This window comes from Falco cherrug, chromosome 3, assembly GCF_023634085.1.
Source record: "Falco cherrug isolate bFalChe1 chromosome 3, bFalChe1.pri, whole genome shotgun sequence".
In the NCBI taxonomy this organism is placed as follows: domain Eukaryota; kingdom Metazoa; phylum Chordata; class Aves; order Falconiformes; family Falconidae; genus Falco; species Falco cherrug.
In genome coordinates this window covers 38184152-38313113 of record NC_073699.1, presented here as the reverse complement: position 1 = coordinate 38313113, position 128962 = coordinate 38184152, and the positions used below count along the sequence as shown (strand labels likewise).

The 128962-nt window shown below is 44.2% G+C and overlaps 2 protein-coding genes across 6 annotated transcripts; one reads left to right on the top strand and one right to left on the bottom strand.

Moving 5' to 3' along the window:
• Nucleotides 1-7302: 7302 nt before the first annotated feature.
• LOC106630959 (CUB and sushi domain-containing protein 1) lies at nt 7303-90859 on the bottom strand. Of its 5 annotated transcripts, XR_008731543.1 has the most exons (8): nt 90173-90859; nt 82961-83073; nt 51723-51930; nt 50079-50203; nt 10049-10225; nt 8914-8988; nt 8335-8509; nt 7303-7626 (listed from the first exon to the last, which is right to left on the bottom strand). XR_008731543.1 is itself a non-coding variant. In XM_055706012.1 (6 exons), the coding sequence occupies exons 1-4, from the start codon at nt 90310-90312 to the stop codon at nt 10204-10206; spliced, it is 483 nt and encodes a 160-aa protein (XP_055561987.1). In that variant the 5' UTR covers nt 90313-90859; the 3' UTR covers nt 7303-7626; nt 8335-8509; nt 10049-10203. The 5 variants fall into 5 exon arrangements, 2 of the variants coding, with proteins under 2 accessions (XP_055561987.1, XP_055561986.1); XR_008731542.1 differs by lacking the exon at nt 8914-8988 and having other exon boundaries at nt 90173-90852; XR_008731544.1 differs by lacking the exons at nt 8914-8988; nt 82961-83073 and having other exon boundaries at nt 90173-90852.
• Nucleotides 90860-94538: 3679 nt separating this feature from the next.
• Nucleotides 94539-101672, top strand: C3H1orf94 (chromosome 3 C1orf94 homolog). Its single transcript, XM_055703981.1, has 3 exons — nt 94539-94783; nt 98603-99066; nt 99994-101672. The coding sequence occupies exons 1-3, from the start codon at nt 94539-94541 to the stop codon at nt 100074-100076; spliced, it is 792 nt and encodes a 263-aa protein (XP_055559956.1). The 3' UTR covers nt 100077-101672.
• Nucleotides 101673-128962: the final 27290 nt, after the last annotated feature.

The window sequence follows — 128962 nt, the reverse complement described above, 5'->3', positions numbered from 1 at the left end:
TGCAGCCTTTGGTAAAATGCTTGTGGGAGGATGTGTGCCTAGTTTAGTTAACTGTTCCGTAAACAGGCAGATTACAAGACCTGTGGGGGGAAATTGCACAGAGAGGGTAGAAGTTGGTCTGAACAGTCACATGGGCGGTAAAGTCTAATAGCAATGGCAGTGAATGTTTGGAAAGGGATGCTTCGGTGAACAGTTGGTCTCCTTTGTGGTAGTCTCTCTCCTTTTTGTTAAGAAGACATGCCATATAAACATGAATAGCTTCTATGTGCAATAAACTCTCTAGTCAATCTCTTCACCCAAGGCAGGGTCAGCTCTACCTGTGTCAACCATGTATACATCATCTAGGCAGAAGTTTCATGTAACATTGATCCTGCCTTAGGGTAGGAGATGGACTAAGGGACCTTTGTAGTTTTCTTCTAGCCTTACGTTCTGTGTCTGTCTGAATGCTGAAGCAGAGAGCTCCGTAGATCATGCCAAAAAGAACAGGAAAGCACAGTGTGAAACGTTAAAATATATAGAGACTGCTTCCTGCTGCTCGCTTCCTCAGCAGGATACTTCCTTCATCCCAGGAGACAAAATCTGCTCTCAGAGGTGAGAGAGGAGTGCGTGTTCAATAAGACACTTCATTCCTGATGAGCTCTGCTTTTGCAGAAGCATCTGTGAAAGATTAACAGGGCCATGTTTTGAGAGGTGAGTATGAAGAGGAGATTAAATCCACATGCCAGCACATTGGATTTGTTCCTAAGTATGTTTCTCCTAACCTTGGGCTGTGCCTAACCATAGCGTTCTGCCAGATGGATTTACCTGGTGAATAGCATAGACACCCCCCATGCAATTGCTGTTAAATTGATAAATACAGACTTCATGTAGTCTGCTCCCTACCAAGAGATCCTACTAGTACAATGTACTTATCAATGTCTGTCTTTGCAAGACAGTTTTTTTGAGCACAGTATATAAAGCACAGCTGAGAGACTGAAGGAATGTCACGTGGAAACTGGCTTCTGGTTCATCAACATAAATGAGCCATCTCAAACACGTAAGCCTTACTGCTTGTGGCATTCTTAAGGGTACGGGTTCAGAATTTCACGTTTATTTGCTACATGCTAGACATGCCACATGTTAAATCGCAGCACAATATCTCTTGGTAGCGGTCTTGAGTCTTGTTCCCAGAGGAAAGAAATTCAGTTCATCAGCAGTATTTGGGCATTTTCTGTGGAAGCTTTCCATCCAGATAACGCGCATCAATTGGCAGCTTGCAAAAGCTGGGATGGGTGTGCTTATGCGGAATCACAGGGAAGTCTTGTCGATTGAGAGGAAGTAGGACGGTGGGAGAATAATAAAAAATGAGGTAGTGTTGGATTCTGGTGGGCCTGGGGCTATGCAGAGGGATGCTTCTTGACCTGTTAATTAAGAGGTAGAAACAGCTGAAGAGGCTAAGCAGAAGAAGGCTGTCCCTGCTGAAAGGGTGGATAGTGAGCAGCGACGTTCTTCATGTAAGGTTTCACACGAGCTGTCTGGCCTTGGAGATGCTAGTAATGCATCTCCTAGTTCTTGGGATGGGCTGCATCTTGGTGCAGGGCAGGGGTTTCTGGCCAAGTTCCCCCCTCCTCTAGACACCGCTGCTGACCTGTGACCTGCTGCTGCAGTCCGTAGGCAGCCTGGTACTCTGCTGCTTTAGTAGCATCTGCTAGACTTGGGTGCTGCGGTGAGCCCAGGCTGTGAGGGTGGTGGTGGAGCGCTGACAAGGTGTGCTAGCCAGAGAGCTTTCGCCCTCAAAGACGGGCCTGCCTGTATGAGACATCTGGGTTTTTGATATTCTTTCTTAGCTAATTCATGTGAGCTTTTAAGCTTAGAGACGGTTTCTTATCTTGGAATTATCCCCCTTCCTCTCCCGTAGGCTCTGAACTACGGTAATCTCACACGTTAGCAAAAGAAAAAACTTTTTAGCCTAGAATAATTGTATTCTCTATCAGTGACAGAATCTATTTTGGTTTTTTCTCCTTTTAAACAGAAATTTTATACGGTAGAAAACTTTTTAATTCTCTTCTGCAAGCTACATATAAAATGTAACAGATAGGCAAAAATGTATTATTAAAGCTATCTATTTTTCTTGGCATTCCTGTAATTTAATAAACTGCTAGAGCTCTATTTCTGCAGTTTATGACACCACAAGAATAAAACCCCTCCTTTGATTAATAGCTATTCAATCAATCCCCCTTCCTCACATTATCTTAAGTTTAATGGACTTGGGGACCATGCAAGCTAATTTTGTAAAGGTTTCTTTTGCGTAGCTGGACTAAATTACTTGGGTGAAACTGCAGTGGTAGCAGCACAAGCTGTGTGAGGCTTTTGGAAGAAAGCAAGAAGCAAGAGAGAGGCTGTTTTTGTGCCTGCAGATGGAGATGGTTCTGCCTCCAAAATAGTATTGCAGCTCCGGGTATCTGCAGCTCCTACAAACGTCTGTTGCATCCTCCAGTTGATTCTGTCTTTAGCAGAGCAGCAAGGGTAGCATTTTTACCCAGGAGGGAGGTGATCTTCAGCACACCTTTTTATTAGTCAGTGGGGCGTTCTGCAAATCTGATCAGCAGGGCAATACAAGGGCATGTTTGAAAGGGGAAAAACTGTGTCTGAAGTCAGTGACGGCAATGGCTTCTGGCCGGTAATGAACACAGCCAGGTGTTCTAGAGAATCTGATAATGCTGATGTGGTTTTGCATACTAAAAATCAATGCCAGTTATTGTATGTGTAAACAAATACTTTCATGATACAGAGTTTTTGTAAAGTAATACAAATTGCAAAAACGGTTCACTTCCCCCTTTACAGTGAGGGAAGATGACCTAGGGCAAAAGAGAGGAATTCTATTTTGCTATGATTAAGCAAAATAATAGCAGCAGATAGATAAGAAGTTTGTACAACCCCAGATACAAGGTTTCCATTTTCACTGTCATCCCATCTGTAAGTAATTGGGATCAATAGAAGTTGAACATGAGTCTTCAGATTTTTAAAGGACGTCAGGTAAGCTTAGACTATTTGAAAACACTTTTGAGGAGACTGATGCTAAAGGAAGAGAAGGAGGGGAAACAGCATGCTCAGCTAGGCCCTGGGTTTCTGACTCGTATAGGCATGATCAGTCTTGAAATTATCTTTCTTAGGGCAGCATTTGCCTGTATATGTCAGTTCTTTGAAAAGCTGTATGAAGCTTGTGTTGGGACTTGGTTCAAAAGCAGTAAGGCTGGCTTAGGACATGGGAGCAGCTCCTGGTAATAATCCAGGTAGGAGTTTGGTAAGGAGCGGTGGCAGATCCATGCTCACTGTACTTTCAGGTCTGGTAAAGCTCTGAAGGTCTGCCTGGACCAGAGGTGCGGCTAGGCGGACTCCACCATCACCATGCCGGGCCTGGAGTTTCCATCCTCGCTGTGTTGCAACGTGAGGCTTTCAAAGATAGAACAGCATAGCAGATTATTTTTGACATTCATAACTAGTTTGGGTTGGTTAATTGCCTGAGAAGGGTCCAGTTGAGTAGAGGCCACAACAGGGCTTCTACATCTATTCTGCTCTGAGATTTATTAAAGCACTGTGTAAATCTGCTGTCTACAACTTTTGTGGATATGTGGAAGAATAGGACCACTAAGAATGTGTCTTGGACTAAATCTGTAAATGGTGAAGTCAACGAGAATAAAATTGAACTGACCCTTTTGAAGCGGGGTTGCTCTTCTGAGACTTGTGTTAAACACATGCAAGAAGGGCACCGTAGGTTCATAGCAATGCCGTGTTACGGATGACCTTTACTCCCAACGAGCTCTCTCTGTGGCACTGAATGTTACCTGGAGTAATCTTCCTCTTAAGTGCCGTGTTACGAGACTTGAAGGATCTTGGAACAAATCCCTTGAGCCAAGGCAGTGCAGATGGTTTGCCTGGATTTTGGTTACTCAGCAAGTGAGCTGAATGCAGAAAGGGAGGCACGTTTTCTGTCAGGAGCCAATATGGCTTGTTTAGAGCAAAGGACTAACACTGATCCTTCTGCTCTCTCTTCCCAGAGTTGCTGCTGAGAGCACAGACTCTGCAAGTCAGAAGAGCCTTTATATTTGGGATTCCTGGTTGGCGAGGCTGGGAGCAGCGATGCTCCTCCACTAGGATATAGTAGTGCTGCTTCAGCCTTGTGCATGGAAGCTGGGGGCAGAAAATGCAGCCCCGCTCCCATCATCATCATCACGGACCATTTGATATGTTGGAGTGAGGTAGATATTCAGGTCCCCTGATGATACTCTGGCTGCTGAAGCATCTCATGGTCTGTCACACCCTTAGCCTCATCATCCTTTTCCTGGGAAAAGAGCTATTGCAACCGCTATGATGAGGGAGAAACGGGGCTACCGTGGGCATAATCTTACTTCGGTCATGCTACAACTGCGTCTAAGACAAGGGTCTTGAAATTGGCTTAGCATGCTGGTATCTGAAACGTTCCTAACTTCCCTTTTTCTCAGTCCTTCTCCTTGCTCATATTGACTGTTTGAGCTATAGAGGGCTCTAGAAAATAACCAGCTTTTTCGTTAAGTGGATTTGGTCTATCCTTCAAGCTGACAGGCGATTTTTATTATGTGCTATTACTTAATGAACTCTTTTGTGGCAAATGTAATTCAATACAGATTCTGATTCCCGGTTTGTCATTAGTCCTTTTATAAAGGAAGAAAAAAGGAAAAGGACTTGATTCCTTTATCTCGTTATGCTAATTGCATTAGGAATATGGGAGAAAAACAGCCAGTGGATTTAACTGTAGGAAAATCTAAGCTTCTATTTTACTTAAGAGAAAGGGAATTTACTGGGGCAGAACATACCTGACTTTAGCCAAAGCAAATTCTGATCCAAGTTTAGGGTTTGAAAAACCTAAGTAAATAATTATATTGTTCTGTAAAATTCTTTTTGAAAGGAAGCCTGTAACAGCTATGGTAGAAGATACGTAGTGTTGCAACAGGAACTCGGGACGAACTCAGGACTAAGTTATGGAAGAAATAAGGGTTTGGCTGGAAAGTTGCATATGACATCAAGTAGTAGCGGTATGTCCTGGAAAGGTGTTGCAAAAAGGGTCAAGCTAGAGGGAAAGTATACGTGAATTTTGTGCCCTCTAGATTCTGGTTTGTGTTCCTGAGTATCTGTTTGACTGCCTGTAGCTAGTGTCCTTAAACTGCATGGATGAAATCTTTGAGCTCTTACTTCCCAGAATTCAGCTTTTTTGTTTGTAAAATGGGGATAATTTCCTTTCCGATCTCTTCTAGAGGTTTGGGAGAAGTGTGCTGTGAAAGGCCGGAACAGTGGATTTCCAAGTAGGAGCAAAAAGCTCTTGAAAACTGGAATACTTCTGCAGCTATACATGGGGCCCACAGCCACTTCTTGCGTAATGAGGAAGAAATAAAAATATTGACAAGCATCTTCGTTGAATATCTTTGATTCTGGGCTGAAAACAAGCATTTTGGGTAGAAAAACGATGCAGTCTGCCTTACTGTGCTAGCGTTACTGACAGAGGGATGCAGCTGTGGTTTACACCGCTTGTGCCTTGATGATCTTACAGCCCCCATTCCTGACGGGACTCTGGAGGTAGCTCATTTTTGCATCTTGGCTAATCTTCAGTTCCCTGATTTCTAGACTGAACTGTGGTACAGTAGTGGTATGTCTGGCCCAGATTGCTTATCTCCAACAAATCGAGTGTTGGTGGAAAGATATAGGTGGTCTCTGTACTAGCGTCCCCTTTTCTTCGGGTATGAGATGCATTGGACTGTAAGATCGTTGTTGCTGGTAGTGCTGGGAGTTCGTAAGCAATACACGGGCTTTGGCTTTGATTTCTTCTGTCTGCCTTGGTATTACTTTAACAGTCTTTCAGACTGTGTTATGTTGTCAGCCTGTCACCTTACCCACAAGGCAAGGAGAGTGAAGAACGTTGATGCTTTGTGGAAACACTAGAGGTTCCTAATTGCTTGTCTGGCTTTTCTTAGTTGAAATTTTGGCCTACAGCAGTACGTAGAGAAAACAGGGCTAGTTGGCACATCTTGCCAAGGTATGAATTTCTTATTACAAATTATCCTAGATCACCTCGGCCATCTGGGTAACCCAAAATAGATGTTGATGCAGTGTGGAAAGAGGAACACTGAGGAGCAGACTAGTTATAATGTGCAAAGTGTCACCTGAAGGATCGCTGTAAAATTGCTTAACAACCTTATAGGGAGTAAACGTACCCTGTGAATTCTTTACTAGCTACAGCTAAGTCTATACAACTAGGTTGTATTATTTACATTAAATACAATTAAAGGGAAGGAGGAGCTAATTTTTTAAAACTGACAGGATTATTGTTATTTACCAGGAGAGGAAAAAAAGCTGGTATTTATGTATCTGGGGCCAAGTCTAAAGCTCGGTGAATGGAAGTGTGCTCCATTTTTTGCTTGTATTGTGAGCTGCTATTCAAGCCTGTCCTCTTAGAAAGAGCTTTGCCCACAGAGGTTAAGCGTATTTGGTCCTTTTGGCTCCTCCAGGAATGCGTGGTGCTTTGTATTTCTTAGGACCTATAACTATTTGTGAAATACCCAGGCTTTTGTTAAGCGGTGTAGAGTTAGTTTCAAATCTTGACTTGTATGGGTGCAATATCCTTCTTAAGCAAAGTGTAAATACGTCTCCTTGAATGTAAAAGCAGACTGACTCGCATACTGCTGGGTGTAGGGCTGGATGATTGCAACCTGTCAGATCTTTGTGGCTTGACACCTTATTCACTAGTTTTAAGGCTGGGAGAGACTTTTGTGATAATTTGTTCTGACGTGTATCATGCAGGCTGTAGAATCCTGTCTAATCACTCTTCTACTTCCAAACCAGCAAAGTGTGGCTGAAATGGAGCAGACAGATGGCCACAGCCATTCTCTAGAGACTCCTTGCTGCTCTCCCTTCGCAGGAAGGGTGCAGGCTCCAGACAAAGCAGAAGCTGTTTTGCAGGGGCAAAGGCTCCTTGTCAAAAGTTAGAGCCTTGAAATTCCTGAGTTAAATAACCAAGGGAATATAGTTAAGCAGGATTCTCCATACAAGCTATATGGCTTGATCTTCTTTACTATTAAGAGTCAAATTAGCATCTGGATTAGCGTTAAGAGTTTGAGGTAATAAGACAGGAACATGTCATGCATGGAGCTGCACCACTCAGCTGTTAATCTCACTTTGAATATACAACTGAAGTTAGTATCGCTGAAATTTGTGGCCAAGACTCTTCTATCAACCATCTTTACTGCACCAACACTCAATTCAAAGCAACTTGGGCGGCATTTGTCGTATATAAACATTTTTTATTATTTGTCTCAGTCTTCCAAAACAAAAAAAGCCCCTTCTTATTCTGTCATCCTAAAAAAAAAAATATTTCAGTTGAATTGTCATGCAGCTGTTTCTTACCCTATAAATCATAGGGGATTATTCTAGATGGGAATGTTCACATCGGGCAAAACATGAAATCTGTATAGGACCATAGAACCTATAATAAATAGACAGTAGGTCTTCCTCTGAATGCTAGGATAGGAAAACTCTGTTCACTTAAAATTTTACATAGCACTTGCTGGAAGGTAGTTGAGGTTAGTTGTCGCAGATCCTCCAGGTACAGAACTAAACCTAAAACAGAAAATGTAAGTTAGTCAAGCTTCAGGAGATTACATCTAACTTCAAATTAATTGTTCTTCCTAATAATGGAGCTCTTGGAAGCATTTATATGCTGGGGTTTTTTTTTTTTTGGTTGGTTGGTTGGTTTTTTTTTTTTTAATGTGTAATCTGGTTTCTGGGAAGGTGATCTAGGGGGGAAGTATGTGCTATTCCTGTCTATCCCATAAGCATTGAACAGAAGATGATATATAGAACTTGAATCTCCAGAGATCATTTTACCAGATTTTGCCATTATTTTAGCAACCTCGGAATATGTTGATTTGAACTACAGTTTTCATAAGAAGGTATCAAAATGAATCCTTTAGTTTCATTCTGACAGTGTTAGAATATTTTGGTTTCTAGCCTGTTGAAGCGTTTCCTTTTTAAGTTAAGGGTGTTTATACTTTTGATCCATAATATTGATTGGAAGTTGTAGGTGGCATCTCGTATAGCACAGTGTTTCAGCTTCATTCACCCAAAACTAATTACCTTGGTTTTGTACCAAAATTTTAGAATTTAGACCTTATAGTAAAATCTTGTATTTTGTTCAGATTTGGAATTTGGTGAGAATGTAACTGGGAAAGCCACTGCTGAGTAAGTCTTTAGCCTCACGCAGGTTCACTGTCCTTAACTCTCCTTAAAGTACTGAAAAAACCAGAAAGCAAATCTGCATCGCCATACCCATAGGAAAGAGAAAATGGATTCTGGATCCCATTGCCTGCCATTGGTGGTAGATCCTGGATGTTGCTGGATGTTGCTGGTAAGGTCATCTGCTGGTATGGATAACCAGGTGGATGTAGTTCAACATTGGAGTGTAAGGTGGCTGGAAAACGTGCTGTGGGCTGTATAGAGCTACCTGGGGAGGAAAAAGAAATAACATCGATTTAAAACAAAAAACAAAACAAAAAAGGTGGGACGGGAATACTGACAAGGTCGTAGCCCCATAAATGGAAACTGGAGTTGTTGAAAATGTTTTTTTCAGACACACACAGTGGTCTCTGCCAATTTTGTACAAAACTGGAGTGTAAGCAATCAATGTTTTCAGTTAGAGGCTCAAGGCCATCTCCTGAGCTCTTGGGAGTGCACGGTGCTCCAGCACGCTGTATGAACTTTATACCGGTTCAGCATCTTGTCCCCAAATCTATTTTTGCAGTGGCACCAATGTCAATCTGGGCACTTGACAAACTGCTCTGACTAATCTATTGTGCAGAGCATCTGTGTTCTGCAAATTAAAGCATATTCATAACCATTTAAACACACCTGTCTTGAATACCATCCAAGGAAAGAGTGTGGAGCTTGCTGATATGGCATCCTTGTGCTCTGGTGATGTGGACCCTGTTAAGCATACGTAAAGCATGATTTTTTTTAAAACAGTCTGAATTGGTCCATTAATTACTTTTGTGTAAGTTTTTTAGGGGTATGTTATGCTCAAAGAAACCAGGTTGAGATAAGTATTTCTTAGCTTTGGGCGAACTTCTCTTTGTCTCCTTAATCTGAGACCTCTGCAATAGGAATCTGCTTTCCACTCTGTAGCTCTGTTCTGCCCGGGGAAAAATTCATGTGTTTTTGCTATGCTAAGTAAGTATCTGTTGTGCTAACTAATCCTTGACATAATGGAAAAAGGGAAAATTCTTGGACTGTAAACTTCTGAGGGAGCTCAGCCCAGCAAAACGCCTGTGCTCTGGGTTGTGTGTCTCCACCCTCTTTCTTTTTTTATAGCAGGCTGCTGACAACTTTTGACAGCCTGTAGGATGAACTGAGTCCTGCTATAGAACCATAGCTTTGTTTCTGGTACAGTTTTGTGGATTGCTTTTTTTAGTGGACGCAAAGGAAACTAGGGGAGCATAGCCCATAGAAAACCATGGCTATGTGGCTTTCCCAGTATTCATTCTTTTATTTCTTTCAACTGGAGTATTGGGCTTCTTCCCAATCTTAGTTGGCTTTTTTACTTTGCTGTGCGGTCCTGTTTCACTAGACTAAGAAAGTAGTATCCCAGTCTGTAAACAGGGAGTGACATTAAGCATTTGTCCTAAGTTATTATGTCAAAATATTTGTAAATACAAGATAAAATATTTGTAAGTACAAGATAAAAATGGAAACTAATGAAGCCTGAGAGAGATCAGCGTTCAGTATCTGTGTCAATAATACACCATCCTTTGATACCATCACAGCCATCTCAGAGGACTACACTACGTGTCCTGTTAAAGCTTTGTTTGTGACCCCAAAGCCACTTAGTGTAACTTACTGTAGTAGAATAGCAATCTGGTTTCTTGCTCTACCCTACAAATCAGAAAGCAGCTGTCAAAATAGGAGCAGGTGGTGCCCTGTGTCTGTCAATATAGACCTGGGGGTGTTCTACTATCTTCTCACAAAATGAGGGTCCATTTTATGTTACCTGAAACTGTGGAAAAAAGTTTGAGTGGTTGGTAAAGATGGAAAATGGAGGGAAGCTCAGGCTCTGCTGCGCCAGCTGATGTGATGCTGTGGTCAGTGAAGTAGTAGAAAAGCCTGAAGTACTTGCATTGCGTTCAGCATTTTATTTTTTTTTTTTTATCCAGTGCTGTAGTAGTTACTGCAAAACAAAACAAGGTTAAAGATATTAAGAAACACGCATTCTGTAGAACATTTGCAATTAAGAGGATGTGATTTGCCTGTAAAGCAAAATCTGTTTAAGATACCGGTTACTTTTGCAGGCTGTAGTTCTGTACCGCAGCAACCCAAACTCAACAATTAGCAGTTCAAATTCACTTGTAGGGCCGTTAAACTCTTGACCCACAGGGCCTGGAATAAAGCTAATTACCTGAGCCATAAGAATGAATGAAACTGTAAGACCAGAACAAGAACCTTTGCCCCTAGTTCAAAACTCTGAGATAACAATCAGCTTATTCTCTATTGTAGTATCCTTATCTTAAGTCTCCAGACAGATAAATCTAATCTATAAATTTAAACAGGAGATCTGAATATACCATTGCTTTTGTCTGTTCTAAGATATCCTTCAAGGAACGTAGTTACGAATACTCTGTGAAAATCAGGTTCTTTTTAAATGTCTCACAAACAGAACCCAAAAATCATGATGCTACAAAAAAACACACCACCCTGCCAAAACCCCCAACTACTCAAAACCTAAAGAACCCCCAAAACCCCAACAACGCAACCCCCCCACACCCCCAACCCAAAAACCCAGCTCCTAGAAAATACTGACCAAACAGAAATGGTCATGACCTTCCTATATGTACTTGTATTCCCGCATGTGAGAAGGACATTGGGTAGGTGCTAGTTAGAGGGGAGATACCAACATCCTAGTGTAACATGGGAATTCTTGAATGGAGAGGATTAGTTCGGTCTCTTACACAGGGCTTGGAAAGGACATCACTGCGGCGAATGAAGAGACGGGACGCAGCTTGATGCAAGCAAGTGTTCATTTATTAGTGATTTTCTTACAAATATATACGTTTCTACCTTCTACATATTACACACTGATTGGTTAAATCTTAAGCGTAAAAAACACTGATTGGTTGATATTTAAGGCACACCGTTAGAACAATAGGAACTTACTAGTTTATCTTGACATAGCATTAATTTCTATTCCAAGGTTAGGGAGTTTCTTTCTGCGCGGCTTTCTTGATTACATATCAGCGCCATCTGTTCCCTTATCTGGCTACTTGTTTCTCTGTCCGTCTGGTTGCCTCCTCCACTGTGACGGCTCAGGGGTCTGCAGTTAGCTTGTTCCTTTGCTCCCAGGGCTTGTGCCCTACAAGTTCTAACAAGTCTCTATTCATCAGGCTATCAGTACTTGGACTCTTGTCCTTGAGGCCTTGTCCTACACATCACCATCGAGCAAACGATGCAGTGATGCCGGACCAGCTCCTGCCACGTGCTTTTCAACAGCTTTGAGTTTACGCTTGGGTTTTCCCGTGGCTCCCAGCTGATGTTCAAGGACCATGCCCAGCTCCATACCTGGATTCTTTGTGACTGCATCAGAATCTGTTTTGGAGCAAATCTCAGCAGATGGTAGGAGCTGCTGCTTCTGTCCTGGAGCTTGACTTTGTGCTGTTGTTGTTAATGACACAGTTGTACTGCTGTTGGCAGAGCTGGACGTGCTGTTCTGTATCAACTGCTTCGCTTCCTTTGTTTCCTCAGCTGTTACCTGATTGTCTGCACCTTTGGCAGAGTCTGTGTGTTTCAGTAGAAATGGCAACTCCAGCTTGCTGCCCTCCACGCTGTGAGCGCCTGTCACGCTGCCACCCTCCAGCCCCTTGGAATTCTTCTGGGAATTTACTGAACGCAGAAGGCTGGGGATCATGGGTTTAGCAGAAAGCTGAGCATTACAGAGAGCTCTTAATTTCATCTCCCTTTCTCTGTTTCCAATCATTGCTTTGCGTATACTTTTGAGTCCCTCTGGTTCATCTGGCAAGTAGTTGCTGGAAGAAGATAGAAGATGGCTGCTGTTAAAAGAGGTTTGATTTAAGATTGAGCTCTGCTGCTCTTGACTCCTCCTAAACCCCGCATTCCTATCTCATTAGTGTTCTATGTAAAACTCAAGTATTCCTTCTTAACCAGAATAAAATTTCCTAATTTCAGCTTTGATACTGTTCTTTTCCAAGAACCACATAAAGGGGGGAGGGGAAATATCTTAACTTAGTTAATGCGTTTATCCAAGAATGACTAAAGCAAAGTTGGATGATAGCATTATAGGTGTGCAAAGAATCATTATAGAATATATGCTTAAAAATATTTGTGGGTCAGAATATATTTTGATTGTAAACAAAAATCTAAGGGTTTTTTGTGTCAAACAAGGTGATTCTTTGCAGGCACTGGGTGTGAATGAAGTAAACAAGCTTCGAGGTGGGTTACACTTGCCACAAGGCAGAACTAAAAGGCTTCCTCTGCCATTGCATTAGAGCAGCTGGTAGTAACTAAGTTCCCTCACAACAGTTTGTGGAGAAGCCTTACCTGCACAGTTAAGCCCTGTGGTGGTTTTCATGTTGTTTGTCAAACATTGTAAAATTAACCCAACGATTCTGGATGTGGAAAACAGTTTTCTGGTTTGTGCCTTGTATCCCAGTGTCCCTAATGGGAGAGACCTTGTTTGTTCTCCAGGTTCCAGCTTTTTTCAACCTTCAAGACTCAGTGGAGCCTTAAATCTTTGCAGGGTGAGGGCCTGAGTTTCCTTGGACTGACTGGTCATTACGATTCCCTTATCCCCTGTAAGGCTTTAACAGAGCTGGGTGTTGTATTTGTAACTCGTCAACCATTTTTGATACAGGGAGATAAGACTGTCAGATGGTGTAATTGTAGGGTGCATCACAAGGCACCTCTGTAGCCCCCCAAGGTCCTCTGGGACCTTACTGTGGGGCTGCTGTCAGAGCTGAACAATTTTGTCTTCTTTTAAGGCACACCTAAGTACCTGTAATGGTTACCTGCCCAAAATACTGATCAGTGCCGATTGTGGTCACCTACTCAAAACTCTGCTTTAAATTCCAGTTTGCCCTTTCACATCCAGCTATGTTCAATAACTTTATTATCACTTTACTCCTCTTAGTTTGAGAAAAGACTGATGCTTTGTGCAGACACTATATAGATACATAGATGGTTCACAAACAGCTAAAATTAGGAAATTCTAAATTGTAAATGTATCTAATTATCTCTAATCATAGGATTACCATAATTAGTATGGTGCTGCTTCCCTCCTATTTTTAAAGAACATAGATACTCTCTTTACCAAAAACCTCAACAGATTTATACTGTAGATATGAAAACAGAAAATCGTTAGGCTATTTCTGACTACAGCTTATTTCACACAAGTTTTTGCCTCCTCTTTCAGTGGGATTCCTGTCTCTGATGGCTTCACAGGCTGCAGCCTTGATTCTGCAGCTTCTCACTCAAATCTTGTACTGCTCAAATCTTGCGGGGTTTTTTGGCTCCACTCTTGCTGCCTTGCAGAACCTGTTGATATTTGTGCTCTGACTGTAGTTAGAGAGACTTAAAGTTGAGGTGGCTACTGTGCTCCTTGTCTCTCTCTTGGACTTACATGTTAGGTTATTGGAGCCCCTGTATTTGAATGTGTTTGAAGATGCTGCATGTCGTGTTGCTAGCTCTGATGCTTGCCTATGAAGCTTTGTCCTCTTCTCCTGGAAGATTGTAAGCTCCTTATGTGGTAAATAGTGACCCCTCAACAAACGAGGTTCCTCATGTCACCACCTGCTCTGGGTGTTCTTAATAACTTGCTCTTCTGTATCCAGATGCTCCAGAATGAAACCAGGAAGGTGAAACTTGTTGTTTGTTCAAAAGATTCCAGATACATTTTCAAATGAGCATAATAGCAATTTGCATAAGTCAATATTTTAAAATAATTAAGGATTGCTAAACTGAGCAAGGTCATGTGGTATCATTTTGGCCACTGATGCTATGGCAGCTGGTGAATTGGGTAACACCTTTTATTGACAGTTGGTATATACGGAAAGGCTTTTCTCAATCGGTCTTTCTGTAAGTCTTTCAGGACTATTACTAGAGGTAGCCGAGGTAGGGTATGGAAGCTTCTACCTCAAAGGTAAAACCCAGACCTAGGGCTGTCTCACCTGAACTGCTTCCATTTTAAAGCAGTTCATTGAGTTCTGTACAGTAATTTGGTTTTAGCACTTCAGTTTGGCTGTTGTTGGAAGGTTCAATGACTCTGATCCCAGTTGCTCAAAGACCCTAATGTCCTCTGCTGTACGAGTGTGTGTGCAGAGAGTACTTCTGTCCTGAAGAGCCTGCTAGCTAATTACAGGAAAACGTTGCTGAGAAATGGCCAGATGAATTGCCAGAGGTAACTCAGCTCAGTAGATCAGCAGATGAACAAGGAGTAGAGGATCGTTATTTTGAACCCAGAGATAGTCCTTTAACCACTGGACTTTGCAGCCTTTTTAATTTCGTCTCAACTGAAGTTGCTGAGCTTGTCTCAGGTCCTTGTAGTTGCGTCTTGGCTGCTGCCTTCATTCCGGGGGTCCTAAAGTTCACACCCTCCCGCTAAAGCAGCAAAAAGGAAACTATTTTCATCTGCTGGCTCTGCCCAGTTGCACTGGCTTCAGGGTAATTGCAGGTTGAGTGGGCTAGAAATCATGTCCGTTAGGCTGGCCTTGCTGCAGTAGACTTACTGCTGAAGACCAGATCTATATTCCTGTAAGAGTAAAATACGTTGCTGAAGAATGTAGTTAAGATTGTTAGTAGTTCATAGTTCCTCAGTGGTGTGTGTAGTGCCTTTTTTCCTAAGACTTCTTAGCAGCTGGCAGGACCAAAATATGTGGTTAACTGAGCATGTGCTAATTGTAAAGATATCTCGGCTGTATAATTTAATCTACTGCTATAGGCAACTCCTTGGGCTTCACTGGTTATTCTTGATTCAGCTGGTTTTCCTCTCTTACGATTTTAGCTTCTTTAAGACATGGAGGAAAAAGGAAAGGAGCCAGGAGTCCAAGATGTAATTCCTAGGTTTCTACCTGACGTAGTGTTAGGTAATTCCCCTTCTGTGCCTTGGTGTCTTCGTCTGTAAAATCATCAGTTTCCTCAAGTGTGAGGTTATTTTTTCAAAAAGCTGGAATAACTGTTGACGCTTTTGTGTACCAAGCAAGACGGGCCAGGTTCGCATGGTGTTTTGTTTGGACTTTAAGAGCTGGACATGTACTAATGCTTGCTGATTGTTTGCTGGATTTATGAATTTTACTTTTTCTCTTTTGGGAGCATAGAGTAAATATTATCCTATTAATCTGAAGAGCCTGCTTCCTTCTCTGACTGTTATTTGTCCTGTGAAACATGACTTGGCATAAATTTTTCTGTGCGAAATCCAGCCTTTCTTTGTAAAGATCAGCTGTTTACAGTAGCTTCCTTACAACACTTTAATTCTCGATTTTGCTCTTTTTGAATGCTGCTTTCACTTCCCTGTAAATATTTTGATGTGTGTACGGTTGTTTTTTCTTTAAAATGTTGTGGGGAAGCAAATGCAGCAGCCACTTAGGGTGCTTCAGAATTTGAAGTAGTCGGACTTCATGGGCAAAGAAATTTTCTTTGGGGAAAAAAAAAAATATCGTGGAAAAAGTGGGAATAATTTGCCTCATTGGGAGGCTGTCAGACAGCAGTTGGTGTACCCTGCGCCCCGGGCTTTCAATTCGACGGGTTACAGGAGTGTAGTTTGGGAAGGTGTGAAAAGGGAAGCAGCAGCCGCCTTTGCTAGAGCTTGGGCGATGCTTGAAGGTCCCTTACCTGCTCAGGGAGTCGATGCGGTGTTTTTGAAAGGTCGCAGACAGCTCGGAGCAGAGGATGTGCTGCAGCGGCGGCACCAGCACCGGCGCGTGCAGCCTGTCAGCGAGCAGTTGAACCCGTTTCCAGATCTCGTGGCAGGCCTCGTCCAGGCTGTCCGGGGGAGTGTCCTCATGGATCCAGGTGTGCCTAGGGACAGGTCCCAGGGGGAGCTGACCCTCAGATATGATGACTGGAGTTGGAGCCATGTTCGTACCGGGGAGCATCTTGCGGGCTCTGGGTGCTCACCCATGGTCTGTCTCCCTGGAGGAGGCGGTTTGTGTTGGTAACGAAGAGCCATGGCAACCGCGGGGCCTGGCAGCAGGGCAGGGTGACAGGTGGCAACGGCCACTGGGCTCCCAGCAGCAGGCATGGAAACGGCAGCGGTGCGGCCTTCCACACGGTTGGGAGCCTTCCCCCGCGTCAATCTCTAAAGAACTCGGGTCATCTTCAGGCAGCTGTCCCTGCCTCCCCGTGGCTGGGCTCTGTGCCGCTTCCCGGGTGTCTGCCGGCGGCCGAGCCCTGTGGAGTGCACCCAGCACTGTCCCTCTGGGCCTTCTGCCTCCTCCTGCCCTCGGTCCCTCGTCTTTCAGTGACACCAGATGAGGGGCAGGGGCTTTGTGTGCGGGAGGTAGTACAGGCAGGAGGGGTGGCCCTGCCCATTTACTCTTGCTTTTCCACAGCCCCAAAAGGAGGAGCTACATCCCTGTCCGAGGCCCATCTAGCGACACGTTCCATGTCTGTTCGAGCGATTTGTGGCCCTGAAACTCTTCACGGCCCACTCCAGATCCCCCATCGCTCGCGGCGAGCGGCACAAAGCCTGCTTAGCTGGGCCCGCAGCGCTGCTGCTGCTGCAGTGTTTCTAGTCATGAGCGTTTCCATGCTTCCAGAAGCACGGTGGCACTTCTGCCCCACTGTCATGGAGGGCAAAAATACGTCTTGCCACCTTGTAAGCCCTTCCACTGCCGTGGAAAAAGAGCTCGTTTTCAGTTTTGGAGCTTGCATATTTTTTCAGCGTCAGGGCTATAGAATTTTGCTCTGTGTACTGTTTCTTTTCAGCATCCTCTGAGGCATTTTGGGTGCTGGGCTATAAAACTCGATTCAGGTATGAAAATACAAGACATGTTAAATATAAGGGAGGTGCAAACCTTCAGATATAACAGCTGTGTTTTGAATTCTTTGCTACCAAAATCATTACTCTGTACACTAAGATCTTGGCTCTGTACTGATCTCCTTTCAGATAATCCAGAGCTGGACTCTCCTGTCATGTAAGTGAAATAGTGACTGCAGTTTCTTGCTGATAGAGGTAGTATTCATAGCTACCTCTCTCTCGACTCATGGTTATGCCTGGGTAAATGCTCTTTCCCCCCCCAATAGTGATAATACATGATTAAGAGAATAAACCAAATAAATTGTGGGGCATTCAGTAGGACGTTTTGGGGTTTTTTTCCCCCATACCAAAGTACTAATTGTGGTACTTAGAATTTTAGGGAATGCGATGATGCTCCCCAGTGTGAATACCTTCTACGGTTCCTCCTATCACCAGAGTGGTTGTATTTGCGAGCAGCCAGGGTACTGTCCGCATTCTTTGGAGCGTGATGCATGTAGGAGAGAGGAGGGAGAGAGAAAGAGCCCCGTGGATGTGGCTTTGTGTCAAAACTTGAGGGAAAACCAGGTTTTGGCACTCTGTTTAGTAAGTCCTTGATTTTTGTCCGAGTCTGTTTCCCTTCCTCCAGGAAGGTACTGTGAGGACTTGGTTCAGACCTGTGAATTGCTCTGGGCTCCGTGGATTAAACTGAAATTCGGGGATGCTGCAGTCGCTGTTGTTTTGTTTTGGAGGAATCGCAAAACAGATCAGACTCTTCTGGCATGGAGGGTGAGGTGCTGTGTGATAAATGGAGTATCAAAATGTTGGCTAAGTGTCTGCAGAGAGGTGGAAGGCCGTGAAGTCTGAAGGCAGCGGACTCCTTTCAGCGCGGGCTCTGACTGCGGGTGGCATTGCAGAGCAGAATTTGTCTCCTGGTGGGTGCTTGCGCTGAAGACAAGATTTCTCTTGTAGTAGAGAGGTAGTTTTGCAAGGTGAAAAGCAAAGTGAGCGGTAGGGGTTAGAAATGGCCTGTTGACCAGAACCTGCGCGCGCTTCCCCGTTGGAGATGGGTTGTAATCGAAGCAGCGGGCGATTGGAGTGATGGTTTCTGCTGTAGTCATCGGTCTTGTCCATTTAACAAACAAATGCAGTATTTTTTGGAGGGAGTTAGACCCTGAAACTTAGTGGTTTTGAGAAGGAAACTTACTTGGGAGGAAACCCTTGATTTGAAATAGATATGATTTTATTAACCAGGAATAAAGTGGGTTTGTATCTCCTCAATGACTTTACGATGCCTGTGGATTGTTCTTGATGCAGGGCTAGCTGACTTTGGCTCAGCCGATACTGTGCGGGTGTGCAGCAACCAAGTCACATCTTCAGCTGAATGCAAATTCAGGGGGATGGGGGGGATGCTTGGAGGCGAATAGCTGTATAAGGGAAAGCCAATGGATGGAGCCGTGAAGTGTGGTACCCTGTTCTCCGATCCTTTTATATTTGGATCTGTGCCTTTGAACAATAAGGTCTCTTTGAATAGGATACTGCAGTTTAAACGGACATGAAGCAACTCTGTCATGTAACAGCCCTGGTCGCCTTGGCTCTTGGCGTCGGTGCACGATGTAGGCACTGGAAGGATTGAAATGCAGAGGGGACACAGGGAAAGTGAGTGGGAAAGGAGATTGATGTGGGGGTGGAGGGGCAGATTTGCAAGCCCTCGATATAATTTGGTTTTGAGCTGTCAGATAAGCTCATTGAAGGCAACCGGAACAAGACTGAAGAAGGGGGTTTTGCAGCAAATGCCAAACACTCGGGCAGGGGGATGGGCGGCGAGTGGAGCCGCCGCCTTGGCTAGTGCACGGCTGGGCGAGCCGGGCTGCTGGAGCGGCCCCGCCCCGCCCGGGCTGCCCCGCCCGCCCGGGGAGCGAAGCGGGGTGGGGGCAGGGCTGGAGGGGGGCGCTCGGGCTGCTGGGCACCCGCAGCTCCGCAGGCAGGACGGGCGGGTCGGGGCGAGGGGCTGCTCTTTGGCTGTCAAAAGGGAAACGGCGAAGCAGGTTCTGGCCGAGAAGGGCGGGGGGGGATAGTCGAGTTTTTTTGTGTTGTTTTTGGTTGTTTTTTTTTTTAAAGCTTTGCTGTCATGTTGGAGTTAATTTTGTTGTCCGTAGGATATGAGCATCATTACCAAGAGAATTAAGTTCCTGAATGTGGCTTTAGCGGGCTGCATTTTTTTCCCCCATCTTGCACGCAGCTGCAGGGACAAATGTACTAATAGATGTTCTTTTTTTTTTTTTTTTTTTTAAAAAAAAAAAAGGGGGCGGTGGGGGTTGGGGGCGTGGAGAAATACTGCGCTCGCCAGCCCTGCGAAGGGGTAGCAACACTACAGCCAAGCGTGCCTGGTGGCTTGGAGGGGGCACAGCCGTCCCCACCTTCAGCCGAACCTGCCCCACCAGTCTCGGGGTATCACTCTTGCTGGGGATCCGACAAGGCACAGGCTGGGGAAGGGGAGGGTGGCTCTTTCGTGATCTTTCTTGGATTTGTAACCATTTCCTTCATCACAAAAATTGTGTCAATATCATCAAGTTGTTTACGGGGGGGGGGCACTCCGGGAGGCTGCATTGCTCTGGCAGATGTCTTAATAGCAGAGATGCTACCGGTGTGTGTACGTATGCATACTGTGCTGTGGTCCACGCACAACAGGGGGCTGTGGGACTTATTCCTGTACGAGAAACGTGTAGTGTGCATTAAAAAGAAATACAATGCTAAAGCACAATTTGTGGTTTGTAGGTTCTGGTGGGGCGGGTGCTGGTGGGAGGATTGTGCTCGGTTTGGGGAAGCAAAACTGAGGCAGATCTATTCGGTGGCTGCACAGCAGCCCCTTACCACGCTGCCTGTACCCTCTCCCCTCCGCAGCGTTTAGTGAAGAGGAGGACAAAGATATGGGAGCAATTAATCAACTGGCTAATAAAAAAGTATAAATCCCTGAGGACTGCGTGCTGCTAATGCCGAGGAGCTGGCTCTGAGACAGCCACCGGGAGGGACGAGCCAGCCCTCCTCTCCTTTCCTTGCCTCTCCTCTCCCCGAGCTGCTGCCACACTTGGTTCATTCCAGCTGCAGAAGCTCTATCTTCCCCAGATAGCCCATCGGTAAATCTCTCTCTTTTACACAGAAGAGTTCAGTATATAATTACCTACAGCACCAAAAGGGGAAGCAGCCAAGGTGACACACCAGGCTGATGGCCCAGAGCCCAGGTCCCCAAGCCCCGATCAGGTGGTTTGTGTTGTTGGTTTTTTGGTGTGTGGGGGGGTTTTTTGTTTTTTTTTTTTTTTTTTGTTTGTTTTGTTTTTTTTTTAATCTTGTGCAAGCTGCTTAAAAGTCTAGACGAGCCTGTGGTAAGACCTTGTTCTGGAAGAGTCTTATATACACACAGATTTATTTGTTCTCATGCTTCCTGTATTTTGTATAGTATACAAAATATTTATCTCCCCAGCTTCTTCTAGGTGTAGAACTGTATTCGCCCAGAGATGAGGGGCTGAAGAATAGATCAGTTCAGCATGTGAATGCTGAACATTTCAGGAACCAATGCCATCAACCACATCAGCCCTTTCCACTCACCTGTGACCCAGCTGGGTTCCACATAGCATCAGGCATGAAGGCTCCTCTCACCCCAGCTCCCTCTTCCCTTCTCCCCCAAGTACATCAATCCTGCCCTTATAAAAAGCCAGTCTTTTCCCGACCTCCTTCCTCCTCTCCAGAACGGCAGCACTGTCACTGCTCGGCTACGCTAATAAATAAAAGACAGGCAACAAAAAAGATTATCTGTGGAATCGCTGAGAGGAATTTTTATGAGGGAGCAAAGATTCAGTAATGATGATGTTGAAGAAGCAGTCGTTTGTGCAGAGTGGTCCCCCTGGTAATTTCCACAGTGACTACAGAAGTATAATATATAGTATTATTACAGGGAAATCTCTCATAATGAAGCAGATCCTTAACTTGGTTTGACGTTGTCATTTTACACCATGCTATTCAGTGAGAGACCTACGAAGTAATAAATACTTATTTGGCTGGGATGTCGGAAGCCCTGTGAGAGATGCCAGCTACCAGCTACGGCAGCTAATTGTGAAGTCAGTTCCCATTTTTGCACTGAATTCTGCCTTGCTCCCATCACCTCTGCAGAAAGAAAAGGAGTTCCCTCCTTCAACTGTGCGGGATGCTCTGAGATTGCGTTCACTGATCGACTGATGCTTGAGCTTTATTGTAATCCAGCTGCCGAGACAAGAAAGCCCCTTCAGTAACGTGCAGTCAACAAAGCAAGGGAAGAAATGAGACTTGTTTTCTCTCTTTGCTCACCCCAACACTTTCTTTCCCAAGCCCACATTAACAGCTTTAGCTCCTCCTGTCAACAGCGGTGTTGTGAAAAGGCACATGCAGCATCAGGTCTATTTACTTAGCAAGCAACTGAATAATTGGAGCAGAAGAGCATAAAACAAGCCTGTCTCTATCCTTTCTGGTGAATTATTTAAAAAAATCCATTTTCAAGGAGCTGGTGAACAGAAGAGTTGGTTGCCGAGAGAATTCCTAGCATTCGATCCAAGTAAATACTTGTTTCTGAGGATCAAGTGGCACATTCTCACCAGCAAAGCGAGGGCTCTGGCATCCACCTTAACGTGCCAGCATATCCAATAACTCAGTAGTAGCTACTTCAGGCATCCCCTTGGTGAAAGCTTTCAGAAAAGGAAAACAAGTTCATTTTAAATGCCACCTGCTGCTGTACTCCCACCTTTAGCCAGCAAGATACTCACAGTTCGGTTAACCCAGTCACCAGTGATGCCCGCTGACTACTCGGATAAGAGGCCACCCCTCACTGGGGTGCACTCCGGCCCTCACCTGGCCCTAGAAAGGACCAGTTTGTCCTTCAGAAATCCCAACACACGGGGCTTTGCCGGGCATCTGCTGGTATTGCTTTATTTTTGCTCTCTGCACATCACCTCCACTGATAAACGGGGCATTTGTTCTCAGGACTGGCCAGCCTACGGTCGTCACGTGCAACACTTTCATCTTAAGAAAGATCAAAACCTTTACTTCTGTGCTGTATCGTTCTTGTCAAAGACATTACGGTATTAGCTTCAAGAGGAAGAAAGGGCTGGATGCTGTTGTTGCAGTATTTATTAGCCCCAAGTACTCAAAGCCGTGAGTGGGTTTTGAAGAAAAAAGAAGTCTTGATGGATGTTGGAAAACACTGACAACCGGGTTGTTGCCAGTATCATTTTATCATGCAAATCACAGCACTAAACCCAGATCTCAGCCCTTGAAAATTCAACGCCTGCAGAAGTCATTTGACTTGCTGAATCGACTGTATTTAAGAAAACATTGCAAAATTATCATAAAAAACCTCCATCATATGAGCAATTCCTAATACAATCTAGATGGTCCATCGCAACAGACCCCATGGCTACAGGCCGTGAGCAAACGGCAATGGCACAACCTGCTGTGTCCCCATGGAACTCGCATCCTCCACAGGCAAAACAAGAAAAGTAGGAACTGAATTAGCCAAGGTCACAGAAATGGCTTATAACAAGCTGTACAGTAGTAGTGAACCAATTACGTGACTTCTAAAATTTATGTACAGAATATACAGTACAACCATGCAACGGTCCTGTGAAAAGCATCTGATGTTATAAAATACTGTGCTCAGTCAAGAATTTGGAGGAGGGAGAAGGATTGTTAATTTAGTTTGTTTCATGCTGTCTGCTCAATATCAATGGATTTCGCTTGTGTGTGTTCTAGAGTTGGACAGAGAGAGTAACAGAGATTTAATTGGCATGGATCCCACGGCAGCCTCTGCCAGGAACAGCTGCTATCTGTCTGGGAGAAAAGCCATTCTTTTTCCCAGAGTCCTATAGTACCAGGATATAAAAGACTCGGGGCGGGGGGGGGAGGGGGGAAGATAAAAAAAGGAAAAAACACAAAACCAACAAAACCTCACAAACCTGTGTGGTGCATTCCTTACCTTACAGACTATCTCAGGGTTATCAGGCGAGGGGTGAGGCTGCGGAGAGGGAGCCCTATTCGGCCCCAGGGTGTAGGATGCTCGTAGGAAGCACAGGGCTCAGCACCGCGCTGCTGGCAGGGCTACGGACCAGCACCGGCACATCCACTAACGGGATCTGCGGCAAATCTGCCTGAGCCCAACTAACCAGCAACCACTGGTAGCAGGCAGGACACCCCAGGGAGGGGGAGCAAAGGCCAAACATCTCCACTAACATGATTCCATACCCACTTCCCATCCCCCTTCTCTTCCAGTAAAGTCCCGCCACACACCGCATGGAAAAACTTCCTGAATGGGGAAAAGCTTCACAGAACACGTCAAGGTTGGCTAAATGTTGCCTTATATCCAAATTAATTATATAATCCATACCATTATTATATTATCCATAACATAACAAATACGAATGATAACATCCAGCACCTTGTCCCTGGGCTACAGCAAAAAACCATCACCTCAGGGAACCCCGATGTCCGACAGCGATGGTGGGGAGGCAGCAGGGCATTGAGGGAAAGATGTGCAGTGGCCACCTTCCAGCGGGACTTGCCACCATCGATACAGGGGTTACTCCCCAGCATCACCCAACCGGCTCGAGATCACACTAGAGCCAACCTGCTGGAACTGCCAGTTGGTAGCGTCAGATTAGGACCGGTGATCACAGACGCCTTGAAAGATCCCGCTCGCCTGATGTCTAGATTTCCAAGGTACCACACACAGCGCCAGCCATCCAAGCTTGCAATTCCTCCATATGCTTAAAAAGTCTCTATCTTTACACACCCAGTCATACAAACACACCCTCCTATACAGGTACCCCAAGGTACCAATTTCACAAGGTACCCAGACATCAGCCCGACAGATGAAAACATCAAATCTTTGGTTCTGTTGCAAGTGATAATTTCTGTTCCTTTTCTAACAACAAGAATCCTAGATCTCCTCCCAGTACCCAAAGATTTCATCTGAACTCCTGAAACCAGCTGATGACAAGACCCCAGCCACAGAGGTATGTTCTAGCTCTGCCCTAGAAATTCCTTGGAAGAAATCCACCCTGCATTACTGATATTTTTTCCTTCTCTCTAGATATTATGTCTGTTCCAAAACTGATCCATTCCAGGTCTTTCACCTCTTGTTAGTTTTTCTTTTCTTAAAACAAACCCAGTATTGTTTAATGGAGCCTTGGCCAACTGTAGGCGAAAGTACTACAGAGAAGGCAGTTGTTAAAAACAAAGTAAATCTGAGTGATGTTGGGGCAGAGGGGAAATATCAATATAAGAGAATAACTGGGAAACAAACCCGATTGTCAAAGTTGTTCATAAGATGTACAAACTTTGAGCAATTTTCTCTATCTGTTGGTATACATCAAACTTTGTTATGATAACTCCATTAAAGTGCAGTTGATAATATTAAATATTTGCTGTGACACAGTTAAATTATCAATAAGTACAACCAGGAATGGATTTTTACAGCTGCAAGATTAAATTACACACCCTCACTTTGTTCCCCTGGAGGACTCACTTTCATGAACTGAAAAACTGTAGTAAGAACAAACAACAGGTGCTTTTTTTTTTAAAAAAATAATATCAAGGCAGGGATGGCAGCAGCATTTTGTCTGTTTTGATGATAAATATTACCAAAATATAAAATACAAACCACAGTGGGAATGAGAGGAAGGTGATCTCAATATCAAGGAAGAACAGGCAGCGTATTCAATCCAAACACAACTGCTATCAAGAAATATTCCAGAGATCAGTACTCCTTGAACTTTTGTTATCTTATCTGGGGATGCACAGCTCTTCAGCATTTACATAGGGCATTTAAATAATTCCTGTAAAATAAACTGCTTATCAGTTCCACACTATCCCTTTCCCCTCACTTACAAGACAGCTTTGCAGCCTGTCCTTTATTTTTCCCTGTATGACCCAGCGGAGCTGTACTTCACGTGAAGAGAAGCCATGTCTCAGGCAAAGGCAGCAAAAGGCTCCTGACAAAGCACAGGCAGCGCCAGCCCATGGCAGGGCTGCCCCAGCGCCGGCAGCCACGTCATTGCGACGATAAAGCGAGCGACCAGCTTCACGTCTGAGTGTGTCACCTCCCCCGACGGCTTCACGTTGGCTGACACAGAGAACAGGGGACAGTCGGGAGCATTTGTGATCCTAGTAACCCAGCAAGATGATGTCCTCGGTGATGCCACCAAGAGAACGCAGTAAAACGAGTATATTCCCACAAATTAACCCAGGGTAAAAAGGAGAAAGAGCTTTATAACACCGTCATCTGGGCATCAGGCAAATGTACCTATTTGGGGGAGATGAATTGTTCAGTTCTCACTGAAGTCAACACCTAGATCCCAGCTGATGCCAGCCAGGCCGTGTGAAGACCCTCCTCCATTCACCCCTTGGTCAGAGCAGAGATGCAGGGGTCAGAAGATCAGGAGAGCCCTTGCTACCTTCCCCCAGGCACCCTGGGTGGGGTCAATAACAATAAAACGCGCCTACAGAGGTTTTCACCTAAAACCCAATTCTCTATGCGGTATCATGCAGTTACTCTTTAATAGCATTTTTTTTTTTTTTACGGCATGGAGGAAAGAACTTAATATTGCAATTACTTCATTTAATACCATGTAATGGCTGAACAAGCTTGTCAGCTACCTGGAAAAGAGAAAAGGCAAAGTATAGTATAATTGCATTAAAGTGGAAAACATGAGTAACTACTCATATTAAAAAGGACCAGAAATAAAAGGCAACATAGCGTGAATTATGGAGAAAATAAATAGTTTATGACATGCAGCTGAAGATCTGGCATCTTTTAGCAGCATTGTGAAAGCCAATTCAGCACGTGAGAGACCATTCTCCTCCCAGTCACCTCTGCTTGCCAGAGGCAGGACACCAACGGGGGCGGGGGGGGGGGGGGGGGGGGGGGGGGGGCGCTGAAGGCACACACGGCACAGGGCATGCGAAGGGGACACACTGGGCTCATGTACAGAGTTAGGAGGTCGGGGACGAGGCACCTGAGGAAATGATCTGCCTGTGATGTCGTCGGAGAGGTGGTGCATTGCAGCACCAACATCCGCTGCGAGCCCAGCACCAGCGCTTTGCATTCTGATAGTCTGGCAGCCTGTCTTAAAACCCTTCAACCACCAGCACCCCCCCACTTACACAGCCCCCCCGCCAGCTGTGACGGGACCAGCCCGCTCTCCTGATTTTATGGCAGGAGAGAGACTAAAAAAAAAGCAATAAAGGCTATCCCTTGGAAAAACACCTGCGATGACCCTTGGTACTGCTGATGGCAAGCATGCCAGCACATTTCATGGACACATTTCATGTGTTCCTGAGGGTAAGTACTCCTTACTCCAGCTTGCAAAAGCCAGAAATCAAGTCTCCCAGAGTCTGGAATTAAGGCATGATGATGATCGCTGCCGCTTTCAAAGACTGGAGTGAAAGCGCTTCACCTGAACAAAAGAAGAAAAGGGCAGAAGTGGCAAGAACGGGTCCTATCCCCAGCTGCTTGGCCAACATCTGTGCACCAGGGAAGGCAGCAATATTTGCCACCACAGAAATAGCTTCTGCGTGAATATTTTGCTAGGAGGACCTATGTGCACGTCAGCTAAAAAGGGAGCCATTCCAATGGAGTCTTTGACCTTAGCTTTATACAGCCGGGAATACCTGTAGCTCTAATAAATGCAAAACGTTGACCAAAATGTCATCAGATGATGAAAGGTAAGTATCGCTTCTATTTGCCTTGCGACTTTTAAAATAACATTACCTGGTTGGGACCTTCTTCTGCAATCGCAAACCAGAGTCCCAAGAAAGTCTCCAAGAGATGAAGCCTTTGTATCTCCAGATTCACACGGTATAATTACAGGAGCCAACAAAGACAGGCAGCGCCGAACCTTTTACTTTCTTCTGCCCTTACATAAATGGTAAGCTTTCAGACATTACACAACTTTTCTTCTCCCTACATCATACTTTACATAGATCCTCTACACCTTAGTGCGTGTCTGATCTTTTCAGCTGAACTTTCAAAATGTCAACATTCATCTAACTTATAATGAACATCATTATGGGCAGTGACATTTTTCTCATCTTCCTGCTTTTTTTGTGTCTTGATAGCTTCTGTCAAGGGGCTGGTGAGACTTTCAGGTTTTTTTAAAGAAACAGTAAAAAATTGTTATTTCAAATTAACAGCTAATGAATATTACAAAGATTACCACTGTTGAGGCAGCAACTTTGAGCGCTGCTGGAAGCACTCCGGCAGCAGGTTTACCTTTACATTAATTGCAGTTCATGTAGAGTCTTCTACTTTTGTTAATTTTCCTGTGTTGCCTTTACATTATTCCTTCCAGCATGAAATTTTCACGCACCATGGGAAATTGGAACCAATTTCATACCTTAATCGACTCTCATTAGCTAATAGGCAGAGAGGTAAGGTGTTAGATGAGTGAGCCATTTCAGTGGCTGAAGTCTGTGAGGGTTTTATTTGGTTTTGTATTTTTTTTCCAAATGAAAAAAATTTGTGTTACATGCAAACTTCATAAGATTCTGCTTTTCACTGGAAACCTGAACAGGTCCCCAACAAAAATTTTCTCCTGCCAGGACTGACAGCAAAATCTTTTCATTTTTAAGCATCTGCAGTCTCAGGACATGTTTCTATCTACTGCGCTGAGTAGATAATGACACTAAGCAGGCACCTTGAAACAGCCAGAGGCCTTGTTCAGGTTCGGTTAGAAAAACGGACAAAAGTCCACTTTAAGGAACAATTTCAGCATGCCTTCACATTTAATCATACAAGAAAACAAACACCCCCACCCCAACCACTCTGCAGTCTCCTGACTGCTCTGAAAACCACCGTTTTACACCAGGAGACATACCAAACACTCCGTACCGGCGTGTAGGGGTTCATCCCCAGACTTTCCATTAAATTATTTGAGAAATCTATGCACAAGCGCATAAGGACAGCAACACATTTACCTTGGAGATGTTTGTGATCATCAGGCAAAGCAGCTTCCACCGGATTATCCCAGTAGCCAAGCTGCAGGAAGGAGCAGCTTGGAGCAAAGTGTGCTTAAAAGGGGTTTGAAGCATGAGAATCTCATTTTGTGTGCTGGCTATACTCATGTGCCAAATGCACATGCTAAAAATCTTGACCGAGGGAATTCAGGATGAATTATTCCTTTCTGATGAGCAGAGCAAGCCAACAGAACACCCACCTGCCACTACAAGCATAACAATTGCCCTTCGAAGGTAAGGAAAATAACGCTATTTTTGAAGGCTTAAAAATCCCACCTACTTTGCAAAAACATGGTTTAAACTAGCAGCATCCACAACCTCAGTGATACCCAAAGGAATTTCTGCAAGAACCGTGCCACCTTACACCTCAACTGTTTTCCAGCCACACACCACTAAGAAGCAGCAAAACCACCAAATACCAGCTCAAGGTGAGATGTTGAAACAAGAGCAGCGTAGGAAAGCTCCGATATTTTACCTAGGGTGAAATTAAGTCATGTTTTTTTGGTTTTGGTTTTTTTTGTTTGTTGGTTTGGTTTGGTTTGGGTTTTTTTCCAAGCTACATGACATGCTTTTGGTGCACCTTTATGTACTGCCCCCCCCCGGAAGCCCCTTCAGCCTGCTGACCTGCAGGCACTGCCCAGGACCGTAGGGATGCTCGCAACCAGGAGGAAGGCAAGAACTGCCCATCAGGAGTGCAACAGCTAGGAAGCTTCCATATCCCAGGTCCCTGAAAGAAATTTATCCTGAAATAAAAAGTCAGGTTGCTAACAGAGACAGAGCAGAGCTTTTAGGTAAATGCTGTCAGGTGAAAATAAAGACTGGAAGCTTAGTAAGGCATGGAGTATCTCTGCTATTGCACTGGAGTTTCCCTCAGCAACACTAAATTGATGTACCGTGCTGTGTTATCAGGAAGGGACAGTCGTTTTTAAGTTCTAACTCCTATAAACTCATCAGATAACTGGATGGAGCACTGCAAGGGAAGGGATGCTTTGCTTTCCCAGGGGAGCACTGCTCCAGCTCTGAGGGATGAGTTGCAGAGGACCAGGAATCCGCTGCCTCTGCAACTGGGAGCAGGAGAACCAGCCGGGCTTTGCCATCCCCCCCATGCTCAGCAAGGGCACAGCCTTCAGTCCCAGGCTCTGCTCAGGAGGATGACACCGGCTGGATCAAGCAGGCACCGACAACTTTGCTCTTCCATCAGACTTAGCCAAATACTTGACCTTTTCAGCTCAAGTCAGGATGGAGCAACAAGCCTGCTCCGTTAGCTTTCCACAGCGAGCAAGCCCGCGCCGGGACCACAGGGCTCCTGGCTCCGCCAGCACCCCCCCGGCACGCTTCCCAGGGCTCTGAGCCCCTCAGCCTCTCTAAGGTTCTAAAAACCACGCTGTGTAGTGGAGGGCAGATGCTCGATACACCCAGGAGGAAAAGGTTTTGCCATCAGACCCCGGGGAGAAGAGCAGCGGCCACAGGCGCATGCAAAGCCGGGCTTTCCTGCCTGCAAATAATTTGCTCTTAACCATTACTTTTCCGCTTGAAAACCCTCTATACTAAGGGAAGTTACCGTAATAAAGCCACTTTGTTATAGTATATTTGCCCGCAGGGGCCCCATGGAAGCGGCAGCGTATTAAACCCTACTACAACTCTCCACGCTGGAGAAGAGAGGGACAAGACGGATGGTTGTGTCCCCACGCCAGCACTGACCTGTGTTTATTCCTCACTCCAATCCCAAGATTTATCTGAACAGAGTTGGCCTATTTTGATGAATTATGTAGGTAATTCAGGGACATGAGCAAACATTCTACGGAGTTCAGATTAATGGCCTCAATTCAAAGTGAATTTTATAAATGACCTAAACCAAGCGGGACACACACTTTCTCATGTGCATTTTAACACAATGCACTCCTGTTGGGGCTCTTGCTGTATTGAATGATTATGCTGAACTCTGAAGCAAGTGGAAAAATACTGAAGAAATAAGACGAGGTTACGGCCAGAACAGTGGGATGAAGAAAAAGGAGCAAATTGCAGATGTTTGCACAAAACCAAGGCCAACGGGACGTGATAAGAGGAGCTGGGAAACCGCAGAAAGGAGCCTACATGCCAGAACAAGCAGAAACAGAAATCTTCCCAGTAAACAATTGTTAACCAATCATATTATTATACGCTTGTAAAATAGCCAATCACATTATTGCACGCTTATAGAATGCCTTATAAAAGTCTACCTGGTTTGTACAATAAACGGATCAGATCTTGAACTCTGTGAGTATTTGAATCTGACTCCCGCTCGCCCGAAATGCCCGCAGCATCTGGTGACCCCGACGTGATCCGATGAGGGTCGACAGGATCGGTTAAAAGGTCAGGAGGATTCATTAAGGATCGTGTTACGAGCTGCGGAGCCGGCGAGGATCCTGCTGCCAGTGGAGAGAGAGCTGGGCGCCCGAAGAAAGGCGGAACGTGCACGGCTGACCGGTGAGTCAGGAAATTTAAGCAGGATGGGAATCACTGCATCAGTGGTGGAAAAAGCAATCGTAGACAGTTTGATGAAACTGGCAGAAAAAACTGAAACGCCAGTCTCACGGCAGGCAGTAGTTGATCTGCTATGTTGGAGTCGCCGCCGTGGTTACCTTGCTTCTACGCAAGATGTATATAATAATGAAACATGGAAGAAAGTAGGAGAGGACTTATGGGAATCTGTGCAAGTCGGGACTAAGGGGGTAAAGACTTTGGCTCGCACGTATCAAGCTGTACGGGGTATGGTCGCGCAGTTACACGGCGAGGCTCAAGTCGCTGCAGCTGTTAAGGCTGCAGTGCGGTCTCCCGGCGATCCTACTGCTCAGTCGGAGGAAGAGCCAGAGGGACAACCTCCGTGTGAAAATCCCCCCAATTATACATCCAAAGCTTATCCAGTACTGACCACTGCTGAACGAATAGCGTGGGGATTAGATGATGAATTACCACCCTGGTGTCCTGAAAAGGAACAAGCGGCGAGCGGCGGCGTGCGGCCCGGCAGGCCCCGTCCCGGCTGCGGTTTCTCTCCAAGGCGGCACCCCCCCCCTCCACCCCCCCCCCCTCCGATCGGCGCCATGGCAATGCAAGCGGCCAAGCGAGCTAACATCTGGCTGCCCCCAGAGGTCAATCGGATCCTTTATATTCGGAACCTGCCGTATAAAATCACAGCGGAGGAAATGTATGATATTTTTGGGAAATACGGACCTATTCGACAAATCAGAGTTGGAAACTCTCCTGAAACAAGAGGAACAGCTTAAGCTTCTCAAGGAAAGATACGGACTTGATTACAAACCCCCCCCCAAAAAAAAAAAAAGAAAAAAAAAAAAGAAAAAAAAAGAAAAAAGAAAAAAAAGAAAAAAGAAAAAAAAAAAGAAAAAAAGAAAAAAGAAAAAAAAAAGAAAAAGAAAAAAAAAAGAAAAAAGAAAAAAGAAAAAAAGAAAAAAAGAAAAAAAAAAAAAGTGCTTCAGATGTCACCTACAAGAAATGCGTTTCTGCTTTGAACTAGCTTTTGAACCTTTGGGAGTAAACTATACGGCTATAAATCAATCATATTTGGCCTGGTTAGATAAGAAGTATAATGACACGAATTTTGGCTTTGGAGATAACTGTACCTGGTAGAATACTACACTTGTTAAAAATACATATTTTTTGCAACAGTTGATTTACCGTTTAAGTGTATCAATTTATTTACCTCAACAAGAATTGAGGGTGGTTGAGGGATTTATTGAAACAAGGTCTGTCTATATTGTTGTTTGTTATTCTTTTGTTACTTTTAGTGCCTTGCTTTTTACAATGTTTTCAGAGCTGTGTGGAACCAGTATTAATGCTGTATTTAAAAAGAAAGGGGGAGGTGTTGGGGCTCTTGCTGTATTGAATGATTATGCTGAACTCTGAAGCAAGTGGAAAAATACTGAAGAAATAAGACGAGGTTACGGCCAGAACAGTGGGATGAAGAAAAAGGAGCAAATTGCAGATGTTTGCACAAAACCAAGGCCAACGGGACGTGATAAGAGGAGCTGGGAAACCGCAGAAAGGAGCCTACATGCCAGAACAAGCAGAAACAGAAATCTTCCCAGTAAACAATTGTTAACCAATCATATTATTATACGCTTGTAAAATAGCCAACCACATTATTGCACGCTTATAGAATGCCTTATAAAAGTCTACCTGGTTTGTACAATAAACGGATCAGATCTTGAACTCTGTGAGTATTTGAATCTGACTCCCGCTCGCCCGAAATGCCCGCAGCACACTCCTTAAGGCAATTTTACAGAATATCATCAATTCCACATTTAAATGAAATTCCTGGGGAAGATCTGGAAAGAACGCAGATAAATGAGGCTAAATAAACCAAGTCAGGGAAAAAAGACGAAGAGTTTTATTTGTAGCTCCTGAACTCTGGGAATTGGGGAATCTGAAAAGTCTCTTAGGCTGAATTATTGAGATAATAAAGCACCTGCTGAAGATACCGCTGAATGCTGTAATGAAATTATTTCATTGCCCCAGAATAATCACAAATGGAGGTTCTCTTCTGAGAGTAAAAGAAACAATGGAAGGGAAAGTGGGATAGATAAATGGAATGCACATCACCCTCTCCACTCAGGGAAAGCAAAAAGGAGCCGTGACATGAAAGGAACAAGCCTTATGGTACTACAAACAGGCTGAGTTTGTTCCAATTTTATCTGCTGTCGTGGGGTCACTTGAAAACAACTGAGAGTAAACACCGAGGGGGAAGGGATGAGCACAGAAGTGCCACCACACTGAATTTATTTCATCCCAGGCTAAGGTTTACCCAGTCTCCCTCTCAACCCAAGACTTCAAACCCAGTTCCTCCACCTTACATACTGCACACACACAAAAGGAAACAGTGAAAGTCTCAACGAAAGCAGCACTCCAGAACATTTCCACATTATCCATTACGGAGCATAACACACCAGAGAGCCGTCGTTAAATGCCACCTTCCTACCTCCTGTGCACAGCAAGGGGAACGCTGCAGCTCAGAAGTCACAAGCAAACTAGACTCCAAAGATGTGCTTGTCCCTTAGTCCACAGGCTGGATTTTGTCAGGGTCTTAGCACCATCTACTGTAGTACCTGGAGATGAAGTCAGTGGTCAGCAGCTCTCACTGCTGGGAAACTTTAAACACCCAGGATACACCCCTTAGTAAGCGATCAGTACAAATGCTGACAGCATTAAGTAAAAAAAAATAATTAAAAAATACTCTGCTATGACTTGGTAGCGGAGTGTTTAAGTGAGCAGAGACAAGAAATATCACTTTAATGGTTCTCATGACTGCATGGCCGCTAACATCTTGACAGCATCCATCAATTAAAATCTATTCCCAGCTGCACTAGTGATGGTCACAGCAGACTGCGCACCTATTTTTGGCACATTAAAAATCTGAAGTGGTTAAAAAAAGACGCATCAAAAAGGCCAAATATTACCCATCCAATTATACTTTTAATGACATCTTTGTGCCTTCCATTCCTCAACCTGCATACTTCATAAACAACTGGCATTCAAGCAAAATCATGCTCTATGAAGTTGGCACACAGATTCTACTCAATTTAGCACATCGCAGTCTGTTCATTAGGAATGTCTTCAAATACCTGCAGTGCTGCCTCAAAACTTACACGTCTTTGCAAACATACACGTCTTTGCAAACACACATGCCAATAAACCCCCGCTATGGCTATTTCTGCCAGCCTCTTCGGCTGACACGCAGCCTGAGAGGCTGAAGGACAACTCTGACTGCCAGCTCACAATATACAATAAATTTCCCGTTACCCACAGTGGGAAATCTTGGACTGAGAGGGAACAGGAGAGTCTGGAAAACAGCATGCTTGAAATCGGCAGTTTTTCACCTGTATCTGATTTCACGCAAATGGTGTATAGACTACAGATGGAAATAATTGTTAGAGCTGAGCATTAACAATGAAAAATTGACACTTTTGGAGGTGCCTTACAGTAGCAGCAGGGAAGCTACCGGCTTTGAAGAGCCCATGGGCAACTGATGGAGAAAGGGTGTATGTGAAGAATTAATGCAGTTATCATGGGGGTAAGATGTCCAAGAGGCCTGGGGTAGGCTCCTTCACCTGCTTTCCATGCTGTAGTGAAAGCATGCAAAGAAACCAACTGACGCCTATGGTTTCTTTCAGTATTAGAACAATTTAGGCTCACTGCGAGCCTGTGCACACTCATGTACTCAAAACTAGTATTAATGACATTATAACACATCTAGGAACATAATTTTTATTGTGATGCTACCTGTGTTGTCACTGCAGAGGGAAAGATGAGTAAAGAACACCTCATAAATTCTGTGGGAGAAAATTAGCTGGACTACCTTCCCTTCAAGCCAGCTAAATGGATCCATCTGGGTAGCGGACAGAGAGGGACAGGGCTTGCTTTCCCTGTCACCCCGATGGGGGGGCTTCAAAGGGGCTGAATTTCAGAGTGGAAGAGAATACCCAGAAGTGTTAGATCTTTAGCCAAAGCCTTCAGGAATCTGCTTCCCTCTGCTCTGAGCAGGAGCAAACACGGATCTGACACTGCAGCCACAGCGGCACTTCCACACATGGTACCAGACACATCACACGCTCGGGTCAGACTTCAAAGTCTGACTAAACAAGCAAACCCCAAAGCCAAAATATCACTATGCCCCTACTGTCGTAAAAGTACCCCAACAAAATAAAACACACCCCCAACCACTCTGTAATCTGAGCATAGAAGCATAAAGGATTTGTAAGGAGACGTGGATGCTATGCTCACACTGCTGCTGACATCAAGAAAAGTCTATCACTGTAGATATTCCCTATTTTACGTGTTAAATGGGAACAACAGCAGTTCATCCTACCTCCACCATCTCACCTCCACTCTCCTTATGCCAGCAATTTTCTTCTGTGTGTGTAGAAGACATAGTCCAGAACATCTCGTATTGCAGCAGTAGTACTGGAAGCACTACAAGTATTTCTGAATAGCTGTTTTACTTAACAGATGTTCTCTGCAGCAATACTTCTACACCCTTGCCTTATCTGCTGTGTAACACAACCACGAGAAATCATGTTCACAGAAGCTTACCGATGCACTGGATGTGTCACACAGGTGGGGAGTAACAGCAAAACAAAACCCAGAAAACAAAACACTGCAATTCTTTCCAGATGTTGCAGTGAGGAGCTGAGCCTTTCAATGTACTTGTTTGGGGCTTGTGTGGTTTGCACCCCTAAAAAGACGCACTGCTAAAAAGATCTGGCATCCCTCGGTGTGTTTAATAGAACAATCCACGGCAGCCTGACATCAGGCAAGCCTGGCAGAGACCTGCCCATAAACTCTGCTTAGTCAGGAACAGATTAATTCTTTATGACTTTGAGACTTTGTAGAAAGGGCCCTGTCATGAGTTAATTGAGATGTTACAGCCTAAACACTCGTACAAAAATCAGAAACTGGAATCGTTCTTTGCTCGTTAACTGGCTAGCAAAGAATCTTTTTGTTTTACAGGATCAATAACTACATTTCTCCACAGTTCGATTTTAACATGACCAAAAAAGACACCAAGTTACTAGAAGCAAAAAAACAACAACAAAAACAAAATCAAAACCAAACCACACCACCAAAACAAACCACAAACCCACAACCTACCAGGACTGTAGTAAAGAGAGCAACAGCTTGCTTCTTTTAAGCCCATTTTACAACAAAGCACAGATTGAGCATTACAGAGCACATACCCATCTGTACAGATTTGAGAGAGAGGCAGTACATCCTGCCACCCTTGTTAACTTTGTTTAGATCACAAATCACTGCAGTAACAAACTCATCCTCTGCATGCCGGTACAACGCTTAGCACAGCAGAGCCCTGCTTTGCGGATGCTGGCTACTACAGTTTTAAGAGCTTCCCCCGTTCCCCCCCACCCCAAGGGAATGTGTTCAGCACAGATCATGCCCGCTGACCTTGCAGTTCTTGGGGAGAGGGAATCTTCATTCCACATTCCAGTGAAGATAATAAAACAGGTCTTCAAAAGGGTGCCACTCCCACCAAATGGCAAACCCATCTGTTTCTTTTATTTGCTAATAGTTAACAAAAAAAGCAGGTGCTAAGCGCAATTTGAGCAGCAGTTTGACAGAGCCAATTTTGTCTTTCGTGGAATTCATCATTTAGATTGATAAAATAAGTATTTGCTTGTGCTCTTCCTAACCTCACATAAAACCACAGCAGTTGTGTTCATTTGGGCAGACAGGTAAGACTTGCAATTCTCTAGGGGCGTGATACTATGCATAAAATACCAGAGAACACTGACATGCAAAATATGGTTAAAATATTATCTTTTTTTCTACATGAAAAATATATCATCAGACTACCATTTAGGAGACCACAACCACCAGCAAGATACATTGCTTGATTTGCCAGTCTATTTTCCATCACTTTCACCGCAAAAAGTTTTATGCTTCCTATAACAGCAAATAATAAAAAAAGTACTCACCGAAGTTTAAGTAAATTAATAAATTAAAGATATTAATACCTACCTGGGAATCTACAAGACACCCAAGAACTTACTCAACAAAAACTGGCAATTAAACGTCAGCTGCAGAGTCCCAGTGGTTACTTGTAAAAGAGGACTTGACCGAGACAGGGATGGTAAAGCTGTCATCTCAAAACTGCCTATTACTTCTAATTAATTTATTGGATGATCCACCATATTGGCTAGATCAGGGGGATGAAGGTATTAATTCCTCTTCTGGGCACATGAATACTAGTAGTAGTAGAGGATGCTATTACATGTGCATGAAGAGAACGACACACCACCCGCTTGGTTTCAGCCAGGCTTACGCTTTCAGGTGGGGAATCCCAGGATGACCCAACTCTTGGAGATATCGATGAAGAGTAGCTGCTCAGCTTCATCCCAATGCTGAATGAAATGCAGCCTCGCATCCAACACAGCTAAGACAAAGCAAACGTATTAACCGTTCCTCGCTGCACTCCCGAGCAGCTGTCCTCGGTGGGACTGAGCCCCCGCTTTGCTGTGGGACCTTGGGCCAGTCCCTTCCAGCAACCGATGCCGGCAGCGCTGCTCAACATGCTTCCTCGGGAAGATGAAGAGGCTTGTAACGCCTGAGCAAACAGCCAAGTTGCCCAGACAGCAGAATAAGAACCTACAAGGGCAAAACGTCCCTTTTTTTATAAAAAGCCTGTGTGCGTGACCTTAACGTGACGTGAAGTCTTCCAACTGCAGAAACTGTTGACTACTTGAAAGCACTGCCGGTGGGTTTTACTTCATTATGTTTTATTTTTTAAACCTACCTTCTAGGTGCTCTTTGCAGTTCCTCTGCCTCTTCCAGATTCTCCGAGGAGATCAACCTGCATCTTTTCTGCTCAATCTCCTCAACTGATGTGAATCGTGTCACCGGAGCCGATCGCTCCATGCTGCCTATCATTCTGTACTTCCAAGTGGTTCATCAGATAAAAAATCCTGAAACACAGGCTTCAGTCTGACATTAAACAGACTATGACAGCAGAAAGGCAGCAGATATTAAAGAGTCCACTTTCTATTGGGGAAAAAAATAATAATAATCCACCTTGGCTCAGCCGTTAACATGGGGCTGACACTGCTCCGTACCTTCGTCAGCGATCCAGATGATGGGATGGAGCACAGGCTCAGCAAGCCCACGGCCAACACAAAACTTGGGGGGCAGCTGCCACGCCAGATAGGTGCCCTGCCATCCCGAGGGACCTCAGCAGGCTGGAGAAATATGGGGACAGGAATGTTAGGGTTCCCAGGGAAGCGCAGAGCACTGCCCCGAGGGGGGGGGGGGGCAGCCCCACACACCAGCAGAGGCTGCAGGTAAGCAACAACCTGGGCTGCAGCCAGCCCTTCATTTTGTGAAATCCCACTATTTAGGAGGACCTGAGCACCTCCCTCACAGGAGTTCAATGTCAAATGAGCCAAGGCAGCTGAAGGACTGACCCACTAAGTGGTACAAAGACACCTTGCAGCTTGACCACCCAAAGCAGCAACGTATGTTAACGGGTTCATTAGCATTGCTGCTTGTAAGTCAAAGCTCGGTGCAGCAATTACAGCTACACAGCACTCAAACTCGCAAGGAAATTACCAGAACTATCCACAGCTTAGATGAACTTTCTACCCTTTCAATCAATACAGTGCCATTAAGAACCCATTCCAAGCCCTACATTGTTTATAGCGTTAGAGGCATGGCAGAGCCTGCAGCCTGTTAAAGATATTCTCGCTTGAACATATTAAACTTCAGTTCAATAGGACTTTGCTGGGAAAAGCCTGACAAACCACTAACTCTGCAAACTCCGGCATCTTCTAACCTGCAAGCCAAAGGGCATTTCAAAGCTCTGCTGAGGTCGGGTTCTGGTCTTAGATTTATTACGGCAACCACATACTCAGAAATAGCTTCCATTACTTTTATTGCTACCTATAAAAATGCTTAAGAAAAGAATCCCGGGGAAAACAATGTTTAGGAGAGGAACAAACATGACTTTCACAATTCCAAATGTTTCAGACTGGTTTATGTCTCAGTTAATGAAACAACAGCACTTCGGGGTGGATGTCAGGATACAGCCTCCAGTCCACCCCAGACTTCTACACGTCCAGATGCAAGTTGTCTTAATGGAATGTTCAGAAGGAAAATTTAAAAAAATCTGATTTGAAATCTCCTGAACTTCACAGCCACAAATGCTGTGGAGTCAGCGGAGGTAAGCAAGCATCAAGTCCTTACCAAAAACTCCTTGCAGTCTTTCAGAGATTTCAAAACATGGATTCTTGATAATCCATGGCATAAAAAGCTTTGGCATAAAAAGCAAAACTCTTACTTTTTTGGCAACTTATTAAAATCAGAACTTGTGTAAAGAAAGAGGAAAAGCACTAAAGCAAAGCAAGAGCTAACATCCACAGCAAATGCAGAACCTATTATTTCATCTCTTTGGACTCAATTAGTCCAAATTTTACAAAGAACGGCACCGTTACAGATGTTAAACATTAACAAAACTTCCACTAACTTGCTTCAAAATTAATTTTAATTGCAAGCTCTGCTTTATACACATTGCAGGTTGCGAAATTTAACGAGCATGTTATTCTTCCCACAAAAAATCCAATATATTAATTTCATGCTAAAAATCTATAGTTCCTTAAGAGGTCTAAGATTAAAAGAAATAATAAATCAATGACAACATGCTTTGGATGATGGGTACTTGAGGTCCCTTCTACTTTTAAAAGTTTCTTGTTGGTGGGCAGTGGGGGCAGGGCAGATAGATATTGAGCAGCAATATACAGACCCTCCTGCTTAAACAGAAACATTTTTAAAACCGTCTGTTTTTAGAGATGTGACAATACAGATGCTGACAAGCTTTCTCTTTTCTAAACTGGAGGCGAAGCCGAAATCACAGTGTGCATTACCCGTGTTTAAAAAGACCAGAAGTTTTTTTACCGTGAGCTTTCCTCCACCTGCAATGACCGTCCTCACGTCGAGCGGCGCAGACGGAACTGCCCAAGCTTTTCACACCGGCTGCTCTGACTGTCAGGATCCACCTCCCATAGCCCACCGGTAACCACAACAAGAGAAGCCACCCCAAGTTCCTCGGATAAAGGGCAGCAGGCTTGAATTAAGTGCTTGGTCAACCCATCCCCACTGCCACTGCTCCCCTGGGACTTCACCCACCCACACCAAGTCAGTTTTCAGCACCCAATATCCAACACCGCATGGGGCTGGCTTTGAAACGTCTGTCAAGACTTTCCTTTCATTCTCCTTTCCCTTTGACTTTTTTCCAGGCTCCAGAAATTCCAGGGTGGCTTTGAACAAATACCCTGTTGGTTTCTAAAGTCACACAAAGTCACACACTGTGACTGGGGAAAAAAAAATAAATAAAAAAAGAAAAGAAAAGAAAAGGAAAAAGAGCACTGCCCTGCCCATCAGGCTGTTTGGAGCACCGGGCACCCCTCCAGGATCAATGGTGTTAATTTATTCTGTTACATTACAGAGCAAACAACCTTATTTCAAAATTCCTTCATGCCAGATTCCAGCCTGAAGCACTTTTTTTTTTCCCCCCCCTTTTAAGAACAGCTGACTTATCAAAAACAGGTTTTTCTAACAGAAAGCCAGAAGCTAAGCCACATTATTATAATTGAAGCAATTAATTTCTTTTATGCCTGCCTTTTTAAGGGAGATCTTTAATGCAGGTAATTCTGACTAAAAGAGCTAATTTGAGCAGCTCCATCATTTAAGAGATGATTATAAAAATTAATACAGAAAGTGTAGAAAGAAGACAAAGGCAAGCAGGCGGAGATGGGTATTCGCCCTGTGCCCCAACTGGGCAGTATCAAACTAAAAATGCCTATTTTAAAAGCGTGGGAAAGGCTGATCAAGTTTTCAGGTCTCTGGTGGAAAAGCAGCTCATGACACGTCACTGACACGGACGGATCGGTGGGTCGCTGTGGCACAGGGTGGGAGCTGCTCCCGTTTTGCCTTTTTGGACTTCCACAAGGCAAGAATCGCCGTTTACGCAAAACCACATCAGCAGAGCACTGTAATGCCTCTAGTTTTCCAGAGCCTTGGAAAATTCCAGCTAGCTGCACCCAGAGAGATGGTCATTAGACGTTGGCTGTTGACAGCATTTTGATTATTACTAATCCTCTGATATTTACTGGTGCCCTGGCATCTTCTTGATCCCCGCTACAAATCCAGCCACAAGAAAGGTCCCTGTGAAGAAGAATCCAAACATCCACACTGCAAAACAGCCAAGGCTGTCAAACATAAACTCAGCAGGAGCTGAAGAGATCACGATCTGCCATGACAAATCAAAATGCCACCAAGAAGCAGCAGCAAAACACAGTAGCCACACGAATCCAGAAACATCATTTCCTGCCCCCACCTGAGCTTTGGGAAGGCTGATCAGACCTCCATGCAAGATAGTGGAGACATTAAGAGGCAAGATATTTCAGATTAAGTGTCTGTATTTAATAACTGATATTACTAGATTTGCAGCCTGTGCTGGAGTCAAGGAGCATGCAAGACAGAAAAACATCCCCGTGCCAAACCCCATCCCTGTGCGGAAAGAAACCACTGGACTGGGAAGCACTGGGAAGCACAGATAACCCAGGTGCAAGAAAACTTGTAGAATTCATTATTTTCTTCTTCTGTCCCACAACAGAAATCATTCACATTTCTGCCTATCAGCTCATTCTTGTCCCCTGAGCTCAGCACCAGGTTTTGGACTAACTTCTTGAAGAGCCTTTGAGCCCTCGGCAGGAACATCTCACCCTGAGGATGAGTTTCCACAGTTCAGGTTTCCACAACTTTGATCTCAGACAGCACTTCACGAGCAGATCCTGCACTAACCGGCACAGAGCTGCTATTAGCCCTTTCGCCAACGCTTTTTGCTTCCAGCTCCCTTTCTGAAAATCCATTTCTGACTTCGGGAGCCCCTCCACGCATAGCTCACTCCCAGAAGCATCGCACAGATCTGGAATGGAAAATAGCCTCTGTGCTCTCCTGCTTATCCCGTCCGCTCCTGATCCTGGCTGGGGCATCTTTATTTTTTGAAGGAGCAGCAGATCCGGCCAGCAGTAAACAAACCACAGGAACAGAAGTTAGTTTTTCCCACTTTTGCTGAAAGGTTGTTACTCAAGGACAAGAGGCTTCCAGGACTGCACTACAGCTATTAAATTGCCAAAGTTTGGCTAACCTAAAACTATATATATGGGTTTTTGTGCTCCATTGTATTTGTCAGGACATGTCGCAGATACAGAGATATATTTTAACAAATACAACAGACCAGCTGTGAAAACACACTTTCTCATTCTTCACCGGAATAGTTCTTCCATTTCTATGGCTGTAGTAACACTTTATTTAATCTGTCCTGTTGAGAGCAAGTGTAACAAAACACATTAGTGTTCCTCTAATCTTTGAAACACTGAAATTTTCCTCCCTTCACATCTACTCCCCGTCTCAGCCTGTTTCTAAGAATACCCGGGGAAGGACGATGGAGCTGCTCAAGTGTGAGCATGCAGGGGCCACTTACATTTCTCTGCCGCAATTTGTCACGACTGGAAGGTGCTGATCCCACCCGTCTATCTTGCTGGAGGGCTACACTTGGTCTAAAAAGCAGAAATTAACACACATGTACTTCGCATTACTCTCAGCAGCCAACAAACGTCTCCTAAAGCAGGCTCTCTATAGGTATTTCTTCCCTGTATTTTATGCACTTCAATATTTCTAGAGACAAGTGGAAAGATCAGGTTGAAGAGATGCCCGTGACCTGAAAATTACCAAAGAATAAATGACGCTTCTCCACAGCTTGAGCTTATACAAGCCGTGCTAAATGCAGTTCTTGCTCAAATTCAATAAATTAGCGTGTATTGCAAATTAGAAGGGAGTTGTAGTTTAATCACAGGAAATGAGATATGTTAGCATTAGACATGCAAAAAAAAATATTTAAACACAAAAGATGAATTCAGCACCAAAAGGCATCTATCAGCTGCAGAAACTGAACGCAGGTGAGCAAACACCCACCTTCACACGAGCAGCAGCTGCAGGGAACCTCGGGAAGGAAACCCAGCAGGCAAAGACCATTTGAAATGTATTTCGTAAAACAGGTGACATCTGAAAACAAAGTACTTACATTATTTAACACAACTTGTAAATATAAGCAAGCACCCCTGGACAGGCCCACAAAGGAACCCCCAAAGAAAGAGGCCTCTGAGAGGATGGAAACAGCTGCAGAGCTGCCTCCGCACTTGCACTTTGAAGCTGTAGGTAAGGGTGAGCGGTGTAAAACACGACTATTACCAGCTCTGGCAGACGGATTCTGACACATAAATGCAACTGTGGAGGATAGAGGGAATACGTCTGTGCAGGCAGACCCCACTGCATCTGCATATCCCCCGGCAGCTTCAGTGACGGTGAAGCCCTGCACCGAAAATGACACGAACCATTTTCTGAACACACACAAAACCCCCCAAAAACACCATGGGAAGGCAAAGACACCTCCTAGAAGGACCTTGAAGTCAAGTCCGTCGTCTTTCCCACCAACATCTATTTGTCCAAACCCTTGCCTCTCCTGGGGAAGCTCAGTGTCCCACTCTTAACAGTGGAAGAGGAGACACGGTGTTTCAAAGAGGACCCCAGGTGTCCAACTTTTTACAACCTGTGACATCAATTGCACTTACGTACAGTCTCCATCCCCTGCCAAATAGAAGTATTATTCACCATTTTACAATCTAAATGGTCACTTAGATTTTTGGGTTACATCCAGAAGGTACTCTTGAGATTACCAATATTTTTTTCAGCTTTCAGCCCATTGTGTTATACTAATTTTCACGAGGTCTGTCTTTCAAAAAAATTCCTTAGCTTGCAGGTATTGAGTGTTCTTGCAAACAAGCCTGTCTTTTTTATTTCCAATACATGCTTGCATCCAGGACAGAAATAGCTAAATATTACTTTCTTCATTTAGTAACCCTCAAGGATTTTTCGCACACCCCACAGGTCTTCCTGCACCTCATCCCTTGAGGAGCAGGAGCCTCCACATCGGGTTCTCTCTGCCTCAGAGGTGATCAGCAACAAAGAAGAACAAATTGGGATAAAAAGGACAATTAAAACATGATCAGGGTAATTTTCAGCCTGAAAGTATCTTCTTCCTTGGCTTAAAAAGCTAGCCTGAATATTCATGAAAAGCTCTCTACTATCTAGCAAACAGAATTAATCATATTAATGCATGGGAAAAATAAGATTAGCAAGGAAGTGGTATACGAAATCTAATCATGTTTTATTGAATGAAACATGAGTGGGAGAGGTTGTGAGACCCTTTTGGTGTAATTTGTCACCGAAGCCTCCCTCCCTGGCAGACTGCTGGCAGCAGCACAGCTCAGGCTTTTGGAAGCACGCAGCTCGCGCCTCACAGGAGCAGGATGGACAGCTGGAGCAAGGGAAGGGGAGTTCTGCTGCCAAGTGACCTCGGGAAGGTCTTGCACGCGCTGTCACAGCTACATCCTGAGCTGATGAGAGCTAATGTAATCTGCACATTCTTCTTCTCAGCCGGGGTACAGTCAAGATCTTCCCTTCCCTACCAGAAACACACATACAAACCACAGAGCATCTTTTAACATCTTGCCCTGATCAGCCCTTTCTTCCAGAATTTCCCAGTTATTTCTGCGGTACAACTGGCCAAGGAGCTCTAGGACAATGTGCAATACTATATATTGTATATTATATAATATATTATAGAAACCACAAAGCATCACCAATCCTTTTAACTTCAAACCAGCCATCAATACACTACCGGATCATTCGCATCCAGGAGGGAAGCAATCAGCTCTCCCTCTCAGCCACCACCAGGAACCGAGGGCTCCCAATGACTATTTCCCACCAAAGCAGTATTTTGCAGCTTAAAGCCTTTGTAGAATATTTTTCCAATTAAAAGCACTATAATGCTTAGGAAGAAAGAAAAAACCCAACCGTACCAGTCACTACAGAAGGCTATTCCCAGATCCCAACGAAGATGTAACAGAAATTTAAATAAGTATTTCAAAAGCCACTTCATACACATCTTTTATTCATTCCCAGTCCTATGGAAAATATTACCATGGAAGAAAAACATCTAAGTATTACAGATAAATTATCTGTAGGTAACTAGCTCTTACAATAAGGAAGCTTAATTAATCACACAGGAAAATAAAAGTTTCACACTTGCATTATCTAGGCTTTAACTAGTGATGGAATAAGTTGAATTTCAAGACACAATAATCTTCAAGCCTTCAGCCTCACACATGCACCAGGGCAGGATAATGCTTATCAACTTGCAAATAAAAGCAATTACTGACTGGAAAGAATTCAAAAAGTGGCAAGTGTGAGCTGAAAATCGTTTGAAAGCAGTCACCAGGCAACCTGTTCTACAGAACCGCTGCAAAGAACCAGGCAGCTGCAGGGGAACGGGGGGGAGGACCCCTTCTAGGCTCCCACGCAGGTCGGGGGGCATCGGAGTTTCACCCCAGCTGGCAACCACAGACCACGCAGCCAGCACTAACCTGGAGTGGGAGCAGCATCGGTGTAAGCGGCAGCAACATCAGCGGGAGACTCAGGGCTCCCGAGCTGCAATACAGCCAGAACGCATGGCAGCGAGTGCCAACATGGCAAAGCCTGACTCGGCAGCCCTCTGCAGCCAAAGCCTGCCCGTTGACTTCAGCAGGCGTCGACTGAGGTCTGAGATGAAAATACAGGCTGAAAGTTCCACAACAACTACCCAAGGATCAGAAGCTGCTTTGATATAAAGAAAATAGGTTGGTTCATTAGAAGCACATACAGGGAAGAGTTTTTCACCACCAACATTATCATTGTCTGAACCAGCCACCTTCAAGGACGCCGGTACTCTAATCTCTTAACGGTAGAGCAGAAGATGTGCGAACAGATTAGCCTGGCCGGTGGCACAAAATAACTGGCATCAAGAGGGAAGCACAAAGCCGATCTCACATAGGAGAACTTTAATGAGTATTAGAAACCACTCAGCAGATAGCCAAGGCTAGTGAGGAGGGAAGGGTCAACTGCAGATAATGACAAGGAAAGAAATGAAGTCAGTTAAGAGGTGATTCTCATAACCATCCTTCCCTCTGACTCAACTCCCCGCAGAAACGCAGCAAGAGAAAACTTGGGAAATCCTTTTCCAGAAAGAGTTGATGTCCAAAAGGGGTCTCCCCTGGGATCAGCTCCAGAAAAGAAGATATTACAGAATTAACCAGAGGAACCTTGAACTCAGAGGTCCTCAGTTCTCCTTCCAGGAGAGCTGAAGCAGAGCAAGATGCCTGCGTTGCCTTCACATCAGGCACAGTTGTGCTAGAAAAGTAATGCCAAATAGCACACACGTACACGTTAAGGCATGCTCCCCCACTTCTAGGAAATCAAGAGACAAAGCTAAACCCAAATTCTACCAAAATTCAGTGCAAAAACAGCCCTAAGGAGGAGAAGGAAAACATTTGTGCAAGACAGACATGCAAAACATAGCTCCAAGGCTGAAAAGGCAAAATGAAGATGAGACACTGAAGAGGAGGAACCAGATTCAGACAGAAATAAACTCCATCGATTTGGCAGTTACTTGCAGCCTTGCTTCTCCCACTGCATTTGCTTCGCACGGGATTATTAACAGGAAGGGGGGAAACGTTTCACGGGGGAAAGCACTGGGGAAGGCTCAAAGAGTGGGAGGGCAGCAGAGGGGCAACTTGACAGATGATGCAACCCCCCCTGCTAAAATAAGACTTCTGTTCCAGAACGTGGAATAATTAAGTCAAGAGGAGGATCATCGGGAAGAAAAATACCAACGACCCAAGACTCTGCATTAATACAGCAATTCAGTATGTGCTCATGTCCTCTTGGAACAAAATATAGAATTAAGGAAGTTGAGGAGAAAGCAGTTTCTAAAGGTCCATGAACCAGATTTAAAAATAATAATAATAAATAAATAAGGGAGTGAGTGGCAGCTTCATTTCTTTTGAAGATAAGCATGTGAATTTTAAAAAATGTAGCCACATTCAGTAAATAAAGAATAAAGAAACCTAATTAAGTTCAAGAAAAATGCACCATTACTGGTTTGTCATTCAGAAGGGTGGACACAGCCTGGATTGCTCCAAGGAAATCGATAAAGCAGCTGTAGCACTTTCCACTCCCAAATTAGGGTGGGATTTTATAGGTCAGGCTAAACAGGCTCAACATTTGGACAGAAACCCAAGGATCCAGTGGCAAACGAAGGAATACAAAAGCAAATCATATTCCCAGGTCACCATACAACTTCTCAGTGCAGGACTATGAGGTGCTTTGCCAGGTAACATTCTGTTGCAGCCCGGTTCAAGCAAAAAGATTATGTGAAATGAGGTTATGGAGGGCAAGAGGTTAATTGCTACACTAGAACCTAATACAAGGCTAAAAAACAACTCAAAAAGGTTCTGAACCTTCACATACTGAAGTATTTTTTGATCTGAAAAAACCACCATATGACTATGTAACAGCAACAGGAGCACCTTTCCCAACTAAAATCCCAGTCTCTCTGACCAATTTGGATTCCGATAATCTACCATACGCAGCTGCAAAACGCAACATAGTTATGAAGGATTTGAAAAGCTTCATTATTAAAGAAGTCATCTGCACCTCAAAGTAAACGTCCCATCGGAAAATTAGAAACATCTAATGAACTTCAAAACATGCCAGACAGGCTGTCACAGACAAACGAGATACTTGTTAAGATTTATCTCATAGAATTAATTCATCTGGCAGGAGCAGAGGTTTCTAGTTTCATCAGTGGAATGAACAGCTATGGAGCCCCACACATCGTCTGAGGGGAAAGGCTATCGCTAGCCACTGACCTGGCCAGCAGATGGGCTGAAGCTTACAGCATCTCCACTTTCTCCCGGTCTTCCAAATCAACAGCACAAAATAAGCTTTTTATATGGCAAATATTAGACCGTCTTCCTACGTTTCCACAACTTTGAAGATCCCTGCTCTAGCGGAACTTAGTTGCAGGCGGCTCTGCATAGCCTGTGAACAAGGCTTTGATCTTTTACCTATTCTGCCCGCTTCAGCTGTATTGGAATGGCTGCAAAAACCTTCTTTTCTAAATATCTGCATCATACCCAGCAAAAAGCACATTTGATCTTAGTCAATCCCTGTAAACACACACAAATAAACTGGATTATTAGTCATCTCCTCCATCACCACCTTCTCTGACAACGGCACCATAATGCTTTAATAATTGTAATCCAAGCCATTACACCTAATATTAGATACAGGTCCCAGACCAGCTAGGTGGGATCTAAACAGATGACAGAAGTGCAAGAGACAGACAACCCCATTTTCATTGTCTGCATGTAAACTGCAGCAGCCAGGCACAAACACGGGAAATCCAGACCTCTTCCACCACAGGCAAAGTAAAAAGTTACCCCCTCTGAAGTGTGCTCAGAGTGCAGCCACGCTATTGCTGCACCACACACTGCTCCTTCCTCTAAACCTTTGGGGGGGGGGGGGGGGGGCAGGGCAGGCATGGAGGTACGACAGGAGGGTACGGCCACCAGTCCTGAGTTGTGGTACCCAGGCTCCCACCACCCCTGCTGGAGTCCCCATCCTGTCACCCCAGGCATCCCCCAAGCAACTTCTCTAAGGACTCACGGAAGAACAGGCAGGGGATCAAAGACAGTATTTTACACCAAGTCGAACCCTACCCAAAGCTTCAGAGCAACCCCCGAGCTGTTAAAGGGAAGCTGAGGCTGGGAGGCATCTGCCCCAGAGCAGGTTCAGTGCCAGCCAGGACCACCTTGGAGGTTTCCTTATCATCACAGTCTTGGGATGGTTTAGGTGCTCAGCTTGAAACACTTTGGTATTTTCAGCATAGCTGAGCACCCACGGGGATGCTTGCCACCAAATAAAGCTTTAAAGTGGGTACCACAACAGCCATAATCAACAGATATTCCTGAGAGGTGTTAGCCAAGGGATTTAGTCTGCTCCGAGCAGACACTGACACAAAGCACATGATCAGCAGAGCTCAGTCGCCTTAAGGGCTGCAGCCCAAGCTGCTTGCAGGGGGTTTCTTTTTTTACATGTAATTATAGAGAAAAAATTAATTAGTTCTTTCAGATCCCTCAGAGCTAGTAGAAAATAAGGGGGGAAAGAACCCCAAGCCTTGAAGACAAGAAAAAGTCTGGGGATAACGATGCAAGAGACCACATCACTGCGTATCCTGCTCCAGTTCCAGTGCATCCTTGTAGAGAAGGGATGTGATACGGATGTGATAAGGATGGCCACTCCAGCTAACCTCCAAGGAGAACAGGGCAGCTACTGCCATCCTTCCCATTTTTCTTTTTAGCCTGGAGACCCCCCCCATTGTCATTTCCAATCTGACAGGCTCTTTTTCACACTGCTACTTTTTTTCCCCTTCCTCTTCTTCGCTCAGTAGAGTTTTATTTCTCACCTGTCAAGGAAATCTAGGCCCAAGCTCTCCTGAGAGAAACCACGATAGCGGTTAGAAGAGCTGTAAATGTGTTATTTTATTAATACGTCTCAAATAGCTACTGAGCTCTATTGCTCGGCTTGACGTATGGATGCTTAGACCTGCGATGCCCTTTCCCTTTCAAGACTTTACTGCAGGATTTGCATCCAGCAGGTCAAGGACCAAACGCAACCCGTTGGGGGATTCCCCAGGGAGCAGTTGTGCGCGCCGAGATCAGCGTGCAGCGCGGCTGATCCAACCGGGGTGACCGCCCAAGGCAGGAGGGTTAAGGGAACCCGGCTCATAAAAAAGCAAAGCAGCATCTATTTTTAAAGAGGGGAGGGTAAATGACCACACAGGAGATTTTTAGTAAGCCTGCTTGCTGCGCTGAGCTGTACTGCTGCTGTGGTCTCATAAACACCATCGTTAGATAACATTCCACAGCTTGAAAACACGTACAAATTACACTCCAGATGAAATTTAGTTTTGGTTGGTTTTTTTTTTTTTTTGGAGTACATCTCTGGACAAGATTAAAACTATTTATAGTGCTTAGGAAATGAAATATTTAGCTGCAAGATACTTCAATAGAATGGTTTATTTGGTCACTAGTCTCTCTGCCACATTACAAATAATTAAAACTAGGTTTGGGGGGGGGGAAAGGGTTTTAGCTATATTTTCAAGCTGAATCATATCAACATGTTTAAAGAGGAGATAGGAGCTCCAGTTTTTTCCCCCTATGGGCAAAAATTATTAAAAAATGGGAAAAATGAGTCATCTGAATTTAATTACCAAGCTTTGAGTTGTGAAGGCTGGCTTTGAAAAATGCAATTCAAAACAAGACTCTTTGTAATTCTGTTTATGGGACTGAAAAGTTTCCTTCTCAAGAATACTAAATGAGATCCCTTTGAATTGACTGCCATGTTTATCTCGCCCATGTGTATTTCACGGGACTATAAAAATGCAGGATGAACCTCAAAATGCAGGAACAGCTTCTTCCGGCTGCAATGTGTTTGTGTGACCTGTTTCACTCATTAACACAGCGCAGCTCACCTGGGCTGCTCCACCAGCCGATTCAAACGGGAGTCCACTGCTGCTACAGCTTGCAGAGTTCATCCAACTCCCAGTGAAAATCCATTTGAAAGAAAGGCATCATTAAAGATGCAGCACATGGGCACCTGGGGGGCAAGGGGGAAGGAGGAAAGCAAATACATCATTATTCCCTCTGACAAGGCCCCCAAACCCATGTCTGTAACTTCAAAACTCCATAGCTACTAAATCTCCTTTTTTAAAAAGAATCCATGTGCATGTACGTGTGCTACTGAAAGTCAAAGGGCTTAATTTTCTAAGACACATTTGCCATTTTTAAAGGTCTACCATGCTGTATTTATGGGGAGTTTACTAATTTATTTTTTTCCCCCCAGCAGTTCACTCTGACAGGCATTGTTGTATTTTTGATATGACAAGGCACAGCACTGCAGTGGCAACAACTCCAGGCTGAATAATGTTTCTTAACTAGCGACATTCATCTTTACCACACACCACAGATGACTGATCCTCACTGCAGTACGTAATGGCTAAAATCTAACAGTGCCCTAAAATATTAATGCATGCTAATAAACAAGGGTTTTTTTCCACGAAACAGCAACATCTAATTTTCAAAGGGGTCCTGGGCACAGTAAACAACTGGTACATGGTAAATGGCAAGTTCTCTCACATCAATACATTCTAGACATTCAAATCCTATTCCCCCATAATTGCCAGGCAAGTATAAATCACTTAAATGAATGTTATTTGTGGCTGTGACAGAATCCTCATAAATAATTGTAATTTAACTTCCTGCTGATAATCCCAGGCAACACCTAATTATTTCAAACGCTTAATTCTTCCCTTCTGGAGGGATGTTGGGTTTAAGACTACTCCCTTCCATTTGCTGCTAGTTAGGACTTCTAACCATTTGTTAAGTGCTACCACAGTGCAGAAGATCACAGTGTCTAGATTGACTAGAGGCAGAGGTGTCCTTTGCTGTAAAAGCAACATAAGCAATACATCACATTCCTTCTGGAAGCTCTCACTTCAGACTACACAGCACTGATCATTTGGGTAGCTCTTTTATATCTGGGGGAAAAAAATATCAGTGTGGCATTTATTATACATAAAAGCAATATTTCTGAAAGCAGTGCTCTAACGATGGGATGAGAGGTATTGAAATTCTATACGCAGCCTTCTGTCTAAAGGACAGACTGTCTCTAGAAACATTTGCCAAAAGTTCATTAACAGTAAAGCCAACCTGTCAGCAACATATTTAGCAATAATCAGAAAACAATTCAGGAAAAACAAGGTTTGAGCAGGGTTTCCTGGGTTTTGAAGTATTGGGTCTTCCGTGGTGAGTTTTTTTTTTTTTTTAATTCTTTATTTCTTCTAACCAACTAAACTATGAAATCTTATTGCAGAGAATATGATTTAAAGTAGATTAAAACAGCCACTGCAAAGTTTACCAAGCAAATAAGCATCCCAGGGAGTTTCATTAGAAGGCAGCAACAACCTGTGCCTGGGGATAACCACAAACTACCCTCATTCTGGCACAAACCCTCTTCACTCCCAACACCCTGTGAAGTCTGGATCTACGCACACAAACACCAGCAGGTACGACACGACTATACAGATAATAACGAAGTATGGCCAGCAGCAACCTACCAGGGTGAAGATCCCTCCGTTCCAGCAACTTCTAAAACATCGTATCCATCTTCCAGCTGAAAATCCATGAAAACCAGAGCAATAGTGTCTCCAGGTTCAGCAAGGATAGTCCACGTGCAGTCCGCGTTACTGCCGTACTCCAAAGGAAAATGAGGGCTTGAGATAATTCCACTCTGTCCCCGCAAAGTCCCTCCACAAGCATCATCAGCTGGAAAGAGAACGCAAGTTACCAGATTTTGTTGGAATGTGCAAAGCAGTACATGAAAAAAAGAATGAGCCCGAATTCAAAGCAAAGCTTTAAAACACCCATTGCTTTTGTCAGGATGTGTTTTACTACATACTATTATTAAGAGACAAATACATTGCAGGATGCAAAATCCTATTAGGTCAGCCAGTGTCCCCTGGCAAGTGCCAGCTTATTCCCCACTGTACACTTACTTGTGATTTGTTTAGTCTCACTCTAAACACCCGAAGTGACAGTTTCCACCACCTCCCTGGGGAGGCAGCTATCGGCGTAATGCCTCTCGCTATCAAGACACACTTTCCTCACATGCTCTTGGCCAAGTTTTCTGTTTCACCCCTTTATTCCTGAGCAGGATCCTCCCCAGTGTTTCCCACAAGTTTCCTCACATCCGCGCAGCCAGCCAAGCTGGAGGAAAACCAGCAGAAAGGCAGCGACTGAGAGGGTTTTGCAAACCTCACGTCACAGCGGGGAGAGGCTGGTCTCCACCTCACGTAGATCTCAGCACCTTCATCAGCCACAGAAACATCCCCAACATCCCGGGACAATAGGACTTAAGAGTACAAACACTGTGTATATATATATATATATATATATATATGTGTGTATATATATATGTAATAGAAAAGGAGTGGAGTTCCCACACATCTGCCTCATGGGTCTTTGTTGACTCTGTTTTCTTAAGGAAGTATGCGGTTACCAGAACCATAGTGGTAAAAATTTAACGCTTTGTTCAAAAACCTAGCAGGCACGTTTCCTGGGCATTTGCCTGGTCATACACTGGATTTCAACTTTGCTGCAGGTTCCTTCGTTTTTACAACCTGACTTTTAGCAGCAGGTGCAGTTAGAGCAATTAAAGGAGGAGGATCTAAAGAAAACATGGGCAGGAAGATAAAGGAAACCAAGAATTAATGTAACCAGCATTGGGGCAGCTCACTGCTCTTGTACATGCAGCATCAGCTCAGCATTTATTTGGAAAGCTGCTAAGAAAAGCCGGTTAACTTTACAACATGTATTACTGAGCATTTCAGATGCTTTAGTCAAGGGGCTTGGGGCTTTACATCACGAACACTTATTTTCATTACAAATATTTTTTTTAAAAAAAACCTTCCAAACTGAAATTTAACACAGGTGAGAACAGGAGTTAAGTGCAATGGGTCATTGGCACCTAAGGAAAGGGCAGGATGGCGCTGCAGGCCTGCTCGAGAGGACCCTTCAGCTTTTAGACCCATTCAGGACTTGGGGTCTTGTGCTGTCAGGTTTTCTCAGCAGAGCTGAAACCTGCAGTCTCTAACTCATGAAACTTGAAAGACAAAGTCAGACAAATACACATGCCAGCTCTTCTCTCCCCCGGCCATCTGCTGTCCCAGCACAGCCAGCCACCCGAGCAAGCAGAAGGCACGGGCAGGCACAGGCTTCCCAGTGACAGATGGCAAGCGATGGTGATAGGAACACCCCAGGCTATAACGTCTTGTTTGTGTGGCATTAACACACCGCGCAGGTTGCACCGGCACCTCTGAGCCTCAGCAGAGACCACGGCCCTTCGCAACCGCTGCTGTGCTTAGTTGGGGATGGCACATCGCTCGTTATGGCGGAGCTCCCAGCAAGACAGAAAAAAATAGGATAAAAATCCCCAGACCTGTAGGCACACATGCAACTGCTTCTGGACCATTCCAGCAGCCAAAACTAGGACTGAAAAAGGCCGCTGAAATCCAAGCATAATGCTCTATTCCTGGTATTCTCTTACGACAAAGTTGTTTATCTGCTGCAGTTATAATGTCAGTGAATTGCAGTTTTTCAGACACTGAAGTACAGTTAGAATCCTCAATAAATTTAGGCTGAAAGATCTCTCGTCTAGTCCAAGCACCAGAAAACCCTTCAAACTTCAAGGCATCATCCACAAGATTCACAGTGGAACCTCCAAAGGAGGTCCACGAAAAAAAGTAAAAGGGCTATTTCAACACCGCCCCCCCCCCCCCCCGTCGAGCAGAATGCAAATGCTTTTCAGAGGATGAATGGATCCTAGCCAGAGAGGATAAGCACAATTCACCAGTTTACTGGTATGTTCAAATGTAATTTCTCATGAGTAAGTGCCCTTGCAGATGCTAGAGAGAAACAGATGCAAATAAGATTCTGGGGCAGCGAACTCAGACCACACGCCCAGCAGCAAGACAGAGCAAGAGCAAGGTCATCAGCTGCTTCAGCAACACACGGGGATCTGAAGAGGCAATTTATCCTTAAGACAGACTTAACTCCAGAGGGGCAGCTATCTCCTGCATGACGTGTTAAAACATTGTTTGCTGCTGCTGCTGGCCCTGGGCAACCATTCCAAGCATCTTTGCAAATAAGGTCCCGCACCGCTACCACGAGACATCCTCAAGCAACCCAGCCACTGGATGCGAACCCCGCGGGGTCAAAGGGCACAGGGGCTCTTGGCCAAACACTTGCTCCTAACTACAACCATGCATTCCTGCAGCTCAGGTCTACACAGACCCCCTAAACACACACCCCCAACAGCAAACACAACAACGTTTTCAAAGAAGCAACTCCTAATGCCAAGTTCTCAGCCACGTTCACCATCAGAGCCTGATCTGGTCCATGAAAGCTGCTGTCGTACTAGAAAGAATGCAGGAGGGGACAGCGAATACGCTCAAGAATTTTGACTCAGTGCTATAATTAGATTTCTTAACTATATATAATTTTTTTTTTTACAGGACTAACCTAATTTTAAAGGAGAAATTTACACAGATGTGGGTACCACTAGGCTTGCTTTAATCACAACTCAGAATTGGGCCACTCATGTCTGTGTAGATTTTTCCTTGAACACTAACTTAGAGTAGCTGAAGATCTAGCCAAAGGTATGGTGATTTTGGCTTTTTTTTTTTTTAATTGAAGGGGAGTTTTTAATTCCTTGAAAATTTTTCATTGCAAAAGGCATTTAATGGAAAATGTATTCTTCCTATCCATCTCTAAATACACACTTCCTAAGTTTGTAGAGGTTGTTACTGTGTAAATATATCCTACAATCTTGTAAAATCTTCTTGAACAGCCCTTCAATTATTTTGGGCACAGTGCAGTCTAAGCAGCTGTGTGAGTTAGGAAGACAGACCACTTTTAATGAGATTATGCATATTTGATATGCTTAAAACATAGCTTCACAAATTTTCTCAACTTCTCAGCTGGCTTACTAAATTTTTACTCAACTGCCTACCAGAATCATAAACCTATCAGTTCTACTTAAATTCAGCAAACAACCTGGGCAAGACTTCTCTCCGCATGCGTGAAAGAGCTTTACAGAACAGATTCAGATGTTTCCAGATATTGTTTTGGTGCTTCAAATGCACCATTTTGCTTTATTTGAAATTAAATGACCCAAGCAAGGGTTGTTCCTTCTGTGGCTACAGCGTAACAGAAGACAGCATTCTGAGTCCACAGGGGTTTTTGCCTCCAGCGCACCAACTGTCAAGATAAAAACCCAGCTAGACTGGCAGGACTGGGCTTAAGGCCCCATTTAGATCAAGATAAAGGTCTTGGTTTGTTCTGTGAATACAGAACAATTGTGCAGAAAGCGTTTCCAAAAAACCAAGATGCAACGAGGAAACCATTCCAGATATTTCTGACACACATTATTATAGCTGGGATAAATGTCAGCTTAGCCCAGGTTTTACAGTCTGACCCAGACTCGCTGAGGACTCTCAGTCCTCCAGGTGAATTTCCAAGTTACACACGGTCCACCAGGCCCAGCCCAGCTCCTCTGCTGGGCAGCCACAGCTGCCACCCAGTTCTGCGCGCTCCTCCTTCACCGATCAGCATGGAGATGTCACTTCTGCTGCTTTGGTGCTCCCTGAATGAGATCACGCAATTTTAATCCTTCCTGCCACGTAAGCAAGAAACATAACTCACCAGAGCAGAGTCTGTGCAGACTGAATTTATAGTCTCTTTTAGCTCAGAGTCCAAGAATCAATTTTGATATAACTGTGCTTTCAAAACCACTGGTGAGCCACAGCACTAGCTACTTTCACCGGCTCTGCAGAGACACATTTCTCCAAGCCATTCCTTCTGCATCTGGAATTCCTTCCTCCTTTCCTTTCTTAGTGAGATTACACTTAACTTATAAATCCCAACAAAAGGATGCTACACAGACCAAGAAAAATAACAAAAGCATTGAGCTAAACTACTTGGCTCAGTCATCACCACACGCTCATTTCCAAATTAATCTCCACGATGCTTTGTTCATCTGTCTTCCCATTATCCTGCACTTGCAGTGGTAGTTGATGTCTTGACTTCCAAGGGAATAAACAGAAAGGTCTCTGCTGCTAGAGATCCAGGCTGAGCAGGGCGGTATTTCACTAAGACAATCTGCACTGTATTTGTTGCCTTCCTAGAAATTCAAGGCAAGAAACGGATTCTTTAAGAGGACACCTCCAAGACTGCCATCACAGCGTCAGAAGCAACCCCAACACCGGTGCACGACAGCGCGCCTTTGGCCAGCACAAATGCCAACGCCAGTGGGACGGGGAGATCCACGCAGACCGGTGTCCTCTCCCCTCTTCATCTATAACTTTTAGGCCAAGTACACAGGGATACTCCATGACCCTCAAATATCTTTCACCAGTGTTTTAGTGCAATCTGTTTTCATTCAGCAGAGTTTTAACCTTCAGAATAAGTGTCCAGTGTGTGCTACAGAAAAGGAAATAAATGGTGTCTTTTTCACTTCGTTTTATCCTTTTTTATGTCATGATTCATTTCCAGCACAGCCAAAGATAAAGCTAAATGGAAATTATTTTTTCCCCTCTAATATTTTTTTGTTCACTAAAAAACAGCCAGATAGTTACTTTTGGATAAAAACAGACCAGAATGGTTCACCATCCATCATCTTTGTGGTAGTAGTTCTAGGGCTTTTTTTGAAATTAATTTTCAGTTTTCAATTTACCTTCCTGGAAATGTGCTACAGCAACTTCAGTGAAACTTCCAAGAGTACCATGTGAGCTGAGAGAGGATTACTTTAGATTTGATTTAGTAATCCCACTACAGAAATAGCAAAAGATTCAAAACATGAAAGCAGTAACATCACAGGAGATACAGCAACAAACAATCCCTCCTATCTTCAGAGATGCAGCGAGCAGGGATCCTTAACATTTGGGACTTTACACTGCTCATTTATTATTTTTTTTTATACTTTCAAATAAATGTTGTTACTTGCTGAGCACAGTAGAGGAAGCCTGGCTAGAATGAAGATACAGATACTGAAGCCTGGCTACAGAAATCTTTTGCCAGGCCCTGAAGAACAACATCAGACTGGCAGATGCTCAGACACCAGTAGGTGCTCACTTTGCAGAACCAGTGGTCCTCACATCCCCTCCCAACCTGGGATGCTCTCCTGCATCAGCAGCCTAATCAGCGAGGTACTTGAGAACGTGCTTTATCTTTTATCTCTAGTCCTGCTGCTTTTCAGTGCCACAACAGCTTAATTTAAAGTATATGGTTAAGTGTTTTGCTTAGCAGGAATGGATTTAAGTGTATGTTTAAAGGCTTCATTGAACTGGCATTTAACAGCTGCAGAGTAACTTGGAAAAAAAAACCAACTTCCCCAGGGAGGAGGGTGGTTTTACATTTGTTTTCTCCATCTTCCTCCCTGAACTGAGGTTAACCATTCCAAGGGAAACAAAGACCTGCATCTTTTTGTAACGTAAAAGACAAGCCAAGAAAAGCAATATTGCAGTGGTTATCAGCACCAGAAGACAACTGCAGGAACCAAATGAAAGCAGAATCAAAACTGCAGCCCCAGAGAGTTCGGGTGCTGTCCCAGATGAAGCAGCTTGCTCCACTGTGCACACCAAGACAGAAAGCCAAGGATCCGTGTGAAAAAAGGGTGTCAGACGTGCAAACCCTGATTCGAACTGATTCCATCTAGACACTGGGTGCCAGCGTTGATCCGCTCTGCATTTTGCTGGAGAGTGTCCCTGGCCAGGGAACGCTCTTTGTTCTTTAAAAAAACCCCGTGTCCAACTTTAGAGACCACATTGTTTATCCACTTATTGATCTTCTCTAGCTATTGGCTGATTACCCAGAAACAGAAATCGTAGCCAACTACATCTGTTTTAATAAATATTTCTCAGCAGAAGAAAGGCATTCACCACAACACATCATGCCTAGGTTTTTTTCAGCCGCTTCTCTGGAAGCAGCAGGTAGCAAAGCACAGGGCAGCAGCCCAAGCCCGCGGGGATCCCTGCGCTGCTGGTGCTCCTCGTGTCTCACCTACAGCACTGCCTGATCTCTGTGCCCAGACACACGGACCTGCCAAGTCTTCCCACCAGCATCACAGGCAGCTTGATTTTCTTTCTTCTAGCGGCTTCCACACTTCTCCCCCACCCCTCACTCCTGGCTTTCAGAAGCCTTTGGAGGGGCCGCAGGGGATCACACCCCACACTCCTGCTCCAAGCAGCAGCCCACCCATCTTCTCAAGCAAGACTGCCGGAGTTAGCGCCCAGAAGTATCAAGGTTAAACCATGAGTAACCCATTCTCTCAGAAGGAGGGCCAGAAACCATTAACTCACAGATTCCAGTTACTTCAGCTTCCACTCAAACCACAGAAGGTCTGGCTCACTCCCACAAAGATGCATGGACAAATGACTGTTTTCCTTTCTCATCTGCCTGCATAATGTATTCCTTCTAATTTATTCCCTCTTACAGTTAGCTTTCTGTACCTCCTTTAGGAAGCTTGCTTACTTGATCCCACATCACGGCCAATACCGTAGGCATAACTGAGCAGGACATCACCCTTAGGGAGCAGCACATGAACTAATCCCTGATATCACACAGTTTGTGGGGAAGCACCCTTGAGAACAGGCAAGGAGAAATGCTATATATACCATCGAACGGCCAATAGTAAAAGCAACCAGGAATGCTGAGCTCGCAGCGTGGGCACCTCCTATCAATACCCAGAAAGCAAACACGTTTCAGCCATGGTACCACGGAAAGAGTCCACTGAGCTGCCGTAGCAATTAGGTAGTCTTCTGCTTCTGGCACTACAGATTCATTATTAATTTGCGGTCATAACTGATTAAAAAAAAATAATCTAGAAGGTAATTTTATCCTCCTTGCAGAAAACAAGGCAATAGTAATCTAATTATGTCACAAAAACATGCCTAGGGCTCAGTCCTGGTTCCTGAATTCACCGGTGCCTATCTTGCAAAATTATGCTTGTGGCAAGTTTTGCAAGCTATGCAATAACACGCACTCATCTCAGCGAACAAGTTTTTAGCCCCACATGGAATCTCCCCAATGCCTGAATACATTCTGAAGCAAAAGCTTATTCTGATTTCAGGGACCTTACTCTGATTTCAAGTCCTTGTCTGTTACTTAAAAGGTAGATTATGTAGATCTGGGTGCTCAGACCTGCCCTATCTTTTCTTTCATACATCCCAACCTGTGATGGACATTAAAAGGACATTTATGCAAGCTAAGGTTAAGGCAGGCAGGGAAGGTGAGAGGGGAAATGCCCATGAGACTAGGGTTTGGTGTGGTTTGTTTTTTTTAAAAAAGAAAAATAAAAAGAAAAGCAGCTGCCAAAAATCCTAACTTAGAGAGTTCAGAGTGGGTATCCAGAAAATATCCTTCAGTAGAAGGGAAGTACAACGTGCTGATGGGCTTCCCCGAGACCCTGCAGAATCACCATCCGTGGAGCTTTCCATGGTCCAGCCAAGCAGAAGCACAGGTGACCCCACCTAGTGCTGGTGGACACTTGGGCGTTGAGGGGGAGCCTGCAGCAGAGCCCCCCTGCAGTCCCCTTGTCACTGCCACCAGGAGAACATCTGCTGCTTCCAGATCCATCGGCTCATTACAGAACCACCAGACGCCCGCAGAACCAAAGCGTATCAATAAAAACACCCCACATACTTCCAGCGAGGAGTTCTTTTGCGTGTGATATAAAGACTAGTCACTTGAAGTAAACATCTCCAATTCAAGTCAGAAGGTGACTTGCCTGTCACTTCTGCGCATGTGGCCTGAAGGACGTGGGTGTAATTCTGTCCACTTTTGAGATGAGACGTGGCTGGGTTGCTCTGTACGCCTCTCACGCTGCCAAGCCATGCAAGACGAGCCCTACAGGGGCACTTGCAGCCTGCCTGCCAGTTTAGATCACTAACCTCCACCTTGGAGACCTTGGCACTGACTTATGGATTTGAGAGGGAGAGAGAAATGTCCAGCCACCCACTTAGCATGTCTCCAGCTGCAGTGGCTGCTGGCCATCCTTCACTGATGAAAAACCTGCCACAATCATCAGCATGAGTACACAGCTCCAAACAACCCCCAGCTTCTAGTTGAAGAAAACAAGATGGGGGATGCAGGGAAACCTGGAGACACCACCTATCAAGCCATGAATGTTCCTGTCCTTCCACGTGACTCATCAGCAAAATGGAAAAAAATTCACCTCGTGCACTCTTCTCGCTAGACAAGATGCTGTGAAGCTTTGCTCAAAGGTTAGGACTGTGCCAATCCAGAAATGCTCATTTAAGTTCTATCTAGAATAGCATGATGATCCCAGTACTTCAAGGAGACCTTAAATATACCAGGAATTGATGCAAAGAGACATTACAAATGAAAAATCCATATATACATGCTACAACAAAGCCATCTATTGTATAAGTATTGTCATGGAAACAAGACACGGCTTTGCTTTAAAGGACACTCACAGCCCATGAATAGCAAGGACTGGGACTAAACCAGGATAAAGCAGATACCTCAAGATCTTGGAACTGGCCTGAATCTTGCTCCACTACATGGGACAAACCTAGGCGTTGCATAGATTTCACAACACTGATCTAAAAGCTGAATGTTTGGGCTTTGATAATACAACTCTACACTGAGAAAGGTCACATTGAAAGAGCTGAAATGCAGCCACAGAAATACCACGTTGGGTTTCCACATGCAAATAACAAGGAGGAAAAAAGGTGCACTTCACTATTTCAACATGACATAGCTCAAAAATATTTTTTTTCCTCTTCCATTTTTCCATGCTACTTTAATTATGCTGTTTATATGCAACACAAATCTACCCTCTAAGGGCAAAGATGCAAACTCTACTTAAACTTCAGGTGGGGAAGTGCGAGAAACAGCCACACTCACCCACCCAACCTTGCATTCTCTACTGCAGATGCTATTGCTGCTGAGAGGAAGGCAAAGGAACAAAACCTGTTTATTAAGATAGTTCCCTTAACCTGTCTGCCACAGAAGAGAATACTACTCAGCTTCTGCCAGCAGTTTACGCCTTGAACATTTTCTATTAAGAAAACACTAAATCTTAATCTAAACAGTCTTCAGCTCTTGAACCCTGCAAGCAGGCAAAGCATGGAAGCTCAACCTCTTTGAGCAATCACGCTGGAAATAACATACACAGCATCTATTAGACATGCAATCCCATCTAAAAAAACCTAAAACCTCTTTTCTCTGGAGCTACGCACCAGGCACTGAGAGAGGAAACCCTAGGGAGTCAAAGCAACACGAGCAGCAAAAACAGGACCTGCTATGATCTCTAAAAGATCAACTAGAGCAAGGTGACACAGGAGCCTCACACTCAGCAATAGCTCACTAAAACTTGCAAGAGGTTCATGCAGTGGACTTCTCTGTGACTGCCACCACAGTCTTCATCATACTAGCTGAGCTGAAACAGTATTTTTAGACTAAAACCCTTTATGAGCTGTTCATCTTATTACTGCTTCATTCCATTCATTAAATTTTTAATCATGTCCAAACAACTGAGTTATTAAATAAATTCCAAAGCAGCACAGCAGGCTGTGGCTTATGCAAGCTAAGGATCAGAGAAGTAGGAGAGAAAGGCTACTTTGGCTGCAGATTAAACCTTCCCATTCTCACAAAGCAACTGCCACACATTCAGGATTACGGCCACTTCTCAGTCCTGTATCCTGCTGACATCTTAAAAGACATTCAGGATATGATTTACTTGATAAAAGTTACAGGCATCTCACAAAGGAAGGAGAAAGTTATATAAGTAACCTTTCGGTAATGAAGTCCCTGGTGCAAACGCTTTTGTTAGTCTCCACTGGAGTATTTTTAAGTGCAGCTTTGTACGCTGCAACACTTGAAGCTTTCCAGACAGCTTCAACATCTTTAAACTGTCTTGAAAAAAGCAACTCCACACTGCCGTGACCCCAGGAGAGATGCTAGACTTCACACCTCGCATCGCTTACAACAGATTAAATGGAAAACTTCTAGTGATGTTTGAAGACATCCATCCACCTGCTTCTGTAAATACCGAAAGGCTTCACTGAAATCAGGGAAATTGGTGGGCCACAACCAGCATTACACGGTAGAAGACCGGAAGGAATTTGATGTTGTCCTGCAGCACGATTCTTTCCGGCTTCACCAGGCAATTCCCACAGAGGCAAAAGGTGCGTCTCCCTTCTTGCAAACCCTGGAAAGGGAGTCCTTGGAACAAGGTTTGCTGCCTGTGACAGCACAAATACATCATAAGTCTTGTGCAATGTTTTGTTACAGGACACCTACACACAGATTAAACAACTAAAGAATACAGGAGAGAAAAAAAAAAAAGCATTTCATAAGCCAGGATAAACATACTTTCCCAGTTACAGGATTACACCTGCCATTCAACCCCATCCCACCTCAGTTTTTCATCTGCCAAAGGCAAGTAAATTAATGCTGTTGGTTCTTACAGCATCCTTGCCCCACAGGCTAGTACCTTCACGCAAGAACCCCCACCTTCCTGTCCGAATCACTACCTGATTCTTCCAGAAAGGATCATTTTCCAGCAGATCATCTAAGGCCTACCAGATCTTCGCCTCCAGCCAAAAAATCTATTCTCTTGATCAAAGGCTTCAAACCCCCCTTCTACTCACGGGTTTTCCTCTGCCTCTTTCACCCACCCCAGGGCTCCCAGTGGCTCCCAGCCCCAGGGCTCCCGGGCTCTGGAACCAGAGCAAGAAGCCTCAGCTGGGCTTGGCCCAACACCCTTCCAGGGATGAGCGGCACAGGCGAGCCAGCAGTCAGTTTTTCTCTCGCTAGGATTACAGACTGCTGTCTGGTAGAATTTGAGCCATGACAATGTTTACTAGCACTGAAAAGCTACCCAAGGCTCAAGTGAAATTGGATATATTCCACAGTACAGAGACGTAACAGAAAGCTTAACAATATGTGGCATTTATATAATATTTTATATGTTCAAAGCATCACTCAGGCATTACCTGCAGCTCAGGGGACTGGTCAGCCAGGCTGGAAGTCTTTTTAGCATTAGTTCTCACAGGATTTTCTGATAATGGATTCTTCACTTGTGCCAGAAATGCCATAAAAAGATCTGTTTAGGGGGTAGCACAGCCTGCATGCTTTCATTGCAACCTGCAGTCCCAGAAGAATACCAGCCACCCTTTTACAAGCTTTGAAGTTCTCATTTTAATTGATTTCTAAACAACAGATTGTGATAGTCCTCCTTTTATCAAAGACACTCATTGACTTCCAGCACTATAGCCCGAGACAAAAAGCTGGGACAAACATTCCAGGGAGAATTAACAGCCATCATTTACGTACACACAAGTTGCACCAGGCTTCCTTGCACTTTGGTCCAATGCACTTTCAGCGATACAGATTTTTCTATAAAATATAAAAGTTACAGCTGGTTTGCGCACCGAGAATCTGCTTATACATAATTAAATACCTGGAACAAGAAAACTAACTTCCATTAAAGTTTTTGTTTCCACTGATTTTCTTACCTACCAGCTACCTGAGGCTACCAGCTCAGGAGGACACCAACATGCACCCACCATCATTAAAAGAACAAGAGATGAAGATGTTGGAAGATAGTTTAGGACAAACGCATCAAGAAAGCGCAATGCAGACAACTTGGTCATGTACCCATAACAGAGCTACCTGCTAATGAGATTACTACATGAAATATGCTAGCACAAACTCATTTTCCTCCCACTGCATGTTTCTGCAAGGCTGGTCTAATTTTATAGGATGAGAGTCTGGTGTGGGAAGAACAGGATAAAAGAGAGATCCACGACTGTAAGAAATTTTAATAGCATAAAGGTTATCCTGTGTTAGTTTACAGAACTGAAAACAACATAACAAAATGTCTGGGAGATTAATTTCAGGAGAGTCTGGGACCTGGATCTCTGTCCAAGACTCTGAAAAATGTATGTACAACATTTCTGACACAGCATGTAGAACAAACTGCTCTCTTTTCTACAGACCTACAGGACAATTTTGGAATCACCTTTATGTCATTTCCATTAGGACTATGGAAACTCTTGTGCATCAAATACAGTCTGTTTTCTTAGTGAGCGGGGCTTATGTAATTTTTAATATCACATAAGAGTTCACTGGATGCCAAACTACAGGATCTATTCTATTAAAATCCAGGACCATTCCAAATGCCCAGTCTCAGACATTTCTGAGCTCTAGCCAAGATGGATGAAGCGTAAGCTCTGAAGTGATTAGTCTGCAGGAGGTGAAAATTCATGGAATTTAATGACACCACTGAAAAGAAAGCTCCAGCAGCAAGTGCTCGGGCTGAGCAGAAAAAGCAAACGGTCTAAAAGGGATAGAGGGGTCAGCAGAAAGCTGAACCATCAGACATTCCCATGTTCAGAAGATAAATGGACAGCCATTTGCATCTTCAACTACAGACGGTCTTCAGTCGAACATACAGTCACATAAAAACATATCACCTTTGCTTACAGAGCAGAGATTTAAGTACAAATGGAAATAAAAGAGTAAAAAAAATTATTGTAATAAGGGCAAGGAAAATCATGAAATCAATGTGTTCTTCATCAAGCAAGTAGGAGATACCATTTTCACAGAAGCATTTCCAACAGGGCGCAGAAGAAAGTTATCAATCCTAACAGAGAAGTACACTAGTTATATTTCAGATGTGACATGGTACATAAATACATATTTGAAAGACTAATCTTAAAAACCATCAGACAGAAATAACAAAGAAAAAACGCTCAGAAACTAGCCACTTCTTGCAGCAATGAGCTCTAATGGATCAGTTGGAACCCACGGTTTTGTGCTTTTCATACCCACCATCTTTCTTTTCTTCAGCCTTTTTGTTCTAAGCTGAAAAGATGCAGCCATCCCATCCCTGCTGTTTATGGGAGCAGCAGCACAACTGCCAAATCCCCCACCCTCCATTCCCAATTGCTTATTATCAAGAATGGAGACCACAATATTGAAGAAGCAGTGTGTATTTATATCTCTTTGGCAGAAAGATCTATTTAGAATGCATCAGATCGTCTTCTTCCCAGTCTGAAATACACCAACAGCATGTGATTCGTCATCTGAATTCAGTGTTTCCTAATACAGAAATACCCGAGTAAGAAAATCTGACCCATCAGAGAAGAAACACTTTGATGTACACCAGTGCTATGAAACACTTCTCATAGCTAGAACGGTTAAGTTCCTTTATTAATTTTAAATAAAAGCTGCGTGTTGAACTGTTTTGGCCTTGAAACCAGTGGAAAAGTTGGGAAGAGACAGCTACAGCCTCTGGGGGGAAAACCCAGCACCGAAAACGCAGGGAAGAGGAGTCCAGTGCATCCCACCTGACCCACTCAGATGGTACCTCTCTGCTGCAAAAGCACAATGGGGCTGTAGCGAGAGACTCCTCCTGGCTGAGTCAAGTCAAAACAGGTGTACGCAAAGCGCATGAAAACAGTGCGAGTTAATCCTTCGAGTGAAAGTTATTTTCAAAGACCTGGTCTGTCAATCAGGGCAGAGGGAGGCTCCAGTGAGAGAAACAAAGAGGAGCAAGACCAACGGTTCAGTTATATCCTTGCAGATGCGATCTCTGACTGTGAAATTTCCAAGATAGAGCACAGCACAGCACTTCCCCAGGGGCAGAAGGCAGTCACCGTGACTTTATCAAGTAACTAGCTATAATTTTCATGCAAATAACAAGAATAATCAAGTGACCATCGCAGCTGTGTCAGCCTGAAGAAAGTAACATCTATGAGCTGATCAAAGCAAGCAGATGACCTCAGAGAAAGCATGTTCATGATGTTATCCATCCTTCTACAATTCATTTGCTTTGGTGTGAGCTAAATCTTAAAAAAAAAAAAAAACAAAACACCACAAAACCCACAAGACCTCTCAGACTGCTTATAACCGCACTGTGAGACTGCCACAGTCTGTGCACACCAACCACCTTCCACAAGTGCAATTTATATTTACTGGTCAATATTCACGTGTAGCCACTTGATTATTTTTACTCAGTTTTTGCCAGCACAGAAATATAGGCAAAATGCATTCGCTGTCCCTCAAGGCAAAGCACCAGACAAGTCTGTGTGTTAAGGAATAGATGAAGCTGTTGAATAAATGAGGAAAAGATCAAATCATCACAAAGTGCTCTTCAACGGGGTTTGGTGTTTGGGTTTTTTGGGTTGGGTTTTTTTTTTTGGCTTCCAAAGCAGAGGTGGTTTCTTTCCTCCTCTGATTGTCAAACCTCAGGATAGCATGACACAAAGCTGAGCTTTCAGATGCTGGCAGATCTATTTTTCCTACTGGTTTCGTTAAAAAAAAAGCTTCATCTTTCCAAACTGGTCATGGCTGTGGTGTTTGTTCTATGTGGCATTGTTTTTAATGTAAAATTCACAGGACATGAATCTTCTTTTACACCACTTCATCTCTATTAAATTTAGTTGAAATACCGGGTTAAAAATTATGAGTCCACACACAGGGCATAATTGCATTCCTTCCATCTTTTGGAAACCAATCTATAAACAAAATGATGAATTTTATAAGAGAGGTACTCAGACACAACTAATAAAAATTTACACTTAAGGAAATAAATGCCGTAACACAATTTACTTTCCATCTATTGCATAAATTAAAGGTCACACACTTAACTCTTACAAGCTAAATGATTTCTCTTATAATGAAGTTTACACAGCATATTGCAGCGCTGGGCTGGGCCTGCAATGATGCAAATCAGGAACTTCAACTGAAATCATCCATTCTCACCAGCTACATTTGGCATAATTACATTCACTGCCCAGAAAAAAGGGAAAAAAAAAGTTTTCCAAAAGCATCCTCTTTAGTGAGCGCTATCTGGATAGCCGGTAATTTGATGTTAGGAGTTTCAGGATGCACAGAGATAGGCCTGTAAAGTTTACAGGGGGCAGTTCTCCAAAAAGTTTGGATCTGCTTTCACACTATCTGCATGAGGACATTCGGTGCTCCTGTCGTTTAAGCTCCCTCCACAAAATATGGCCCAAATGTGCACGATACTTTACATTAGAATCTGGTCTAATTCTCTGAGAGAGACAGTCTTGTTTCATTCCTTTCAAGTGGGCATTGGTCTTGTCAGACCAACATATGTAATCATTATGCACTGTTAAGTAATTAAAGTTTTTGCAGTAAAAATGCAGAATTACCAGACAATCATTAGGGATTAAATATTCCCGGTACAAAAGAGAATGTGTAAAAGCCATTTTTCAGGAACAAATTGGAACCTGTTGCAGTTTTTCCATATAAAATTAGGGAGGGCAGAGTCTTTATATTGAATTTTACTATTTTCTGTGACTTTCTCATTTTTCCACCAAAGTATTTCTCATTGACCAGAGCTATCTGGTAAATGAAGCAGGTTGAATCATTTTCCCTACATATTTTAATCTGGAGTACATTTAGTTCAGCTTTTCCATTCCATTTTATTTTTAATTGTTGGATTGCCCATTATTTTATAGCGGGCATCACTATCATCTAGAGAAAAACTGCACTTCCCAAGGCTCAGTACGGCAGAGCTACAAAGAAACATGGGTCAGATCTACTCGTATTTCCACAAGGTGAAAGCAAACCAAGCCCTGTTTATTTTGCTCTACAGTTCAGGGATTACTGATTGACAGACCCTATTCTTAATAACAATATCACTGAGCCTTTCTGTGCTTGAATAATCATTGTTTTTCCTCTCTAGTAACACGATAGGGTTTATATGGAAGATTCAAGGCATAAAGTTATGGTGACCTTCCCTACCTGAGAAGATGCTGCTGAAAGTGACAGCTGATTAAAAAAAACCAAACCCACAACAGACCAAATGAGATAATGCTCCAGCCATTTAATCTCCAGACACATCAGCCCATAATAAACAGAATGATAACCAACTCAGACAGATGACACTCCCTCCTCCCCCCAGTTCTCCCCCTTCTTTAAAGAGCATTTCATCTTGCCATTGCTAATACTGGGGGAAAGAACCAATTAGCACTTTCTGCACCAGTTACATGCTCCGAGTCTCCCTGAACACAGCCCCAAACACCCCAAATATGAAGTCATCCCTGATCTGGATGCAGATATCCATGTAAAAGTATGTTTGCATCTAGATATTGACAGCGTTGCAGGCACTGTCTCCTGCTACCCTAAACCTGTTGTCAATGGTCTCCTCACAGCAGCAGCAGCTCATGCTCCGAATGAAGCATCGTTGCTTTTCCTCAGCCTCAAATAGCTGGATGGGGCATCTTCCAGATGCATGACCTGCAAGCACATTCAAGTAAATGCCTTTTCCCCTACCCATTTTTTAGATGCAGTAATGAATAGCAAGAATTGTAAAGGCAGTTGATACTTGGGACATGAAAAAAATAATAAGCCAGGAGAAAAAAAACCTTCTTACACATGCGCGCATACACCCTTTTTATTTATGTATAGGGAGCTGAACCACTCTCAACATAGCTTGTATCTGCACGAACAGCTTTTGTGCAGTGTGATACATAACACCTGGGTTCGAGTCAGGGAACAGAAAAAATTAGTATTACAGAAGCGAAGAATTACTCTGTGCACCACTACAACTGCTGGAGAGCCCTAGCAGGGACCAGGACCAGCATCATAAGGCAAACCCCAAGATCATTATTGAGCACCCTCCCATACAGGCGGTTTTGCCAGGCTCAGCCGCAGTAGTCAGTGTTTGACTGTGATTTGGGGACTCACTAACTCAAAGCAGAGTCATAGAGCGAAGGACTTTTTGCCACACCGATCCCTTAACACGCATCGTGGCCAGAACTACAACTTGATTTTCCTTTAAGCTCTATTCAGCTTTTGAGACTGAATTCCGAGCGCCTCTGCTGAAGGGACCACTGCATCCAAGCAAAGAGCAGCCCATACCCTCCCAGCTGCACACAGATGGAACGGCCCCATGCTCCCAGGTTTGAAAATTACCGATTTCAGTTGAACACAGCCTGCACAAAGGGAAGTGTTTTGAAGGAGAAGGGACTTTTTTTTTTTTTTCCACACATCTCAAATGGCTGACAGCTAATCATACTGCTTTCTTCATCAAAGTATTATTCAAGGTGAGAACGCATGGTAATCAGAGACACAGATCACCACGTAGCATGCGCATTCACTTCTGGAAGCAGAGATAAAGTTAATTAAATACTCATTTAATTTGAATTAAGATAGATTCACTCTACTTGAGTTGATCAAAACCCTAACCCAAAAGGTACACTGTACAGAGTAGTAGCCTTTTGTTACTTAAGCTTTCCCGAAGATGCATTAATTGTATAGCCTGGTACAAACGTATATCCCCTTTTCATACCATCTGCTGTAGCTCTCAACCTCTCTGCCTTCCCAAGGGCAGCCCAAGTGGCTGCACAACAGGAGAATCCTGCCCTGTTCCTCAGCAGACAGGACAAGTGCTTGAAGAGCTCTTCAGATGCACAAGGGACACCTATATGACACCAACTATTTTGCAAGTTCCACGCACACAGTAGTGACAAAAAGACCAAAGCGAAGCAATACAGCAGAGGCGGTAAGAGGTCAGAGCAGAGAAGTACAAAGCTAAGAATCACCCCCGTTCCTGCTGAGGGTCACTGCAAGAGCGAAGCTGACAGACCTGGACACCGACCTCCTTGTGCATGATCAGTCCCCCAGCCCAAACATGATGCTTCTGCTTAACGTAGGTCAGCTCTATGAACACCCAGGGGAGAACACCTCTGTCCTCCACCATGAAATCCCTCCTGCTGCTCTGCGTTCCCATCACCTGAAGAGGGGCTGGGGGGTCCTTCCACTTTTTTTTTTTTTCTTCCAAGAAGCCTCCAGGACTTGCCAGCAGTTCAAAGCTTAACCTACAGATAAAGCAGGGCTCTTCCAATAAGGTGAGCCCCAGCAAACTGCCTGGAAGTTATTTATTTATGTATAGTCAGGTTCTACTCCAGACAGATGACATTTTAATCTCAACACTGGAAAGAAATACCACCAGGTAAAGAAAAGGGGATGGAATTACCATCCAGGCTAGGTGGATTTGAATGTATTGAGAGGAGATGTCTCACAGGAGCTTAGATCCAATCTGCGCGTGTCAGAGAATTTTGTGGGATAGGTTCTGTTACTCAGCCAAGCAGGATTCCTTTTGGTGCCTGTGCAAACTGCTGTTTCCCAGCCATCACTGCTATGAACAGTCAGTCCAGTTCACAGCAACCACTAAAAGCAACACCGGTCAGCCAAACTGCCTCCTCTCCTCCTGCAGTAATTGCTTTGCCTACATAACCAAAAGCAACTGGGCTCCTGCTAATGGAAACCAGAGCTTAAGGCTAATTCTTCCCATTTAAAATGCTGCAGATAGCTTTAGTCTGTATTTTCAGCAATCCATGCACACATCTTCCTCTAAAGTATAACTCATCTGTGTATCAGATGAAAGATTTATTTATGTGCCTAAATCAAGATGTTGACACTCACATTCCCACTAAAGAAAAAAATATGGACCACTGAAAGCAGTTTAAGATTAAGAAGATGCTTGCTGAAACCCCAGCTGGTGCAGACGCAAACTGATCTCTCCAGCTAAGGACCAGCCCCAGTGTTCCTTTCTTTAAACACAAACATAAATTCTATAAACTGTTAGAGAGTGACCTCTAAAAGTGCATTAGTGAATCCTGCGGCACAAGAAACATTTCCCAGGCTGGTGGATTTCTACCGGCAGCTCCAGGACTGAACTAGTGTTCAAACCCCTGGTCACATCAGAAGCCCAAAATAATAAAACCTGTAGTTATAAATAGCTCCTTCCCCTGCCAAGGTGCACAGAGTTCTGTACCACATACTAAAAGCAAATGAAAGCATAATAAAAACCAATAAACATAACAACCTCTCGGAATGCAAGCAGATAGAGGAGTACAGTGAGGAGCCCCGACCTCAAGAACACAGAAACTGGCTCAGATGGTGACTGTGGACCCTTGGAAATGTCATTCCACAGAGGGAACACAGGATGGGCCAACAATTAAGACTGGAGACTGGGACTCAGGTCAGATGACTTACAACACTTTCCAAAGTGGGAAATGAAAGCCCAGGATTCAGACTTTGAAAGTTAACAGATTTTCAATGGCCATTGATTTGGAAGACAAACTGACCAAAAACCTCCTTAATATGGCTATAATCAGCAGCTGGATCAGCCAATTCTAACCATGAAAAGAAACTCCACAGCTCTGGGGAATAGCTGTCTTAATTCTCACAGCCTTGGTCCATTGATGAGGCAGCTGGGAAACCAACATACAGAGATAGAAAAAAAGAATAGTAGCCACACATGAGTAGCAACAAGGATTTTTTTGGAGATGTGACACTATCCTCAGCATCTCACCTTCCTTTTTATAGCTACCATGGCTGCACCTGCTTGAGCACGTTGTGCGTGTGTAAGGATCCAAATGGCAATGAAGGACAAACAAGCCTTTTAACCAAATTGGCTTGGCAGTAAGTCTGCAGTTTTCACACAGCTCATTAGCGGTGACTTTTTATGGAAATGTATGCTGAAACAAAACCAAACGCATCTAACAACCACATGTTCTGCAAATAGATTCCTTGATTGAAAAGAAATGTTTCTCTATTATATGCGAAAGAAAAAAGGGACAAGAAGGCAGGAAAATGAAGGTTTTCAGAAAAAAACACCACAACGAGAGTCCTTCATGATGTGCCCTCGCACTGCTGTGCTGACATCTTCAGGTACTGATTTTCAACACCTTTCACCGGTCCAGTCACATACAGCAACCCACAGGTCAGGCAAGCGCACCTCCAGCACAAACAACCCTCCATTTTCAAATGCCACAAAAGCAGAAGCAATATTATAATCTTGTAAATTCCTTCGTGTTTTCTACGCTACTTCTGTATTCTCTTCACTCAAATGGGCTGATCGGAGCAGCTGTACTGCCAGGGAGTAGCAGTGGGACCTCCTTGACAGCAAAGGGTCCCCACATTGTAGCTTAGCAACTGTCACTTGATGTTAGTTTAAATGCTTAATGCTCGATCCTATCTGCAAATCATTAGCATGCCTGCTCTCCTGCATCTGCACTGATTGATCTCATTTGCATATGCAAAACAAATGCCAGTATGAGACACTTAATATTCCCTCAACTTCATTCAGCGCTGCAGCAACAAGGGTCAATATCTCACACCATCCTCTAGCATTCGAGGAGGGTTCTAGCCGAGTCAGCAAATGCTAATAAGCCTTGCTGCTTTCAAGTCTTAAAATCAATTAGTAGTATATTAAGGCAGACTTGCTGGGAGCTCATTTAAGTAATAAAAATCTTTTGTATAGCTAAAAAGAAAAATAATAGGAAGGTTGACTCTTCCTTCCCCAGGGAGTTGCTTCCATCTGAAGTCACGGCACAAAGCAACGCATCTGCCACAGCATCCACTGCAACCGGGAGTCGCTCTGCCGGTTTTGCTGGCATCAGAGGGGAAGTAAGGAAGGATATCCAAAACCCACCCAGTCTTTAGCACAAGTTTTTCCCCTAACCCTCGTTTGAACAATTTTTACACAGGCAGCAAGAGGAATTCAGAGCAGCATATCCACCGCCACCAACCCCTGCTCCTGTATTCATGACATGAATCCGACGCTGCAACAGCACCTCGCCTGTAACATTTACAGAGCGGTGACTCCAGGCTGTCACAGCACAAGATGTCCTACCAAGGAGCACAGGCTCTCCAGTACTAACACCGCAAGCTTCTTGGAACACAAACACTACCACAAGAAGCTGCACGATCAGCGTAGGCAAACAAATGGTCCAGCAAAAGCCCAGCCTGCAGCCTCCCCACTGCTACAGGCATCATCCACCTACAGCAGATCCACCGAACCCCCAAACCCACGTGCTCCAGGTTAGCTTTCCCACTCTGATGGGTGCTCAGCTCCAGAAATGCTCTGGCATTAAGGGACTGCACCAAGAAGATGCATTGAAATCAGAGCAAACACAATTTACACTGGCTGAGGGCCTGGCCCAGAACCTCTCTGCCCCTTACAGCCTCACCCTGACTGACAGCAGATCAAGTACAGACAAGACAACTGACTGATGTGAAGCTTTTAAGGTATTTCCCCTCACGCAGATGCAGCTTCTGCGCATGTCAGCAGGGCCCAGAGCTCGCTGCTTTTGCTGCTTTTACTCAGTGCTACAAACAGCACCAGCCAGCCACACCAGCACTTGACCTTGAGCACTCCCGAGGGGCTCTCACTACTCAAAGTGAGCACCAGAGCTCATTTCAGCTTTATGCACTGGGAGGTATTTGCACCTGAACGCTCCCCCCGCCTGAAGAAGTGCCCATTCATAAAAAAGCATGAGCATCCCCAGCCACACCACCCAGGGAAAGAGTGGCCAGCACAGCTATATACCTTTATTTCCTTCATCTACTAATCGAGGTTTGTTTTACAAGCACCTGACTACCTGATGTAGCACCGAGCTCATAAACACGGCAAGGGGCAAACACCTGGCTTATTTGCTTGATTTGCCTTCAGCAAATTTATTGGACATCATCTGCAGGCATTAGACTGAGCAGCACTTAACACCGGTTCCTGCCAAGGCTGCGAAAAATAATTGAATCGCCACTGTCATGCCAATTTGCCGTTCATTTCCCTTTCAAGGCTGAAATGCCACTAATGACTGGAATATGCTTCTGACCATGAGAAGTTTCCTCTGTGGAACAAAAAGGAGTAAACAAATACAGATTACTGGAAATAAATAGCAATAAAGGGTTCACAAGCCAACTTTAGATTTCTCAGGTGGTTTTTTGCCCTTTAAAAGTTGTTCATAAAACAACTGCTCTTGTCTAAACCACTGTCAAATTCTGAAGTAGTCTTTTTGATTGGTTGGTTTGGGTTTTTTTCTGAACATCACAGCTAAGACATCAAAGGTATGTGTTCACTGTCAGGCCAACAGCAGTTCTTCCAGCGCTAGCACAGGCCAGGAGCAAAGGGCAGCAAGAAGCACAGCAGGACTTCAGGCTAATCTGGGATCTAAAGACTAAAAAGCACTTAAGAGGTGACTGACTCCCACCAGCCAGATACTTCACTATTTGTCTCATCAAGTTTGGATCCGCCACTTCAAACACATGACTGAACACAACAGCTGACTGCGCAAAATCACTTGCTTCCAATATGCATATGGTACATTAAATGAAAGAGTAGCTGCACATTGCAAACAGCTGATGACAAACAGGGACACAGCTACAGAGCTGTGATATGGTAGAAAAATTCCAAAGAGCAGCCATAAAAAAAAATTCTGAAACCATATGATAGGGAAATTTACTGCCAACCGAATTTCTTTTGTGTTAGGTAGAAAACACTTACTTGGAGACAGAATCAATGCAACGCTTTGCTTTAAATCTAATTATAAAACTACTTCTCTTCCAGACACTACACTGTGTAAAACAATCCTGTCAGTCAATATTATTGACAATACTGTATTGCCTTACTGCTTATTTGGTATCTTGGTTTATCATGTAGTCCAAACAGTAATACCTTGCAAAAAAGAAGTGAATTAAAAGGCACTGTGCTGACTGAATAGCTGCATGGTTTGGCACAGCTTTGACAGCTCTACGTACACGTTCCTAAGCGTAGTGTTACAAACCCTAAAATGAGAGCAGCAAACACAGCAGTGCACAGTGTTCTCCTGCTCCTCACCTCCCCACCACACTCTGTCACAGTGACATCACGCCTGATGTTCCAGCAGAGAGGAGCAGTAAGCCGCTGCACTGCCTCCCTCTTCCAGCAAAGACCCCGGCTCTTTCCGCTTCCCTCCAAGTTTATTGCTGCTTAACAAGACAAGGGATAACGCCCCATTTCTGTTCCCATCCTTTCTTTCAGGCATGACGTTCATTGTGATCAATCATGCTTTTTTAATCACTGCATATTAAAATGGATTGGGATGTTTCAGACATAGGAATATCAACGTTCAAATGCAACCTGTGCAGTTCTTGCTTTTAGAGTCGTTTGGAAACAGCAATGTGACTCAAAACAAGTCAACTCATCCACAAACCTGTTAAGATACAAACATTATCAGTAAGATACAGTGACAACAGGTATTATTAAGAAGTGCACGAGGCCACCAGAGCCAATTTAGGATCTCAGCTGCTGATCTCTTTGGCTGGTTTGAATGCTCTAAGCAAGTTACCACAGCAAAATAAACTAATAAAACAATTTTTGGTATATAGGATTAGATGAAAACTCACGGGTCATCTGCTACTGTACTGTGCTGTTTCATTGCTTCTCCATATGTTGGGCCTACAGGCAAAATATGGTTAATTTCTCTTTACAGCACTCCACATAATCTGCAACAATCAGGACTTAAACTCTTTGGGAAGGTTTTTAGGTTCTGCAGTTCCACAATACAACAGATGGGAAGTTTTCTAAAACTTAAGATTAATTATAACTTTGAAAAAATTGCCTATAAAAAGAATACTATGTAACGAGCACAGAAGTCTTGACATTAATATTTCGTCATCAGTTCAACACAACTAATTCCATCAGCATGTTTCCAGACCGGTAATGGCATTCTGTACCAACATCGCAGAAGATGCTGCTATCTGGGAGCAGCCGCCTGAACTCCAGCATGAACCATAGCCAGGTTTCCCTGTTTGCAAACAGACCAGAGACAGCTGAAAAATGCTGAAAGGAACAAACCAACTATGCAACTCCATGCAGTCATCTCCTGTGAATTACTTTAAAGCAGTAATGAACATCTCGAAGTTACAGTGTTAAAGCCTCTTAGAGACAAAGGGGCATTTTGAAGTGTTGGCACATTCAGAGAACCACTATTTTATGGCTTCCCAGGCTGTTCTTGTCCATAGCGTTATCTGAACTGTAGGGGCTACAAACTTCTTTTAATTAAAAACTTCAATCCTTGAGCACAGCTCTCTAACAATGAAAAGTAACAGGGTGGATTCAGCATGGAGCTCTGGCCATCTGTGTATTTAGGAATCATTTCACCAGTTACAACCACCACTGAAGCAGAATGTCAAGCAGTACAGTCCAATACAGAGCACTTCACCCAAAACTCAGAAGAAATTTTAAAACAATAAATATTGTCTAAATGTGAAGACAACATCACTATGCTAGAGTCACACTCAAATTTGGTACACACCCTTTAATATTCACAGACACCAAGCCACTTGGATTGTGCACCTTAAGCTAAAGAAAGCACCTGCAGAAGCAAACCAGCACCGATTGTCACCACATTCCTCAGCCCAATATGAATTTTCTTCATTCTTTTTAAAGGAAACATGCAATGCCGTTAGATTCACTACTAACTCAGTACTACGTGCCGACTCACCAAACCTACCTCGACCAGCTCACGAGATTTCCCGGGGAGGTCTCCCATCCAAGCACCGACTCCAGCATCACCCTAACTCAGCTTGTGAGACACAGCAGGAGGAGGGAGACAAAGCTAAGTCTTCCTCAGGTCACAACTGATACTAAAATTAGGAGGCATAGTTTTTTTAAAATAAAACAAAAAAAAAAATTAAAAACCACTAAGGGAAGGTACATTGAGCACAGCTGGGAAGGATGAAGTGGCAAAAATTGTAGGAGCAGCTGACTGAACGGGAGGTAAAGAACTACGTCTATTATAACAAAGATGTCCTGAAAAGTATTGCACATCCTTGAAAGCTTTATGCCACACAGTCAATGTGCCCAATATTCAGCAGACCAAAGTAAAAGTAGCTGTTAAAAAGTCCATACACTCTAGCATCCAGATCCATGCACCCAACTGCAAAGCCACTTTAATTTTGAATACATTAAATCATCTCTTGCAGAGATTGAATCATCAGATAAACAAAGCAACTTCCAGGAAAAAAAAGGAGCAGCAGAGCAAGACTCAGAGCTGTCATCCTTCTCACTGCCAGCAGAACAAGGGTTAATCCGTACTTCGCTGCAACTCAGGATTCATATTGCTTTGTTTTGGTTTGAAAAAGGAGAAAAGCATCAAGCCCGTAAATTTACCAAGAACCCCGTGTGTTCAAGTTATGATTTAGGTACTGAGAGAATTGGGACACAGCTGGATCTTTAAATGAACCCAATATGGTGCTTGCACAGAAGGCAAATTGGCATAAAAAGCACATTTGATTATGGCTTTAAAAATTTTCGCCTATTCAGTACTAGTCTGGCAGTTCTGAAATTTATTTACACAGATGGAGAATATGCTTTGAGCAGCCGCTGGACAGGCACGGGTCCCCACGTAACCACTGACAGCCCACACACCATCTCTGGGAGGCTGCTCCCAGCTGGTTTACCACCCTTTCACTCCAGCATCTCCTGAAGCCTTAGAGACTCTCTAGTCCCCCTAACAGCTTTGACCCCCAGTGTCAGCTGCAAGCAGGCAGGACTGAAACCTAAACTGTTACTCAAGAACTTTCTTGCAGCCCAGTGAATCTCATCCAAACCATCACAGCCCAAGTCATATGCATAGCACAAGCAAATTAGAGCCAATTCTTCAGAAACTCTTCCCAGAGTTTACATTGAAGACTTTTTTTCAGAAAACAGCAGGTTTGTGTATCCAAATTCCTCCACTCTTTCAGTTGAAAAATGGGATCATTTTTTCCCAGTTTGTCAGAGGACTTCCAAAAAAAGGCCCATTGCCCAAGGCCTGGGGGAATCCCCGTTTTTTTGTAGGGGATTTTCACCCTCAAGAATAGTGTTGGTCTTCATAATCAGAAGCTGATCTGGACAGTTACCTGCTTTTACAAAAATTTTGAACACTCTATTTCCAAAGACAGAGAGTGCTCAAACTGATCTGTCTGTCTTCCATTAATGGGGCAACTGTTACTGTAAAGTCAAATGACAGATGGGAAAACTGAGAAACGAAGCAGTTTCACAGCTGGTGCACAGTGGCAGCACATCCACAGAGCAGCACCGGATCAGGAAACCTCATTTGGGTTTAACAAAAGGAACGGTCAAGGAGGGCTAGGAACCAGTTTTTAATTGTATTTTCTAAATATGTATGCACAACTTCACAAAGAACCCTCTAAAGAATGAGATATTTGTGCCTGAGAAAGAGGACGGTATTAGGAAAACAGCACCATTTACTTGGGGCTGTTTCCCTCAGTATTTAAATGCTTCTAATTTCTTAAAATAAGCAGTGTTCTTCTAGGCATAATTGTTTCTTTTCAATCAGAAATTCAGTGTTTGCAGCTATCAAGTTTGTTGCAGCTGTAATCAAACTCAATGTCTTGGGAAGGAATCTTCACCTCATGTTCAATTTTGCTGCATCACACAGCACTGCTTCTGCAGCAGAGTCCAGAGTCCAAAACACCATCGCTCTCTGTGGAGGTTTCTAACTGAGCTTTGCTTTTGGAGGGAAAAATTAAAAAAATAATAATAACATTAAAACTCTGGAAGTTACATAGATGAGGATTCCTAAAAAAGGTATTCAACATCATCACATCGCTCTTCTTTTATATAGCACCTCCCTTGTTAGAACACAAACACCACAAATGAAAATACAATCCTATTTGAGAGAGAAACCGAGGCACAGGGCAAAACTGTGACTTGAGAACATCAATACAGCAGGACTAAGTTAACACGACAATCCAATTCCTTCCCGTTCCTGCTAGAAATCCCCCGGACAACACTGCCCTAGCTGCAGCAGGACAAGTCTCAAGCGAGAGCACTGTGCCTCTGATGGATTTCTGCAGGTGAAGGAAACACCTGGCTAGCAGGCTAAGGAAATATCAGCTATCCCCCCTGAGATGGAGAATAAAACTGTTTTCAGCCTGCTGTGTTCCTGAAACTCAACCAGCCACTGGTCCTTCCTCTGCTTCAGCATCTCATCTTGGTGCTACCTGTCCTCCTTGTCTGCTGCTTCTTTTGTCTGCATCCTGAGCACAAGATCCAGCCGTGGGTCCAAGGCCAGCATAAGGGGCCCACTGCACTGTTCTCCTCCTCAGCCCCATCCTGTGCAGCCAGGATTAAACCCCTGCACAAGCACCCTGTCCCCGCCAGCTGCCACAGCACCCCCAGTCCTGGCAGCAGCTGTAACACACACCACCGGAGCAGAAAGACATTTTATGCTAGACACCCAGGCCCTGGCTGCTTGCTTAGTGTTCAACGAATGCTCCAGAGCCTCAGAAAGAAGGACCAGTGCAGCCTCGAGCATCATTAAGCTCACCAGCCTCAGCAGTTTCTAGAACTGTTCTGTACTCATGTATGATAAAGAGGAGGTTCTGCAGTGGAAACAAAATGCAAGACTCTACAATGGCTCATTAGGATTTTTGAGAAGAATCATTTAGTCTTAAAAAAGGAAAAAATCCCACAGTCTGAGGGTGAACAAGGCTAATTGTGAAATCATGTTGAATTCAAGGGACAGTGGAACAGGGAAACACAAACTTAAGGATGCTAAAAGCATGAAAGCACCTAATTTAAATAATTTCTAAATTATACGTTCTGAAACTGAGCTTCATAAAAACTGCTTGTATTTAGGAAAAGAAATTCTTAAGTAAAAAAAATTACCTTCAGATCAAAATACTATACTTAAATGGAAATGAAATTTTCTGTTCTTCCAATTCAGCATGAAAAAGCTGACAATTTTTCACTCCCAGCCATCCTGCAATGGTTTCCCCCATTTCTTTTTCCAGATCATCCACTTAACAACAGTTACTTGTAATAATCTAATCACGTCCCCTCTCAAACTGCGCTATTGCTGCAGGTTTTCCCACAGCCACAGGGCCATACAGTAGCTCCTGAATGCTCTGCGTGCGTTCATGAATGCAAATTCCTAATGGCACGTAGGACAAGGAGCCGTTCTGACCTGGTTTTGCAGCTGGGAAGCTGGGAACCCAGGAACCCAGACTACAGAGCCAACGTGAGACCACGCAGAACCATCTGCACCACAACCAGGAAGAGAAATCAGATCTCTGAGGCTGTGACCTGGTGTCTTAAACCCAGAGATGCTGCAGCCTCAGCACCATCATCCTCAGTCGCAGCCATGCCCGCTGCTCGAGAGATGGCTGGGCTGGGGAAGGACAATAGCAGCTTCTCTGCTCAGTCTCAAACAGCCTTCCACAGCAGAATCACGGAAGAATTATCCCTGCTGTTTCCTGAGCTTTGAAACAATTTTTAGCATCTAGAGAAAAATCACAACAAACAGTAAGAGATGAGAGAACATGAAGAATCAGACAACGAGAGCAGACAGAAGCAAGCTGGCAACACACACCAAACCAAATGAAGAAAGATGAGCAAGTCAGACAACGAGGAAAAGAGGATTAAGGAAGATCTAGCAGCCAGGCACAATAACATATAATGAATTCAGAAGACTGTGAGGTCAAGAAGGAGACAGCACAGCACAGTAGCCCTGGAGCTGGCTATTCCCCTATTTCCACGGCCACTGCTGGCACCTGGCTTACCTGGGGCTTGAAAAAAAATCTCTGCAGACTTTCAGAAACTCACTCTGCCTGTCTGTTATTAAAGCATCTCTAACTTCTCGTAGCAGAAATGTTATTTAATAGATTCCACCACCACTGTGTGCAAGCTTTCCCTTTTTAAGCCAGTGAAATGTACAGCTGAACTGTATGTCCTGAAACAACCAGAAATTAAGAAACATACAAACAGGTATGAGCAGATGTCTGCTGTTTTCAAGAAACTGCTTGTAAGAGATCTTATCGTGCAGGCGTCATGCTAACTAGATAAGCTAGGAAGATGTTAACTTAGATAAAGCCAACCTCAATTTATGTATTTCCCAGAGGATCAGGGGAGAGCAGGCATCAGTGTAAGCACAACGTTTTTGTGTCACTTTGATGCCTCCAACTACATACTTTCTTCCTGTCCTCCTTTTTAAAAAGAGTTCCTGAGATCTTTTGTTCCAATTTTAAAATTCTGTTTCTTTTGGTGCTTTTCCTAACGATTGCTTAAAGAGAGAAGAATAATGAGCATGCTTTGATAGCAGATCATAAAGGAATCATTTACTGCAAGGACTCCAATGCATTGTTCTGTCTTTAAACATGAATTATCAAATCACAAGCTATTCACTGAGTTGTAGATTACCAATTAACTGAAACAGCATTACAGCAGCCGTGTGTCCCTTTGATCAAAAAACACACTTACCTCCTTCTTCAGTCTTAGTTAACAACAATCCAAACAGCAAGCAAGCAGCTTGTTTCAAGGAAGGCTCAGAGCAGCACTTCCAGCAAGTTTGCCCCTCTCTTCCTCAAAATGAAGCTTTCATTTACACCAGCGCCCTGGGTCGCCCTCTTACACCAGCGCCCTGGGTCACTCAGTGGCTCAGATTAAGTTTTAAGTACATTTTGTTTTCCCCCCCTACAGATGCACTCAAGTTACCTGCTTGAAAGCCTCCTAAACACCAGCAAAACTTCAGGTAATCTAAAATACATGTGACTAAAGGGTAGCCCTGGAACAAGCCTTTGTTCAAGATTACCAGCTGCATCAAAGTAACAATAAAAAATTAAAAAGTGTGCAAGTAATTGTGTGTAAATGCCAAAAAATGAACTCTAAATGTCAAGAACTACAAAACCAGCTACATGTCCTCTATCACACAATTTGGGAGCAACGTACTGTCATCTCCACGAGACACAGCAACTGACATATGTTCTAGCAGAGGTTTTGCCAACAGGCACTAGGATCTGCCTTTCCTCACCACACTGCTGTGCTCAACTGTCCTGCCAGCCAGCACACACCACCAGCAGGCACTTACCCAGCAAACAACAGAGCATGGTCTCCGACTGCGATGAACTTTAACACCATCGCCTAGCCGTATGGAACACCTGCTCACACACTGATCACTTCCAGACTAATAAAAAAAAAAGCCTTAATGCCACTGGCACCTCCAGGCAGAGCAAAGGTTTTAATCAGAAATTAGAGGGTATTTAAACAGAGCTCCCCTGAACAATTGTCAAGTGCAGAAAATGTTGAGAGACTTCAACATCATCTAAATGAAGGCACCTGCTTGGTTTAATGCACTGGGTAATTGGCCAGTAGTACTTACTAGCAAAAAATATCATTAAGGCCCAGGAACTTCCACAGACTTCAAAGAAGAACTTTTATGCAGATACAAACAGCTTCCTAGGTGCAATAATCAACATAAACGTAACTTGAATTTTAACATGGTTTAGCTGCCATTTGCCCAGCCGTACCAGGTCATATCACAGCCCTGACCTGCCTACTACTATGAACAGCTCTTTCACGTATATGAGACTTCCACTGTCCAAGATTTTCTGAAGCCACCAAGCCTTCACATGGAATCCTTTACTTCTACAATCACCAACCACTGGCCATTATTTATGACCAGAAACACAGGAGGCGAATTTATGTACTTGGGAAGGAAGGTGCAGGGCAAAGAAAAACAACGCATAAGCAAAGAGACTATAAAAGAAAAATGCAGTAATCTGAGCATCCTATGCACTGCTCCACAGTCCCCAGTGTCTCAGCTGTAAATCCCAGTAACTATGCAGGGTGCTGCGCTTGCTGCAACCCTGCACACTCCACAAATCCCACATTACCCCTCCTTCTCAGTCATTCCAGCTTTGCTGTTAGAATAAGCCTTCAAAGAGGTTTTAAGCACAGATGCCGAGAGGAAAAATTAACATTTCACTTGAAAGGAACCAGCAATTTGAATTCTGTATTCTGAAGAAATGAATCAAATTATACAAGAACCAGACACTCCTGTCTTGGATTAAATGTCTGCATATGTATATATCCCGGTGGAAAACTCTGCACCTTCATTTTGCATCCTGTCACATGCCAAATGCAGATACAATTCAAGACAATTACTGAACTGAGCAGACTTACCTTCATAGTTAGCCTGGAAGCCTTGAGCACTGACTGCGTAATCACTCACAAGCCACAAGGACAGCCCAACCCCTGTACTCACAATAGGAGCAGGCAGCTGGAAACCCGTTAACCTGGAAGAAATCAAGGGGAAGGTTACACTCACCACTTCTGCCTTTGACCTGACAGCAAATCCAAGAGATGCCACTCTGGCCAGTACACACCACAGCCTGAAGCAGGGAGCATCAGAGCTGAAGGAAACAAACCGGTACAGCTTCAACAAATCCTGGTCTTTTAACACCTTCTGGCTTACCAGAGTAACTACTAATGTAGTTCTTTGTAAGCTGGTTTCAAATAGGGTCAATCTGCTTCACACCTCGTTCAGTAACAACACTGGCTCTGCAGTGCTCTGCTAACCCCAGCCCTGTGATCTCAGAGCAGTCACTGAGCCCTTCAGAGAAACTTTCCCTGTCCATGAAATGGAAGCAATATTTAAGGTTGTTGTGTGAGCCCAAGACATTTTTCAAAAATGCCTGTAACGTGTTTTGAAAACCTTGGAGTAAGAATATCAGGTAAGGGTCTGAAATATTACACAAGCTATGTTAAATTGAACACAACCTAAAATAGCATAAGAGAACAGGCAAAAAACCTGATGTCCCAATTAAAGCCCATCAAGGTGGCTGTCTTCAGAGTATTTGTTCTGTATTTTACAATGGATAAGGTTTGAAGTTTCTAGGAATCCTCCCCAACCCCCACCCAACTGTCCCTGCGAGAGCAATCCCAAGGATGGCACTTTTCATCCTGCTACCTAATATGTGCCACAGCAAAGATTGCAATGGTTAACACCTCTTCACTCACTGAGGAAATCAAAGCACAGGGACACGAAATCATTTGCACAAGATGATCTAATAGATGTACTGCAGGAATTGCCTAGAACACAGACACGTGCCCACCGGTCAGGGTAGAAAGAACTACAGAGAAATGGGACAAGCCTAGCGAACAGACCAAACCCAGCACTGCAGAAGCCCCTCACCCAGGTGTCCTGCCGTCCCACCCACTCTCCTTGAGCTCCTAGAGCTAAATGACAGCTGTTAATTTTATTACAAAAGTCTGTTCAGTAAGGATTTTAAACCCACATTATGAGATTCTAAACACTAAGTCCCGATACTGCGTTGACATAGCCCAAGAACAGCTAATGTACATTTCTCACAAACAATTACCGTTTTATAACTTACAAGCCTTCGCCTTACACTCAGCTACAGTGATTTACATAATTGCTTTAAAACAAATGTTCCTTATGTAAAACTCTCATATTAGATTCTTGCCTGCCATTATCAAGGACAAATTCAGATGCAATCCCCCTTGCCTGCTAACTGTCCTAAACCCAGACTTTTACAAAACCACAGAAGCAGCAGCAACTGAAGGTGCTCACTGCCACGAGGTCTCATTTGAGATCAAGAGTGTTCAAGCCGGGAACCAGATGATCTTCAAGGTCCCTTCCAACCAAAACCATTCTACGAGTCTATGATGAGGTAGCACGAGATAAACTGGCTACAGTAAGGCAGTTTGAAGCTTCTTACATCCTCAGAGGTTTATCCCACATCTTTTTATACAGCAGCTAGCCTTTCTTACAGAAAGAGCAAAAGATTACTTGTGACACAAAGCACTCTGACCTCTTAAGAAATACCTGTAAGCCTGTGTTTGATTCAGAGTATCTCCTCTCCTCGTATATTACATGGAATGAAAAAAGCACCCATAGAACAAAAATCAGATCTTTAATTCTGGGGGGCCACCACCCTCTCCCTGACCATGGGCTCAGGTACTAGCACACTGCAGTTCCCAGCCCAAGCAATTTCTCCTTCAAGCAGCCACCAGCCCCTGGCAACTTCCAGAGACAGCGATTGTACTTCCCTGCAGTTCTTCCTCTCGCCTTAATTTAGTAAGCCTAAAAATTATTTAAAATAGATTTAACACTGACAAATGAAAGCTGACATGCGCTACCCAAGAACCTTATTAAAGCAAAATTTCCAAACTGGCAAAGTTCACACAGTTCCTAGTCAATGATGGAAGTCAAATTTTATGTCAGCAAAGTAGTACGTTACTGGCTGTCAGCATAAAATCCACTGTCTGTACAAGCTGGAAGGACAATTGTTCCTGTTTATTAAAAAATAAAAGGTTCCAGGATGTTTTAAGGATCCAAGATAATTTTACCATGCACAGAACTGAGGAAGAGTGCCATAGTTTTTATTAATTTATTTTGCAGTTTAATTAAACCGCTCTACTGAAACCTTCATGCACTCAAAAAATCCAGGTAAGGCATGGACCAGATTAATAAAAACACACAATGGACAGCAGAACCTGTCAGTTGTTTTTCCTCTAATCACCATCCACTGCTTTATCATTATCTAGGAATTAGTTAACAATAGGCTGTGCTTTTTATATCCAAAATAGATCTGTTCCCTCTGCACTAAGCTTCCTGCATCACGGATTCTGTTCACAGTCTATGTACCAAGAGGACCTCGCTTCACAGGTGTTTCTTTTAATTCCGGGCAACATTTATACATCTGTTTACCTGTAAGCAACTGCACATTTCCCATAGGAGTCAGTGGGAATTAACTGCTACCTGGAACAACACTGCCCTCAAGCATGTATTCATATTTTCTAGTTACAGGGCCTTAAAAGAAAAGGATGGCCTGTGCATAAGGGCATGAAATTGTAAGTGAGGGTTTGCTCTCAGTCCTTCTACAGATTCCACATTGACTGAAGACACAATTTTCATGGGAACCTCTGGGCTTCCTGAACCTCTAAAAATTAATAAACCCATCCATCTCTCCAGGCCCTTAACTTCAGAGGTTCATTTGTGTCTATCGAGTGTCCCTGGAGCAAGCAGAAGAAAATGGGCTGCCTGCCTGCACAGATGGTGACCAAACACTGTCTTCCCCTTCAGATCAAACAGCCTTTCTGCCCACAGATGATGAAAAGTGCCCCATTAGCGCTAAAACCATACTTGTTCAGAAGGAAGCAGGAAATACTGCTTCAAAAAGAAAAAAAGAAAAAAAAAAAAGAAAAAAAAATTCTATGTAGCAGCTCCTACCCTCTAGGCCACTAATTTCTGTATCTTTGTGTGCAGTGAAAACCTGCACTGGAAATGGGACTGAATTCCTCCCGTTCCTCACTGGAAGCAGCTTCAGTCAAAATAAAAGGTATTCCTCCTCTTAGGCCTTCAAAAACACACACAATTAAAAATTTTCTGATGTCCTCTTCTCCAAGCCGGAGCACAGGCAGCGTCCTCTTTAAGAAACACTAATTTAACCAGGCTCATGCTCAAATCACTCCCGTAAAACCTCAGTGCTCCTGTTCCAAAGACCCAGAACAGCCAAAAGCTTAGCAAGGCACCCTGCCTTGTTTTGACCTGGGTGGTAAACCCTTCCTCCCTAAACCTGCATCCCAGGCAAATTTAAAGCACAGGAATCAACCTGATGGCAGACAGAATGTGAAACCATTCCCCTACAGCCTCACGCAGGAAGCAGCAATTCTGACATCGCTGTTATTTAGTGTAGCAATAAAAAAATATATATGCTAATGAGAAAGAAAAGCAACAAACCCTGTTTCTTGTTTTTATTAAGGGCGATAACAAGAAGGTGAGGGCAGTAATAACAGCACAAACACCCAGAAAAAAGAAATCATCTTCCATTTCCTTCCGTACCTCTGGCCAAATGGATTATTGAGTCATTACTCCCTTAAGTTGCTCGGAGCCAACACTGATTGTGTGAGATTTTCAATGTGTTTTTCATTGGCTTAATTCTGCTCCTACTGCGAGGCACCAAACTAAACCAGTGCCAGAAATACCACTTCATAAGCTTGCCCTTGCTTCACAGTACGGCAAAAATCAATATACCAAAACAAATCAGCACAGAAATCCTCTCTTTTCTTTGCATCCTTCTTCATTCTCCACCTCTGGTTTGCCACCAACATGGCAATATTTCTGGTGCATGGCTCCACGTTTGCAGAACAGCTTTGCTAGGACCAGTGTCAGTAAAAAATAGCTGCTGTTGTAACCACCATCCCTTCACAGGTTCTCCGTAGTGCCACCAGCACCAGTGCCTCCCAGCACACCAGCAGGTGCTGAGGCTCAAGGATCATGCACTGGGTTCTAGGTGTGCTGCTCTCCACTCCTCACCGAGCCCAGCTGGCTTGCCTCTGTGACCTACCACCACCGTCCCTAATGCCACAAAGTCCTTCCCCAGTGGCAAATTATCCCACTGAGCACCAGAGACCCACTGACTGCTGGGCTCAGCAGGCTCAACCCACAACTGAACACTTCTCTTGCCCTAGGAAAGGAACAGTCAGCCAGGACAGCCCACCTCTTAGTCCTGTTGCAAAGGCTCTCACCTCCTTCTGTTGCATATTATACTGTTCCACTGCCTCAAGTACAACTGTATCATAAACTGTGACGCAGGCTCCTGTTTTGGAGTGCAGGTGCCATAATTAAAACACAGCACATTATTTTTCTGGTAGGATGCCCACCATCAGCTCAGGCTGCAATCAAAATAGTTATTGCAGCTGGCAATCCAACAGCCTTTAAAGCATAAATGCTAGAGAAGAGTCTCAGAACATCTAATGAAAATGCACTGGATTGCATCGTTTAACCCAGCATTAAATTACACTACACCATACTTCAGTGATTTTTTTCCTGCATGTAATTTAAAGGCACCTATTAAAGAAAATTTCCCATCAAATGAACCACACTCATCACTATATACAGTTTAAATGACATCATTCTGTTAAGTACTAGTCTGACACCACTGCACTATCCCAGGACAACAGTCGAGCCAAGTCAGGTGTAAGGGACTCATTGAGAAAACAGCAGCTCTGAGTGGGAGCGGAGGGGTCTTCCGAAGGAGCCAGTGAGCCCCTTGCACACTGCGCACCCAGCTAACAAGGCAGCAAGTCAACCTGAAGTCATGTGAAAGGTGCATTCATGAAGTATTCAGCTAATCCACTTTCAACCGGGGCCAACAGAAAGAGCCCAGTAACTCCCAATTGCCTTTCAATCAAGTTTTATATGCCTTATTCAGCTAGATGACTGGCTTGTGCACGCAGAAATGAGGAAACTCACTGGCTTCAGTGAAAAGCCAGCTGTATGCTCAGCTATTTTTCAGAGGAAAGACTATGAGTGAGAATTACTACTTGCAACTTCCTCAATGTTGATGAAAAGGATGTGTAAGCATCGTACTCCAGTTGCTGCAGGCAGAACACCATCAGAAATACGTATGTATGTATGTTTAAAAATTAAATGTCTTAGGGGAAACTAGAAACAGCCACATGCAAAGTTAGTGGTCACTCACAAGTGTCCTCCTCAAGGCTGCCTCACGGAACGTAGATCAAGACTAAGAGAACAAATGTAAGAGATGAGGGAATTTACCACAGCAATCCATCTCATCTTGGACCTTGTTACAGGTAGCAGAATTTTTCTTTAAAGACGCAGTTGCTGGTGGGTGTGGGGTAAAGTAGTCTAACAGGGAATAAAACATCTTGTCATTCCTATTAATATCTTAGTTTTAGAAATCATCTTTCATCCTGAAGAAGTTTAACGTCTGCTCCAAATCACAGGCCAAATCCCGAAAGAACCACTATGCATTTCAAATACTACTTTACAAAGCTGGAAAAAAGCAACCTGCAGATGCCCTAGGCACACGGACTTATCTGCAGTAAAACTGAAGCTGACAGGTCTTTGTTCGTCACATATCATTGTCTGCAAGATTCAGTGGTAGCCCTGACTCCAGGAGGGCTTTCTCTGCCACCTCACTGCTGTCCCAGCCTCCTCCTCCTCCCAGTGCCCCAGTACGCCTCCGCCTCGCTCATCCCCTGTGGCTGTACCACAGGCTGCTGCTGCCACGGCCCCTTCCACACATCTCATCCCTTCTATTTTCAGCAGGGAGAACTGTGCAGATCTTTTCCCCCATTTTCAATAAGCATGGATGAAAGGCACACGCGAGGAGGCAGCTAACTCTCTGCTAGCATTTCCACAGGCTTGTTTGGTTCAGAATTTTTTTTCCTCAGTGGTTCTGTTAGTTTTTCTCTCTTTCTCTCTTTATTTATTAACAAAACAAGGAGTTACACTAAGATATGAGCTTTTAAAAAAAAAAACCCACAAAACTATATTGGCAGAATAACTGGTACTATGAATGTTCTCATTAATCATCAATAAACCAAGCAGAGCATATTCTGAGAATACTTCCAGCTCATTCATGCTGCAGACACTTAAAAGCCAGTTTTGTCTGCAAGGTAGAACTCACTGGTGTTACTAAGACAGTTGTCCTTTGATTTTAATCCCTGTAAGGCTGAAATGATGCTCTGGACCAAAAAAAAGACTCAGCCAGCTTAAAAGGGTACTGTAATGATGTAAGAAAAACTGTATCAGTTCACATTTGGATTTACTCAACTTGCTGGAATGATATATGCTCAAAGTCACGCTGTTTTTATTTTCAAGTCAAGCTACACACGTAAGGACAGTCCCTAAATATTTGCTGTTTACACCAGAAATAAACTTCAGTCCATAGATATGATTTTGCTACAAGGGCAGTTGTGGAAACTAGGGAGGAGACATAGGCAAACTCCCCCCAAATTCTAGTTATCTTTTGCTATCTTTCAAGTCAATAAGCACGTATTTCACAAAAAAACATGATGCTGAGGCCGAAGAGCTCATATGAAGAAATAATCAACTTGAAAGGTAGGAGAAATAAGATAAAAGTGCTTCCATCTTCACGCAAGGCACCCTACATCTATTTCATCAGCTATGGGCAGATACTGGGGTACTGAAATATTGAGTTAAGATGCAAGGCAAAGACAGAAGGGGAAACCGTGATGGCATTTTTCAGAGTCATCTTGCATATTATACAGCAACTGTGCCCAAATGATTTGACCCACGAGAGAAGGGGAATGAGATCAAATAAAGCCACCTTTTATCACCCCATTGCTTAATATTGCTACTCCCAGAGGATACAGAGGAAAACTATCTTGTACGAAGCTACAAAAGTCTGAAGAAAATATACTCCTTATTGAACACTATAGGGAAGCATGTGCTGACATACAAGTGCATGCACACACACAGAGTGTCATATCCCCCCCACACATACCCCACACCACCCCGAGGAGATTAACACTGGGTCCTCTGATCTAAGTAGATCAAAAAATCATCCTAAAGTTGCCAGCTTTCTCCATTACACTTACCAGTCACCGAGACAGCCAGCAGCCCCACGGAGAGCAGCAGCACCTGGCTCCAGGAGCTCACTTCCACCTTCATGAGAGCAAAGATCCCCCATTTTCCCCAGTTCCTTCCAAAGCCGCAGCTGCATCCCGACTTGTCCCATCTCAAGGAAGGTTGCATGTCAAAGGGCAGCAGGAATGGGCGTGCTGGGGGTTGGTTGTTGTTGGTGGGTTTTGCCCCCTTTTTCCCCTTAGCAATTGGGATAGTCCTTAGCTTGGCTGGATGAAGAGGAGAAAGGAAAGGAGGGAAAAAAGCAGGTCAGGCTTGTGATTATTTCTATTTTATTTTTTCAGCCCAGAAAAAAATCCCACCGCATGGAAGGCTCTGAGCTTCTGCAGCTGGAATGAACCAAGTGTGGCAGCAGCTCGGGGAGAGGAGAGGCAAGGAAAGGAGAGGAGGGCTGGCTCGTCCCTCCCGGTGGCTGTCTCAGAGCCAGCTCCTCGGCATTAGCAGCACGCAGTCCTCAGGGATTTATACTTTTTTATTAGCCAGTTGATTAATTGCTCCCATATCTTTGTCCTCCTCTTCACTAAACGCTGCGGAGGGGAGAGGGTACAGGCAGCGTGGTAAGGGGCTGCTGTGCAGCCACCGAATAGATCTGCCTCAGTTTTGCTTCCCCAAACCGAGCACAATCCTCCCACCAGCACCCGCCCCACCAGAACCTACAAACCACAAATTGTGCTTTAGCATTGTATTTCTTTTTAATGCACACTACACGTTTCTTGTACAGGAATAAGTCCCACAGCCCCCTGTTGTGCGTGGACCACAGCACAGTATGCATACGTACACACACCGGTAGCATCTCTGCTATTAAGACATCTGCCAGAGCAATGCAGCCTCCTGGAGTGCGCCCCCCCCCCCCCCGTAAACAACTTGATGATATTGACACAATTTTTGTGATGAAGGAAATGGTTACAAATCCAAGAAAGATCACGAAAGAGCCACCCTCCCCTTCCCCAGCCTGTGACTTGTCGGATCCCCAGCAAGAGTGATACCCCGAGACTGGTGGGGCAGGTTCGGCTGAAGGTGGGGACGGCTGTGCCCCCTCCAAGCCACCAGGCACGCTTGGCTGTAGTGTTGTTACCCCTTCGCAGGGCTGGCGAGCGCAGTATTTCTCCACGCCCCCAACCCCCACCGCCCCCTTTTTTTTTTTTTTAAAAAAAAAAAAAAAAAGAACATCTATTAGTACATTTGTCCCTGCAGCTGCGTGCAAGATGGGGGAAAAAAATGCAGCCCGCTAAAGCCACATTCAGGAACTTAATTCTCTTGGTAATGATGCTCATATCCTACGGACAACAAAATTAACTCCAACATGACAGCAAAGCTTTAAAAAAAAAAACAACCAAAAACAACACAAAAAAACTCGAATATCCCCCCCCGCCCTTCTCGGCCAGAACCTGCTTCGCCGTTTCCCTTTTGACAGCCAAAGAGCAGCCCCTCGCCCCGACCCGCCCGTCCTGCCTGCCGAGCTGGGGGTGCCCAGCAGCCCGAGCGCCCCCCTCCAGCCCTGCCCCCACCCCGCTTCGCTCCCCGGGCGGGCGGGGCAGCCCGGGCGGGGCGGGGCCGCTCCAGCAGCCCGGCTCGCCCAGCCGTGCACTAGCCAAGGCGGCGGCTCCACTCGCCGCCCATCCCCCTGCCCGAGTGTTTGGCATTTGCTGCAAAACCCCCTTCTTCAGTCTTGTTCCGGTTGCCTTCAATGAGCTTATCTGACAGCTCAAAACCAAATTATATCGAGGGCTTGCAAATCTGCCCCTCCACCCCCAAATCAATCTCCTTTCCCACTCACTTTCCCTGTGTCCCCTCTGCATTTCAATCCTTCCAGTGCCTACATCGTGCACCGACGCCAAGAGCCAAGGCGACCAGGGCTGTTACATGACAGAGTTGCTTCATGTCCGTTTAAACTACAGGATCCTATTCAAAGAGACCTTATTGTTCAAAGGCACAGATCCAAATATAAAAGGATCGGAGAACAGGGTACCACACTTCACGGCTCCATCCATTGGCTTTCCCTTATACAGCTATTCACCTCCAAGCACCCCCCCCATCCCCCTGAATTTGCATTCAGCTGAAGATGCGACTTGGTTGCTGCACACCCGCACAGTATCGGCTGAGCCAAAGTCAGCTAGCCCTGCATCAAGAACAATCCACAGGCATCGTAAAGTCATTGAGGAGATACAAACCCACTTTATTCCTGGTTAATAAAATCATATCTATTTCAAATCAAGGGTTTCCTCCCAAGTAAGTTTCCTTCTCAAAACCACTAAGTTTCAGGGTCTAACTCCCTCCAAAAAATACTGCATTTGTTTGTTAAATGGACAAGACCGATGACTACAGCAGAAACCATCACTCCAATCGCCCGCTGCTTCGCTTACAACCCATCTCCAACGGGGAAGCGCGCGCAGGTTCTGGTCAACAGGCCATTTCTAACCCCTACCGCTCACTTTGCTTTTCACCTTGCAAAACTACCTCTCTACTACAAGAGAAATCTTGTCTTCAGCGCAAGCACCCACCAGGAGACAAATTCTGCTCTGCAATGCCACCCGCAGTCAGAGCCCGCGCTGAAAGGAGTCCGCTGCCTTCAGACTTCACGGCCTTCCACCTCTCTGCAGACACTTAGCCAACATTTTGATACTCCATTTATCACACAGCACCTCACCCTCCATGCCAGAAGAGTCTGATCTGTTTTGCGATTCCTCCAAAACAAAACAACAGCGACTGCAGCATCCCCGAATTTCAGTTTAATCCACGGAGCCCAGAGCAATTCACAGGTCTGAACCAAGTCCTCACAGTACCTTCCTGGAGGAAGGGAAACAGACTCGGACAAAAATCAAGGACTTACTAAACAGAGTGCCAAAACCTGGTTTTCCCTCAAGTTTTGACACAAAGCCACATCCACGGGGCTCTTTCTCTCTCCCTCCTCTCTCCTACATGCATCACGCTCCAAAGAATGCGGACAGTACCCTGGCTGCTCGCAAATACAACCACTCTGGTGATAGGAGGAACCGTAGAAGGTATTCACACTGGGGAGCATCATCGCATTCCCTAAAATTCTAAGTACCACAATTAGTACTTTGGTATGGGGGAAAAAAACCCCAAAACGTCCTACTGAATGCCCCACAATTTATTTGGTTTATTCTCTTAATCATGTATTATCACTATTGGGGGGGGAAAGAGCATTTACCCAGGCATAACCATGAGTCGAGAGAGAGGTAGCTATGAATACTACCTCTATCAGCAAGAAACTGCAGTCACTATTTCACTTACATGACAGGAGAGTCCAGCTCTGGATTATCTGAAAGGAGATCAGTACAGAGCCAAGATCTTAGTGTACAGAGTAATGATTTTGGTAGCAAAGAATTCAAAACACAGCTGTTATATCTGAAGGTTTGCACCTCCCTTATATTTAACATGTCTTGTATTTTCATACCTGAATCGAGTTTTATAGCCCAGCACCCAAAATGCCTCAGAGGATGCTGAAAAGAAACAGTACACAGAGCAAAATTCTATAGCCCTGACGCTGAAAAAATATGCAAGCTCCAAAACTGAAAACGAGCTCTTTTTCCACGGCAGTGGAAGGGCTTACAAGGTGGCAAGACGTATTTTTGCCCTCCATGACAGTGGGGCAGAAGTGCCACCGTGCTTCTGGAAGCATGGAAACGCTCATGACTAGAAACACTGCAGCAGCAGCAGCAGCAGCGCTGCGGGCCCAGCTAAGCAGGCTTTGTGCCGCTCGCCGCGAGCGATGGCGGATCTGGAGTGGGCCGTGAAGAGTTTCAGGGCCACAAATCGCTCGAACAGACATGGAACGTGTCGCTAGATGGGCCTCGGACAGGGATGTAGCTCCTCCTTTTGGGGCTGTGGAAAAGTAAGAGTAAATGGGCAGGGCCACCCCTCCTGCCTGTACTACCTCCCGCACACAAAGCCCCTGCCCCTCATCTGGTGTCACTGAAAGACGAGGGACCGAGGGCAGGAGGAGGCAGAAGGCCCAGAGGGACAGTGCTGGGTGCACTCCACAGGGCTCGGCCGCCGGCAGACACCCGGGAAGCGGCACAGAGCCCAGCCACGGGGAGGCAGGGACAGCTGCCTGAAGATGACCCGAGTTCTTTAGAGATTGACGCGGGGGAAGGCTCCCAACCGTGTGGAAGGCCGCACCGCTGCCATTTCCATGCCTGCTGCTGGGAGCCCAGTGGCCGTTGCCACCTGTCACCCTGCCCTGCTGCCAGGCCCTGCGGTTGCCATGGCTCTTCGTTACCAACACAAACCGCCTCCTCCAGGGAGACAGACCATGGGTGAGCACCCAGAGCCCGCAAGATGCTCCCCGGTACGAACATGGCTCTAACTCCAGTCATCATATCTGAGGGTCAGCTCCCCCTGGGACCTGTCCCTAGGCACACCTGGATCCATGAGGACACTCCCCCGGACAGCCTGGACGAGGCCTGCCACGAGATCTGGAAACGGGTTCAACTGCTCGCTGACAGGCTGCACGCGCCGGTGCTGGTGCCGCCGCTGCAGCACATCCTCTGCTCCGAGCTGTCTGCGACCTTTCAAAAACACCGCATCGACTCCCTGAGCAGGTAAGGGACCTTCAAGCATCGCCCAAGCTCTAGCAAAGGCGGCTGCTGCTTCCCTTTTCACACCTTCCCAAACTACACTCCTGTAACCCGTCGAATTGAAAGCCCGGGGCGCAGGGTACACCAACTGCTGTCTGACAGCCTCCCAATGAGGCAAATTATTCCCACTTTTTCCACGATATTTTTTTTTTTTTTCCCAAAGAAAATTTCTTTGCCCATGAAGTCCGACTACTTCAAATTCTGAAGCACCCTAAGTGGCTGCTGCATTTGCTTCCCCACAACATTTTAAAGAAAAAACAACCGTACACACATCAAAATATTTACAGGGAAGTGAAAGCAGCATTCAAAAAGAGCAAAATCGAAAATTAAAGTGTTGTAAGGAAGCTACTGTAAACAGCTGATCTTTACAAAGAAAGGCTGGATTTCGCACAGAAAAATTTATGCCAAGTCATGTTTCACAGGACAAATAACAGTCAGAGAAGGAAGCAGGCTCTTCAGATTAATAGGATAATATTTACTCTATGCTCCCAAAAGAGAAAAAGTAAAATTCATAAATCCAGCAAACAATCAGCAAGCATTAGTACATGTCCAGCTCTTAAAGTCCAAACAAAACACCATGCGAACCTGGCCCGTCTTGCTTGGTACACAAAAGCGTCAACAGTTATTCCAGCTTTTTGAAAAAATAACCTCACACTTGAGGAAACTGATGATTTTACAGACGAAGACACCAAGGCACAGAAGGGGAATTACCTAACACTACGTCAGGTAGAAACCTAGGAATTACATCTTGGACTCCTGGCTCCTTTCCTTTTTCCTCCATGTCTTAAAGAAGCTAAAATCGTAAGAGAGGAAAACCAGCTGAATCAAGAATAACCAGTGAAGCCCAAGGAGTTGCCTATAGCAGTAGATGAAATTATACAGCCGAGATATCTTTACAATTAGCACATGCTCAGTTAACCACATATTTTGGTCCTGCCAGCTGCTAAGAAGTCTTAGGAAAAAAGGCACTACACACACCACTGAGGAACTATGAACTACTAACAATCTTAACTACATTCTTCAGCAACGTATTTTACTCTTACAGGAATATAGATCTGGTCTTCAGCAGTAAGTCTACTGCAGCAAGGCCAGCCTAACGGACATGATTTCTAGCCCACTCAACCTGCAATTACCCTGAAGCCAGTGCAACTGGGCAGAGCCAGCAGATGAAAATAGTTTCCTTTTTGCTGCTTTAGCGGGAGGGTGTGAACTTTAGGACCCCCGGAATGAAGGCAGCAGCCAAGACGCAACTACAAGGACCTGAGACAAGCTCAGCAACTTCAGTTGAGACTAAATTAAAAAGGCTGCAAAGTCCAGTGGTTAAAGGACTATCTCTGGGTTCAAAATAACGATCCTCTACTCCTTGTTCATCTGCTGATCTACTGAGCTGAGTTACCTCTGGCAATTCATCTGGCCATTTCTCAGCAACGTTTTCCTGTAATTAGCTAGCAGGCTCTTCAGGACAGAAGTACTCTCTGCACACACACTCGTACAGCAGAGGACATTAGGGTCTTTGAGCAACTGGGATCAGAGTCATTGAACCTTCCAACAACAGCCAAACTGAAGTGCTAAAACCAAATTACTGTACAGAACTCAATGAACTGCTTTAAAATGGAAGCAGTTCAGGTGAGACAGCCCTAGGTCTGGGTTTTACCTTTGAGGTAGAAGCTTCCATACCCTACCTCGGCTACCTCTAGTAATAGTCCTGAAAGACTTACAGAAAGACCGATTGAGAAAAGCCTTTCCGTATATACCAACTGTCAATAAAAGGTGTTACCCAATTCACCAGCTGCCATAGCATCAGTGGCCAAAATGATACCACATGACCTTGCTCAGTTTAGCAATCCTTAATTATTTTAAAATATTGACTTATGCAGATTGCTATTATGCTCATTTGAAAATGTATCTGGAATCTTTTGAACAAACAACAAGTTTCACCTTCCTGGTTTCATTCTGGAGCATCTGGATACAGAAGAGCAAGTTATTAAGAACACCCAGAGCAGGTGGTGACATGAGGAACCTCGTTTGTTGAGGGGTCACTATTTACCACATAAGGAGCTTACAATCTTCCAGGAGAAGAGGACAAAGCTTCATAGGCAAGCATCAGAGCTAGCAACACGACATGCAGCATCTTCAAACACATTCAAATACAGGGGCTCCAATAACCTAACATGTAAGTCCAAGAGAGAGACAAGGAGCATAGTAGCCACCTCAACTTTAAGTCTCTCTAACTACAGTCAGAGCACAAATATCAACAGGTTCTGCAAGGCAGCAAGAGTGGAGCCAAAAAACCCCGCAAGATTTGAGCAGTACAAGATTTGAGTGAGAAGCTGCAGAATCAAGGCTGCAGCCTGTGAAGCCATCAGAGACAGGAATCCCACTGAAAGAGGAGGCAAAAACTTGTGTGAAATAAGCTGTAGTCAGAAATAGCCTAACGATTTTCTGTTTTCATATCTACAGTATAAATCTGTTGAGGTTTTTGGTAAAGAGAGTATCTATGTTCTTTAAAAATAGGAGGGAAGCAGCACCATACTAATTATAGTAATCCTATGATTAGAGATAATTAGATACATTTACAATTTAGAATTTCCTAATTTTAGCTGTTTGTGAACCATCTATGTATCTATATAGTGTCTGCACAAAGCATCAGTCTTTTCTCAAACTAAGAGGAGTAAAGTGATAATAAAGTTATTGAACATAGCTGGATGTGAAAGGGCAAACTGGAATTTAAAGCAGAGTTTTGAGTAGGTGACCACAATCGGCACTGATCAGTATTTTGGGCAGGTAACCATTACAGGTACTTAGGTGTGCCTTAAAAGAAGACAAAATTGTTCAGCTCTGACAGCAGCCCCACAGTAAGGTCCCAGAGGACCTTGGGGGGCTACAGAGGTGCCTTGTGATGCACCCTACAATTACACCATCTGACAGTCTTATCTCCCTGTATCAAAAATGGTTGACGAGTTACAAATACAACACCCAGCTCTGTTAAAGCCTTACAGGGGATAAGGGAATCGTAATGACCAGTCAGTCCAAGGAAACTCAGGCCTTCACCCTGCAAAGATTTAAGGCTCCACTGAGTCTTGAAGGTTGAAAAAAGCTGGAACCTGGAGAACAAACAAGGTCTCTCCCATTAGGGACACTGGGATACAAGGCACAAACCAGAAAACTGTTTTCCACATCCAGAATCGTTGGGTTAATTTTACAATGTTTGACAAACAACATGAAAACCACCACAGGGCTTAACTGTGCAGGTAAGGCTTCTCCACAAACTGTTGTGAGGGAACTTAGTTACTACCAGCTGCTCTAATGCAATGGCAGAGGAAGCCTTTTAGTTCTGCCTTGTGGCAAGTGTAACCCACCTCGAAGCTTGTTTACTTCATTCACACCCAGTGCCTGCAAAGAATCACCTTGTTTGACACAAAAAACCCTTAGATTTTTGTTTACAATCAAAATATATTCTGACCCACAAATATTTTTAAGCATATATTCTATAATGATTCTTTGCACACCTATAATGCTATCATCCAACTTTGCTTTAGTCATTCTTGGATAAACGCATTAACTAAGTTAAGATATTTCCCCTCCCCCCTTTATGTGGTTCTTGGAAAAGAACAGTATCAAAGCTGAAATTAGGAAATTTTATTCTGGTTAAGAAGGAATACTTGAGTTTTACATAGAACACTAATGAGATAGGAATGCGGGGTTTAGGAGGAGTCAAGAGCAGCAGAGCTCAATCCTAAATCAAACCTCTTTTAGCAGCAGCCATCTTCTATCTTCTTACAGCAACTACTTGCCAGATGAACCAGAGGGACTCAAAAGTATACGCAAAGCAATGATTGGAAACAGAGAAAGGGAGATGAAATTAAGAGCTCTCTGTAATGCTCAGCTTTCTGCTAAACCCATGATCCCCAGCCTTCTGCGTTCAGTAAATTCCCAGAAGAATTCCAAGGGGCTGGAGGGTGGCAGCGTGACAGGCGCTCACAGCGTGGAGGGCAGCAAGCTGGAGTTGCCATTTCTACTGAAACACACAGACTCTGCCAAAGGTGCAGACAATCAGGTAACAGCTGAGGAAACAAAGGAAGCGAAGCAGTTGATACAGAACAGCACGTCCAGCTCTGCCAACAGTAGTACAACTGTGTCATTAACAACAGCAGCACAAAGTCAAGCTCCAGGACAGAAGCAGCAGCTCCTACCATCTGCTGAGATTTGCTCCAAAACAGATTCTGATGCAGTCACAAAGAATCCAGGTATGGAGCTGGGCATGGTCCTTGAACATCAGCTGGGAGCCACGGGAAAACCCAAGCGTAAACTCAAAGCTGTTGAAAAGCACGTGGCAGGAGCTGGTCCGGCATCACTGCATCGTTTGCTCGATGGTGATGTCCTTTCCAAGCCCTGTGTAAGAGACCAAACTAATCCTCTCCATTCAAGAATTCCCGTGTTACACTAGGATGTTGGTATCTCCCCTCTAACTAGCACCTACCCAATGTCCTTCTCACATGCGGGAATACAAGTACATATAGGAAGGTCATGACCATTTCTGTTTGGTCAGTATTTTCTAGGAGCTGGGGTTTTGGGTTTGGGGTGTGGGGGGGTTGCGTTGTTGGGGTTTTGGGGGTTCTTTAGGTTTTGAGTAGTTGGGGGTTTTGGCAGGGTGGTGTGTTTTTTTGTAGCATCATGATTTTTGGGTTCTGTTTGTGAGACATTTAAAAAGAACCTGATTTTCACAGAGTATTCGTAACTACGTTCCTTGAAGGATATCTTAGAACAGACAAAAGCAATGGTATATTCAGATCTCCTGTTTAAATTTATAGATTAGATTTATCTGTCTGGAGACTTAAGATAAGGATACTACAACAGAGAATAAGCTGATTCTTATCTCAGAGTTTTGAACTAGGGGCAAAGGTTCTTGTTCTGGTCTTACAGTTTCATTCATTCTTATGGCTCAGGTAATTAGCTTTATTCCAGGCCCTGTGGGTCAAGAGTTTAACGGCCCTACAAGTGAATTTGAACTGCTAATTGTTGAGTTTGGGTTGCTGCGGTACAGAACTACAGCCTGCAAAAGTAACCGGTATCTTAAACAGATTTTGCTTTACAGGCAAATCACATCCTCTTAATTGCAAATGTTCTACAGAATGCGTGTTTCTTAATATCTTTAACCTTGTTTTGTTTTGCAGTAACTACTACAGCACTGGATAAAAAAAAAAAAAAAATGCTGAACGCAATGCAAGTACTTCAGGCTTTTCTACTACTTCACTGACCACAGCATCACATCAGCTGGCGCAGCAGAGCCTGAGCTTCCCTCCATTTTCCATCTTTACCAACCACTCAAACTTTTTTTCCACAGTTTCAGGTAACATAAAATGGACCCTCATTTTGTGAGAAGATAGTAGAACACCCCCAGGTCTATATTGACAGACACAGGGCACCACCTGCTCCTATTTTGACAGCTGCTTTCTGATTTGTAGGGTAGAGCAAGAAACCAGATTGCTATTCTACTACAGTAAGTTACACTAAGTGGCTTTGGGGTCACAAACAAAGCTTTAACAGGACACGTAGTGTAGTCCTCTGAGATGGCTGTGATGGTATCAAAGGATGGTGTATTATTGACACAGATACTGAATGCTGATCTCTCTCAGGCTTCATTAGTTTCCATTTTTATCTTGTACTTACAAATATTTTATCTTGTATTTACAAATATTTTGACATAATAACTTAGGACAAATGCTTAATGTCACTCCCTGTTTACAGACTGGGATACTACTTTCTTAGTCTAGTGAAACAGGACCGCACAGCAAAGTAAAAAAGCCAACTAAGATTAGGAAGAAGCCCAATACTCCAGTTGAAAGAAATAAAAGAATGAATACTGGGAAAGCCACGTAGCCATGGTTTTCTATGGGCTATGCTCCCCTAGTTTCCTTTGCGTCCACTAAAAAAAGCAATCCACAAAACTGTACCAGAAACAAAGCTATGGTTCTATAGCAGGACTCAGTTCATCCTACAGGCTGTCAAAAGTTGTCAGCAGCCTGCTATAAAAAAAGAAAGAGGGTGGAGACACACAACCCAGAGCACAGGCGTTTTGCTGGGCTGAGCTCCCTCGGAAGTTTACAGTCCAAGAATTTTCCCTTTTTCCATTATGTCAAGGATTAGTTAGCACAACAGATACTTACTTAGCATAGCAAAAACACATGAATTTTTCCCCGGGCAGAACAGAGCTACAGAGTGGAAAGCAGATTCCTATTGCAGAGGTCTCAGATTAAGGAGACAAAGAGAAGTTCGCCCAAAGCTAAGAAATACTTATCTCAACCTGGTTTCTTTGAGCATAACATACCCCTAAAAAACTTACACAAAAGTAATTAATGGACCAATTCAGACTGTTTTAAAAAAAATCAAGCTTTACGTATGCTTAACAGGGTCCACATCACCAGAGCACAAGGATGCCATATCAGCAAGCTCCACACTCTTTCCTTGGACGGTATTCAAGACAGGTGTGTTTAAATGGTTATGAATATGCTTTAATTTGCAGAACACAGATGCTAAGCACAATAGATTAGTCAGAGCAGTTTGTCAAGTGCCCAGATTGACATTGGTGCCACTGCAAAAATAGATTTGGGGACAAGATGCTGAACCGGTATAAAGTTCATACAGCGTGCTGGAGCACCGTGCACTCCCAAGAGCTCAGGAGATGGCCTTGAGCCTCTAACTGAAAACATTGATTGCTTACACTCCAGTTTTGTACAAAATTGGCAGAGACCACTGTGTGTGTCTGAAAAAAACATTTTCAACAACTCCAGTTTCCATTTATGGGGCTACGACCTTGTCAGTATTCCCGTCCCACCTTTTTTGTTTTGTTTTTTGTTTTAAATTGATGTTATTTCTTTTTCCTCCCCAGGTAGCTCTATACAGCCCACAGCACGTTTTCCAGCCACCTTACACTCCAATGTTGAACTACATCCACCTGGTTATCCATACCAGCAGATGACCTTACCAGCAACATCCAGCAACATCCAGGATCTACCACCAATGGCAGGCAATGGGATCCAGAATCCATTTTCTCTTTCCTATGGGTATGGCGATGCAGATTTGCTTTCTGGTTTTTTCAGTACTTTAAGGAGAGTTAAGGACAGTGAACCTGCGTGAGGCTAAAGACTTACTCAGCAGTGGCTTTCCCAGTTACATTCTCACCAAATTCCAAATCTGAACAAAATACAAGATTTTACTATAAGGTCTAAATTCTAAAATTTTGGTACAAAACCAAGGTAATTAGTTTTGGGTGAATGAAGCTGAAACACTGTGCTATATGAGATGCCACCTACAACTTCCAATCAATATTATGGATCAAAAGTATAAACACCCTTAACTTAAAAAGGAAACGCTTCAACAGGCTAGAAACCAAAATATTCTAACACTGTCAGAATGAAACTAAAGGATTCATTTTGATACTTTCTTATGAAAACTGTAGTTCAAATCAACATATTCCGAGGTTGCTAAAATAATGGCAAAATCTGGTAAAATGATCTCTGGAGATTCAAGTTCTATATATCATCTTCTGTTCAATGCTTATGGGATAGACAGGAATAGCACATACTTCCCCCCTAGATCACCTTCCCAGAAACCAGATTACACATTAAAAAAAAAACAAACCAACCAACCAACCAAAAAAAAAAAAACCCAGCATATAAATGCTTCCAAGAGCTCCATTATTAGGAAGAACAATTAATTTGAAGTTAGATGTAATCTCCTGAAGCTTGACTAACTTACATTTTCTGTTTTAGGTTTAGTTCTGTACCTGGAGGATCTGCGACAACTAACCTCAACTACCTTCCAGCAAGTGCTATGTAAAATTTTAAGTGAACAGAGTTTTCCTATCCTAGCATTCAGAGGAAGACCTACTGTCTATTTATTGTAGGTTCTATGGTCCTATACAGATTTCATGTTTTGCCCGATGTGAACATTCCCATCTAGAATAATCCCCTATGATTTATAGGGTAAGAAACAGCTGCATGACAATTCAACTGAAATATTTTTTTTTTTAGGATGACAGAATAAGAAGGGGCTTTTTTTGTTTTGGAAGACTGAGACAAATAATAAAAAATGTTTATATACGACAAATGCCCAAGTTGCTTTGAATTGAGTGTTGGTGCAGTAAAGATGGTTGATAGAAGAGTCTTGGCCACAAATTTCAGAGATACTAACTTCAGTTGTATATTCAAAGTGAGATTAACAGCTGCGTGGTGCAGCTCCATGCATGACATGTTCCTGTCTTATTACCTCAAACTCTTAACGCTAATCCAGATGCTAATTTGACTCTTAATAGTAAAGAAGATCAAGCCATATAGCTTGTATGGAGAATCCTGCTTAACTATATTCCCTTGGTTATTTAACTCAGGAATTTCAAGGCTCTAACTTTTGACAAGGAGCCTTTGCCCCTGCAAAACAGCTTCTGCTTTGTCTGGAGCCTGCACCCTTCCTGCGAAGGGAGAGCAGCAAGGAGTCTCTAGAGAATGGCTGTGGCCATCTGTCTGCTCCATTTCAGCCACACTTTGCTGGTTTGGAAGTAGAAGAGTGATTAGACAGGATTCTACAGCCTGCATGATACACGTCAGAACAAATTATCACAAAAGTCTCTCCCAGCCTTAAAACTAGTGAATAAGGTGTCAAGCCACAAAGATCTGACAGGTTGCAATCATCCAGCCCTACACCCAGCAGTATGCGAGTCAGTCTGCTTTTACATTCAAGGAGACGTATTTACACTTTGCTTAAGAAGGATATTGCACCCATACAAGTCAAGATTTGAAACTAACTCTACACCGCTTAACAAAAGCCTGGGTATTTCACAAATAGTTATAGGTCCTAAGAAATACAAAGCACCACGCATTCCTGGAGGAGCCAAAAGGACCAAATACGCTTAACCTCTGTGGGCAAAGCTCTTTCTAAGAGGACAGGCTTGAATAGCAGCTCACAATACAAGCAAAAAATGGAGCACACTTCCATTCACCGAGCTTTAGACTTGGCCCCAGATACATAAATACCAGCTTTTTTTCCTCTCCTGGTAAATAACAATAATCCTGTCAGTTTTAAAAAATTAGCGCCTCCTTCCCTTTAATTGTATTTAATGTAAATAATACAACCTAGTTGTATAGACTTAGCTGTAGCTAGTAAAGAATTCACAGGGTACGTTTACTCCCTATAAGGTTGTTAAGCAATTTTACAGCGATCCTTCAGGTGACACTTTGCACATTATAACTAGTCTGCTCCTCAGTGTTCCTCTTTCCACACTGCATCAACATCTATTTTGGGTTACCCAGATGGCCGAGGTGATCTAGGATAATTTGTAATAAGAAATTCATACCTTGGCAAGATGTGCCAACTAGCCCTGTTTTCTCTACGTACTGCTGTAGGCCAAAATTTCAACTAAGAAAAGCCAGACAAGCAATTAGGAACCTCTAGTGTTTCCACAAAGCATCAACGTTCTTCACTCTCCTTGCCTTGTGGGTAAGGTGACAGGCTGACAACATAACACAGTCTGAAAGACTGTTAAAGTAATACCAAGGCAGACAGAAGAAATCAAAGCCAAAGCCCGTGTATTGCTTACGAACTCCCAGCACTACCAGCAACAACGATCTTACAGTCCAATGCATCTCATACCCGAAGAAAAGGGGACGCTAGTACAGAGACCACCTATATCTTTCCACCAACACTCGATTTGTTGGAGATAAGCAATCTGGGCCAGACATACCACTACTGTACCACAGTTCAGTCTAGAAATCAGGGAACTGAAGATTAGCCAAGATGCAAAAATGAGCTACCTCCAGAGTCCCGTCAGGAATGGGGGCTGTAAGATCATCAAGGCACAAGCGGTGTAAACCACAGCTGCATCCCTCTGTCAGTAACGCTAGCACAGTAAGGCAGACTGCATCGTTTTTCTACCCAAAATGCTTGTTTTCAGCCCAGAATCAAAGATATTCAACGAAGATGCTTGTCAATATTTTTATTTCTTCCTCATTACGCAAGAAGTGGCTGTGGGCCCCATGTATAGCTGCAGAAGTATTCCAGTTTTCAAGAGCTTTTTGCTCCTACTTGGAAATCCACTGTTCCGGCCTTTCACAGCACACTTCTCCCAAACCTCTAGAAGAGATCGGAAAGGAAATTATCCCCATTTTACAAACAAAAAAGCTGAATTCTGGGAAGTAAGAGCTCAAAGATTTCATCCATGCAGTTTAAGGACACTAGCTACAGGCAGTCAAACAGATACTCAGGAACACAAACCAGAATCTAGAGGGCACAAAATTCACGTATACTTTCCCTCTAGCTTGACCCTTTTTGCAACACCTTTCCAGGACATACCGCTACTACTTGATGTCATATGCAACTTTCCAGCCAAACCCTTATTTCTTCCATAACTTAGTCCTGAGTTCGCCCCGAGTTCCTGTTGCAACACTACGTGTCTTCTACCATAGCTGTTACAGGCTTCCTTTCAAAAAGAATTTTACAGAACAATATAATTATTTACTTAGGTTTTTCAAACCCTAAACTTGGATCAGAATTTGCTTTGGCTAAAGTCAGGTATGTTCTGCCCCAGTAAATTCCCTTTCTCTTAAGTAAAATAGAAGCTTAGATTTTCCTACAGTTAAATCCACTGGCTGTTTTTCTCCCATATTCCTAATGCAATTAGCATAACGAGATAAAGGAATCAAGTCCTTTTCCTTTTTTCTTCCTTTATAAAAGGACTAATGACAAACCGGGAATCAGAATCTGTATTGAATTACATTTGCCACAAAAGAGTTCATTAAGTAATAGCACATAATAAAAATCGCCTGTCAGCTTGAAGGATAGACCAAATCCACTTAACGAAAAAGCTGGTTATTTTCTAGAGCCCTCTATAGCTCAAACAGTCAATATGAGCAAGGAGAAGGACTGAGAAAAAGGGAAGTTAGGAACGTTTCAGATACCAGCATGCTAAGCCAATTTCAAGACCCTTGTCTTAGACGCAGTTGTAGCATGACCGAAGTAAGATTATGCCCACGGTAGCCCCGTTTCTCCCTCATCATAGCGGTTGCAATAGCTCTTTTCCCAGGAAAAGGATGATGAGGCTAAGGGTGTGACAGACCATGAGATGCTTCAGCAGCCAGAGTATCATCAGGGGACCTGAATATCTACCTCACTCCAACATATCAAATGGTCCGTGATGATGATGATGGGAGCGGGGCTGCATTTTCTGCCCCCAGCTTCCATGCACAAGGCTGAAGCAGCACTACTATATCCTAGTGGAGGAGCATCGCTGCTCCCAGCCTCGCCAACCAGGAATCCCAAATATAAAGGCTCTTCTGACTTGCAGAGTCTGTGCTCTCAGCAGCAACTCTGGGAAGAGAGAGCAGAAGGATCAGTGTTAGTCCTTTGCTCTAAACAAGCCATATTGGCTCCTGACAGAAAACGTGCCTCCCTTTCTGCATTCAGCTCACTTGCTGAGTAACCAAAATCCAGGCAAACCATCTGCACTGCCTTGGCTCAAGGGATTTGTTCCAAGATCCTTCAAGTCTCGTAACACGGCACTTAAGAGGAAGATTACTCCAGGTAACATTCAGTGCCACAGAGAGAGCTCGTTGGGAGTAAAGGTCATCCGTAACACGGCATTGCTATGAACCTACGGTGCCCTTCTTGCATGTGTTTAACACAAGTCTCAGAAGAGCAACCCCGCTTCAAAAGGGTCAGTTCAATTTTATTCTCGTTGACTTCACCATTTACAGATTTAGTCCAAGACACATTCTTAGTGGTCCTATTCTTCCACATATCCACAAAAGTTGTAGACAGCAGATTTACACAGTGCTTTAATAAATCTCAGAGCAGAATAGATGTAGAAGCCCTGTTGTGGCCTCTACTCAACTGGACCCTTCTCAGGCAATTAACCAACCCAAACTAGTTATGAATGTCAAAAATAATCTGCTATGCTGTTCTATCTTTGAAAGCCTCACGTTGCAACACAGCGAGGATGGAAACTCCAGGCCCGGCATGGTGATGGTGGAGTCCGCCTAGCCGCACCTCTGGTCCAGGCAGACCTTCAGAGCTTTACCAGACCTGAAAGTACAGTGAGCATGGATCTGCCACCGCTCCTTACCAAACTCCTACCTGGATTATTACCAGGAGCTGCTCCCATGTCCTAAGCCAGCCTTACTGCTTTTGAACCAAGTCCCAACACAAGCTTCATACAGCTTTTCAAAGAACTGACATATACAGGCAAATGCTGCCCTAAGAAAGATAATTTCAAGACTGATCATGCCTATACGAGTCAGAAACCCAGGGCCTAGCTGAGCATGCTGTTTCCCCTCCTTCTCTTCCTTTAGCATCAGTCTCCTCAAAAGTGTTTTCAAATAGTCTAAGCTTACCTGACGTCCTTTAAAAATCTGAAGACTCATGTTCAACTTCTATTGATCCCAATTACTTACAGATGGGATGACAGTGAAAATGGAAACCTTGTATCTGGGGTTGTACAAACTTCTTATCTATCTGCTGCTATTATTTTGCTTAATCATAGCAAAATAGAATTCCTCTCTTTTGCCCTAGGTCATCTTCCCTCACTGTAAAGGGGGAAGTGAACCGTTTTTGCAATTTGTATTACTTTACAAAAACTCTGTATCATGAAAGTATTTGTTTACACATACAATAACTGGCATTGATTTTTAGTATGCAAAACCACATCAGCATTATCAGATTCTCTAGAACACCTGGCTGTGTTCATTACCGGCCAGAAGCCATTGCCGTCACTGACTTCAGACACAGTTTTTCCCCTTTCAAACATGCCCTTGTATTGCCCTGCTGATCAGATTTGCAGAACGCCCCACTGACTAATAAAAAGGTGTGCTGAAGATCACCTCCCTCCTGGGTAAAAATGCTACCCTTGCTGCTCTGCTAAAGACAGAATCAACTGGAGGATGCAACAGACGTTTGTAGGAGCTGCAGATACCCGGAGCTGCAATACTATTTTGGAGGCAGAACCATCTCCATCTGCAGGCACAAAAACAGCCTCTCTCTTGCTTCTTGCTTTCTTCCAAAAGCCTCACACAGCTTGTGCTGCTACCACTGCAGTTTCACCCAAGTAATTTAGTCCAGCTACGCAAAAGAAACCTTTACAAAATTAGCTTGCATGGTCCCCAAGTCCATTAAACTTAAGATAATGTGAGGAAGGGGGATTGATTGAATAGCTATTAATCAAAGGAGGGGTTTTATTCTTGTGGTGTCATAAACTGCAGAAATAGAGCTCTAGCAGTTTATTAAATTACAGGAATGCCAAGAAAAATAGATAGCTTTAATAATACATTTTTGCCTATCTGTTACATTTTATATGTAGCTTGCAGAAGAGAATTAAAAAGTTTTCTACCGTATAAAATTTCAGTTTAAAAGGAGAAAAAACCAAAATAGATTCTGTCACTGATAGAGAATACAATTATTCTAGGCTAAAAAGTTTTTTCTTTTGCTAACGTGTGAGATTACCGTAGTTCAGAGCCTACGGGAGAGGAAGGGGGATAATTCCAAGATAAGAAACCGTCTCTAAGCTTAAAAGCTCACATGAATTAGCTAAGAAAGAATATCAAAAACCCAGATGTCTCATACAGGCAGGCCCGTCTTTGAGGGCGAAAGCTCTCTGGCTAGCACACCTTGTCAGCGCTCCACCACCACCCTCACAGCCTGGGCTCACCGCAGCACCCAAGTCTAGCAGATGCTACTAAAGCAGCAGAGTACCAGGCTGCCTACGGACTGCAGCAGCAGGTCACAGGTCAGCAGCGGTGTCTAGAGGAGGGGGGAACTTGGCCAGAAACCCCTGCCCTGCACCAAGATGCAGCCCATCCCAAGAACTAGGAGATGCATTACTAGCATCTCCAAGGCCAGACAGCTCGTGTGAAACCTTACATGAAGAACGTCGCTGCTCACTATCCACCCTTTCAGCAGGGACAGCCTTCTTCTGCTTAGCCTCTTCAGCTGTTTCTACCTCTTAATTAACAGGTCAAGAAGCATCCCTCTGCATAGCCCCAGGCCCACCAGAATCCAACACTACCTCATTTTTTATTATTCTCCCACCGTCCTACTTCCTCTCAATCGCCAAGACTTCCCTGTGATTCCGCATAAGCACACCCATCCCAGCTTTTGCAAGCTGCCAATTGATGCGCGTTATCTGGATGGAAAGCTTCCACAGAAAATGCCCAAATACTGCTGATGAACTGAATTTCTTTCCTCTGGGAACAAGACTCAAGACCGCTACCAAGAGATATTGTGCTGCGATTTAACATGTGGCATGTCTAGCATGTAGCAAATAAACGTGAAATTCTGAACCCGTACCCTTAAGAATGCCACAAGCAGTAAGGCTTACGTGTTTGAGATGGCTCATTTATGTTGATGAACCAGAAGCCAGTTTCCACGTGACATTCCTTCAGTCTCTCAGCTGTGCTTTATATACTGTGCTCAAAAAAACTGTCTTGCAAAGACAGACATTGATAAGTACATTGTACTAGTAGGATCTCTTGGTAGGGAGCAGACTACATGAAGTCTGTATTTATCAATTTAACAGCAATTGCATGGGGGGTGTCTATGCTATTCACCAGGTAAATCCATCTGGCAGAACGCTATGGTTAGGCACAGCCCAAGGTTAGGAGAAACATACTTAGGAACAAATCCAATGTGCTGGCATGTGGATTTAATCTCCTCTTCATACTCACCTCTCAAAACATGGCCCTGTTAATCTTTCACAGATGCTTCTGCAAAAGCAGAGCTCATCAGGAATGAAGTGTCTTATTGAACACGCACTCCTCTCTCACCTCTGAGAGCAGATTTTGTCTCCTGGGATGAAGGAAGTATCCTGCTGAGGAAGCGAGCAGCAGGAAGCAGTCTCTATATATTTTAACGTTTCACACTGTGCTTTCCTGTTCTTTTTGGCATGATCTACGGAGCTCTCTGCTTCAGCATTCAGACAGACACAGAACGTAAGGCTAGAAGAAAACTACAAAGGTCCCTTAGTCCATCTCCTACCCTAAGGCAGGATCAATGTTACATGAAACTTCTGCCTAGATGATGTATACATGGTTGACACAGGTAGAGCTGACCCTGCCTTGGGCGAAGAGATTGACTAGATAGTTTATTGCACATAGAAGCTATTCATGTTTATATGGCATGTCTTCTTAACAAAAAGGAGAGAGACTACCAAAAAGGAGACCAACTGTTCACCGAAGCATCCCTTTCCAAACATTCACTGCCATTGCTGTTAGACTTTACCGCCCATGTGACTGTTCAGACCAACTTCTACCCTCTCTGTGCAATTTCCCCCCACAGGTCTTGTAATCTGCCTGTTTACGGAACAGTTAACTAAACTAGGCACACATCCTCCCACAAGCATTTTACCAAAGGCTGCAATTAATTGGGGAACACTGGCTTGGTTTGGGGGCTTTTTAAAATTAAAACAAGACTAGGTATTTTTCTTAAAGGGAACTCAGTTAGGGATTAATAGTTCAGTGGTTTGTCCACCTATTTCCTATAGCATCTTCTGTAATAGAAATAGTAGGTTTCTAATTCAAGCCCTACTTTTCATGCAGAATTCAGTGCTCTCAATACACCCCTAATGCTCTTGTTTTCGCTAGTTCATTTGTTCAAATGGAAGCAGATGAATTTCAGTTGAAAGCTTACTACCAGCTTCACTTCAGACTCCTGGCCCATAAAGAAAGATTTTGATGCCACCTTCTTGCATTGATGAGAAACTGTTAGAACTTTCTTGCCACTGGTTATGAAGAACCTGGCATGGATTCCAAAGAATGAAGAGGGGAAGGAGGGTTTTTTAATCACGGGCACTTAAGCATTCCAGTTCTCTGCACATCTTCACAGATACTGGCACGGCTCAGGGACAGGGAGATGTACTGCAGTACTCCCGGATTTGTTCTGGCAGAAACCGCTACGTTACTCTTCCCAAGCCAGGAAATTGCCTTTGTCACAAAGTCTTTCCCAAGACTTCAGCTAGCACACAACACTAACGCAAACACACAACTCCGAAGTGACATAAACCTATACAGGCTGCAGGCACTCTTCCAAGCCCTCTCTGCTCTTTAGCTTTCTCTCCAGAGCTCTTTAACTCCATGATCTCTTTCCTTGCTAAAATTGCTCATACACAGGTTTACTCCAGCAGCTCACTGTAACACCCATGCGTTCTAACACATTGTAAACAGATTGCAACAGACTGCATCACACCTTTAGTAGCAGTAGGAGGCTGAAGGGCTGACTGTCTCAGCTTCTCTCCCCCAGCTCACCCCTCCGTTGTGCTCAGCACAGGATCCACGCCTGTTCCAAGACTTCCCTTCCAGGGCCTGGAATTGAAAAATTGAAAAGTTTGGCTACACGTGAAAAAGAACTAGCTCAGACTGCTAATAATTCTTAACGTACACATCAGTAAGATATTAGTTTTACAGTAAAGCACAAGCCTCGAGGAGCAAAAAAGCTTCACGAGACAGTGTGACATCACTGTAGGCAATGGAACGGTAAGCTCAGAAAAAACCAGGTCAGCTGGTCTTGCCACTTTACCTCTGTGGGCTTTTTTTTAACCATTCTATACAATCTGTTACCCACTCATCCTCTTCCAGTGGATGCGTTCTGCCACTCACTTGTGTGTGCTTAAAACTGAGATTCAGGAGGTGGGTGCGTTCCGTTACTACCCTGCCTCAGTAAGATATCTTACGTATTACACAAGTAACTGATAAATGCTCACTTGCTGCTCTGGCTGTGCTTCACCATTTGTACGCTACCAAATTAATCCTGTTAGGAAGTATAATATTCAGAGCATTTATTCCTTACTTCCTTTCATTTGTATAAATACGTTGCTCTGCCATGTTTTCTAATTGCTTAACATCTGTTAGAAGGAAGCAAAAAATAAACACATTATGGCAAGAACAAACTGTAATACCCTTTTACAAAGTGAAAGCGTAGAAATGTTTTATAGAGTGGGCTGAGCAAACCAAGAATACCAAAGCCAAAAACGCAAGAGTCATCCACCCCATCAAGTGAGGAAAAGCCTTTGTGATCAAGATGCCCCACACTAAGACAATTAGAGTCACTCAGTTCAATTTTACATTTGATTAAAGTGTTCATTTACTAAAAGTGGTGTTTGGCCAAAACCTAGTACACGTGAACACAGGAAAGTCTGAAAGAAACATCTTCCTAGCAGCATCCCGAGCACTTATTTAGCATGTGGGAACTCCTCAGGTCCCTGTGCCAGCACCCACTTACCAAGTTGAACATTGAAGGGTACGCTGCCAGTTTAGGGCCAAGTGGTGACACTGGCTTCATTTACAACCACCAAAGCCCCCTTCGATTCACACTGACTTTGAGTAGCATTTACATCATCCCACAAAAGCTAGGGACAAACAAGAGCTACAAAGCCGTACGGGTATCCTACAGCACAATTGCCATAAAGCGTCAGGACGCTTCTGAATTTCAGGTTTGGGCTAGCTTTGGTCTTCCGTTTACAGGCTTGCTGAAACAACCTCTTAGTGAACCCCGCCTAACAGAGATACAGCTTATACTAGTAAAAACGAATCACGGTAAGTGGCTAGATCCTTCTGCCAGAAAGAACAGAATAGTTAGAGTCTTAATTAACTTGATTTTGCCAGGATAAGAAATAATGCTACAATCTTTCCTTTGCTCCAGCCTGTATTTACCTTCTGTTTAGAAGAGGAAAACCAAAGCCTAATTTTACCTAATATACTGTTAACTCCCAAGGTGTAACCTGAACCTGCTGTACATCACTTGCACATTTCAATGTCATTCTGACAGAGCTGACAATGCAGTTAGATTTTATTGTGTGATTTCATGAATGACTATTTATTAACCACAGGCACAGAGTCCTGTAAATAGCATTTCGGTTTTGTGAGCTTTTCTTTTTTAAATGCCTTCTCTGCTACATCCATTCTTTGCCTCACTGTCAGAAGCATGCCAGTTATCAACTTGGGACTAAATTGTGTGCAAATGAAGAATTTCTTGACTGTAGTACTTTCCCTTCCATATTTTGTAAGCTGAAGTCGAGCCATTCGCTGAGATAGAAGCATCTTGTAAAAATGGGAGGGGGGGGGGGGGGGGGGAAGTGGGGAAATCACTTCCAAAAGATATTTCACTGAAATTGCCACTAATGGAGCCTGATACTCTTCGAAAAAGCTAGGAGGGGAACAGGAAAAATATAGGTGTGGTGTAAGTCAGCTCAGACAGTGGCAATTTTAGACTCTACACCTCCTACACATTCTCAAGACACACACAAAACTCTTGCAGTCCCAACACAGGATTCATTCAGCTAAGACAGTCACCTCCAGCTTCAGGACAGCTCACATGCTCCTTCCCTCCCCTTGATCACAGCAGCAGGGATGGGCAGAAGCATTTACCAGAGGGATGCCTCTCTGGGAATATCCCTCCACTAAAGCTGCCACTCAGGGACTCCTGTGCTCCGCACAGCAAATTTTGTACTTTCTCCCCCATCCACCACTGGATGCTGGCTATTGGCAGAGGCAGGCATCTTTTCAGTACATTTACCCAGTACTTTAAAATAAAAAGGGCTTTTTCCCAGGACTGTGAGCTCCTGATAATTATTCAATACAAATTTCAATACAAAACTTCCAGCGTCTGTTTCCTATGAAGAAGTATGTTAGTAGTTCCAGTGTATCCAAACACTATAGTCACCACAAGCAATTCACACCACAGCAGAAAACAACCCTATCCACAAGCTTTGAGGAGATCTTGGAGAGCTAGTAGGCAAAAGAATTCAGTTGTTAATGACCACATCTGTTTCTGTTTGACTTCACTCAAAGAAGGCAGCACCCTGATCAAGAGCACAGCCTCACAGGTTTTTTTCATGTGTGTATAGTGAAGAACACACAGCTATAGGCACTTCTGCTCTCTCTGCATGACTTACAGTGCAGCAAAAACCAAGGAATTTTCTTCCACGGTGAACTGACTTGTTTGGCGCAAGCCTTACAGAAGGACGATTGCAGGAGCAGGTAAGACCGGACCCTTCAGCTACCAGCCTTAGCACCATTTAGCTGATATATTGTACATTAGTAAGTCCATAATAAGCCTATAGATACACATCTGGAGTCAGTCGTTTTGCTCTGGTGTAAATTACAAATACCTCCACTAACTCCCGGAGTTACATCAAAGCAAGAGGTAAATAAGGCCCTCACCATGTTCCCTCTAAGGACAGCCTGCCCATCACGGGTTGGTTAATGCACTTTGCTGCTAGTTCTGGGCTGTTCGCCATCAGTAGCAATTGGATTGCAAGAAAGGCAGATATCTGGTTCCAAATGACATTTTATCAATATCTGTCTGTTTACAGGTGTCTGTCATAACCTTCAGATACACTTAAATAACTCATTCATCCAAGCATTGAACATATGCTGAGAAGATTCATCAAGCAAATGCAAAACTACTGCTCAAGTTTTTGCCTTCTAGAAAAGTGTTACCTTCTCTTGCCTGAACCTGAGTGATAGCATGGCCAAGTCTTCACAGAGTCAGAGGGGCTGGTGAAGCAGATATTCACCCCAGAAATAGGTTTGCTGCTGGTTTTGGGGTGGTTTGGGTGGGTGTTGGGTTTGTTTTTTTTTTTTCCCTATTTTCAGCAGGAATTGTTATTAAAGGTTTCAAAAAGAAAAAAAATCCACTTTCCTGGAGAGCTCATTTTTTCTTTACAAGACAGGATGATGTTTAGATTCACACCAGCTACTGCAGTACCCTGTGAACACTGTAGCTCAGTTCCACTACATGCCCACTGCAACGTAAGGCGAAATAACAACATCTATTCCATATAACACCTCAGTATTTCATCTTTTCTGGATTGTGATACAGCAGGACAAACCTATGAAAATTCAGAGCCAAACATTTTAGCCTCCCCTGAACCGGAGAGTTAGACCTACTGGTCCCCAGCCTGTTCAAAGACCTAGTGAACCTCTCAACACACCTGCAACTGAACTTCTACTCCAAACTTCAAGTTTTAAAATAGCTCTCAAGCCAGGGCAACCTACACAGCAAGGCCTTATTTTGTAAATTAAGCTGGAAGTGATTTGCAGTTCCTTAGTCCTTCTAACTGTTCTGACTGCAGGAATGCTGCATGCTCCTGTAAAATACACAGCAATTCTTCCACCCTTTAGTTATTCTCAGTCTAATATACAAGTCAGGGAGAATGGCATGAATCAAAACTAGTAGTACCAAGTCGTTCATAGCATTAGCACCTTTACAGCCAATAATCAGAGCGGTTTTACACAAGAGTTAAATGTTAAGTAGGTAAAACAAGGTCCAAGCCTTCATCTGCACATCTAAGCCTTCCTTTGAATCATGTAAATCCTGTGGTACTCAAACCGTTAATCACCTCAAGCCTTTAACCCTCGGAGACAGAAAAAGCACCATCACCTCCACTCTAAAATTAAACACCAAACCGCACAGAACAGGCCATTTGTTCAAGACTTCAGGGAGTCCTGGCAGGGTCCTCATTCCTTTACTCCCCCAAGCTTCCCCCCTGCATTTGAAGGGCGGGCAGCAGTACCTGGAATTAACGTGACAGTAGTCTTGTCTCTACAATTCTTTGAGAGACAGTCAAGAAGGCTCAGAGTTAGCACATAGCAAAATGCTCTCCTGAAGGATCACCCAGTATTCTGATAAAGCATTTGGCATGACGGCTGCTTTGAAGGGAGCAGCTCACTCCCACGCCACTGACAAAAACAGAGCAATTCCCACCTCACAGGTTGTGCAGTCCTTTTTTTCTGATAAGCCTCAGTGCCATTTGAAAGGTCTTTTTGAGGAGTTGGTGGCAGAGTGATTATATAAGACCTGTGCGGGAGAAAGACAACTATCGCTACAGCTGACTGTGCTCCTTCTGCTTTATTGGAAGCCTCAGTTCCTCTAATCAAACGATTACTGCTTTCATTGAGCAGGACAGACTAAATCCTCACAACTGCAGGGAAGAGATGCAAAGAGTTAAAAGGCTCAGAAAACCCACAAGTCAAATTCAGATATACATTAAGAAACGCTCAGATGTTGGAAGGATAACAGGGAATCCCAGCTCTTGGATTGGCATTGCAAACTCCCAGAGCACCAACGAGTACAACTGCCACATTTGGCACTGCTGCGCGCGATGCTGTTAAAATGCCACTTTTAGACATCATCACGCTGCCAAGCCCACTCAGCGGAGCACGCGCTCACTTAAAGAATAGCCCCATCCTCAAAATGCTGAATCCTCAAACACTCTAGCCTCCATAAACTCATTTGTATTTGTTTTGCCTTGCTAATAAGCTCACAAATTAGAAGGAGGCTTGTGGGTCAGATTAAAGCTCTACGATAATGTCTGTAATGTTTTACTTTAATATTAAATTTAATTAGGACAGCAAGGAGGTGGTGAGAGAGGGAGGACTGAAACCTGGAAAGTGTCACCAGCAGCTTCTTTTCAACATCTGAATTGGAATGGCTTTTAGACAGATGAGCAATTACTCCAACAACAGACAGAGACAACCCATGCATGCCAGGCCCATGTGCTCCTGCCTAGCCCCAGCGAGGAGCTCTGGGAAGTTCTGCCACTTCCCACTGTTCTCCAAGCAGCTCCAAGAGGCACCCCATGCTCACAGCTCTAACCCTGCAGAGGACACGGATCTCGGGAAGACGGCCACCCCCAAATCTTTCTGGCCCTCTAGCTTTCAAAGTAGCTGCCAAGTGTCACTTGCAGGAGGCAGCAGGGATATAAAGCTTCAGGTGTGTGTGATCTCTCTCTGCTCTAGCTCAGTGGGGAAGATGTACTCAGAGTTAAGCAAACGATGCTCAGAGCCAGCTTCCTTCAAATCCAGGCAGCAGGGCAGCCTGGGACAAATAGGCCACCATGCTGGGGTGAAGTGACATGACTTAATAACCCCCAGCCAGGGAACAGAGAGGATAAAAAGCAGCCTTTATGATGTGCAGCACGAGAGCTCCTTGAGCAGCACACACGTTAACATCAATGGCACTACAGAAGAGCTCCTCTCCAGAGAGGTCCTAAGCCCCTGCGTTGTTTATGCCAGCACCAACAGACATCTCTTGGTGACCCAAATCACCGCGCCTCAGCGCAGAGAGGTTGCTGCCCAAGGAGGAAGGCAGCTCCCCAGCCAGGTCCGCAGCAGCTCACGTCCTTCACACTTGCTCAGCACAAGGTTACGAAGCTTCAGGTCTCCACAACATCCTTGCTGATGTCACAGCAGGACACAGGAGGCCTCCTGTAACTCAAACCTGTCATTGCCATCAGGCCACCAGATGACAAAGCTGTACGTGGACAGTCACGGATGAGGCACCGCTTGATCAGCTGAAGTTTAACCGTGCATATGCTGCTAGCATGTTGCACTAGTGCAGTAAAGCCACCCTCTCACAGATTAAGCTCATACTGTTTAGTAACGAACGCACATCAACCAACTGCCAGTTAACTGAGGGGCTGAAAATAACAGACACAGACTGACAGCTATAGTAGTTTGATCACTCTCAAGCAGCAGGGAAAGAGGCTCAAAAGCCCAAGTCTCACGTACGCCAGAGGCGGCAGAGGTCTTTGAGTCTTCTGGCTTGACCGTGACCACATCGTAAGCCAGGTTCCCAGTCCCTCCCTTTTTAAAAAGCATCACCATAGCGATTCTCTTTTAAGAAGGACCTCATGTCCCCAGTCCATACAAAACTAGAACAGCTTTCATTAGTAGTAGTCGTTGCACATTACATCTACACAGAGCCCTTTGTCCAAGGATTACAGACATCCTACAACTTATTAATTAAGCTGTAACCCCCTGCCCTCCATAAGGTGCATTAAATTCTCTGTCAGCATTTTTAGACTAAAGCACTATTTTTAGAGCAGTTATTAATTAGCTGTAGGTTTCAAGTTCCTCACCCAGGGAAAGAGGCAACTCCTGCCTTTCAAGCACCAAGCTTGAAGTCAGGCTTCTCGGGGGTTCTGGTTTTAGGTTCTGCCATTGATTTGCTTTCCTGACATTAGGCATTCAACCACTGCTCATCCACCCAGCTGCTCCCTCGGGCTGGCTGAGACGTACAGCAGACACCCAAGGAATTAAAAAAGGTACCCAAGAACAACTGGCAGCATACCTGCTATAGCCTCTCATGTCTGAATCGTTCAGGACTAACTTTTTGTTTGCGTGGTCTGACATACCGCAACTGCTCTGTTTCTAATTGTGCTGGCAACCTTCATCTTGCCCTTCTTGTCTTGATTTGTCTACACGGTGATCACACAACTGGAAGGTTATTTGTCCTTATGTTCCGAGCTACAAGACACAGATACTATCAAGCCTCTTGGCCCAGTCCCGTCCCCTGATGCCATCTGATGAGTCCCCAGGAGTCAGGCTTCACCTACTGTACAAGACTTAGCACAGCGAGGGCCAAGGAAGATCAGGCTCCCCGATGCATCGCAACTACACTGACTTTATCTCCGACCCCCACCTGTACCCTTTATGCTTCTCTTGCTCCTCCCCACATCAAGAACCTTCTTGTTCATTCCCATCTACAAATCGGAGCAGAAAGCCAAGACGGTCCAAACAAACAGAACAGATAAACCTCCTTATTTCACAGTGCTCTGACCTCCCATCACAGGAGAGGACAGAAAAATCCAGATCTTTAGACCAGTGGCCATTTCACAGCTACACACAAAATCCTTTATACTGTGCACAGCTGAGCCTGTGGCCTTACATCTCCAGCTGAAGTCAACAGGATTTACCCATGCACAGCTGAGAGAGCTCATACACCTATATTTCCCCACCCCCAACAATTATGCCAGCTAACCTTTCAAAATACTGCCACATCCTAAGATCTGAATAGGGTTGTGTCTATGTGACTTGTGTCACAGCAGAAGTATTCTTTACCCTCTGGGGAGAGCAGTGGGATTTTTAGAGGGTTTACTGTGGGAAACAGATACCTCTGCTTTTGTCTCCGCTGCAACAGCAGCAAGCAGATAATCTCCAGGCCTGCTAGGGAAGTCAAGTGAAGTGGAATCCAGAGACCTCCTAACAATCCATCTATGCTGAAATAACTACAGGAGTTGTGAACGCCGAGAGCACATAGCATCTGGACGTAACATGGATTGGGAAAAAACTGACAAACAGCTGGAAAAGGAGCTGCCTAGAAAAAAAAAGAAAAACACACCACCCGAGATAAAGCTTACCTTGAGCAGAACAAGCCTCCCTCACCCTTAATGTAACTTGTGTTACACTGGGCCCCACAGAGCAAATGATTTCACATCAGAGCATTGCCACTGGGCTCAGCCCAAAGGGAAACCAGCTGATGAGCAGAAGTGGAGTCCCTGCTTCCTTTTGACCCAACCAAACAGGCCCCCCATTTGCTACATAACCTTGCGCTCAGCTCTGATAGCTCACTGCCACGATGAAGAGACGCTATGCCGCTGGGAAGAAAAGGGTTATGAGGACAGGGTTTAAAAATAAATCAACCTTTGTGTTGTTTTGGAAGTAATCTATGAAAAAGATTTGGTTGTAAACGCATTGTATAAATGGAGGCACTATTATTGTTTGACAATAAAAAACCCAAACTGTTTTCTTGTATTTGCTTGGAATAAAACCATTTTGCAGAGGTCTTCAGACAGGCTTTTAAACTGCTTTCTGCATCTTAATTTTCCCTTTTAGGTTTTTTATTACATTTAAATTAAAATTATGCCTGTAAGCAGTCAAGGGCAACTTTCAACAAGTCTATCATTGCTGACCTTTTCACTACTCATATCCATCACCTCTGCTCAGGAGCCCGTAAACAAAGCTTACCCCTTTTCTGATACCCCTCCTCTTCTCTGCTCAAGCAGAAATGCTCCTCCTACCCTTTGCACTTCCCAAGAAACCCCTTCTCATGGTGTATTACTGCTCTAATTACTCATCACAACAGAAGAGACAAAAGCCCTTCTGCACCTTTATCCAGAACAATGCCCTTTGGAAATAAACTCTAGCCTAAAGAGCTACAATGCAAGGAATCACGTGCAACAGAAATAAAGGTACCTCTTTCGCTGACCAGTTTAGATAACAGACATGGTCAGCAAGAACAAAGCCAAAAAACAACCAACACCTCTCCCCAGTGCCAGATCCCAGCTTAAATAATTCATCTTGGAACAGTAAAAGGTTTCTTAAAACACCTTGATAAAGTTTCTTAATAAAATAAGCGATCCGTTAGTAGGTTTCAACAAGATTTTGGCCAGTAGTTTTGGTTCCTACCAGAAGATAAGAACGTATCCTTCATCACCCTCTTTTTCCTGCAAGCACAACTGGTCTGGCTTCCCTCAAAAGCCGCACTTCAGTACTTACACAGTTTTCGACTGATTTTCAAAGTGTAAATCAGAACCAGGGACCACAGTGCTGGACAAAGTCCTCATACGAGTCAATAAAGGGGACTGCCCCACAACAGATGTTAGGGGGGGACTGAGGTTTCCTAAGCTTAATTTGCTCACAGACTCCCAACATAGAATAAAAGGCATCCTGTATCACAGCAGTGCTGGCAATAGCAGACTGCATGAGGAGACATTCAGCTGCAGATCATGATCACTGCCCAAACAGCCTCTCCCTCACCTCCTCTAGGACATGAGAAGAAAGAACCTTCCTTTTCTGAGTGTTGCTTTGAAGTAGCCCGAGTACAACTGTTCGGCAACCCCTTTAAAATGAAAACTGCATCAAAATAACCAAAGCACTAAAAAATACCAATGGGAAATACCTCCCACAGACTGCCCCACTTCAGCGAGGGCAGCTGCAATTGCTGCAGGCCAAATTAACGTGGCATGTTAAAGAGGACATCAGCACACCTGCTCTCTAGTAAAGCTTTTAATTCTGTTGCTATATTTATTCTCATTTCACTCAACCTGAAGTAAATGCTACACAGACTCAAAGCTGCTCTTTGCTTATGGGGAAACAGTGAGAGCCCCCAGGTACATCCAAAGCACAGAATTAGGTAAGTAATTAAGCTACCTCATATACTCTCAGTTAACTCCCATGTCTGGATTTAGTTCGTACTTTCTGGGTTGAAATATGTCTCGTTACATTAGCTCTAAGTATTCCATTAAAGTATCTTCAGACTGGTTGGGGGTTCTCTTGATTAACGAAGCTTCCTCGAATGGATTCTCTCAGGACCAACATGTACCAGGAAGAAGAGATGCTTTTCTGTAACTTAGCACTTTCATTGCCTACAGATGCATTGCCAGGTTTGTGCAGCTACAAACATCTCAGTCACAACTATAGACTTCATCTAACAAAACATTCAAACAGTCCTTGTAAAGGAAGCCAGCCCATTTTGCTCACCACAGCCTCGTCACCTGAAAATTTAGGAGAGGTGCTTCACAATGTATGCAAGCTGTCAAACATACTACAGCCTGAATTACACAGAGCACTTCTCTGCCATCAGCAGGAAGCGAGTTGTGCACTTTTGGCCTCGCCTACACAGGTAAACTAACCAAGCTATTTCCCCGCTACTCCAAAAGAGAGCCCACATAGAGCTGTTTGCAAATATACAGTCTAGAGTACCTTGCCTTGCAGTACCTGCAATGTTCCCTACCCAGACAAATCCTGACACTTGTAAAACGACCCTACAGAACTAACTCAAAGATTATCAGTAGCATAAGTAAAATTTAGTTTTCCTGACCCAAAGACTAAGGGCCAGGCAAGGACAAACCACTCCTGCAAGGGACCACTCCACAAGCCCTAGCCATTGCTCACTTTGCTTACAGCCCAAGTCAGCTTTGTAACAGAGACCGCCTCAGGATGAGAGCCTTGTTCCTCATCACTCACCTTAATCATAACTGTCCTTGTTTTAAGTGCCTCTGAAAGGTGTACGAGTGGCTATACTTCCCCCCAGTCTCATTTCTGTTCACAAATGAATTAAGTGTTCAAGCTTTCTTTGAAGATGCCATTATGATCTTTATGGGAATGTATTTCTACGTGACACCAGCTCTTTTGAAAATTTTCATGTATACTTGTAAATCTATGTATTCCAGGAGTGCCTGTGGTACACTGGATATAAACAGAAATACACCACTTATACAGAGAACAGCAAGATTGCAAAATACACAGAAGAAACATAATGCTGGCAATCTATGGTTTTAGCCATTAAGAGGTGACCAGCAGATGTTCAGATGCAGCCTGAACAAAGTGGGATTCTCCATATGGCTTCAAAACCCACCTTGTTTGCATGTTTCTATGCAAACTGAAATGTTCATCAGGGATTCTTTCAGATGTTCACAACTTCCTCCTCCCAAGTTTCCACCACCGGAGTAAGACAAACTGCACTGCTGGCTTTATTTCCCATTTAAAGTGGAAGAACTTCCCTTCTCTTCCAGCTGTCCAGTCAAAACTGGAATTAAGGCAAGCAACATCTCAATACAGAAAATTACAAAGGCTAAATCAGCATTAGGTGTTTTTTTCACATCCAACTCCAGCTTAAAGTTTATTACCAAATAATACCTGCATGGCCACTTCTGTCCTGTTTCCCTTGCGCTGCCGGGAAGCACTTCACACAGCTAAGAGAAGATTTGCTCTGTGTGCTGTGTTTGCTCAGCATTGATTTAGAGCCCACATCAATACTCTCACCTCTCACTAATTTTAATGGTGAACGATTGTGCTCCTCATTCAGGGCACAGAACAGATGTCCTCAGAAAAACCGCAATGACCCCATTATGCATCCAGGGGATTATTAGAGGGCCTGTCTTTGTGCTCCCCCTCCAAGAGATGCCACAAGTCTGTTGTTCTTCCTCGTTAACTCTTTTATTAACTTTTGCCCCCAACAGACAGGCATTTGCCCTGCTGACTGAGACAAGACTCACACTATAAGCAAAAAGATACAGCATTTATCAAGTTAAAACTATGAACGATGAGTGAACAGCACCGGAATATTGGCTGTAAGCAAATAACAGCATCACCGGTTCATCAATGAGACTGGAGGGGGGCAGGGGGAGCAAGAAAGAATGAGAGCCACAGTCAGCACATTGTTTTGATAGCAAACATTAACTCGGAAAGGATTTGGTTATTAAGAGTTTCAGCAGCTGGACGCGGAGGCTTGTGCTGTTTACTTTGCTTATTAACACTTGGGGTGCGTGTTTGGAGAGGGTGCCACGGTGCATGCATACTAACAACCCTGTAATCTACTCTAGTGAGTGAGGCATCCCTGGACACCGTTCAAGAGCAGCAGAGAAAAGAAGCGCCTTCCAGCAGAGCAGGGAGGCTGGCCAGGGCCGGGGCTGGGTAAGCAGGTACTTGCTCAGCAAGGCCAGGAGCAGACCAGGCTCCTCGGGAGTCCCCACTGCTCTGAATTTGCTCCTGCATAATGAACACACCTGAGGCCAGAAGATGTGACTACACAGCTTGAGGTGACACAGATGATTTTCATTATTAAGTTACTGGTTTTCCAAAGAAAACGCACCGCATACATAAATGACAACAGACCTCCCCACGAGGTGTAACAACCTCAAGTAAGAGGTGAGGAATCTGCTAACAGGATCGGCACTGTAGGTAGGACAACACGGATGCTACAAGCAGCTACCACAGGGACCAGCATCAGAGAAAAAAAACCAAAAAAACCCAAAAAACAAAACCAACCAACTATGCCAAAGTAAAAATAGTGCATAAAACATACCTTTAAGCTTCAGAAGAACTGCTGGGACCATCCCCTGCTAAGCTTACAGTGTTGCTTCATACCAGCTCAGCACTCCAACTCTTCTGGAGTCACCCCACCTACCAACCATGGTGTGACTAGCAGCTCCCCAGCACCCACCACCACAGAGCTCCTTCCCCTCTCTCCTTTAGGCAGGAGGGCCCACCCCAGTCACTCAGGCTTGGCCTGGCCTAGTCCACCGCAGTCACTCAGGCCCAGCCACGGCCCACCCGAGGTGCCAGGCCGGCCCGGCCCGGCCCAGCCCACCCAAGTCACTCTGGGCCCAGCCGCGGCCCACCCGAGGTGACGGCCCGGCCCAGTCACTCAGGGCCCGGCCCTGCCCGCCCAGGGCCCAGCCGCCCCCCGCAGGTGGGCCGGGGCAGCCGCGGAGGCAGGGGGCCTCACTGAGGCAGCTCCTGACGCCGGCGCCTCAAAGCTTTACTTCTTTCCTTAAACAGGAAAACTGTTTAAAAATTATTTATTATCCCATCTGTTCTGATAATTTCCTCCGTAGCTGCCCTTTACTCAAACCTGTCTCTAATTACAAAAGCCTTGTGCTTTAACCCCGCCCCCCGCGGCCTGCCGGCACCTGGTGGCACCGAGGCCTCGATCCAGCCGGGGGGCGGGAAGGGAGGCCGGGGGGAGGGGCAGGGGGGCTTTTAGAGCTGGCAGTCCTGCAGCTCCACAAGGCCTCCATGTTCTCACTCATCCTGTAGGTCCTGGCTCTGTCCTCCTGGGGTGGCTGAACCTTCCTCAGGGAGAAGCCTTTTCAGCTATGTGCCGAGGTGGGGCCTGTGCATCGCCATTATGGCTGTGCTGGGGGGTGGGGGGGGTCCCGGCCTGGACATGCTCCCAGAGCGGGCCCTGCTCTTCCTTTGGGTTGCAAAAATTCATTCATCAGTAGCAGCTTTTCAGCCCACAGATGGGAAACTGTGAACTACTAATTCCCATTTTACAGCTGAGTGGTGAGCACACTCAAGGTTTGGTTTTTTTGGTTGTTGGTGCTTTGTTTTTGTTTTTTTTTAAATGCTTGTAGTGTTCAGGTATTTCAAACTGCTTGTTGAATCCTAACCAATTCCTTGTTGAATCCAGTATGTTGGCTTGGAAGCTAACAGCAATCGTAGCATGGGATTTAGCAAGGAACCAGCCAGAAAGCAGCAGTGAAGTGTGTGGCGAGTACAAGTGGACCGAGGCTGTGGGCTCAATAGACCCATGTTCTGGGTTACAAAGATGGGGGAAGGCAGGGGATGGAGGCTGGGTGCAGGCTGGTGGAAGCATGCTCCAAGGGTGCTTTAATGCTGCATTGCTGACTACCTCTGGACCCGTTCATCACAGGTGCTGCCTTTCCAGCTGTCCCTTCTGCCCTCTGCCATTCTTTGGACCTTTCTTTGAGGTCTTTTCCTGTGACAAAAATGTGTCAGGGCCAGCAGGCAACCTGTCTAAAAGCAAGCCTAAGTGTCAACAGAGTTGGAAGTCTGAGATGTCTTTGGGGAAAAGGTAATAATGAAAGTGATGATGCTCAATTGCCTTTAATCCATTTGCCTTTTAATTCCATGATAAGGGGCACCAATTAGCTTATGGAAACACTCATCTTTGAAATATTCACTGGGATGCTATAAAATTGGCTTCAACTTGTCTCATCTTTTGGCAGGGAGAGGAATCTAAGGAAAGGGTTGTGTGTTTTTGTTGTTTTGTTTTTTTAATTTAAAAGAAAAGGAGAGGTTGATATTATAGTGTCATGTTTCCACTGTTCCAAATATATTTCTCCCAAAATTTATGTCATCTTTTGTAGATATAGCTTCCTATCCTGAATAGCTCGATCCCAAGGCAAAACATTGCAGCTTTATCGGCACTGTGGGTATGGAGTTTGAACTCTGCTGTTTTATTTAGCTGATTTGATGCAGGACTCCATAATCTGGAGCTGGGGAGGAAAAGCAATTATTTCCAATCTGAGAGGCTGGTTTCTTGGACTCTTAAATGAGCTGCCTTTAGAAAGTGATGTCCAGTAACTGCATTGGCCAGGCAACAGAGAGCTTCTAGTCACTTCTTTCTCTCTTTTTTTTTTTTTCCTTTCCAAAATCAAAAATCTACCTGGAAAATGTCCTTGCCAAAGAGTTTCTACTGATGGCTTCATTTGACCCGTCACCTTGCTGTTGCAGACAAGTTGTACATTCTTTGGGTTGGAAAGCGGTTGCTTGAGATCAGTTCTCAGCTCTTCTATACAGTTTCAGACAAACCTGTGAGGGTTCATTGGAGTTGATGGTGGTAGAGCTCCAGGATTTGTTCCCTCCCCCTCAGCAAAAGTCGTGGCTGGCCATGGTGTCAGGAGAAAATGTCAATTTCAGAGGGTCTTTCTCTGGTGAGGATAGATTGCCACGTTCCTTGATAACAGAGAGCACTGCCCAGAGGACCAGCCAGCCAAGTTCCTCTGAACCTCACTTGAATGAATGTGTGATGCATTTCATTTGTATTTTTCTTGCAGTTTCCTAATTTGGCTCCCTCTAGCTTTAGGCTGGTCTCCCTATTACAGTATTTAATTGCAATAGAACATGTGCAACACCAGTTACGTTTGGACTCTGAGCTCACCTGGGGTCTCTGCCACAACATAAATAATAGCATCCAACTATATTTTTTAATAATTTGCGTTACATATCTGTAACACTATGTAATTGATCAGGGCTGTATATAGGTGGTTTTTCTGGTACAAAAAATGGCAATTGTGCAGGTTAATTCAGTTTTTAATAAGATGGCGGAAAACTGCATGAAGGAAATGTCAGTACGTTATCCCACATGTTCAGGCTTTTGTACATCTTGAGCAAATTGGCTCAGATTTGCTACTATGGCTCAGAATCAGGTTTTGACCTGGGAGATCTGCAGGGAATATCAAGACTCCTGTGCTGTGACTTCTTGTTAGCATCTGACTGCAACGTAGTAGATGTTAATGATGCAGCTACAGGCTGGATACCCTTACTTAGATATGTTTCGTGCTTCAGGTTCTGAGGATCAACATGTAGTAGTGCATCTCAGCCCTCAAGAGCTACCACTCCTAAACAGAGGTGCCCCCTTGCACATCTGTCTTCCCTGCTGCCCCTGCCTTTCAAAATGAAGCTCTGGCTGTCAAAAGAGAAGGCTGTGAACTAGAGAGGAGGAACATGTACCTCATTCCAGTCCTCCCCAGACAACAGCCATGCTCGGGCAAGCAGAGTCACCATCCACTGTCCTAACTGAATATTTTGTTTTCCCTTCACAGCAGCTTCCTTTCAGGTACCAGTGCAAACAAGAGATGGCAGCACGTGCATATTTACACCTTGTTCTCATTTCAGCTACCCTCTTGGTGGCTTTTGTGCCTGAAGTAAATGCAGGAAGGGAAGGTGATAATAGAGCTACTGATTAACGAGCCCAGTGTGGCTGGCTGAGGTGCAAGCTGAGTGGAACAACAATGCTGCTAAGAAGCTTCCCTGCCCCTGCCCCCCCCCCCCCTCCACATCATATGTTTTTCAAGTTCACATCAATTACTTCCGTTTCCAACTGGATAAACTTGAATGAGAAGTTTTTCTGTAATTTGCTGACAAGACTGTGAAGCCCTTTTTGTTAGCTCCTCCTGATGCTGTCTAAATTGGGTGTCTGCAGGAAAGAAATCTAGTGTGGAGCTAGAAAAGAGTTAAAAAAACAGAGAGAAACAAAAGGAAGGAAAGGTGTTAAGTTAGACCCTGTGTTAAGATTCTAGTTCTGATCTTTTGTGCCAGGAACACGTGCCTGTTGGAGGTTACAATTGAATTAGGTGTAAATACATTTGTGAAACAAAAGGTGCCTGTGTGCTTGTATGGCTACATCTGTTGAAATTCCTCTGAAGAGGGGAAGTACCGACTTGCTAACAGGACCTTGGAAACAGGTGTGGTAGAAGAGAGCAGACATCTGTATCCCCTGATATGGAGCTCCCCCTTTTGGGGGGATCCCTCGTGGGAGAAAGACCTTGCGGGCACGCCTGCCACGGGCAAAAGCAGTAGTCAGCCGTGAGATGTAGGTACAGATCTTACTGGTTCTCCTGTTTACAAGAATGTCTTGCTTTTCCTAAGAGCTTGTGTCCAGCAGCTGGGAGGTTTATGTCAAAGGTTACAGGCTGTTACAGTGGGCAGGGAATGCATTTCCCTCTGGGAGGGAGGTGTATATACAGGTGCGATGCAAAATCGGTATGTCCGTAACAAGCTGTGTGGGAGGCACTAGCACTTTCTTGATGTAGAAGCTCTGGTTAAAATGGTAGTTACCAGCTCTACTATAAGCTTCCTCAGGCCTTGACCACCCAAGAGAAATCTCTGGGAGACCCGCTCAGGTCCTCTGTTGTTCTCTTGATGGCTTTAAGCAGTACTGAACAGCTGCACTATCTGAATACATTGCATAGTTCCACAGCAAATAAAATTTCCTACCTTAAGGAGCGTAGCATTAAGACGGATGGTGGTTTAATGAGGTTTTTGTAACTAGGCAGCTCTGTTTCTAATGTCCCTGTGCTTTACACAGTGGACTGCTCCTGTTGCCACTCCAGCAGTATCAAACTTTATGGGAGGTGTTTTGCATATAACCATTTCTGTTTTCTTGGTGTTTGGTATTAAACACTCTGTGTCTGCTTTTGTGCTGGGGAATTTTGAGTTGCAGACTAGTGTAGAATAAAGTAGCAGATAAATATTGACTGGCTCACGGTTACAGTAGATTGATTTACAACAGAGCAACCATTTCACTGTATTAAGTGTCTATGTTACATTATTATTACAACACACAAGAAAACAAAGATTGGTCTTTTGCCATACATATGGTCTTAAATGTGGTTGCTTTAAAATACATAGTGACGAGTGCATTGGAAGGCCAGACATATTGCTGCTTAAGCACCAAGCTGGGCAGCACAGAACCAAGATTCAATTCGCAGATCTGCTGCTTCTTTCCTGGGAAACATTCTGTATTGTATAATGTCTGTGCCCAGTTTTCTTCTCTCTAAAACAGGACTGAGACTTTGTACCTTTCACATGTATTGAATATAGCAAATGACAGTCCATGTAGTTCATGGGAAATAGTTCTTGTCAAAATGACCTGGTTTAGTTGTTTGAGGTTACAAATTTGGTTGACAATGGTAACAGCAGAGCTATAAAAAGCTTCAGCTGTTTTCAGGTGTTTAGCTGCAAGCTGTATGATATTCTGATTAAAAGTTGGTTGAACACACAGTAAATGGCTGGACTGTGGAATGAGGAATTATTTTTTTCCTGATGCAATTCCACAGAAAACTGATAGCAAGGCTAAAGCTTTAGGAAGGACTATAGGATAATTTTATGCTAGTTCAGCCATCACTGGGCTTCTTAGCCTCTCTGCCAAGGTGCGTAAGCAGGGCTTTGTCATGCCGTGGGCAGGGCAAGGAGCTGGAACATCAGAAGCCAGATTGGAAATGCTTACTGTGTTCAGAAAAACACTAGTGTTAGGTTGCAGTGAATCTCATGCTTCCTGAGCTTCTAGGTTTAG

What these genes read in the sequence shown, in the direction of transcription:
- C3H1orf94 (XM_055703981.1), top strand. Translation starts at nt 94,539, where the DNA reads ATGGCTCTAACTCCAGTCATCATATCTGAGGGTCAGCTCCCCCTGGGA. An exon ending in CGCATCGACTCCCTGAGCAG is followed by an intron (nt 94,784 to 98,602) that starts GTAAGGGACCTT and finishes ATCTTCTTACAG; the next exon opens with CAACTACTTGCCAGATGAAC. An exon ending in TGCAGTCACAAAGAATCCAG is followed by an intron (nt 99,067 to 99,993) that starts GTATGGAGCTGG and finishes TTTGTTTTGCAG; the next exon opens with TAACTACTACAGCACTGGAT.
- LOC106630959 (XM_055706011.1), bottom strand. Translation starts at nt 90,312, where the DNA reads ATGGGACAAGTCGGGATGCAGCTGCGGCTTTGGAAGGAACTGGGGAAA. An exon ending in GCTGGCTGTCTCGGTGACTG is followed by an intron (nt 83,074 to 90,172) that starts GTAAGTGTAATG and finishes GATTTCTTCCAG; the next exon opens with GTTAACGGGTTTCCAGCTGC. An exon ending in CTTCCAGGCTAACTATGAAG is followed by an intron (nt 51,931 to 82,960) that starts GTAAGTCTGCTC and finishes TTCTCTTTCCAG; the next exon opens with CTGATGATGCTTGTGGAGGG.